The following is a 144,179-nucleotide window of genomic DNA, read 5'->3' as shown; positions in this document are numbered from 1 at the left end:
TTACCAGTACTATGCTGTTTTAGTTACTGTAGCTTTGCAGTATAGTTTGAAGTCAGGTAGCGTGATGTCTCCAGCTTTTTTCTTTTTGCTTAGGATTGTCTTGGCAATGTGGGCTCTTTTTTGGTTCCATATGAAATTTAAAGTAGTTTTCTTTAGTTCTGTGAAGAAAGTCAGTGGTAGCTTTCTGAGAATAGCATTGAATCTATATTACTTTGGGAAGTATGGCCATTTTCATGATATTGATTGTTCCTATCTATGAGCATGGAATGTTTTTCCATTTGTTTGTGTCCTCTCTTATTTCCTTGAGAAGTGGTTTGTAGTTCTCCTTGAAGAGATCCTTCATGTCCAACTGCTTGAAGTGGAGTTTGCTGATTTCTGCTTGATGACAGTATTTTACTAATGACCACAGTCCACCAGACTGAGGAACCAAAATAAGGTGGTAGCATTGGATAAAAAGCTAGTGGGAAAGGACAACTTACCTTTGGTCAAAAGCTGGTAGTTTTAGTCAGAAAGCTTCATTCTGACCTCATCAAATTAGCTTGTTTACAGGAGTACATTTATTCCCATGTCATATATCTTTGCCAAGTTCAGAATCAAACTATGTGGTATAGCTCACTAGTATTCTATAAGAGATGCCACACACTCAGAACTGATATCAGATTCTAAACCAGAGATTTCCACACCTTTCAACAACTGGTGTGTGTGTGTTTAGTTTTTCTTCTCTCAACAGCCAGGATATTTAAATCTTACTCTTTAATCAAAATATCCAGGCACGCTATTTCTAGAACCCATCTTATCTTTGTGTACTCTGGGACCTCAACTTTTACTCTGCTACCTTTAAACCACTTTTCTTATTTCTTTTAGACTTTCATCCAGCAAGTGAATATCAAGCACTGTCATCCCTCTCTGCCTACTAGTCAACTTTTTCAGCCTCCATCAAGCAGCCATCATTATATAAAAATGGAACTTGTTTGCAGATACATTTGAGTGTTTTATTACATATTCCTGCACCACTTAAAATAAATAATGTAAGATGAAAAATTAATATACTAATATTAGCAATAATGCAATTAAGATCAAGATGGAGAGAACATGAAATAGACCAAAGAATGTGGCTTGTCAGCCTGGTTTAGATGCATGTTGCAAGCAGACTGGTTGATTATCTATTTAATTCTGAAGGACAATAAAATATATTTTTTAAAACTTATGAAATATTAGTGAAATATTATTGAATATTATATATCCAAATGATGGAGTGTTATAGTAAAGAAAATGAAGAAACATTAAAAAGTTTTAGATTGAGATTTCATATCAATAAAATAGTCCATTGGTGTCCTAGAATCTTTCATTAGATTTTACATTATCTGATAGAGGTACAACTTTCTTCAAACTCTTAACCATGAGAATTAGAGGGCAAGCCTTTCTCCTGTTAACTTAAAAAAATAATTTATAACACTACCAAAGTTATCATCATAATCTCCTTTCCATTTCTTGCAAAATTACCATCTGTGGCTCCATTTTCCTTTATTAAAATATTTTCTCTGTGTATTATATATGACTTCAGTTAAACTAAGAACTAGAATTTGAGGTAAAAAATAAATTTATAAAGTTAATATTAATGGCATATTATTTATGTTTAATCTTTTTTCTTGAGATTCATAGATATTTTGTATGACATTCAGGGGTTAAAATGCTGACAAATCCTTTCTGCACATAAAGAATTTTAGAATTATTTTTTGTTCTTTGAGAGCAGTCCTCCTCCACTCTCCTTTAGATAGTCTACTTGCAGTCACACTTTGAGGGAAGCTGTATGTGTAAAAGGTGCAAACTTCATCTAAATGAAATACATGTTCCACAACTCCAAAAAGCTGACAAACTTATACTCTGTTTGAAATTGCCATCATTAGAGTCATAATTTTGGGTTAAACCTTTTATTACCACATACACAACAGAGATGAAGTCCATAAAACAAAAAATGTTAACATTTTTGAAGGGCATTTTTCTAAAATGGATTGCTGATATCCCTCTATTTTTAGAGTACCCAGAACATGATGACAAATGTTATCAATTATTTGATATCATTACCAGTATATATTCTTGTGCCATTTTGTACACTACTATTGGCTTTATGGATTTGCGTGCGTGTGTGTGTGTGTGTGTGTGTGTGTGTATTTCTTAATAGCAACCATTTAACTTTTAATAATTTAATGTCCCTTTAATATATTTTTATTTCTTCTCCTTTTCTTTCTAGTAATATTTTGCTTTTTACAACTTTTAACTAAGCTTTTAAAGTAAGATTTAGTAGCTTTAAACAAGGAACTGAGAATCTCTGTTAGGAATAACAAGAGTTTGGACACATAGTTTTGGAGCTTGGTTTGACAACTTAGATGTTTCTTGGTCTTCGTTGTCTTCTGTAAGATCAAAATCATCCAATGAATGACAGCTCTAGAGGTGCGATATTATCATAATGGGCTTTGGCTTATTAATGGCTTTATGAGTATTCCTAAAGGATTGGTAAGTTTTCCTTTTCTTTTATTCTGAAATATTTCAAAAAAACCAAAAATACTCCTCCCCAATGTTATTTTTTAATGTGTACATATCCAAAACAGATTATACACAATATTGATATTTCCCATACGTATTTACTTAAGGGTTTTTATTTAAAAATAAAATGTTATAGAAACAAGTTATTTTTTAAATTCCTCACAGATTTCCTTCTCTTTCTTCTTTTCCAGATATAGCCACTTGCTTGAAGTTGACAGGCATTCAAAGTTCATTTACATAACAAAGCTGTACGTTTTAAAATTTTATGTGAATGCCATATTATATGTAGTATTTTGTAATTTGTTTTCATTTAGAATTATTTTTTCAAGGTTGATCTATACAATACATGCTATGGTCTTAATGTTAGTGCTCCCCTAAAATTCATATGATGGGACCTAATCTCCAGTGTGATAGTATTAAAAGGTGAGGCCTTTAAGACGCCATTAGGTCATGAAGGTTCTGCCCTCTGTGTGAGATTAGAGCCATTGTGAAACAGGCTTGAGGGGTTTTGTTTTTCCCTTCCTCCACATGATGATGCAGTGGGAAGGAGCAATGCTTGGAACAAAGAGCAATCCTCCACTAGATACTGAATTTACTGACATGTGAAAATTAGACTTTTTGCCTCCCCAACTGTAAACAATAAATTTCTATTGTTTATAAGTTACCCAGTCTAAGGTATTTTGTTATAGGAGCTCATTCAGGCTGTATAACTTATAAACAATACATAAACATGCAGTTACAGTTCTTAATTTTAAATGCTATGTAATATTTCATTATATGACTCTAGTATAATTAATATGAGGTTTTTTTTTTGCTTTTATAAACAGTGCTGCTATAAATATTCCTAAATCATCTCATTATGTGTATTATGTCTTATTATACGTGTGGGAGATTTTCTCTAGGGTGTATAGTAGGTATTGGTATAGCTAGGCTATAGAATTCACTAGATATGGCAAAGTACTCTCAAGGTGACGCCAATTTTTATTCCCTTTAGCAATGCCCGAGCAATCCCATTTTCTTCATTTCTTGTCAACTATTGATTTTGCCAGACGTAAATATTTTTTGTTACCCTGATGATGTGTTACAGATTGAAATTGTTTTAATTTGTACCAGGGAAGTAGAGCATTATTTCTGATGTTTAGTGGTTATTCAGTTTTCTGGTTTTGTAACTGCATATTGATATTCTTCAATATTTTCCTATTAGGTTGTTTGAATTTCTTTTATTCATTTGCAGATTTGTTTATATATATTTGAATACTAATTACTATACAGTTATTTGTGTTGCAATTATCTTTTCTGTGCCAATTATTTGTTTCTAAAATTTATTTATGGCACTGTTTATTTCACACAAAATGTTCTTTTCAGTTCTTGAATTTAAAAGAATTCAATATATTAATCTTTTCCTGCTTGGCCAGCACTTTTTTTTTCTTAATAAGATATTTTTTCTACCCCAAGGTCATAAAGATTTGTTTTTTCATCTGGCATTTATTTGTGTGCACTGTGACATAGATACTTAACTTTTTTTTTTCCACGTAAACAATCAATTTTAGATTTCCTTGGGAATCATCAACATCACTTGGATATTGATATTTACTCATAATCAATTTTCATTGGTATTAAATACTTACTTTTTGGGGGTCATGGTATAGTAATATTTTATATTCCTGTTTAGAAGGTAAGTTCCTTCTAAAAAGAAACTTTGGATAAAGTGATCTTTTATTTTTCACAATATCATTATTGATATTATAATAATTATTGTTAATGATAGTATCATGCTCTATGCTCAGCTGGAATGCAATAAAGTCATCATTTGTTCAGCTGGAATGCAGTAAAGTCATCATTTGTTCAGAATAAAAATGAAGGGTTGATTTTGTGTAAGAGCAATGACTAATCTGTGAAGCAAATGAACGGAACTCCAGCTGATAGTGATGATTAGTTACTATGTGCCAGGCATTATACTTACTTAATATTTTACTTGAATTAGGTAATTTAAGCCTCGCAAATATTATTTGAGATAAGTTCTATTATTATCCTGTTTTCCAGAGGGATACAGAAGAGGCTTAATAATAGTCTCAGCAGTTAGTTTTGACCATGACCAAATCCACACCAATGAAAAATATATGGCCAAATGTTTTAACATCCTATTTGTTCCAATATCTTCATTGTTACTTAGATAAGTGCTTTTTGCAAAATTAATGGGACATGGTCTGCCTAAATTATTTGGTTTTTACAGTGATTGTGTCTGGAATCACCCAAGAATTGCTAAATTGTTCCAAATAGTGCAATGTTTTACCTGACCTTAACAATAATTTCTGGTGTGTTAAATACAAGACACATTGTTAGATGTTTTGTTTTTTAAAACAAAATAGCAAGCCCCAATTAATCCAGTCATTGGTAGTTAGAGCCAAGTGGTGGATAAGATTTTAAAGATGGCTCTATCATAAGAGGAGAAAAGATGCATGTTGAGTAAACTGCAACAGATATTTCATAACTGAGTAAAATATTCTAAAAATACTCAGAGCAGGGAGGAAAGATAACCCAGTTTTGGGATGAAACCAAAGAAATCTAAAGCCACAAGATATGTTAATTTAGAGTAGTTCCACCTTTTCTCTTTGAGAATTCCCTAGTGATGTTAGTTTAGCTGCTTTTGTCCAGCTATTAACTGACAGCAGTCTGTTGTTCATTAGTGAAGAAATATTGAGTCCCTTGCATGGTATAAAAGAGTTACAAGCCAAATAAGATTTTTAAAAATATGCTATGTACTACAATCACAGACTTAGTTCTTTCAGTGATGGGTAACAGTCCAAATCAACACAACAACGTTCTATAAAGCACATCCTTAAATTGCCTACTTAACTCTTAGAGAAGAAAGGGTCAGAAAAACCCTTTTCTGGGGTAACCATTAAAATGCCTTTGTAAATGGGTTTCATGTCATTTCAACAAATATTTCTTCAGGGCTTGCCTTAACCCTTACATTGTGCTAACCAAGATTACCAAGATAAAAGACTTATCGCAATTCTTGAGGAATTCAAGTTCTTGATTAGTGTGATAGTACTAGCTGTCACTTAGCTATTTCCCGAAAGTAGACTAGAGGACAGATGAAGTTTTGATAGATTTGTTGCAAAAATGACCCAGTTTTTCTATTCTCCTCTGTGATCATGTATTTGCAGTGTAACTTTGAAAGTGCCTCTCATTAAGAGATGGAGCCTGGCCTTGTTACTTGCTAATATTGTGACAGAAATGACAGCATGCCAGCTCCAAGTTTACGCCTTAAGAGACTTTGTTTCTGCTCTTGTGAAACCTGCCACACCCATAAAAAAAGCTCAGGGTAGTCTAGACTAGCCAGCCCTAGCTGATTAGCTAGCTGACTACAGAATTATGAGTGAGCCTAGTTGAGATCAGCTTATGCCATTCTAGTTCAACAATTCTGCCCAGCCAACCCATGGCTCATGAGCAGTAATAACTGATAATTATTTTAAGTCTTAAAATATAAGGCACTAGGTTTTAGAATGGTTTGTTATGTGGCAGTAGCTAATTATTTCTACCAATTGATGGAAATATGAAAAATATTTGTGAGCATGGGTATGGCTCTGGAAAGGCAAATCCTCTCAAAGCACCTCAGGAAGTTTTAGGCAGCCAGGAACCTATAAGAATGTTCATGGGCAGGTGGTTGGTGGGAAAGTACTGACATAGGGATAGTTGAGAGATTGTCAAGTCAAACTTGGCCAACTTCACAAGCCTTCCAAAGATCAGGTTTTCTAGCAGGGATTGTCAAGTATCTATATGTCCTCATTTAGTTGTGTGACTGTCATGTTTAATGTCAAAATCTAATGGAAAAAGACCATAGAATTTGAGAACTGATAGAAACATGAAAGAATTCATATTTTCATCTTGCATATAAATAAGAAATCAGGGCCCAGTAATGATCAATAAACTGTCTTACACCATGCAGAGAACTCTTATCTCAGACTGTTGGCCTTGAATCTTGTCAAAGGGTCCTCATACTTATCTATTCCTCTTTTTTGCTATCTCCTCTATAGTTCAGGGCTTCATCACCTGGTACTTGATTTACTGCAATGGCCTGTTTCTTAATATTTCTTCTTCTTGCAGTGTTTTGTCATGGGATCATTAATTGGCATTTTAGGTAGGACAGTTCTTGATTGTGGAAAACTGTCTTTCGATTGCTGGACATTTTTTTCCACCTTGACACCAAGGTCATAAATGATATTCTTATTGCTCCTACCTCTGCATATGCTCCCCTCTCCACCTTCACACTGATTATGAAAATAAAAAAATCCCTCATCTCAAAAAGGTATTTATACATTTACAAATATCTTTTCATAGCAGAATTATTCACCATAGCCAAAAGTTGGAAACAACTCAAGCATCTATTGATGGATGAATAGATACATAATATGTGATGTATACATAAAATGGAATATTATTCAGCTTTGAAAAGGAAGTAAAATCCAATGGATGCTACAACATAGGTGAACCTTGAGGACATTATTCTAAGGGAAATAAAGTCACAAAAAGACAAATACTGTATGATTCCACTTATATGAGGTATGTGGGGTAGTCAAATTCATAGAAACAGAAGTCAGAATGGTGGTTCCTAAGGAATGAGGGAGGAGAGGATGGGGAATTATTGTGTAATGGGCACAGAATTTCAGTTTTACAAGTTGAAAAGACTATTGGAGATGGATGGTGGTGATAGTTGCATAGCAATGTGAATGTACTTAAATGCCACTGACTTGTACACTTAAAAATGGTTAAGATGGTTGTCTTAGTTCAGGCAGTGATAACAAAACAAATTATCATATAATGGGCAGCTTAAACAATAAACATTTACTCTCACACTTCCAGAGTTTGGGAAGTCCAAGATCAAGAATCCGGCAGATTCAGTGTCTGGTGAGGGCCTTCCTCCTGATTTGCAGATGGCTGTCTTCTCTTTGTATACTCACATAAAGGAGAGCAGGGAGAGAAAAAGCAAGCTCTTTTGTGTCTCTTCTTATAAGGGAATTGACTAATCCTATCATGAGGGTTGCATCCTCATGACCTAATTAACAACCAAAGGCCCCATTTCCAAGTAAAATCACATTGTGGGTTAGGGTTTCAACATATGAATTTTGAAGAATAGAAACATTTAGTCCATAGTAATAATACATTTTATATTTTGCATATTTTACCACAATAAAAAATAAAAATATGAAATACCCCACATATTTTTAGTTGCACCTCTCTCTCGCTGACACTATGGAGGGGAGTGCTGAATTATTGCATTCCCTCTTGAGAAATCTTTCGAAATTACTATTCTTAAGATCTCCTCTGTTGAATCCAGCCCATTTTATTTTTTGTCTATAGCAGTAACTGACACATTATTATATGTATGCCTAGTTTTGAATGATTAATGACACATAATCTGACACAATATTATACACATTTTGGTTCCTTAAGTGGCTCTTGTGGATAAGCACCGTGTTCTGAGCTACAGCTTTTTGCCCTTGGGCTTTTGTCTATGTCACAGCACCTTGCTCAGTACTGGGTCTAGAGTTTATATTTCACAAATGTTTGCTGTCAATCAACTGACTGTCAGAGACTTTATCCGAGAACAATATATAGCTACTGAAGTCATGATTGCTTTGAATTTGTTGCATTCTGCACTTTGCTTAGTCCTTCTTTGTGTTTTCTATATTGCTACAGCACTGAGTTGCTATCCTCCTACATACTATAAAAATGCCATATCCTGTGGATTGTGAATCTTACTGCTTAGTTATTACTGAAGACCTGAAAGACCTCTGCAAGCCCAGACTCCCTTCGTCTGCAACACCCAGGCTGCTTTTGAATACAGTGTATTGTGTGGGCACTCCTGGAGGAAACTACCCTTGAATTACTGTATTCACTAATATCGACCTTTCCCTCCTATTTGCCTTTTCATTGACTATCTTTTGGAATAATTTTCAGTTACTCTGAAATCATAATCCACCATTACTTAACGTATATTTTTGCTTTCTTTCATGCTGCACATTTTTTCCCCCTCAAGCATCCAATTCTCTTCCCACATCCAACTTCCAAACTAGACGTTTATTGCAAGAGAGTCATGAAGTCATACAGCATTTTCCTGCCCCAATTTATTTCCAGAATCATGATTCATTCTTTCTAAATTTCTCTAGCCTTCTTAAGCTTTTACATAGGAACACGGAGCTCAGTTTGTTCATAGAAAAGAAGAGAGTGTGAAAAATCCTTTTGCAGGTCAGTACAAGGAGATAGAACTCTAAAAATCTATTTGAGGCATAATTGTCTTGCAATTATTCAAAGCCCTGATAGAGCAAATCAAGGGAATATATATTACTGCTCCAAAGTACACCTTTGACTTTAATGGAATTTCTGTACAAGAAAAACAGTCATTTTATGCCAGTATTACTTCTTATATTTTTGTTTAATTTTAACAACCTATACAAAATCAGTAACGTTTTACCCTAATTTCTTCCAATAATGCCATTAATGATTGTTTCAACTGATTTATTTAGCAGGACTTTGTGTGGGCTCCATGATTTTAACTTACATTAGAAATGAGTTATACCGGCTCCTGTTTTCTGTGTGAGGCTGTGATTCTCTATTTTAACCTGAAATCTGTTGATTTCCAAGATAACCTGCCTACCCAGAAGGCACATGGTTTGCTTTAGAAGAACTCATATTTACAATAGTAGGATCCACAAAGAAGTCTTCTTTATGTAAATAGGAGACAATTTGTAATTTGTGCTTAACTTTATTATTATTTTTTTAGAGACCAGGGTCTCACTTTGTCATCCAGGCTGACATGCAGTGGCACAATCATAGATCACTGCAGCCTTGAACACTTGGGCTCAAGAGATCCTCCTGCTCCAGCCTCCCAAAGTGTTGGAATTATAGGCATGAGCCACTGCACCCAGCCCTTAACATTTTTTCTGTTGATTCTGGGATAGAGCTGATGATTATATTTCTATATAAAACTTCCTTTAGCCACAGAGAAAAGATGAAACTAGAGGGAGAAGATTTCATTTACCTGTTCCTCACTGTGCATCTCCAAGGCAACATTTCAGAGTAGTAGAACTTCCTCTTCGACCACAAATATTTCTAGTAGATTTCTCAATGCAAAACAATGAGTGACATTAAAATTTATTTTCATTAGGACATTTAGGTGCCCTTTTAAGTAGTCCTTATGATGTGTCATAAGGTTATGGTATTCCATACTCAAATAGGAAAGGGGGGCTGCAAATGTGATGGAGAGGGAGGCAGGCACACTTGGCGAATTTGTGTTTTCTAATGTGCTTAGTTTGTGCGGTCTGAACCAAACCACACAGTGGCAAAAGTGGGTGTAAAAAACCCCGTGTCTCCTGGTCTTCTAACAAGTTGGCCTGTGTGCCAGAATGGACAAGGATGGAAAATGCTTCAAAGAAAAACCAATGTCGGCCGGGTGCGGAGGCTCACGCCTGTAAACCCAGCCTTTGGGAGGCCGAAGAGGGCGGATTGCCTGAGCTCAGGAGTTCGCGACCAGCCTGGGCAACACGGTGAAACCTCGTCTCTACCAAAATACAAAAACAAAAATAAAAATAAAAATAAAAATAAAAATAATTGCCGGGCGAGGCAGCGTGAGCCTGTAGTCTCAGCTACTCGAGGGGCTGAGGCAGAAGAATTGCTTGAACCCGGGAGGCAGAGGTTGCAGTGAGCCGAGATCGTGCCACTACACTCCAGCCTGGGCGGCAGATCAAGACTCCGTCTCAAAAAAAAAAAAAAAAAAAGTAAAAGCAATGTTGTGGCAAACACTTTTCTAAATCCAAATCTGTAATGGATTAAGGTTACAAGGAATCCTATTCACGTAGTTCTCGTGCTGCTAGTGCTGTAACAAAAATTCAGAATTAATGTTATTTCTCTTCTAGGTATCTGATGATCTGATGTCCTGAAAAATTGTCCCACACCACATGAAAGACACCTATGACGGCTTCATATGCGTCATGCTCTAACCCTTTACTTAGTGTTTTCGGGTGCCATGAGAGAATTACATTATAGCTTAAAAATGTGTGCGCTTCAAATTCATCTGTGTTATTACCAAACTGTAAACCATTTTATTACTGTTATACGAATTTGATATAGACAGAGACTGCAAATACAGGTTTGTATCCTCTCTCTTTCTGGTAACTAGATTCAAAACGACTCCCGCCTGGAAAATCAGAATGACCCCCCAACCCCAGGTGAGGAAGTGGTGATGACTATTTCAAAGTAGGGCAGGAGGTCCTTGAAATGTACTCTGTGGAATCCCCTGGTAAAGGGAGAGAGGTGGTGCATGGCTGGAAGTCAGGCCAGAACTTGTCTAACTATATTGTCTACATATTGGCCCCTTGTATAAGCTTTTATTCAAATTAAAAGTCCAATTGCAAAAAAATTCAAAAGCTGATTTTGAACACATTATAGTTTTTAAAATTAATTTTTCATGCCACATCTCTCTTCTATCCCTTTCTACATCTGTATTTAGTGTCTTGATCTTCATTTCAATCAATCATCAGTCAGTCAATTAATTAACAAAGCCTCTATGGCCTCCTTTTAGAAAGCTTAATTTGTGGTAGGAATAGATAGTTGGAAGGCACTCTTCACTATTCCGTAGTCTCTTTTTCTCTACCTTCTCCACTCTGATTTCTGCTTTGTTTTCTACTCTAACACTCGGCTTTTGTTCTACAATTCTCTCTCCTTCTCCTACTTCCCACCTTTCCATCCTGACCTTCTGTCACCCTCCTACTTTCCTCCCTCTTTTTCCCTCTCCTCTTTGTATCTCAAGTGCGACCACTAAAGATACTGAGGGAGAGAACAGGAGTTAGAGATAGAAAATAATATATGTCTGTGGAATAGCTGCCACTATTCTCTCCTCATTTTCTGTGTCCTCATTTGTCCAACTTTTGCTGGATCCTAGTTCCCTCTATTAAAAATATAGGCTGTAGGCATGAAATTCTTCAGAGAAAAGCAAATCACAGACCTAGTTGAGACAACCTGCCATGCTGACAGGTGTGGCTTCTGATGACCTCATGCTTCTCTGGGATTATTTCCCCCGCTCCTTTATAGCATTTGTTTCCTGCCCCAAGAATGCCCTACCTTGTTGTAGCGCACTGCTAGAAAAAGTGAATTCTCAATGAATATGAAACAGGGATTAGCAAGTTTTTTTCAGAAAGAGCTGGATAGTAAATATTTTAAGCTTTGAAGACCATACACAGTCTCCCTTGCAACTACTCAAGTCTGCAGTTGTAGGATAAAAGCAGCCATAAGCAAAACATAAATGAGTAGGCATTATCATGTTCCAAAAAAACTATATTCCTGTACACTGAAATTTGAATCTGAAATACTTTTCATGTGTCACAAAACATTATCTTCTTTTGTTTTTTTCCAACCACGTAGAAGTATAAAAACCATTCTTGGCCGGGCACGGTGGCTCAAGCCTGTAATCCCAGCACTTTGGGAGGCCGAGACGGGCGGATAGCGAGGTCAGGAGATGGAGACCATCCTGGCTAACACGGTGAAACCCCGTCTCTACTAAAAAAAATACAAAAAACTAACCGGGCGAGGTGGCGGGCGCCTGTGGTCCCAGATGCTCGGGAGGCTGAGGGAGGAGAATGGCGTAAACCCGGGAGGCGGAGCTTGCAGTGAGCTGAGATCCTGCCACTGCACTCCAGCCTGGGCGACAGAGCGGGACTCCGTCTCAAAAAAAAAAAAAAAAAAAAAAAAAAAAAAAAAAAAAAAAATTCATTCTTAACTGGTAAGCTGAAGAAAACAACAAAGAAACAGGCTACGAGTCAGATTTAGCTTGAGGGCTGTAGTTTGCAGACCCTCTACTATAAATAGTAAATTCTCACAGGCTAGGGATTTTATATGAGCGGCATGAAGTTTAATCTACTTCTATTTCAGCATGAGTTGTGCACGCAGGCGAGTCCCTTTAAACATGCTGTGTCCCAAGGCTCCCTTACAATATTCGATTATCCCAAATCATAAGTGAAGAGAGAGAGTTATTCTATCTTAAAAGAATTTAAAATTACTCAGGGAGTTAGCTTTGCAGAGCATTGTGATCCATACAAGTTGCCTTTTACATTTCCATTTGTGGGGCACTGACCACAGGTGGTCTCTTTCTGTGGCACATTTTCCATCTGTAATTATCTCCATCTGAAAGAAGCCTGGAATGGGCCGGTGCATAAATGATGTTGCTCTCCTCCAAGCATGATGCCTGAAGAAGGTGAGGCAGCAGGATTAGAAAAGATCTTGTGAGGAAAGGAAAGGATTCTTAATCCCTGAGGGAGGTTTTTTTATAACCAGAACCAGTAACAAGAGTGACCCAAATTTAAATAGGGCTGAGAAGTTAAAATTGTACTCCAATGGCCTCTGGGATTATTTGTACAATTCCCTCACTCTTCCTCCAGAAAAAACTGTCTTTCTAAAAGAATAGCATTTCCAGAGCACACCCTCCCTATCACCACTGACAACACTCGGCTTTTCACCTGCAAGTGCCTTTGATCACTTTGAAAATACAAAGCACTTTGACAAATGACTCAAAGAAGGAGTTGGCTTTCTGGGAATTTTTCACCAACTTTGTTTCTTTCAGAGCTGGAGTCCACCATCTATATCCAAGCAGTGAAACGACTGCAGCGTTTGAACAGCAGAAAATTGAGTAGAAAAATTGAATTCTGAAGCCGAAGGACAAAGTACAGAATCAAGGCCTTCGCTTGTAAATGAGTTCTGTTCAATCTTGCTTTCTCATTTATCTTCTCTTTGTTGTTGTCAGACTATTTTCCCAACTAGATATTCATACTGGGAAGTTTTGCTTTAAGGCAATTTGATATCTAGAGATAAAAACAACATACAACTTGCAGAAGTGGTGGGTTTTCTTGGAAGTTAAAAGAATTATTTGTTGCAATGACTTTTAAAAATCCTGTGGCAAGGATCTTATATTAGTACAAACAGTCCCCAACATATAAATGGATTGTGGGCCAAAAGTTTATTTGTGAGTCAGTTGTGTGTAACTTGGAAAGTGTTTACTCATAGAAACAGTGTTATAAGTAATGTCCGGACACCAGCAGTTTGTCACAATGGCTTGTGTAATCCAGTATCATACATTTGAAACACTAAAATAACACTGTTAGAGTTTCTCAAACTGAAGTATGCAGAAGCAGGCCAATGAGTACTTCAAGCCATGTGCTAAATATAATGCATCTTTCTGGTATGTCAACTTTGTTTAGAGTATTTGGGAAAATATTTTTTTGAATTAAAATAAGTATGTATAATGTATTGAATAAAATATAAAATCTCTATAAATTTTAAATAGAATGCCTGAGACTTCAAAAGTATCTGTGCTTGCAGTTTGATGCCCCAATACTTCCTTGATATATGAGCCAGTCTCCTATTAGGCAAACTGGGTGGATATGTATGAGAAACAAAGCAGTTCTGCAGTTCAGACCCATGCTTACTTGCAGCGTAGCAGCTTCTTTAAAGAGACTCTACTGACCCCAGCCAGGCTAAGACAATTAATGAAACTCAGCTTAATCTACAGTGAAAATTACTATCTTGGTGGGGTAAAGAAAGAATCCAAAGAATCTGGAGATTGGAAAAGACCCAAGGAGACATGATAACTACATTTTTTGTGGGATCCTGGAGCAAAAAAAAGGACATAAGCAGAAAAACTGGTGAAATTTGAATAAGGGCTATAGATTAGTTAGAGTATTGTAACAATTGTGGGATAAGGAAGACAAGTAGGGAGGTCAGAAGCCCACACTAAAAACTGAACTATTAAAAATTCAGTATGTACATACTCATCTTCCTTTCTGCTCAAATATTCTTTTTTTTTTTTTTTTTTTTTTTGAGACGGAGTCTTGCTCTGTCGCCCAGGCTGGAGTAGTGCAGTGGCCAGATCTCAGCTCACTGCAAGCTCTGCCTCCCGGGTTCACGCCATTCTCCTGCCTCAGCCTCCGGAGTAGCTGGGACTACAGGCGCCCGCCACCTCGCCCGGCTAGTTTTTTGTATTTTTTAGTAGAGACGGGGTTTCACCATGTTAGCCAGGATGGTCTCGATCTCCTGACCTCGTGATCCGCCCGTCTCGGCCTCCCAAAGTGCTGGGATTACAGGCTTGAGCCACTGCGCCCGGCCAAACATTCTTTTATTAATTAACAAGATAAGGACATCTCCTGATACTATTTCTACATTTGCCATCTCTGGAAACAGGGATAGCAGAGCAAGGCTAGAAGCATTCCCAATTAGCATTGAAACGGCTTTATTTGGCCGTTTCTGCATCTGAATTGAACAGTTCATAGGGGCAGAACAAATTGTCTTCTAGACTCCTCTATGTCTGTGAGAGGTTCAAGTTAGGACCAAGCTTTGCAAGGAGACTTCATTAACTTTCATTATGTTCAAAGTAATTAACTCATTAACTTCCAAAGTCAGAGATCTTTTTTCAAGGCAGTGGATTCAAAATCCTGATCCCCATCCCCAAATTATTGGCTGGTGAGGAGCATTTCCTGCTCACTGAGATCAGTGTAAGACTTAGTATTTTGGCAGGATGTACAGTTTCCCAAGTCCTTAATTGTTCATGGTGTCCATGAATGGAAAGGATGATTTTATTAATGTAACATACATGCTGTCAGTATAATTAATGTTATTGGATCTCCTTCTGCTGTAGTGGAGGGTGAGCTAGTCATGTTAAATGGAAAGACAGATGGGGAGATGTCATATAAGGAGAAAAGGGGCAGAAAGGGAGACTACAGCAGCAGGTACAGACACTTAATTGCAGTTGTGCTGAGGTCCAGAAATGCTCTCCTGTGAATGGACAGATAGAAGTTGGGTGATTGGTGCCATGAGAACTTCTAAAACTACACACACACACAGAGACACACATACACACAGAGGCACACGTGCATGCACACATGTACACATGTTCAATGGAATTTTCTGATGACTGCTGACTTTAATTTCACTTCAGAGAGTAGAGTCTTGAGAGTGTTCTTAATTAAAGGCAGAACATGGACAGAGGGAAGAGTAAAGGAGAGATGCTCAAGGCATAAGGAACTAGAAATAGAAATCTGCATGTAGCATAGAAAGCTCCCTCTAGTTCATAGTTATGTCTAAAACCATCTTTTGTTGTCTCCAATTATTTGTTGTCTCCAACTAGAGCAAATAAATATAATTCCATGAGTTATTCGAGGTGCTCTAAGTCATTCTTGGAGCATAAAAAAATTTCCAGCTTTTATTGTTTTATTGCTGTTCCTGAGGGATACACAGTATATAGTGGGAGAGACTTTGGGGCCTCCAAGAAAAAGGCCTCTGTGTAGCAAATCTGCTCTGTCACAATCTGGCCCAGTATAGCTATTTAAAAGGTAAGATCTTTGTAAGGAGGACCCAAGTCATAGTATACTTATGTATTATTGGAACAGACTTGTTTTTATGTTTAACTTTTTATTTTGAAAATTTTTTAAAAATTATACTTTAAGTTCTAAGGTATATATGCACAACGTGCAGGTTTGTTACGTAGGTATACATGTGCCATGTTGGTTTGCTGCACCCATCAACTGGTCATTTACATTAGGTATTTCTCCTAATGCTATCCCTCCCCCAGGTTCCAACCCCCAGACAGGACCTGGTGTGTGAGGTTCCCCGCCCTATGTCCATGTGTTCTCATTGTTCTACTCCCACTTATGAGTGAGAAGAAGCAGTGTTTGGTTTTCTGTCCTTGTGATAGTTTGCTGAGAATGATGGTTTCCCGCTTCATCCATGTCCCTGCAAAGGACATGAACTCATCCTTTTTATGGCTGCATAGAATTCCATGGTGTAGATATGCCACATTTTCTTTTTTTTTTTTTTTTTTTTTTTTTTTTTTTTTTTTTTTATTATACTTTAAGTTCTAGGGTACATGTGCATAACGTGCAGGTTTGTTACATATGTATACTTATGCCATGTTGGTGTGCTGCACCCATCAACTCGTCAGCACCCATCAATTCATCATTTATATCATGTATAACTCCCCAATTCAATCCCTCCCTCCTCCCCCCTCCCCCCTCCCCATGATAGACCCCAGTGTGTGATGTTCCCCTTCCCGAGTCCAAGTGATCTCATTGTTCAGTTCCCACCTATGAGTGAGAACATGCGGTGTTTGGTTTTCTCTTCTTGTGATAGTTTGCTAAGAATGATGGTTTCCAGCTGCATCCATGTCCCTACAAAGGACGCAAACTCATCCTTTTTTATGGCTGCATAGTATTCCATGGTGTATATGTGCCACATTTTCTTAATCCAGTCTGTCACAGATGGACATTTGGGTTGATTCCAAGTCTTTGCTATTGTGAATAGTGCCGCAATAAACATACGTGTACATGTGTCTTTGTAGTAGACTAATTTATAATCCTTTGGGTATATACCCAGTAGTGGGATGGCTGGGTCATATGGTACATCTAGTTCTAGATCCTTGAGGAATTGCCATACTCTTTTCCATAATGGTTGAACTAGTTTACAATCCCACCAACAGTGTAAAAGTGTTCCTATTTCTCCACATCCTCTCCAACACCTGTTGTTTCCTGACTTCTTAATGATTGCCATTCTAACTGGTGTGAGATGGTATCTCATTGTGGTTTTGATTTGCATTTCTCTGATGGCCAGTGATGATGAGCATTTTTTCATGTGTCTGTTGGCTGTATGAATATCTTCTTTTGAGAAATGTCTGTTCATATCCTTTCCCCACTTTTTGATGGGGTTGTTTGTTTTTTTCTCGTATATTTGTTTGAGTTCTTTGTAGATTCTGGATATTAGCCCTTTGTCAGATGAGTAGGTTGCAAAAATTTTCTCCCATTCTGTAGGTTGCCTGTTCACTCTGATGGTAGTTTCTTTTGCTGTGCAAAAGCTCTTTAGTTTAATTAGATCCCATTTGTCAATTTTGGCTTTTGCTGCCGTTGCTTTTGGTGTTTTAGACATGAAGTCCTTGCCCATGCCTATGTCCTGAATGGTACTACCTAGATTTTCTTCTAGGGTTTTTATGGTATTAGGTCTAACATTTAAGTCTCTAATCCATCTTGAATTAATCTTCGTATAAGGGGTAAGGAAAGGATCCAGTTTCAGCTTTCTACTTATGGCTAGCCAATTTTCCCAGCACCATTTATTAAATAGGGAATCCTTTCCCCATTTCTTGTTTCTCTCAGGTTTGTCAAAGATCAGATGGCTGTAGATGTGCGGTATTATTTCTGAGGACTCTGTTCTGTTCCATTGGTCTATATCTCTGTTTTGGTACCAGTACCATGCTGTTTTGGTTACTGTAGCCTTGTAGTATAGTTTGAAGTCAGGTAGCGTGACGCCTCCAGCTTTGTCCTTTTGACTTAGGATTGTCTTGGCAATGCGGGCTCTTTTTTGGTTCCATATGAACTTTAAAGCAGTTTTTTCCAATTCTGTGAAGAAAGTCATTGGTAGCTTGATGGGGATGGCATTGAATCTATAAATAACCTTGGGCAGTATGGCCATTTTCACGATATTGATTCTTCCTATCCATGAGCATGGTATGTTCTTCCATTTGTTTGTGTCCTCTTTGATTTCACTGAGCAGTGGTTTGTAGTTCTCCTTGAAGAGGTCCTTTACATCCCTTGTAAGCTGGATTCCTAGGTATTTTATTCCCTTTGAAGCAATTGTGAATGGAAGTTCATTCCTGATTTGGCTCTCTGCTTGTCTCTTACTGGTGTATAAGAATGCTTGTGATTTTTGCACATTGATTTTGTATCCTGAGACTTTGCTGAAGTTGCTTATCAGCTTAAGGAGATTTTGGGCTGAGACAATGGGGTTTTCTAAATATACAATCATGTCATCTGCAAACAGGGACAATTTGACTTCTTCTTTTCCTAACTGGATACCCTTGATTTCTTTCTCTTGCCTGACTGCTCTAGCCAGAACTTCCAACACTATGTTGAATAGGAGTGGTGAGAGAGGGCATCCCTGTCTTGTGCCAGTTTTCAAAGGGAATTTTTCCAGTTTTTGCCCATTCAGTATGATATTAGCTGTGGGTTTGTCATAAATAGCTCTTATTATTTTGAGGTATGTTCCATCAATACCGAATTTATTGAGCGTTTTTAGCATGAAGGGCTGTTGAATTTTGTCAAAAGCCTTTTCTGCATCTATTGAGACAATCATGTGGTTCTTGTCTTTGGTTCTGTTTATATGCTGGATTACATTTATTGATTTGCGAATGTTGAACCAGCCTTGCATCCCAGGGATGAAGCCCACTTGATCATGGTGGATAAGCTTTTTGATGTGCTGCTGAATCCGGTTTGCCAGTATTTTATTGAGGATTTTTGCATCAATGTTCATCAGGGATATTGGTCTAAAATTCTATTTTTTTGTTGTGTCTCTGCCAGGCTTTGGTATCAGGATGATGTTGGCCTCATAAAATGAGTTAGGGAGGATTCCCTCTTTTTCTATTGATTGGAATAGTTTCAGAAGGAATGGTACCAGCTCCTCCTTGTACCTCTGGTAGAATTCAGCTGTGAATCCATCTGGTCCTGGACTTTTTTTGGTGGGTAGGCTATTAATTGTTGCCTCAATTTCAGAGCCTGCTATTGGTCTATTCAGGGATTCAACTTCTTCCTGGTTTAGCCTTGGGAGAGTGTAAGTGTCCAGGAAATTATCCATTTCTTCTAGATTTTCTAGTTGATTTGCGTAGAGGCGTTTATAGTATTCTCTGATGGTAGTTTGTATTTCTGTGGGGTCAGTGGTGATATCCCCTTTATCATTTTTTATTGCATCTATTTGATTCTTCTCTCTTTTTTTCTTTATTAGCCTTGCTAGCGGTCTGTCAATTTTGTTGATCTTTTCAAAAAACCAACTCCTGGATTCATTGATTTTTTGGAGGGTTTTTTGTGTCTCTATCTCCTTCAGTTCTGCTCTGATCTTAGTTATTTCTTGCCTTCTGCTAGCTTTTGAATGTGATTGCTCTTGCCTCTCTAGTTCTTTTAATTGTGATGTTAGAGTGTCCATTTTAGATCTTTCCTGCTTTCTCTTGTGGGCATTTAGTGCTATAAATTTCCCTCTACACACTGCTTTAAATGTGTCCCAGAGATTCTGGTATGTTGTATCTTTGTTCTCATTGGTTTCAAAGAACATCTTTATTTCCGCTTTCATTTCGTTATGTACCCAGTAGTCATTCAGGAGCAGGTTGTTCAGTTTCCATGTAGTTGAGCGGTTTTGATTGAGTTTCTTAGTCCTGAGTTCTAGTTTGATTGCACTGTGGTCTGAGAGACAGTTTGTTATAATTTCTGTTCTTTTACATTTGCTGAGGAGTACTTTACTTCCAATTATGTGGTCAATTTTGGAATAAGTGCGATGTGGTGCTGAGAAGAATGTATATTCTGTTGATTTGGGGTGGAGAGTTCTATAGATGTCTATTAGGTCCGCTTGGTGCAGAGATGAGTTCAATTCCTGGATATCCTTGTTAACTTTCTGTCTCGTTGATCTGTCTAATGTTGACAGCGGAGTGTTGAAGTCTCCCATTATTATTGTATGGGAGTCTAAGTCTCTTTGTAAGTCTCTAAGGACTTGCTTTATGAATCTGGGTGCTCCTGTATTGGGTGCATATATATTTAGGAGAGTTAGCTCTTCCTGTTGAATTGATCCCTTTACCATTATGTAATGGCCTTCTTTGTCTCTTTTGATCTTTGATGGTTTAAAGTCTGTTTTATCAGAGACTAGGATTGCAACCCCTGCTTTTTTTTGTTCTCCATTTGCTTGGTAGATCTTCCTCCATCCCTTTATTTTGAGCCTATGTATGTCTCTGCATGTGAGATGGGTCTCCTGAATACAGCAGACTGATGGGTCTTGACTCTTTATCCAGTTTGCCAGTCTGTGTCTTTTAATTGGAGCATTTAGTCCATTAACATTTAAGGTTAATATTGTTATGTGTGAACTTGATCCTGCCATTATGATATTAACTGGTTATTTTGCTCGTTAGTTGATGCAGTTTCTTCCTAGCCTCGATGGTCTTTACATTTTGCCAAGTTTTTGCGATGGCTGGTACCGGTTGTTCCTTTCCATGTTTAGGGCTTCCTTCAGGGTCTCTTGTAAGGCAGGCCTGGTGGTGACAAAATCTCTAAGCATTTGCTTATCTGTAAAGGATTTTATTTCTCCTTCACTTATGAAACTTAGTTTGGCTGGATATGAAATTCTGGGTTTAAAATTCTTTTCTTTAAGAACGTTGAATATTGGCCCCCACTCTCTTCTGGCTTGTAGAGTTTCTGCCGAGAGATCTGCTGTTAGTCTGATGGGCTTCCCTTTGTGGGTGACCCGACCTTTCTCTCTGGCTGCCCTTAAGATTTTTTCCTTCATTTCAACTTTGGTGAATCTGGCAATTATGTGTCTTGGAGTTGCTCTTCTGGAGGAGTATCTTTGTGGCGTTCTCTGTATTTCCTGAATTTGAATGTTGGCCTGCCCTACTAGGTTGGGGAAGTTCTCCTGGATGATATCCTGAAGAGTGTTTTCCAACTTGGTTCCATTTTCCCCCTCACTTTCAGGCACCCCAATCAGACGTAGATTTGGTCTTTTTACGTAATCCCATACTTCTTGCAGGCTTTGCTCATTTCTTTTTCTTCTTTTTTCTTTTGGTTTCTCTTCTCGCTTCATTTCATTCATTTGATCTTCAATCGCTGATACTCTTTCTTCCAGTTGATCGAGTCGGTTACTGAAGCTTGTGCATTTGTCACGTATTTCTCGTGTCATGGTTTTCATCTCTGTCATTTCGTTTATGATCTTCTCTGCATTAATTAGTCTAGCTGTCAATTCTTCCACTCTTTTTTCAAGATTTTTAGTTTCTTTGCGCTGGGTACGTAATTCCTCCTTTATCTCTGATAAGTTTGATGGACTGAAGCCTTCTTCTCTCCTCTCGTCCAAGTCATTCTCTGACCAGCTTTGATCCGTTGCTGGTGATGGGCTGCGCTCCTTTGCAGGGGGAGATGCGCTCTTATTTTTTGAATTTCCAGCTTTTCTGCCCTGCTTCTTCCCCATCTTTGTGGTTTTATCTGTCTCTGGTCTTTGATGGTGGTGACGAACTGATGGGGTTTTGGTATAGGTGTCCTTCCTGTTTGATAGTTTTCCTTCTGACAGTCAGAAGGACTGTCTGTTGGTCTGTTGGAGATTGCTTGAGGTCCACTCCAGACCCTGTTTGCCTGGGTATCAGCAGCAGAGGTTGCCGAAGATAGAACATTGCTGAACAGCGAGTGTACCTGTCTGATTCTTCCTTTGGAAGTGTCCTCTCAGGGGTGTACTCCACCCTGTGAGGTGTGGGGTGTCAGACTGCCCCTAGTGGGGGATTTCTCCCAGCTAGGCTACTCAGGGGTCAGGGACACACCTGAGCAGGCAGTCTGTCCGTTCTCAGATCTCAACCTCCGCGTTGGGAGATCTGCGGCTCTCCCCAAAGCTGTCAGACAGAGTCGTTCGCGTCTGCACCGGCTCCCGCTACTTCCCCTGTTGGTCTTCAGCTGTGCGCTGTCCCCAGAGGTGGAGACTACAGAGACAGGCAGGCTTCCTTGAGCTGCTGTGAGCTCCACCCAGTTCGAGCTTCCCAGCGGCTTTGTTTACCTACTTAAGCCTCAGCAATGGCGGGCGCCCCTCCCCCAGCCTCGCTGCTGCCTTGCGGATAGATCGCGGCAGACTGCTGTGTTAGCAGTGAGGGAGGCTTCGTGGGCGTGGGACCCTCCCGGCCAGGTGTGGGATATATTCTCCTGGAATGCCTGTATGCTTACAGCGCAGTATTGGGGTGGGAGTTACCCGATTTTCCAGGTGTTGTGTGTCTCAGTTCCCCTGGCTAGGAAAACGGATCCCTTTCCCCCTTGCGCTTCCAGGTGAGGCGATGCCTCGCCCTGCTTCAGCTCTCGCTGGTCAGGCTGCAGCAGCTGACCAGCACCGATTGTCCGGCACTCCCTAGTGAGATGACCCCAGTACCTCAGTTGAAAATGCAGAAATCACCGGTCTTCTGTGTCGCTCGCGCTGGGAGTTGGAGACTGGAGTGGTTCCTATTCGGCCATCTTGCTCCGCCCCCCCCACATTTTCTTAATTCAGTCTATCACTGATGGACATTTGTGCTGGTTCCAAGTCTTTGCTATTGTGAATAGTGCCACAGTAAACATAAGTGTGCATGGGTCTTTATAGTAACATGATTTATAATCCATTGGGTATATACCTAGTAATGGGATTGCTGGGTCATATAGTATTTCTAGTTCTAGATCCTTCAGGAATTGCCACACTATCTTCCACAATGGTTGAACTAATTTACACTCCCACCAACAGTGTAAAAGCATTCCTATTTCTCCACATCTTCTCCAGCATCTATTGTTTCCTGACTTTTTAATGATCACCATTATAACTGGTGTGAGATGGTACCTCATTGTAGTTTTAATTTGCATTTCTTTGATGACCAATGATGATGAGGATTTTTTCACATGTCTGCTGGCTGCATAAATGTCTTCTTTTGAGAAGTGTCTGTTCATATCCTTTGCCCACTTTTTGATGGAGTTGTTTGTTTTTTTCTTGTAAATTTGTTTAAGTTCTTTGTAGATTCTGCATATTAGCCGTTTGTCAAATGGGTACATTGTGAAATTTTTCTCCCATTCTGTAGGTTGCCTGTTCACTCTAATGATAGTTTGTTTTGCTGTGCAGAAGCTCTTTAGTTTAGTTAGATCTCATTTGTCTATTTTGGCTTTTGTTGCCATTACTTTTGGTGTTTTAGTCATGAAGTCTTTTCCCATGCCTATGTCCTGAATGGTATTGCCTAGGTTTTCTTCTAGGGTTTTTATGGTTTTAGGTCTAACATTTAAGTCTTTAATCCATCTTGAGTTAATCTTTGTATAAGGTGTAAAGAAGGGATCCAGTTTCAGCTTTCTACATATGGCTAGCCAGTTTTCCCACCACCATTTATTAAATAGGGACTCTTTTCCCATTGCTTGTTTTTGTCAGCTTTGTCAAAGATCAGATGGTTATAGATGTGTGGTGTTATTTCTGAGGCCTCTGTTTGCTTCCATTGGTCTATATGTCTGTTTTGGTACCATTACCAGGCTGTTTTGGTTACTGTAGCCCAGTAGTATAGTTTGAAGTCAGGTAGTGTGATGCCTCCAACTTTGTTCCTTTTGCTTAAGATTGTCTTGGCAATGTGGGTTCTTTTTTGGGTCCATGTGAACTTTAAAGTAGTTTTTTTCCAATTCTGTGAAGAAAGTCAGTGGTAGCTTGATAGGGATTGCACTGAATCTTTAAATTACCTTGGGCAGTATGGCCATTTTCGTGATATTGATTCTTCCTATCCATGAGCATGGAATGATCTTCCATTTGTTTGTGTCCTCTTTTATTTTGTTGAGCAGTGGTTTCCAGTTCTCCTTGAAGAGGTCCTTCAAATCCCTTGTAAGTTTGATTCCTAGGTATTTTATTCTCTTTGTAGTAATTGCAGATGGGAGTTCACTCATGATTTGACTGTTTGTCTATTATTGGTGTATAGGAATGCTTGTGATTTTTGCATATCGATTATGTATCCTGAGACTTTGCTGAAGTTGCTTATCAGCTTAAGGAGATTTTGGGCTGAGACGACGGGGTTTTATAAATATGTAATAATGTCATCTGCAAGCAGAGACAATTTGACTTCCTCTTTCCTATTTGAATACCCTTTATTTCTTTCTCTTGCCTGATTGCCCTGGCCAAAACTTTCAACATTATGTTGAATAGGAGTGGTGAGAGAGGGCATGCTTGTCTTTTGCTGGTTTTCAAGGAATGCTTCCAGTTTTTGCCCATTCTTTATGATACTGGCTCTGGGTTTGTCATAAATAGCTCTTATTATTTTGAGATACATTCCATCAATATGTAGTTTATTGAGAGTCCTTAACATGAAGGGCTGTTGAATTTTGTTGAAGACCTTTTCTGCATCTATTGAGATTATCATGTAGTTTTTATCATTGGTGCTGTTTATGTGATTGATTACATTTATTGATTTGTGTATATTGAGCCAGTCTTGCATCCCATGGATGAAGCCAACTTGATCATGGTGGGTAAGCTTTTTGATGTGCTGCTGGATTCAGTTTGCCAGTATTTTATTAGCGATTTTTACATAGATGTTCATCAGGGATATTGGCCTAAAATTCTCTTTTTTTGTTGTTGTGTCTCTGCCAGGATTTGGTATCAGGATGATGCTGGCTTCATAAAATGAATTAGGGAGGATTCCCTCTTTTTCTATTGATTGGAATCATTTCAGAAGGAATGGTAGCAGCTCCTCTTTGTACCTCTGGTAGAATTTGGCTGTGAATCCATCGGCTCCTGGACTTTCTTTGGTTGTTGAGCTATTAACTATTGCCTCAATTTCAGAGCCTGTTATTGGTCTATTCAGAGATTCAACTTCTTTTGGTTTAGTCTTGTGAGGGTGTATGTGTCCAGGAATTTATCTATTTCTTCTAGATTTTCTAGTTTATTTGCATAGAGGTGTTTATCATATTCTCTGTCTGAAAGTAGTTTGTATTTCTGTGGGATCAGTACTTATATCCCCTTTATCATTTTTTATTGCATCTGATTGATTCTTCTCTTGTTTCTTCCTTATTAGACTTGCTAGCGGTCTGTTTCGTTGATCTTTTCAAACAACTAGCTCCTGGATTCATTGATTTTTCAAAGGCTTTTTTGTGTCTATATCTCCTTCAGTTCTGCTCTGATCTTAGTTTTTTCTTGTCTCCTGTAGTTTTGATTTTGTTTGCTCTTACTTCTCTAGTTCTTTTAATTGTTATGTTAGGGTATTGATTTTACATCTTTCTGGCTTCCTCTTGTGGGCAGTTAGTGTTTTAAATTTCCCTCTACACACTGCTTTAAATGTGTCCCAGAGATTCTGGTACACTGTATATTTGTTCTCATTGGTTTCAAAGAACATCTTTATTTCTCATTTCGTTATTTACCCAATAGTCATTCAGGAGCAGGTTGTTTGGTTTCCACAGAATTGTGCAGTTTTTAGTGAGTTTCTTAATCCTGAGTTCTAATTTGATTTGCAGTGTGGTCTGAGAGACATTTTGTTGTGATTTCTGTTCTTTTACATTTGCTGAGGAGTGTTTTACTTCCAATTATGTGGTCAATTTTAGAATAAGGGCTATGTGGTGCTGAGAAGAATGTATATTCTGTTGATTTGGGGTGGAGAGTTCTATAGATGTCTATTAGGTCTGCTTGATACGGAGCTGAGTTCAAGTCCTGGATATCCTTGTTAATCTTCTGTCTCATTGATCTGTCTAATACTGTCAGTGGGATGTTAAAGTCTCCCATTATTATTGTGTAGGAGTCTAGGTCTCTTTGTAGGTCTCTTAGGAGTTGCTTTATGAATCTGGGTGCTCCTGTATTGAGTGCATATATATTTAGGATAGTTAGCTCTTCTTGTGAAATTGATCCCTTTACCATTATGTAATGCCTTCTTTATCTCTTTTGATCTTTGATGGTTTAAAGTCTGTTTTATCAGAGACTAGATTGCAACCCCTGCTTTTTTTGCTTTCCATTTGCTTGGTAGATCTTCCTCCATGCCCTTATTTTGAGCCTATGTGGGTTTTTGCATGAGAGATGGGTCTCCTGAATACAGCACTCCAATGGGTCCTTACTCTTTATCCAATTTGCCAGTCTGTGTCTTTTAATTGGGGCATTTAGCCCATTTACATTTAAGGTTGATATTGTTATGTGTTAATCTGATCCTGTCATTATGATGTCAGCTGGTTATTTTGCCCATTACTTGTTGCAGTTTCTTTAAAATGCTGATGGTCCTTACAATTTGGCATGTTTTTGTGGTGGCTGGTACCGGTTGTTTCTTTCCATGTTTAGTGCTTCCTTCAGGAGCTCTTGTAAGACAGGTCTGGTGGTGGCAAATTCTCTCAGCAATTGCTCATCTGTAAAGGATTTTATGTCTCCTTCACTTATGAAGCTTAGTTTGGCTGGATATGAGATTCTGGGATGAAAATTCTTTTCTTTAAGAATGTTGAATATTGGCCCCCACTCTCTTCTGGCTTGTAGGGTTTCTGCTGAGAGATTTGCTGTTAGTGTGATGGGCTTCCCTTTGTGGGTTACCTAGCCTTTTTCTCTGGCTACTCTTAATATTTTTTCCTTCATTTCAACCTTGGTGAATCTGATGATTGTGTGTCTTGGGGTTGCTCTTCTCGAGGAGTGTCTTTGTGGTGTTCTCTGTCTTTCCTGAATTTGAATGTTGACCTGCCTTGCTAGGTTGGGGAAGTTTTCCTGGATAACATTCTGAAGAGTGTTTTCTAACTTGGATCCATTCTACCCATCACTTTCAGGAACACCAGTCAAACATAGATTTGGTCTTTTCACATAGTCCCATATTTCTTGGAGACTTTGTTCATTTCTTTTCACTCTTTCTTCTCTAATCTTGTCTTCTCACTTTATTTCATTAATTTGATCTTCAATCACTAATATGCTTTCTTCCACTTGATTGAATCAGCTATTGAAGCTTGTGCATGTGTCATGAAGTTCTCGTGCTGTGGTTTTCAGCTCCATCAGGTCATTTGAGGTCTTCTCTACACTGTTTATTCAGTTAGTCATTCATCTGACATTTTTTCAAGGTTTTTAGCTTCCTTGCATTGGGTTAGAACATGATCCTTTAGCTCAGAGAAGTTTGTTATTACTGATCATCTGAAGCCTACTTGTGTCAACTCGTCAAACTCATTCTCTGTCCAGTGTTGTTCCTTTGCTGGTGAGGAGCTGCGATCCTTTGGAGGATAATAGGCACTCTGGTTTTTGGAATTTTCACCTTTTCTGGTCTGATTTTTCACCATGTTTGTGGTTTTATCTACCTTTGGTCTTTCATGTTGGTGACCTACAGATGGGGTTTTGGTGTGGTTGTGTTTTTTGTTGATGTTGATGCTACTCCTTTCTGTTTGCTAGTTTTTCTTCTAATAGTTGGGGCCCTCAGCTTCAGGTCTGTTGGAGTTTGCAGGAGGTTCACTCCATACCCTGTTTGCCTAGGTATCACCAACAGAAGCTTCAGAACAGCAAATACAGCTGCCTGATCTTTCCTCGGGAAGCTTTATCCCAGAGGGGCACCCACCTGTGTGAGGTATCTGTTGGGCCCTACTGGAAGGTGTCTCCCAGTCAGGCTACACGGGGTCAAGGACTCAGTTGAGGAGGCAATCTGTCCATTCTTAGAGCTCAAAGGCCATGCTTGGAGAACCACTGCTCTCTTCAGAGCCACCAGACAGGGATGTTTCAGTCTGCCAAAGCTGTCTGCTGCCTTTTGTGATATATCCTGCCCACAGAGGTGGAATCTTGAGAGGCAGTAGACCTTGCTGAACTATGATGGGCTTCACCCAGTTTGAGCTTCCTGGCCTCTTTGTTTACACTGTGAGCACAAAACCGCCTACTCAAACCTCAGCAATGGTGGACGCCCCTCTCCCCACAAAGCTGCAGCATCGCAGGTCGATTTTAGACTGCTGCGCTAGCAGTAAGCGAGGCTCAGTGGGCTTGGGACCCGCCAAGACATGAGAGGGAATTTCCTGATCTGCCAATTGTGAAGACTGAGGGAAAAGAGCAGTATTTGGGAAGGAGTGTACCGTTCCTCCAGGTACAGACTGTCACGGCTTCGCTTTGCTAGGAAAGGGTAATCTCCCAACCCCTTGTGCTTCACGGGTGAAGTGACACTCTACCCTGCTTCAGTTCACCCTCTGTGGACTGCACCTACTATACAAGCAGTCCCAATGAGATGAACCAGGTACCTCAGTTGGAAATGCAGAAATCCACCATGTTCTGCATTGATTTCATTGTGAGCTGCAGACTGGAGCTGTTCCTATTCAGCCATCTTGGAAGCCTCCCTCCTGAAATAATTTTTGACTTAAAGAAAAGTTGCAGAATAATGCAGAAAGTGTCCATGTACCTTTTATTCAGCTTTCTGCAATGGTAATATTTTAAACAACCATAGTACAATTAGCCAAACCAGACAATTAACAGTGGCACAATACCATAATGAAACTATACAGATCTTTCTCAGATTTCCCTAGTTTCCCCTTATGTTCACTTTCTGTTTCAAGATCCAATTCAGGATCCCATGTTATCTTTAATTATCCTGTCTCTTTGGTCTTTTCCAATCTGTGACAGTTCCTTCATCTTTCCTTGTCTTTCATGACTTTGACAGTTTTGGGGAGTACTGGTAAGTATTTTTATAGACTATTCCTCTTTGAAGTTGTGCTTTTTGTGCAAAAATAGTATAGAAATGATGTTGTACCTTTTCCAATGCATCATGTCAATACATTTTACTTACTCACTTATTTACATCAGCATAGACTCATGGATTTGTTTTCCCCTGTTCTATAGGTTATAGTACAATATTATCATCATTTGATGGAATAGGTTATTTTTTTAACCTCATGCATTCTGAGCTCCTAAAAGGCAAAAGTTATATAAGAAAAAAGCAGATCCTCTCACCTATATCAAGATACTAAATTTGAGTGCAAGACCTAAATGGATCTTTCAGAAATGCTAGAGAGGCTGAAATACTTTGGCAAACTTTTGGTAATACATAATTCTGGAGAACCTTGGCTCAAGCAAGCAATTCAAAGATACCCTCAATGGCTAGAGATAAAATTTTGAAAACTAGGAAAAAGAAAGTACATTTAGTTAGCAAGATAATGATTCTAATATGGTATCCAGGGGCTTTGAAACCTTAGAATTTGTCTAAAAAGAGAAGGTACAACTCCTTTGCTTCTAACTGAATCCTTCTTCCTGTTATTTCCTCTTTACTAGGGAAAAGAGAAAGAACACAAAAATCTGCAAGTGTTCTGTGTAGAAAAGAAACTTCCTCCTGTGTACTATTTCAGAACCACTTTTCTGAGAAAAGCCAAAAACAAACAGTTGTTAAATTGCTTATATGATTCTTTCCCGTGGGTGAGTTTGTTCTTTAGCGCTGAAAATCTCCCCCTTCCCTGAACTCCCACAGCTCCTTTGTACTTTTTGTATGCCATTAGCACATTGAGTCCTGTGTTGTAACTCTCTATGTCTAAACTTCCTAATCTTTCCTATTTAAAGATAAGCTGCTTTGATGATATTAATGAATTGCTTTTTAAGGCTTAATAATAGTATCGTGAATTTATTTTTCAGGAGCCACAGATCTTGGAAATGTACACTAAAATATTTGTGGATTTCATAATATTATATTTTGGATTTATTTCAAAATTATCCTGAATGGGGGTGAAGTGAATGAGTAGCTTATGTGTAGGGTATAGGATAATATCCTTATAACCCTGAATCAAAAAGAACTTTTTAAAAACTATTTATTTAAATTGTACCACATGATGATTTGATATGCATAGTGAAATAATTACTACAGTCAAGCAGATTATGATATCCATCATCTCACATAGTTACTTTGTGTCTCTCTGTGTGTGTATGTGAAAAGTACCTAAAATCTACTCTCAGGAAATATCCAGAGTCCTCATCCTGCACATTAGGTCTCTAGATTTGTTCACTCTACACAACTGTAACTCTGTGCCCTTTGACCTACATCTCCTTATTCTACTCGCATCACCCCACCCCTGACAATCACTATTCTACTCTCTGTTTCTAAGGATTTAAGTTCCTTTTTTGTTTGTTTGTTTGTTGTTGTTGTTTTTAAGATTCCTCATATAAGTGAAATTATGTCATACATTTTTGTGTGTCTGGCTTATTTCACTTAACATAATGTTCTCCAGGTCCCTGTTGTCACAAATGGCATTATTCCCTTTCTATGGCTGAAAAATATTCAGTAATATGTGTGTGTGTTTGTGTGTGTGTGTATCTCACAATTTTTTTATCATTCATCCATCAACAGATACTTGAATTGTTTCCATATCTTGCCTATTGTTAATAATGCTGCAATGAAATGGGGGTGCAGATATCTTTACAAGATGGTAAAGTTCCTTTTGGTATATACCCAGAAGAGAGATTGATGGGTAATATACTAGTTCTACTTTTAATTTCTTCAGGAACCTCCATATTGTTTTCCACAGTAACTGTACGAAATCTACATACCCACCAACATTGTAGAACAGTATTCTTTTTTCCACACCCTTGCCAACTCTTTTAATCTCTTGTCTTTTTGGTAATAGCCATTCTAACATATATGAGGTGATGATATCTCATTGTGGCTTCTATATGCATTTCCCTAATGATTAGTGATGTTTTTATGTCTTCTTTGGAAAAAAATCTCTATTCAGGTCTTTGCCAATTTTTAAATAAGGTTATTTGATTTTAGACTATTGAATTGTATGAGTTGTTTATATAGTTGGATATTATCCCCTTATCTGATATATAGTTTGCAAATATTTTCTCTCAATACCAAAGAAATCAAGAAAACAATCCTATGTATCATGGCACCAAAAAGAATAAATACTTAGAAATAAATTTAACCAAAGAGGTAAAAAATGTGTACACTGAAAACTATAAAACATTCATAAAAGTAATTTAAGAAGACACAAATAAATGGAAAGATATCCTGTATTTGTTGATTGAAAGAATTAATATTGTTAAAATGTTTGTATTATGCAAAGTAATATATAGATTTGATGTAATCCTTATCAAAATTTCAATGACATTTTTCACAGAAATAGAAAAAATAATTCTAAAATTTGTATGAAATCACAAAAAATTCCAAGTAGCCAAAACAAACTTAAAGAAAAGCAACAAAGTTGAAAGCATTGTACTTTCTGATCTCAAATTATATTACAAACCAATGGCAATTAAAACAGCAGGGTACTGGCATAAAAACAGATGCACAATCCAATGCAACACTAGAGAGATGAGAAACAAACTCAAGTATATGCAGTCAACTAATTTTTGACTTTTATACAAGGCTGATAAGAAGACACTGTAGAGAAAGAATAGTCTCTTTAATAAATGCTGTTGAGAAAATTGGAAATCCACACACAGAAGAATGAAGCTGGTCTCCTACATCATAAACAAAAATCAGCTCAAAATGGATTAGAGACTTAAACATAAGACTTGAAACTGTAAAACCCTGAAAGGAAACATAGGAAAAAACCTCCTTGATATTGGCCTTTGGAAGATTTTTTGAGTATTTTTACCAAAAGCACAGCAAGCAAAAGCAAAAATAAGTGAGTGGAACTACATGAAACTGAAGAGCTTCTGCACAGCAAAGCAAACAATCAACAAAATGAAAAGGTGGTTAATGAATTGAGACAAAAAGAACTTCTTAATCAATACTTAAAGCAAAAGATTGATAACCTTGATTAAAGTCAAGGTTTTCTGTTAAAGAGGTTTGGAAAGTGGTCAAAGGCATAGATCGATATTGAAATGAGAAAACATGAATATATTTGCAATATCAAAATGAATATGGGATTAATATCTAGAAGATCAATATACAATCTTCAGATCAACAACAACAAAAATGAAAGCCACTACAAAGAAAAAATGAATAAAGGAATTTGTAAAAGAGAAACCTGACAAACTAACAGGCATATTAGGGAAGGTTCAATTTTGTTAGTAGTCTAATAAATCCAAGTTAAAACAATAGAGATATAACTTTGTTAGAGTAGTAAAATTTCAAAAGCCCTTTACTGTCAAGTGTTGGTAGGGCCATGGGACTTATTCTAGCCCTCACACTAGGCTGGTGAAATGTGGGCTGGAGTGTACACATCAAAGAGTAGGCAGGCAGAAGTTAGTCATATTAAGTGTGTGAATATCTCATGACTCAGAATCTCTGCTACTGCACATATATTCCAAAGAAAACCTGCTACCATCCCATAAGGATGTGATTACAACATTATTTTTGAAGGTGAGTATGTTAGTCCGTTTTCATGCTGCTGATAAAGACATACCTGAGACTGAGTAATTTATAAAGAAAAAGAGATTTAATGGACTCACTGTTCCACGTGGCTGGGGAGGCCTCACAATCATGGTGGAAGGGAAAAGGCACATCTTACATGGCAGCAGGTAAAGAGGGACTGAGAACCAAGTGAAAGGGGTTTCCTCTTATAAAACCATCAGATCTCATGAGACTTATTTACTACCATGAGAACAATATGGGGGAACCATACCCTGATTCAATTATCTCCCACCAGGTCTCTCCTACAACATGTGGGAATTATGAGAGCTACAATTTAAGATGAGATTTATGGCAACACAGCCAAACCATATCATTCTGCCCCTGGTCTCTCCCAAATATCATGTCTTCACATTCAATACTAATCATGCCTTTCTAACACTACCTCAAAGTCTTAATTCATTTCAGCATTAACTCAAAAGTCCACAGTCCAAAGTCTCATTTGAGATAAGGCAAGTTCCTTCTGCTTATGAGCTTGTAAAATCAAAATTAAGTTAGTTACTTCCTAGATACAATGGAGATACAGGAATTGGATAAATACCCCCATTCCAAATGGGAGAAATAGGCCAAAACAAAAGGGCTAAAGGCCCCATGCAATTTTGAAATCCAGCAAGTCAATCAAATTGTGAAGCCCCCAAATTATCTCATTTGACTCCATGTCTCACATCCAGGTCACACTGATGCAAGAGGTGGGCTCCCAGGGCCTTGGGCAGCTCTGCCCTTGTGCTTTTGCAGGGTACAGCCTGCCTCCTGGCTGGTTTCATGGGCTGGCATTGAGTGTCGGCAGCTTCTCCAGATGCACAGTGCAAGCTGTGGATCTACCATTCTGGGTTCTGGAGGATGGTGACCCTTTTCTCACAGTTCCACTAAGCATTGCCCCAGTGGGGACTCTGCATGGGGGCTTCAACCCCACATTTCCCTTCCACACTGCCCTATTAGAGGTTCTTCATGAGGGTCCCACCCCGAAGCACACATTTGCCTGGACATCCAGGTGTTTCCCTCCTCTGAAATCTAGACAGAGTTTCCCAGACCTCAATTCTTGACTTCTGTGTACCCACACACTTAACACCATGTGGAAAATGCCAAGGCCTGGGGCTTGCACCCTTTGAAGCCATGGCTTGAGCTGTACCTTGGTCACTTTTAGCCATGGCTAGAGTTGCTGGGACTCAGGGCACCAAGTCCCTGGGCTGCACACAGTAGGTGGTTTCTGGGCCTGGCCTATAAAACTAATTTTTCCTCCTAGGCCTCTGGGCTTGTGATGGGAGGAGCTTCCACAAAGGTCTCTGACATGCCCTGGAGACATTTTCCCCATTGTCTTGGTATTAACATTTGGCTCCTTATTATGTATGCAAATTTCTGCAGCTGGCTTGAATTTCTTCTCAGAAAATGGATTTTACTTTTCTAGTGCATCATCAGGCTACAAATTTTCTGATCTTTTATGCTCTGTTTCCCTTTTAAAGCTGAATGGTTTTTAACAACACCCAAGTCACATCTTGGATGCTTTGCTGTTTAGAAATTTCTTTCACCAGATACCCTAAATCATCTTTCTCAAGTTCAAAGTTTCACAAATCTCTAGGGCAGGGGCAAAATTCTGCCAGTCTCTTCGTTAAAATAAAGCAAGAGTCACCTTTACTCCTGTTCCCAACAAATTCCTCATCTCCATCCAAGACTACCTCAGCCTGGATTTTATTGTCCGTATCATTATCAGTATTTTGGCCAAAGTCATTCAACAAGTCCCTAGGAAGTTCCAACCTTTCACACATCTTCCTGTTCTCTTAGCCCTTCAAGTTTCTAGGAAGTTCCAAACTCTTTCACATTTTTCTGTCTTCTCCTGAGCCCTCCAAAGTGTTCCACACTCTGCCTGTTACCCAGTTCCAAAGTCGCTTCAAATTTTTGGGTATCTTTACAGCAGCACCCACTCTACTGGTACCAATTTACTGTATTAGTCCATTTTCAAACTGCTGGTAAAGCCATACCTCAGGCTGGATAATTTATAAAGAAAAAGAGGTTTAATGGACTCATGGTTCCACGTGGCTGGAGAGGCCTCACAATCATGGCAGAAGTCAAAAAGCATGGCAGCAGGCAAAGAGGTAATGAGAATCAAGTGAAAGAGACTTTCTCTTATAAAACCATCAGATCTTGTGAGACTTATTTACTACCCTGAGAAGATTATGGAGGAAATCACCACCGTGATTCAATTATCTCCCACCAGACCCCTCCCACAACACTTGGGAATTATGGGAGCTACAATTCAAGTTGAGATTTGGGTGGGGACACAGCCAATACATATCAGTGGGTATTTGTACTCCCAGATGATCTTATAGGCAAGGCCAGATATTCACAGAACAGGTATTCTATCTATACAAAGGGGCTCCAAGAATAGAAAAGAAGAAATGCTCTTTCACTCATTTTATAAAACTAGAATAGCAGTAGTAGATTGGTGGATTTTACATATCAAACTTTACCTCATCTTAATAGCACTTGGGGAGATTTTATGTATTTTCCCCACTTTATTTATTTATTTATTTATTTATTCATTTATTTTTACTTTTCAATTACTTTGTTTACTTTATAAAAATATATTTTTTAAAGAGGTGTTTTGGGTTCACAGCAAAATGGATAGAAAGATACAGATTTTCCTTGTATTCCCTGCCCCCGCACATGCATAGACTCCCCAGTTATCAATATTCTCCACCAGATTGACACTGTTTTTACAATCTAGATTGACACATCATAGTCACCCAAGTCCACAGTTTACCTTAGAGCTGAGTCTCTGAGTTGTACATCCTACAGATTTTACAAAAATGTAATGACATGTATCCATCTTTTGAATATTACACAGAGTATTTTCACTGCCTCAAAAATCCTATGGACTCTGTCTATTTATCCCATTGTCCACTCCAGTCAACCACTGATTTTTTATTGTCTTTATTGTTTTTTCTTTGGAAATTTTCATATAGTTGGAACCCTAAGTAACATATCCTTCTCAGACTGGATTGTTTCACTTAGTCATATATATATTTAAGCATCCTCCACATCTTTTCATGGGTTTGCAGCTCATTTGCTTTTAGGGATGAATAATATTCTATTGTCTGGATGTACCTTAGTTAATTTATCCATTCAACTACTGAAGGACATCATGGTTGTTTCTAAGTTTTGGAAATTATAAATAAAGCTGCTTTAAATATCCATGTGCAGGTTTTTACATAGACATAATTTTAAACCCCTTTCAAATGATGTGAAGGAGCATTCTTACTGGGTCATATCACATTTAGTTGAGTAAGAAATAGCCAAATTGTCTTCCAAATTGGCTGTACAAGTTTGCATTTCCACCAGCAACAAAGGAGAATTTCTATTGGTACACATTCTTGTCAGAATTTGGTGTTGTCAGTGTGCTGGATTTTGGCTATTCTGATATATATGCAGTGGTATCTCATTGTTTTAATTTGCATTTCTCTGATGACATATGATGTGGGACATCTTTTAATAGGCTTATTTCTATTTTTTTTTTTTGGTGATGTGTCTCTTATGGTTTTTGGCTCGTTTTGAATTGGGTTGCTTTTGTTTTCTTGAGATTTAAGAGTTCTTCATATATTTTGGATCTCTGTTCTCTAACAGATGTGTCTATTGCAAATAATTTCCCCAAGTCTATGGCTTGTCTTCTCATTCTCTCAACATTGTCTCTTACGGAGAACAATTTTTTAAATTTTAAAGAAATCCAGCTTATCAAATATTTATTTCATGGACTATGCCTTTGGGGTTGTGTCTAAAAACTCATCACAATATCCAAGGTCTTCTAGTTTTTCTCCTTTGTTATTTTCTAGAAGTTTTGTATTTTTGCATTTTACATTTAGGTGTATAATTTATCTTGAGTTAATTTTTGTGAAAGTTGTAAGAACTGTGTCTAGATTTATTTATTTTGTTTGCATGTGGACATCCAGTTATTTCAGTTATTTGTTGAAAAGACTATCTTTGCCTCATTGTATTGCCTTTGCTCCTTTGTTAAAAATAAGTTTATATTTATACAATGCCTATTTCTGGGATTTCTATTGCTTTCCATTGATGTATTTATGCTTTCACCTGTGTTATCTCATATCTTTATAAGTCATTAATTCAAATTATATCACTCTTTCAACTTTGTTCTTCTCCTTTAATATTATAATTATCATTATTTTATTTTTATTGATGTAAGTATTTGTACACATTTATGGGGTACGTGTGACATTTTGTTACATGCATAGATTGTGTAATGATTAAGTCAGAGTATTTGAGGTACCTACCAACTCAAGCACTCATCATTTCTATGTGTTGGGTACATTTCAAGTCCTCTGTTCTGGCTACTTTGAAATGTATAATACATTGTTACTATCAAACATTAGAACAGATTATTTTCATCTAACTGTATATTTGTATTCATTAACCAATCTCTCTTTACCACCACCTCCCCATACACCCTTCTTAGCTTTTGGTAACTATCATCCTATTCTCTACATCCATGAGATTAACTTTTTTAGCTCCTACATAAGAATGAGAACATGTGATATTTGTCTTTCTATGATTGGCTTATTTCATTTAACATAATGATCTCTAGTTCTATCCATATTGCTGCAAATGGCATGGTAACATTCTTTTCTATGGCTGAATAGTATTTCATTGTGCATATGTAACACATATTCTTTATTCATTTATCCATTTTCTGGCACTTAGGTCGATTCAGTATCTTTGTAAATGTGAACAGAGTTTCAGTAAACATTGGGGTGAGGGTGTCCTTTTGATAGTGAAGGTATCTTTTTGATATACTAATTTCTTTTCCCTTGGATAAATATCCAGCAGTGGGATTGCTGGATTATATGATATTTCTGTCTTTAGGTGTTTTTTTAAAGAAATATTTGTACGGTTTTCTATAGCATCTGTACTGATTAATACTTTCATTTTTATGCTTTTATATAAATATATTTATACTTTCATTTATTAATAAAAGAATAAAAGAGGGTGAACAAAGTCCACCAACAACAGTGTACAATGGTTTCATTTTCTTCACATTCTCCTTAGTACTTGTTATCTTTTGTCTTTTTGATCATAAGCATTATATATTGGGGTAAGATGATATTTCATGATGGTTTTGATTTGCATTTCCCTAATGATTAATGATGCTGAACATTTTTTTCATTTACTTGTGGGTCATTTGACTAGAAATGTCTGTTCATGTACTTTGCCCAATTTTTAACAGGATTTATCTATTTTTTTAATGTTGAGTTGTTTCAGTTCTTTTTATATGTTGAATACTAGTACCTTGTCAGATGAATAGTTTTCAAGTATTTTCTCCCATTCGACAGGTTATCTCTTCACTCTATTGTTCATTTCCTTTGCTAAGCAGAAGCATCTTGGTTTAATGTAGTCTCGTTTGTCTAGTTTTGTTTCGTTGCCTGTGCTTTTGAGGTCTGGCCATAAAATCTTTGCCTAGACCAATGTCCTGAAGTTTTTACCCTATTTTTTTTTCTAGTAGTTTATAGTTTGGGGTCTTATTTTTAAATCTTTCATATATCTTCAGTTGCTTTCTATATATGATGAGAGATATGAGCCTAGTTTGTTTCTTCTGCATATGGATATCCAGTTTTTCCAGCACCATTTACTGAAGAGATTATCCTTTCTCCAATGTATGTTCTAGGTATCTTTGTTGAAAACCAGTGGGCTATAAATATGTGGATTTACTTCTGAGTTCCCTATTCCATTCTATTGGTCTGCACATCTGTTTTTAAACAAATATCATGTTATTTTGATTATATATCTTGTAATATTTTGAAGTAATCTAATTTGATGCCTTCAGCTTTGTTCATTTTGTTTAGGATTGCTTTGGCTACTTGGGCTCTCTTGATTGCATAGGAATGATATGTATTTTTTTCTATTTCTGAGAAAAATGACATTGGCACTTTCATAGGGATTGCATTGGATCTGTGGATTGCTTTGGGCAGTATGGTCATTTTAATAATAGTAATACTTCTGATCCATGAACATGAGATGTCTGTCCATTTGTTTGGTTCTGTTTTGTAGTTTTCTTGTAGAGATCTTTCATCTCCTTCATTCACTTTATTCCTAAATATTTTATTATCTTTTTTGTAGCAATTGTAAATGTGATTGCCTTCTTAATTGATTTTTCAGCTAGTTCATAATTGGCGTATAGAAATGCTCCTGACTTTTGTATGTTGCTTTTACTGCAAATATACTGAATTGATTGATAAGATCTAATAATTTTTTGTGAAGTCTTTAGAATTTTCTAGATACAAGATCATATTATCTGCAAAAAGAGAGAACACAATTTCCTCTTTTCCAGTTTGAATGTCTTTTATTTATTTACTTTTTTGCCTGACTGCTCTGTAAAGGGCTTCCAGCAATATGTTGAATAGGAGTTTTGAAAGTGGGCATTCTTGTCTTGTTTCATTCTTAGAGGAAATGCTCTCAGCTTTTCCCCATTCAGTATGATGTTAACTGTGAGTTTGTAATAATACATGGCATTTGTTATGTTGATATATGTTTCTTCAGTGTCTAGTTTTTGAGTTTTTATAATGAAGGGATGTTGAGTTTTGTCAAATGATTTTTCTCATCTATTGAGATGATCATACAGGTTTTGTATTTCATTCTTTAGATGCAAAATAACACACTTATTTATCAGCATATGTTGAACCATCCTTGAATTTCTAGGATAAATCCAACTTGATCATGGTGTATTTTAGTTTATTAACGTGCTGTTGAATTTCATTTGCTATCATTATGTTAAGGATTCTTGTGTCTCTGTTCATCAGGGTATTGGCCTGTAGGTTTTGTTGGTGGTGTTGCATCTTTGTCTGATTTTGGTATCAGGATAATGCTGGCCTTGTAAAATGAGTTAGGGAGAATTCCCTTCTGTTCAAATTTTTTAAGAGTTTGAGGATAATTGAGATTATATGCCTTTTGAAAGTTTGGGAGAATTCCATAATGAAGCCATTGGGTCCTGGACATTTTTTGGGGGTGGGGTGGGTGAGATTTTTCTGTTACTAATTGAATATCATTACTCATAATTGGTCTTTTTAGATTTTCTATTGCCTCCTGATTTATCTAGGTAGGTTTTATGTGTGCAGAAATGTATTCTCTAGGCTTTCCAGTTTGTTATTTTATAGTTGTTTATAATAGTCTTTGATAATCTTTGGTATTTGTGTGCTATCAATTATAATATCTCCTCTTCCATTTCAAAGTTTTTTTTGTTTGTGTCTTCTCTCATTTTTCTTGGTTATTTTAGCTAGTGGTTCATCAATTTTCTTTATCTTTTCAAACATCCAACTTTTGATTTCATTGATTACTTGTATTGTTTTTCAATCTCTGTTTTGTTTAGTTTTACTCTGATCTTTATAATTTCTTGCTGGCTATCTTTGGGTTTGGTTTGTTTTGCTCTTCTAGTTCCTTGAGATGCATAGCTAGATTGTTTATTTAAAATATTTCTGCTTTTGTACTGTATTCATTTATCGCTACAAACTTCCCTTGTAGCACTGCATTTGCTACATACTATAAGCTTTTGCATGTTGTGTTTCAATTTTAATTCATTTTAACATATATTTTTATTTTCTCCTTAATTTCTTCCTAAGCCCAATAGTCATAAGGGCTACGTTGTTTAATTTTCATGTATTTGTATAGTTTTCTAAGTTTCTCTTTTTACTGATTTCTAGATTTACTCCATTGTAATCTAATACTTGGTATGATTTCAATTTTTAAAAACTTGTTGAGACTCGTTTTGTGTCATAACATGTGGGCTATCTTGGCAAACATTTTATGTGTGATGAGAAGAATGTGTATTTTCTCACTGTTGGGTAGAAAGTTATGTAGATGTCGGTTCGGTCCAGTTGGCCTAATGTGCAGTTTAAATCCAATGTTTCTTTGCTAATTTTATGTGTATATAATCTGTCTAATGCTGAAAGTGGAGTGTTGAAGTCCCCAACTATTAGTGTTATTACTGTGTTGAAGATTATCTTTCCCTTTAGATCTAATAATATTTGCTTTCTATATCTGGGTGCTCTCGTGTTGGGTGCATATACCTATAGAGTTGTTATATCCTCTTGCTGAATTGATTTCTTTGTTATTATATAATGGCATTCTTTGTCTCTTTTTACTGTTTTTGACTTAAAGTCAGTTTGTCAAATGATAGCTACTTCTGCTTACTTTTGGTTTCTGTTTGAAATATCATTTTCCATCCCTTTACTTTCAATCTATAAATGTCTTTACTACTAAGGTGAAATTCTTGTGAGCAGCATATAATTAGAGCATTTTTCTTTTCTTTTTGTTTTAAAAATCTATTCAGAGTTTCTATATATCTCTTTTAAGTGAACAGTCTAATCTGTTTACATTCAAGCTTATTGTTGATATATGAGACTTTATTTCTATCATATTGTTAGCTGTTTTTTTATTGTTTTCAATATTCTTTATTTCTCTTTTTTCTCTTACTATTTAACATTGTTATTGGGTTCTTTTCTGTATTGGTAAGAATTGAGTCTTTTTCTCTCCTATTTATGTGTACTCTTCCCATGGGTTTTATACTTACATGCATTTTCATGATTGTAGATATTGTCCCTTAGCTTCCAGGTGTAGGATTAACTTAAGCATTTCTTGTAGAACTGGTTTATTTGTGATTAATTCCCTTAGCTATTGCTTATCTTGGAAAAACTTTATTTATCTTTTATTTATGAAGAATCTTTTCTGGGTACAGTATCTGATATGATTTGGCTTCATGACCCCACCCAAATATCATCTCAGATTGCAATTCTCACATGTCAGGAGAGGGACCTGGTGGGAAGTGACTGGATCATGGGTGTGGTTTCCTGCATGCTGTTCTCATGATAGTGATTTTCCATGAGATCTGATGGTTTAAAAGTGTTTGGCAGTTCCTCCCTTGTGCTCTGTTTCTCCTGCTGCAGTTGAGTCAAAGAAGGCTCTTTCCTTTATAAATTACTCAGTCTCAAGTCATTCTTTATAGCAGTGTGAAAACAGACTAACACAAAAAATTGGTACTGGGAGTCTGGAGCACTGCTATAAAGATACCCAAAAATGTGAAAGCGACTTTGGAACTGAGTAACAGGCAGAGATTGGAAGAGTTTGGAGGGCTCAGAAGAAGACAGGAAGATGTGTGAAAGGTTGGAACTTCCTAGAGACTTGTTGAATGGTTTTCACCAAAATGCTGATAGTGATATGGACAATGAAGTCCAAGCTGAATTGGTCTCAGATAAAGATGCAGAACTTATAAGGAATTGGAGAAAAGGGGACTCTTCTTATGCTTTAGCAAAGAGACTGGTGGCATTATGCCCCGCCCTAGAGATCTGTGAAACTTTGAACTTGAGAGAGATGATTTAGGGTATCTAACAGAACAAATTTCTAAGCAGCAAAGCATGCAAGAGGTAACCTGCCTTTTTCTGAGCCTGTACGGTCATTTGAGTTCACAAAAAATGACTTGATGTTGGAACTTACATTTAAAAGGGAAGCAGGGCATAAAAGTTTGGAAAATTTGCAGCCTGATCATGTGATACAAAAGAAAAACCCATTTACTGGGGAGAAATTAAAGCCTGTTACAGTCTGCTACAGAAATTTGCTTAAGTAATGAGAAGTCAACTGTTAATAGCCAAGACTATGAAGAAAATGTCTCTAGGGAATGTCAGAGATCTTCCTAGCACCCCTCACATCACAGGCTTGGAGGCCTAGGAGGAAAAAATGGTTTCATGGGCAGGGCTGGCCCAGAGTCCCACTGCTCTGTGCAGTCTCGGGACTTAGTGTCCTGCATCCCAGCTACTCCAGCTCCAGCTGTGACTATAAGGGACCAAGGTGCAGCTCAGGCTATGACTTCAGAGGGTGCAAACCCAAGTCTTGGCAACTTCCACTTGGTGTTGGGCCTGCAGGTGCACAGAAGACAATAGTTGAGCTTTGAGAGCCTCCACCTAGATTTTAGAAGATGTATGAAAACATCCGGATGTCCAGGCAGACATCTGCTGCAGGGGCGGAGCCTTCATGGAGAATCTCTACTTGGGCAATGCAGAGGGGAAATGTGGGGTTGGAGCCCCTACACAGAGACCCACTGGGACCCTGCCTGGTGGAGCTGAGAGAAGAGCACCACCATCCTTCAGACCCCAGAATGGTTGATCCCCTGATAGCTTGTACCATGCACCTGGAGAAGCCACAGGCACTCAATGCCAGCTTGTGGAAGCAGCCAGAAACACTGTACCCTATAGAACCACAGAGGCAGAGCTGCCAAAGGCCATGAGAACCGACCTCTTGCATCAGCATGCTCTGGATGTGAGACGTGGAGTCAAAGAAGATTATTTTAGAGCTTTAAGATTAAATGAGTGCCCTCCCAGGTTTTAGGCTTGCATGGGGCTTGTGGCCCTTTGTTTTCTCCAATTTCTCCTATTTGGAAATACCCTATGCCTGTAATTCCATTCTATCTTGGAAATAACTAACTTGTTTAAGATTTTACAGGTTCAGAGGGAGAAGTGACTTCTTGTCTCAGATGACACTTTGGACTTAGACTTTTGAGTTAATGCTACAATGAGTTAAGACTTTTGGGGGCTGTTGGGAAGGCATGATTGGTTTTGAAATGTAAAAAAGACATGAGATTTGGGAGAGACCAGGGGTGAAATGATGTGGCTTGGCTCTGTGTCCCTACCCAAATCTCATCTCGAATTGTAATCCCCATGTATCAGAGGAGGGACCTAGTAGGAGGTAATTGGATCACAGGGGTGGTTTCCCCCAGGCTGTTCTAATGAAAGTGAATGAGTTCTCATAAAATCTGATGGTTTAAACGTGTTTGGCAGTTCCTCCCTTGCACTCTCTCTCTCCTGCCACTATGAGAAGACACACCTTGCTTCATCCCCTTCACCTTCCACCATGATTGTAAGTGTCTTGAGGCCTTCCCAGCTATGCAGAACTGTGAGTCAATTAAACCTCTTTGGTTTTAAATTACCCAGTCTCAGGTTGTTCCTTATAGCAGTGTGAAAATGAACTAATACAGTATCTTTAGCTGGCAAGTTTTTCTTCCAGTATTTTGAATATTTCATTTCAGTCTCCTTTGGCCTGTAAGGTTTCTGCTGAGAAATCCACTGTAAAAGTCTGATGGAGGTTTCTGTATAAGTGACTAGACACTTTTCTTTTGCAGTTTTTAGAGTTCTATATTTGTCTTTGACTTTCGATAGCTTGACTATAATGTACCATGGAGAAGACATAATTTCATTGTATCTGTTTGAGGATCTCTGATATTCTTGTATCTGAATGCCTAAATCTTTTACTAGATTTGAGCGTTTTAAAAATACTATTTTGTTAAATAGGCTTTCTAAGTCTTTTATTTTTCTCATTACTTTCTGGAACACTGAACGTTTAAACATTTGGTTGTTTTATGGTGTCTCATATGTCATTTAGGCTTTGCTCATTCCTGTTTAGTCTTTTATTTAATTTTGTCTGTCTGAGTTGTTTCAATATACCTGTCTTCACATCCTGAAATTATATCATTTGATTGATCTAGTTCATTGTTGAAACTTTCCTACGTATTCTGTATTCCACTTAATGAAATTTTCAGTTCCAGAATTTGTTTTTTTTATGATATATATTCTCCTTAAATTGTTTTTCTGATTTGTCAGTGTTGTTTTTCTGTTTTCTCTTGTGTTTTAATGAGCTTCTTTAATATCATTATTTTGAATTATTTATTTGGGATTTTATTTTTTTATTGGAATGTATTACTGGGGAATTTTTTGGTAAATGTCATATTTCTTTCCTTTTTCATATTTCTGATGTCCTTGTGTTGATATCTACATATGTGGTGTAACAGTTGTTTTGAATTTACTTTTGTGGGAGAAGTCTTTTCCCTGAAAAGGATCTATCATGTTGGTCGGGTAGGGTACTATGGCTGTGGTTTTGGGTGCATTCAGTAGTATAGGCATTACTTCATGTTCTTTATTTGGCTGTAAAGAGTACTGGTGGTGTCTGTGGTTTCCTCAGTGGCTTAGTGTGCTATTTTTAGGAGAAGCTGTATTGAAGTTGCACTGGAGATGGAGATGACAGGTGAGCCTGTCCGTGGACCCCAGTATTGTAGTGGTGAGCCATGTGTGACTGTGTTAGGGCCCCACGGCAGTGTATACATACACAGGTGTTAATGGGTCCAGGGGGACTTACATTTGAGCCTCTGGACAATTTGCTCAGTGGCTGGTAGTGGCAGAGACAGGCTGGGGAAATTGGTGGGTTTCTGGGTCCCTGGGCAGTGGATCTGGAATGGGTAATGACTATAGTAGTGATAGCATTAACTTTTGGGTCCCTGTGGTCTGTGCTGGTGTTGCCAGTGGCTGCAACGTACTGGGTGGGACAGTCATCAGGCTCACAGGTGTTACATTTTAGTGGGTGCCTCCTGTGGTGGTAGCAGCTGGTTTGTGGTTCCTACAGGTCCCCAGGAAGAGTGCTCAGGTGCCAGGAGTAAAGGGCTTGGCTGGATGGTTCCCAGGCCCCCAGATAGCATGTTGGGTAGGAGAAAGAGCTGGACCAGGTGAACCTGATCTCAAGCCTCCAGTTGGTGCTGGCAGGTGCTGACTGTGGAAGCAGGAGCAGGATACTCTCCAGGTCCAAGGTAGAATGCTTGGGTGAGAGCAGCAGTGGCTGCACAGCAGCTTTGCTACTGGGGAGGGTGAGGTAGCTTTCAATGGCAGCATCTGTATGCAGGTGACTGAAGAACATTCACTTTGCTTGTGCTTCAGCCCCAGATGTGGCTGCTTGCTATTGTGGCTGCTGTGGGTGGAGAACTCTGTGCTTAGAGTGCTTGAAATTATGTAGTGGCTTTGCTGCTGGGGCAGCAGGGTCTTTGCTAACGGTTTACAGTTTAGCCCTAGAGGTGGCAGGCAGCTGTAGCAGTGGCTGTGGGCTGGAAATGTTTATTGGGCTCCAGGGATGTGGAGCTGCAGAAGCTGTTGGGGCCCTAGGCAGGAAGTAATCTGGTGGAGGGTGGGCTCTCAATATGGCACCTTGCTGTAGCTGTTTAGTGCTCAGGAAGTATATGGGACCCAGTGTAAGCTCCTTCTTTGAATAAACGTTTTTGTACAATCTCCAGGCAGCTCTCTATATCAGTATTGGACCCCATGAGAGACTAGAGGATTTCCTGTGGCTTGGATGATTGCTGAGGGTCACTCACTTACCACTTCCCTGCATTAGGGAGCTCATCCAGGCTCTTAGCTTGTCCTGACTGAGCAGGCTGTCTAGCTTTCCACTCCTTACTTACTTTGGTGTTTCCTGTCACTTCTCTGTAGAATTCCAGTGTTCTCTCTTAGATGATATATTTGAAGTGTGATTATCTACTTACTATTTTGTTTCTTTGTATTGCGGAAAAGGGCAGGACCAGATGCCACTAGGCAGCTGTCTTCATGAAGCCCATCCTCTCTCCTTCAATATCATGTTGGCTATTCTGGGCCTTCTGCCTTTTCATATAAACTTTAGAATCAGTTTGTCAGTACTCACAAAATATCCTGCTGAGATGTTAATTGGGATTATATTAAATCTATAAACCAAGTTGGGAAGAACTTCTGTCTTGACAATATTGAATCTTCCTATCCATAATAAACATGGAATACCTGTTTATATTTTTGTTTGATTTCTTTCATCAGAATTCTGTAGTTTTCTTCATATAGATCTTGTACAAATTTTGTTTGATTTTTAGCTAAGTATTTTATATTTTGCATGCTAATGTACATGGTAGTGTGTTTTTTATTTTAAATTTCAATTGTTCAATGCTGTTATATAGAAAAGTGATTGATTTTTGCATATTAATCTAGTATTCTAAAACCTTGCAATAATGGCTTATTCATTTAAGTTTTTTTGTTGTTACCTTCAGATCTTTTACGCCGAAAATCATGTTATCTGTGCACAAAGTTGTATTTCTTCTTCCTCAGTCTGCATACCTTTTAGTTTATTTTCTTGTCTTACTGCTTTAGCTAGAATTTCAGGGAAAATGTTGAAAAGGAGTAATTAGGGGGGATATCATTGTCTGTACTTAATCTTAGTGGGAAAGCTTCAAATTTCTCACCATTAAGCATGGTGTTGGCTGTAGGTTTTTCTGTAGATACTTTTTATCAGGTTCACAAAGTTCCCCTCTATATCTAGTTCACTAAGAGTTTTTATCATAAACAGGTGCTGGATTTTGTCAAATCCTTCTGCATCCATTGAAATGAGCATACAATTTTTCTTCTTTAGCTGTTGATATGTTTTACATTAATTGATATATGAATGTTGAACTAGCCTTGTATTCCTGGGCTAAATTACACTGCGTTGTGGTGTATAATTTTTATGCATTCTTGGATTCAATTTGCTAATATTTTGTTGAGGATTTTTGCATGCATGTTCATGAGAGATATTGGTCTATAGTTTTCTCTTCTTGTAATGTCTATCTGGTTTTGGTAACTCATACAATGAATTAGGATGTATTCCATCTGCTCTGTCCTCTGAAGGAAATTATAAAGATTGGTATAATTTCTTCCTTAAATATTTGATAATATTCACTAGTGAATTCATCTGGGCCTATGGCTTTCTATTTTGGGAGGGTATTAATTATTGATTTAATTTCTTTTGTAGACATAGACCTATTCAGATTATCTATTTCTTGTGTAAATTTTAAAAGTTTGTATCTTTCAAAGTTAGTTCATTTCATCTAGGTTATCAAATTTGGGGGACCAAAATTGTTCTTAGTATTCCTTTATCATTTTAATGTCCATAGGATCTTCAATGAAATCAGCCCTTTTATTTCTGATATTAGTAATTCGTAACTTTTCTTTTTCTTTCTTGGTTAGCCCTGCCTAGAGACTTATAGATTTTTTTTTTACTATTATTATACTTTAAGTTCTAGGGTACATGTGCATAACGTGCAGGTTTGTTACATATGTATACTTGTGCCATGTTGGTGTGCTGCACCCATCAACTTGTCAGCACCCATGAACTCATCATTAACATCAGGTATAACGCCCAATGCAATCCCTCCCCCCTCCGCCCTCCCCATGATAGGCTCCGATGTATGATGTTTCCCTTCCCAAGTCCAACTGATCTCATTGTTCAGTTCCCACCTATGAGTGAGAACATGCGGTGTTTGGTTTTCTGTTCTTGTGATAGTTTGCTAAGAATGATGGTTTCCAGCTGCATCCACGTCCCTAAAAAGGACACAAACTCATCCTTTTTTATGGCTGCATAGTATTCCATGGTGTATATGTGCCACATTTTCTTAATCCAGTCTGTCACTGATGGACATTTGGGTTGATTCCAAGTCTTTGCTATTGTGAATAGTGCCGCAATAAACATACGTGTGCATGTGTCTTTATAGCAGCATGATTTATGATCCTTTGGGTATATACCCAGTAATGGGATGGCTGGGTCATATGGTACATCTAGTTCTAGATCCTTGAGGAATCGCCATACTCTTTTCCATAATGGTTGAACTAGTTTACAATCCCATCAACAGTGTAAAAGTGTTCCTATTTCTCCACATCCTCTCCAGCACCTGTAGTTTCCTGACTTTTTAATGATTGCCATTCTAACTGGTGTGAGATGGTATCTCATTGTGGTTTTGATTTGCATTTCTCTGATGGCCAGTGATGATGAGCATTTTTTCATGTGTCTGTGGGCTGTATGAATGTCTTCTTTTGAGAAATGTCTGTTCATATCCTTTGCCCACTTCTTGATGGGGTTGTTTGTTTTTTTCTTGTAAATTTGTTTCAGTTCTTTGTAGGTTTTGGATATTAGCCCTTTGTCAGATGAGTAGATTGCAACAATTTTCTCCCATTCTGTAGGTTGCTTGTTCACTCTGACGGTAGTTTCTTTTGCTGTGCAGAAGCTCTTTAGTTTAATGAGATCCCATTTGTCTATTTTGGCTTTTGCTGCCATTGCTTTTGTTGTTTTAGACATGAAGTCCTTGCCCATGCCTATGTCCTGAATGGTACTACCTAGGTTTTCTTCTAGGGTTTTTATGGTATTAGGTCTAACATTTAAGTCTCTAATCCACCTTGAATTAATCTTCGTATAAGGAGTAAGGAAAGGATCCAGTTTCAGCTTTATACTTATGGTTAGCCAATTTTCCCAGCACCATTTATTAAATAGGGAATCCTTTCCCCATTTCTTGTTTCTCTCAGGTTTGTCAAAGATCAGATGGCTGTAGATGTGTGGTATTATTTCTGAGGACTCTGTTCTGTTCCATTGGTCTATAGCTCTGTTTTGGTACCAGTACCATGCTGTTTTGGTTACTGTAGTCCTTGTAGTATAGTTTGAAATCAGGTAGCGTGACACCTCCAGCTTTGTTCTTTTGACTTAGGATTGTCTTGGCAATGCGGGTTCTTTTTTGGTTCCATATGAACTTTAAAGCAGTTTTTTCCAATTCTGTGAAGAAACTCATTGGTAGCTTGATGGGGATGGCATTGAATCTATAAATAACCTTGGGCAGTATGGCCATTTTCACGATGTTGATTCTTCCTATCCATGAGCATGGTATGTTCTTCCATTTGTTTGTGTCCTCTTTTATTTCACGGAGCAGTGGTTTGTAGTTCTCCTTGAAGAGGTCGTTTACATCCCTTGTAAGTTGGATTCCTAGGTATTTTATTCTCTTTGAAGCAATTGTGAATGGAAGTTCAGTCATGATTTGGCTCTCTGTTTGTCTGTTACTGGTGTATAAGAATGCTTGTGATTTTTGCACGTTAATTTTGTATCCTGAGACTTTGCTGAAGTTTCTTATCAGCTTAAGGAGATTTTGGGCTGAGACAATGGGGTTTTCTAAATATACAATCATGTCATCTGCAAACAGGGACAATTTGACTTCTTCTTTTCCTAACTGAATACCCTTGATTTCTTTCTCTTGCCTGATTGCCCTAGCCAGAACTTCCAAGACTATGTTGAATAGGAGTGGTGAGAGAGGGCATCCCTGTCTTGTGCCAGATTTCAAAGGGAATTTTTCCAGTTTTTGACCATTCAGTATGATATTGGCTGTGGGTTTGTCATAAACAGCTCTTATTATTTTGAGGTACATTCCATCAATACCGAATTTATTGAGCATTTTTAGCATGAAGGGCTATTGAATTTTGTCAAAGGCCTTTTCTGCATCTATTGAGATAATCATGTGCTTCTTGTCTTTGGTTCTGTTGATATGCTGGATTACGTTTATTGATTTGCGAATGTTGAACCAGCCTTGCATCCCAGGGATGAAGCCTACTTGATCATGGTGGATAAGCTTTTTGATGTGCTGCTGAATCCGGTTTGCCAGTATTGTATTGAGGATTTTTGTATTGATGTTCATCAGGGATATTGGTCTAAAATTCTCTTTTTTTGTTGTGTCTCTGTAAGTCTTTGGTATTAGGATGATGTTGGCCTCATAAAATGAGTTAGGGAAGATTCCCTCTTTTTCTATTGATTGGAATAGTTTCAGAAGGAATGGTACCAGCTCCTCCTTGTACCTCTGGTAGAATTCAGCTGTGAATCCATCTGGTCCTGGAGTTTTTTTGGTTGGTGGGCTATTAATTATTGCCTCAATTTCAGAGCCTGCTATTGGTTTATTCAGGGATTCAACTTCTTCCTGGTTTAGTCTTGGAAGAGTGTAAGTGTCCAGGAAATTATCCATTTCTTCTAGATTTTCTAGTTGATTTGCATAGAGGTGTTTATAATATTCTCTGATGGTAGTTTGTATTTCTGTCTGGTTGGTGATGATATCCCCTTTATCATTTTATTGCATCTATTTGATTCTTCTCTCTTTTCTTCTTTATTAGTCTTGCTAGCAGTCTGCCAATTTTGTTGATCTTTTCAAAAAACCAACTTCTGGATTCATTGATTTTTTGGAGGGTTTTTGTGTCTCTATCTCCTTCAGTTCTGCTCTGATCTTAGTTATTTCTTGCCTTCTGCTAGCTTTTGAAAGTATTTGCTCTTGCTTCTCTAGTTCTTTTAATTGTGATGTTAGGGTGTCAATTTTAGATCTTTCCAGCTTTCTCTCATGGGCATTTAGTGCTATAAATTTCCCTCTACACACTGCTTTAAATGTGTCCCAGAGATTCTGGTATGTTGTATCTTTGTTCTAATTGGTTTCAAAGAACATCTTTATTTCTGCCTTCATTTTGTTATGTACCCAGTAGTCATTCAGGAGCAGGTTGTTCAGTTTCCATGTAGTTGAGTGGTTTTGATTGAGTTTCTTAGTCCGGAGTTCTAGTTTGATTGCACTGTGGTCTGAGAGACAGTTTGTTATAATTTCTGTTCTTGTACATTTGCTGAGGATTGCTTTACTTCCAATTATGTGGTCAATTTTGGAATAAGTGTGATGTGGTGCTGAGAAGAATGTATATTCTGTTGATTTGGGGTGGAGAGTTTTGTAGATGTCTATTAGGTCCGCTTGGTGCAGAGATGATTTCAATTCCTGGATATCCTTGTTAACTTTCTGTCTCGTTGATCTGTCTAATGTTGACAGCAGAGTGTTGAAGTCTCCCATTATTATTGTATGGGAGTCTAAGTCTCTTTGTAAGTCTCTAAGGACTTGCTTTATGAATCTGGGTGCTCCTGTATTGGGTGCATATATATTTAGGAGAGTTAGCTCTTCCTGTTGAATTGATCCCTTTACCATTATGTAATGGCCTTCTTTGTCTCTTTTGATCTTTGATGGTTTAAAGTCTGTTTTATCAGAGACTAGGATTGCAACCCCTGCTTTTTTTTGTTCTCCATTTGCTTGGCAGATCTTCCTCCATCCCTTTATTTTGAGCCTATGTATGTCTCTGCATGTGAGATGGGTCTCCTGAATACAACAGACTGATGGTTCTTGACTCTTTATCCATTGTGCCAGTCTGTGTCTTTTAATTGGACCATTTAGTCCATTTACATTTAAGGTTAATATTGTTATGTGTGAACCTGATCCTGCCATTATGATATTAACTGGTTATTTTGCTCGTTAGTTGACGCAGTTTCTTCCTAGCCTGGATCGTCTTTACATTTTGGCATGTTTTTGCAATGGCTGGTACTGGTCGTTCCTTTCCAAGTTTAGGGCTTCCTTCAGGGTCTCTTGTAAGGCAGTCCTGGTGGTGACAAAATCTCTAAGCATTTGCTTATCTCTTAAGGATTTTATTTCTCCTTCACTGATGAAACTTAGTTTGGCTGGATATGAAATTCTGGGTTGAAAATTCTTCTCTTTAAGAATGTTGAATATTGGCCCCCACTGTCTTCTGGCTTGTAGTGTTTCTGCCGAGAGATCTGCTGTTTGTGTGATGGGCTTCTCTTTGTTGTAACCTGACCTTTCTCTCTGGCTGCCCTTAAGATTTTTTCCTTCATTTCAACTTTGGTGAATCTGGAAATTATGTGTCTTGGAGTTGCTCTTCTCGAGGAGTATCTTTGTGGTGTTCTCTGTATTTCCTGAATTTGAATGTTGGCCTGCCCTACTAGGTTGGGGAAGTTCTCCTGGATGATATTCTGAAGAGTGTTTTCCAACTTGGTTCCATTTTCCCCCTCACTTTCAGGCACCCCTATCAGACGTAGATTTGGTCTTTTTACATAATCCCATACTTCTTGCAGGCTTTGTTCATTTCTTTTTCTTCTTTTTTCTTTAGGTTTCTCTTCTCACTTCATTTCATTCATTTGATCCTCAATCACTGATACTCTTTCTTCCAGTTGATCGAGTCAGTTACTGAAGCTTGTGTATTTGTCACGTATTTCTTGTGTCATGGTTTTCATCTCTGTCATTTCGTTTATGACCTTCTCTGCATTAATTATTCTAGCTATCAATTCTTCCACTCTTTTTTCAAGATTTTTAGTTTCTTTGCACTGGGTATGTAATTCCTCCTTTAGCTCTGAGAAGTTTGATGGACTGAAGCCTTCTTCTCTCATCTCGTCAAAGTCATTCTCCATCCAGCTTTGATCCGTTGCTGGCGATGAGCTGCGCTCCTTTGCAGGGGGAGATTCGCTCTTATTTTTTGAATTTCCAGCTTTTTCTGTCCTGCTTTTTCCCCATCTTTGTGGTTTTATCTGCCTCTGGTCTTTGATGATGGTGACGTATTAATGGGGTTTTGGTGTGGGTGTCCTTCCTGTTTGATAGTTTTCCTTCTAATAGTCAGGACCGTCAGCTGTAGGTCTGTTGGAGATTGCTTGAGGTCCACTCCAGACCCTGTTTGCCTGGGTATCAGCAGCAGAGGCTGCAGAAGATAGAATATTGCTGAACAGCGAGTGTACCTGTCTGATTCTTACTTTGGAAGCTTCCTCTCAGGGGTGTACTCCACCCTGTGAGGTGTGGGATGTCAGACTGCCCCTAGTGGGGCATGTCTCCCAGTTAGGCTACTCAAGGGTCAGGGACCCACTTGCGCAGATAGTCTGTCCCTTCTCAGATCTCAACCTCCATGTTAGGAGATCCAGTGCTCTGTTCAAAGCTGTCAGCAGAGTCGTTTGCGTCTGCAGAGGTTTCTGCTGCTTTTTGTTGTTGTTGTTGTTGTTGTTGTTGTTTAGCTGTGCCCTGTCCCCAGAGGTGGAGTTTACAGAGACAGGCAGGTTTCCTTGAGCTGCTGTGAGCTACACCCAGTTTGAAGCTTCCCAGCGGCTTTGTTTACCTAGTTAAGCCTCGGTAATGGTGGGCGCCCCTCCCCCAGCCTCGCTGCTGCCTTGCGGTTAGATCACAGACTGCTGTGGTAGTAATGAGGGAGGCTCCATGGGTGTGGGACCCTCCCGGCCAGGTGTGGGATATAATCTCCTGGTGTGCCTGTTTGCTTAAAGCACAGTATTGGGGTGGGAGTTACCTGATTTTCCAGGTGTTGTGTCTCTCAGTTTCCCTGGCTAGGAAAAGGGATTCCCTTCCCCCTTGCACTTCCCATGTGAGGGGATGCCTTGCCCTGCTTCAACTCTTGCTGGTCGGGCTGCAGTGGCTGACAAGCACCAATTGTCCGGCACTCCCTAGTGAGATGACCACAGTACCTCAGTTGAAAATGCAGAAATCACCAGTCTTCTGTGTCACTCGCACTGGGAGTTGGAGACTGGAGCTGTTCCTATTCGGCCATCTTGCTCTCAGCAAGACTTATAGATTTTATTAATATTTTCAGCTTTTGGTTTTATTTTCTTCACTGATTTCCTGTTTTCAATTTCATTGATTTCTGCTCTAATTCCTATTATTTGCTTTCTTGTGGCTACTTTGGATTTCATTTGCTCTTCTTTCCTAATTTCTTAAGGTGGAAACTTTAGATAATTGATTTTAAATCTTTTTAAAAAATTTTCTAACATGGGCATTTAATGCTATAAATTTTTCTCTAAGCACTGCTTTCCATTCGTTTTGATATGTTGTGCTTTCATTTATGTTTAATTCAAATTTTTTAAAATTTCACTGAGTTTTTTTTTGGATCAAATGTTATGTAGAAGTGCTGTGTTTAATCTCCATACATTTTGGGATTTCTGGTTACCCTTCTGTTACTAATTTCTAGTTAAAGTCCATTGTTATCTGAGAGCAGACATTGTTTGATTTTTATTATGTTAAATTTGTTAAAGTGTGTTTTATGGCGCAGAATGTGGTCTATCTTGGTAAATGTGAGCTTGAGAAGAATGTGTATTTTGATTAGATGAAATAATGTATACATGTATTAGTGTTCTCACACTGCTTAAAGGACATACCTGAGACTGAGTAATTTATAAAGGAAAGAGATTCAATTGACTCACAGTTCAGCATGGCTGGGGAGGCCTCAGGAAACTTACAATCATGGCAGAAAGAGAAGAAAACATATCCTTCTTCACAGAGGAGCAGGAAGTAGAATGAGAGCTGAGCAAAGGGAAAAGCCCCTTATAAAACCATCAGATCTCATGAGTACTTACTCACTATCATGAGAAGAGCCTGGGGGAACCAACCCCATGATTCAATCACCTCCCACTGGGTTCCTCCCATGACACATGGGTAATATGGGAACTATAATTCAGGATAAGGTTTGGATGGGGACACAACCAAACTATATCATTCCACACCTGGCCCCTCCCAAATCTCATGTCCTCACATTTCAAAACACAATCATGCCTTTCCAACAGTTGCTGTATTCTCTTATTTTTGTCTTCTACTCCTTTTCTGATTGTAAATTAGCACTTCATATGATTATTTTTCCTGTCCTTTCTTAATGTATTAGTTATAACTTATTTTTTACTTCCTTACTTGTTGGCCTATGGTTTGCAATATACATTTATAACTAATCCAAGTCCCCTTTCAAATCACGTTATACCACTTTATGTATAGTATAACTTATAACAATAAAATAATTTTAATTTCTCCCTCTCATCCTTGGTATCATTACTTTCATTCATTTCAGTTACATTTATGCATACATAAGTGTGTGTGTATATAGATATATGTATGTGTACAGAAGTATATATATGGTATATGCATATGCATAAGCATATGTAATTTAATACGTTGGTGCCAGTATTTTGTATAAGCTATTATGTTAGATCAACTTAGGATAAGAAATAGAAGTTTTTTATTTGACCTCCGCATCTTCCTTCTTTAATTCTCTTTTAAAATGATCAACCTGTATTTCTGACATATTTTTTTTCTTCTCTCTAAAGAACTTCTGTTAAATTTCTTGCAAGGCAGTTATACTGGCAACAATGTCTTCAACTGTCATTTGTTTAATAATGTATTTTTTCTTAATATTTGAAGGATAACTTTTCATGGTATAGAATTCTAGGTTGGTGTTTTTTTTCTTTTAACACTTTAAATATTTTACTTCACTCTCCTTGCTTGCATGGTTTCTGAGGAGAAGTTGAATATGATTCTTATCTTTTCTCCTTGATAGATATGTTTTCTTTCTTCTGGCTTCTTTTAGAATTTTTTCTTTATCCTTGATTTAATGTAGTTTGAAAATGATACGAGATTGTTTCTTCAGTTGTGCCTAGTCTACTAATGAGCCTAGTGAAGGCATTTTTAATTTATTACATAGTACTATTATTTCTAATATTTTTTCTTAAAATTTTAATCTTTCTGCTTAAAATGTCCATCTCTTCTGTTTACTTTAACTATTAGAGCCTTTAACATATAAATCACAATTAATTTTAAATTCTCATTCTGGTATATGGTTTTTGTGGGTTTTTTTGTTAGTTTGTTTTTTTTAACCTGCTTGGTGTTCTGTGAGGTTCCTGGATTTGTGGGTTGGCATCTGACATTAATTTGGAAGAAATTGGCATTATTGTTTCATCTTCTGTTTCTCTCTCTTCCTTTTCCTTTTGACATTTTCATTGCAAGTGTGTCATGGTTTTTGTAGTTATCCCACAGTCTGTGGGTCTTCTGTTTTTTGTTTTGTTTTGTTTTTCTTTATATTTGTTCTCTGCTTTTCAGTTTTAGAGGTTTCTATTAAAATATCCTCAAAATTAGCGATTGTTTCCTCAGCTGTGCCCAGTCTACTGATTAGCCCGTCAAAGGCATTTTTAAATTTCTGTTATAGTACTTTACAGTATTCCTTTAGATTTTCTTAATACTTAATCTTTCTGTCTACACTGCCCATCTCTTCTTCTGTTTAACTGTTAGTGCCTTCAGTATATTAATAACAATTATTTTAAATTCTCATTCTGATAATGACAATATCCCTGCCATGTCTGGTTCTGCTGATTGCTCTTTTCAAATTGTGATTTTTGGTAAAAGAAATTGCTGTAAAGAGGTCTTTAGTAATGTGGTGGTGAGGTGTGGGGGAGGGGAGGCATTCACTAGTCCTGTGATCAGGTCTCAAATTTTAGAGAGCTTATTCCTCTAGACTGTAGACTTTATACGCGTTTCTCAGTTTTTTCTCCCTCCTGAGAGTAGGCTGTATTTGGGTATTGTTCTTCTCTTATGTGGATGACTAGAGCTGAATGACGTTGGGTATTTCCCTTCCTGGACTCTTACAATGCCTTGATAGGTTATTCTCTGGTTAAGGAGTTTTTACTAGGAGACGACCTTGTTAAACAGAGTGCTTTTCTATATTTTAAAATGATTCTTTTTCTTCTCTCCCTGCCTGAAGTAAGAGGGGATTTTTGCCTAATATTTACTGTGAGAATCTGATTGAACTCTTGGAGTTAAATACTGGTTTTACCATCTTTGCAACAGATTTATAGTCCTTTCTATCTTGTTAACATATTGGTAGTTCTTTGTTAGTTATGTTGCTGGAACTATTTTTCTTCCCTTGGTTTCTGAGTTATCTTTTCACTTTTTTTAATAATGTCATTTGATAGGCAGTAGTTTTGATTTTAACTAACAATGTTGTCCTACAGTTGGTACTTTGGCATTGTGTTTATGAAATTCACCTGTACCACAAAGTCATGAAGATATTCTCTTACATTCTTTTTTAAACATACAGTTTTGTCTTATACATTTAGACCGTTAATTCATTTGTCACTGATTTTGTGTTTGATATGAGAAAATCTTTGAATTACATTTTTTTTTTTACTTATGGTTAACTAAGCATCTTGAGAATGTTTATTTAAAGATGTGCCTTTTAGTAAAAAGACCAGAGGTTTCCAGTGGTTGCGTGTGGGAAAGAGGGAAAGATAATAGGTAGAGCACAGGGCAATGAAATTGTTCAGAATGATAAGGTAATGATGAACACATATCATTATATGTTTGTCAAAACTTACAGGATGTACAACACAAAAGACTGAACCCTGATATAAACTATAGACTTTAGCTAATAATAATCTATCAACATTAGCTCAGTACTTTAAGAATTGTTATAATTGCAAGATACAAATAATGGAGGAAACCAGGGATTGGATGAAATAGCATATAGGAACTCTGTATTTTCTGCTCAGTTTTTCTGTAAACCTAAAACCGCTAAGAAAAAAGCTCTATTAAATTAAAAATAATTCTGTCTTCCCCCATTCTCTGAAGTGCCACTTTTATTATAAATAATATGCACAAGGCACGGTTTCTGGATATCTCTTCTGTTCCATTAATCTTTTTGTCTGTATTTTGTTAATAAACATTGTCTTGATTATCACAGCCTTGTAATACATCTTACTGTATGGTAATTCAAATTTTTCCACCTTTGTCCTTATTTTGAAATGATAGTTTGGACTTTTGTATTCTCATACACATTTTTGGAAACAATTTTTGAAATCACACACATATGCACACACACACACACACACTCACACACACCCACCCAAAGTGTTTGGTATTTGGACTAAGATTGCATTGAATTTATAAATCAATTTGGAGGAAATGTATCTCTTTATAATATCGAGCCTTCCTTTCCATAAACAAATTCTATCTCTCCATTTATTTAATTCTATTTTAATATTTTTAAATAAGAAAGATTTTATAATTTACTTTGTAAAAGTCTCGTATATCTTTTGTCAGGTTTATTCTGGGCACTTTATATTTGTTGATATGTTTACAAATGGTATCATTTTAAATGTTTCATTTTCTGTTTGATTTTGTTGTATGAAATAGTTTATTTTGTATATTGATTTTTCATTCTGGGACTTTGATCAACTCTATTACTAATGTTTTTAGATTTTCTGTACACATCATCATATCATCTGTTAATAATGGCAGTTTCATTTTCTTTCTTTCCAATTTCTTTTCTTTTTAAATTTTTTTATTGCATGGTGCTCATTAGGCCTTCCAATGCAATGTTGGATAGAAGTGGTGACAACATAAATTCTTTTCTCATTCCTCATCTCAAAGAGAAAGATTCAAAATTTTCAATACTAATTATAATACTTCTTGTAGGATTTTAAATATTTTTTGCAGAGACCATTTATCAGATTAAGGAAGTTCATGTCTATTTTTAATTTACTGAGAATTCTTTTTCTCCTCACATTGTTGAATGTTACCAAATTGTTTTGCTGCATTTCCCTCCCTAGGTAGAAAGAAGAGAAGCTGAAAACTGTACTCATTTTTGAGTATAGTCATTTGCCAAGTTAAAAATCGGAATATAAAACTTCAGTAGAAAGAGACTAGACTGGGGGACTGCCAGGAGTCTCTGCTGCAATGTCCCCTATGTAGTGTCATTTTACTGTTTAGAGATTTAAAAAAATTATTGGTACTCCCTGGATGTAGAACAACCCTAATCTTCCAAAGAACAGATTATATTTCCTGCATACTAGGAGTACCATCCCTCAAATCCTAAGAACAAGGCTCCCTGAAGACTTTATTCTGTGATCCAGTCTTATGTCAGAGAAGAAGCTTGACAGAGCTGCAGAATTCCTTTAATCCTGGGTATATGGTGTCTTGTGGAAAATACACAGCTATTCCACTGTTGAGTCCGCTTTCCATTTTCTGGGATTTTCACCTGTCTTGCCCTCTGTTGTGTTTTTAATTGAATTTGTATTTCATTTCTGGAGCTCATTTTCATAGTTTCTGGATTACTCAGGGAAAAGGCATAATCTCAATAAATGGCTAATGGAATCAAATTTTAATAAAGGTGGTTACAGTTTAAATTTTAATAAAGATGATTGCAGTGACTCTCTTAAAAGCTAAGTGCTCATCCTCATTTGGCCCTTTTCCCTTCAAAGTTAATAAAGCAGAATCATTAGCCTTTGAAAAGAATATTGACCTTGGTATCAGGAAATGGTACAGACCGTGGCAAGGACAGAGAAAAGCAATCTGGCCTCAAAGGGCTCAGATCCAATCCTTTACAACACTAGGCTCCTTATCGCAGGCCTTGGGTCAACTGAGCTTACCTGGACTAACCCAGGTACATTAGTAGCATGATGATTTATATTTATAGAAAAAGACAGTAAAGCAGAAATTCTCAAATATTTCATGGGCTTTATAAGTATGAATTTATCCTAAGACCCAGGGTCAAAACAACTTTAAATAGAGCTTTGTTCTCTGTTTTACTTATAATATTATGCTTTAGCTTTAATAATTTCAATGATTTTAAATGTTTAGAAAAAAGAATATATTGTTATGTATTTGTGAACTCAAGAGACTTTGATATTTTATCTTTAAAAAGACTACTTCCTGGCCGGGTGCGATGGCTCATACCTGTAATCCCAGCACTTTGGGAGGCTGAGATGGGTGGAACTCCTGAGGTCAGGAGGAGTTCAAGACCAGCCTGACCAACATCGCAAAACTCTGTCTCTAAAAAAAATACAAAAATTAGCCGGGCATGGTGGCGTGTGTCTGTAGTCCCAGCTTACTCAGGAGGTTGAGGCAGGAGAGTTGCTTGAACCTGGGAGGTAGAGGTTGCAGTGAGCAGAGATAGCACCACTATACTCCAGCATGGGCGACAGAGTGAGACTCCATCTCAAAAACAAACCAACAAAAAAACTACTTCCCTACTCAAATTATCCTGTCTCTTCATATTGGCACCTGTGATAATTTTCCTACAGCTGTTTGTGCACTCACTGGCAGATTCATTAATGTGTCTTTTTCCCTCAATGATTTGGTTTTTATAAAAACTATGAGACAGGCATTACATCAGTGTGCTGGTTTTCTGTTCATCCCTGAGGACAAGAAAAATTATGTTAATCATTATTTTCTTTGACTTGGGGATTACACAGCCAGGAAACACCTTCTTTTTAAAAATTTCAATACCTTTCTGGGTAGGTTCAGAGAAGGAAGTTTGGGAAATATCCTTTTTAAATAGAGAGGGATAGTGTTAAAGGTTAGGGTTATAATGTAATTTTGACAAAGAGACACATATTCCTGTAGTCAGCAAGTCACTACACATGCATATGTGCATACAGCAGAGATGGAGAGATATTTTAGGGCAGACACACACACACACACACACACACACACACATATATATATATAAAACTGTAGAGATCTTTATTTCCCAGTGTATTTAGCAATGATCTCTGGATGTTGATGCATTAGAATAGACTTGCTCGCATAACGTATACTGACCAAACCATTCTTAGAAATCAGATATAGTTTCCTTCAATATCTCGCTATTAGCATTTTGTCTTGTGCATGTCTTTTTTCCTGAAAGTACAGTTTAAAAATCGTATTCATTATATATTCTAGTTATCTGGCTAAGCGAAGTTGTATAATATACAAGTTTTTATCATTTAGATCCTTAACCATTAAAATAAAAAGCAAAGAAATAAATAAAAGATTAAATAGATTTCTTTTCTGAACTATTATACAATTTAAAGTCTTTCCAATTTAAAATTTCTTTAGTGTTTTGGTCTAAATTAAAAATTGTAGTTGGCCAAATTATAGAAATTTGCAAGAATACTTCAACACGCATAAATCAGTAAATGTGATACACCATATTAATATAATGAAGAACAAAATCCACAGATGCAGAAAAGACACTTGACAAAGCAAAGAAAAAAATGAAAATGCCTAAGGCCGAGGCGCGGTAGTTCACGCCTGTGATCCCAGCACTTTGGGAGGCCGAGGCGGGCGGATCACCTGAGGTCAGGAGTTTGAGACCAGCCTGGCCAACATGATGAAACCCATCTCTACTAAAAATACAAAAATTAGCCGGGTGTGGTGGCGGGTACCTGTAATCCCAGCTACACAGGAGGCTGAGACAGGAGAATGGCTTGAACCAGGGAGGCAAAGGTTGCAGTGAGCCGAGATCAAGCCACTGCACTCTAGCCTGGCTGACAGAGCAAGACTCTATCTCGAAAAATGAAAATTAAGAAAAAGTGCATAAAAATAAGTGAAAAAGTCGGGCGCAGTAGTTCACGCCTGTAATCCCAGTACTTTGGGAGGCCCAGGTGGGCGGTTTACGAGGTCAGGAGATCGAGACCATCCTGGCTAACACGGTGAAACCCATCTCTACTAAAAATACAAAGAATCAGCCGGGCGTGGTGGTGGGCGCCTGTAGTCCCAGCTACTCGAGAGGCTGAGGCAGGAGAATGGCGTGAACCCGGGGGGCAGAGGTTGCAGTGAGCCAAGATTGCGCCACTGCACTCTAGCCTGGGGGACAGAGCGAGACTCTGTCAAAAAAAAAAAAAAAAAGTGAAAAAATGTACAAATAATATTGTCATAATATTCCTTTATGAAAATGAAGGAAATGCCTTCTAGAAGAAAACAAAGATAAAAGGAAAAGGATGGGGAGGGGGGAGAGGAAGAGAAGAGAGAGAAGGGGAGAAGTTTGGGGTGGGGGGGTGGGGAAAAGAGAATTCAGAAATAGCCAATGATTTTCTGAGACCAAAGGGGAGAAAATAGCCACTAAAAGAGAAAAAAAAAAAAAAAAAAAAAAAATTATAGAAAGAAGCCAGGCATTCCTCTTTCATTTTTCTACCCAGCTCTATCCTCATTCTTGGAGGCATTTTCTAGTGGAGCACAGGTCCTTTGGACCACTTACTTGGCTTTTCTCCAAAGCATCTTACTGGAGGCTTTTACCCTTCTTTTCAATGAACTCTAGAAATTTTGGCTTTGGAGGTCTTTGGTATTTCTGAACTAATTCTAAAAATGATCAAATTAGTTAAAATAAATATAGTCTTTTAAAATATAGCTTTATTAAAATATCTGCTTCTTATTTAAATAGCTTTTCTCTGAATTCCTTCTATAAAGGGAGATGTAATAAATCATTCACCAGAATCAAGTGGGATTAATCCCAAGGATGCAAGGAAAATTCAACATACATAAATCAATAAATGTGATACATCATATTAATAAAATGAAGGACAAATTCCACAGATGCAGAAAAGACATTTGACAAAATTCAATATTTGTTTACGATTATTTTACAAGAATCTCTCAACAAAGTAAGTATAGAAGGAATGTAGAGTTATCCCTTGGTATCTGTGGAGGATTAGTGTTCCAGGGACCCTGAGGTTACCAGAATCCATGGATGCTCAAGTCCCTTATATAAAATGGTGGTGCATTTGTGTATAACCTATGCACATTCTCTTGTATTCTTTAAATTATTTCTAGATTACTTATAATATCTAATACAATTTAAATGCTATGTAAATAGTTTTATTCCCTAAACTCTATACTGAAAAATAGTTTATTCCCTAAACTCTATACTGTAGAGTCTTGCCCCGTCGCCCAGTCTGGAGTGCAGTGGTGCAATCTTGGCTCTCACTGCAGCCTCTGCCTCCCAGGTTGCAGCAATTGTCCTGCCTCAGCCTCCCTAGTACCTGGGAGCATGGGCACATGTCACCACGCTATACTGTATACTGTAGAGTTTAGGGAATAATAACAAGAAAAAAAATGTACATGTTCATTATAAGTACAACCATCTTTTTAAAAACATATTTCAATCTGTGTTTGGTTAAATCCACAAATGTTGATCCCATTCATATGCAGGGATGACTTGTTCAACACAATAGAGACCATATATGACAAACCTACCAATAACATCATACTTGCTAGTGAAAAGTTAAAACCTTTTTCTCTGAAATCAGGAACAAACAGGAATCTTCACTCTCAACTTCTATTCAACATAGTTCTGGAAGTTCTAGCCAGGGCAATTAGGCAAGGAAAAGAAATAAAAGGCAACTACACACACACACACAAAGTAAATTTGTTTCTATTAGCTTATAATATGATTATATATATATATTTATACACACACACACACACACACACACAAAGACTTCACAAAAGACTGTTAGAACTGACAAAGTCAGTAATCAATTAATCAATCTGAATTTTGCAGGTTACAATATCAACATACAAAAATCAGTAGCACTTTGATATGGTTTGACTTGTTTGATATGATATGGTTTGACTTGTTTTCCCCACCAAAATCTCATCTTGAGTTGTACTCCAATAATTCCCACATGTTGTGGGAGGGACCCAGTAGGAGATAATGAAATCATGGGGGCAGTTTCCCCCATACTGTTCTCCTGGTAGTAAGTCTCACGAGATCTGATGGTTTGATAAGGGGAAATTGTTTCACTTGGCGCTCATTCTCTCTCTTGTCACCGACCTGTGAGATGTGCCTTTCACCTTCCACCATGATTGTGTGGCCTTCCCAGCCACATGGAACTCCAAGTCCAGTGAAACTCTATCTTTTGTAAATTGCTCAGTCTCGGGTACGTCTTTATTAGTAGCATGGAAATGAACTAATACTATAAGTTGGTACCAGAAGAGTGCGGCATTGCTGAAAAGATACCAGAAAATGTGGAAGCAATTTTGAAACTGGGTAACAGACCAAAGTTGGCACAGTCTGGCAGGCTCAGAAGAAGACAGGCAAGAAATGGTCAACTCTCAAGATTAAGTTTTCTTGAATAAAATGTTTAGAACCTCCTAAATGTTCCCAATAAAACATTTCTTCAAAATGTTGATGATATTTTGTACGAGAATGGTGGTCCGTAATTTGCACTTCATTCACCTCTCACTATTCATTTCAAACAACTTGGTGTTGGGGCTTCCCATGGTCCCATCAAACCCCAATATCCTTTCAGAATTATGCATGTGGTGCATCTCTCTGGTCTGCTTGTGTCAACATGACACTTTTATTTATGACTTCTCCTGTTTATCTTTCACATGAAAATCCATTGTGCTTTGTCTCTGTTGTATAATTTTGTAATCCTGGAAACAAAAAAGGACACAACTATCCATCAAAATTAGGCATTCCTAGTATAGTAGTTCTCACTTCTTTGGCTTCAGTATCCCCTTTATATGCTTAAAAATTATTGAAATCCCCAAAGAGCTTTTGTTTATGTGGGTTACAACTATGAAGATTTACCATATTAGCAATTTAATTCTGGACCCATCACATGTCAATATAAATAATATTTTTAATAAGAAATAACCGTGTTTTTCAAAAATTTGTTAGAGGAGTGGTACTATTTTACATATTTACAAAACATTTTAATGTCTTCTTAATGAAAGACAGCTGGATTCTTACATCTGCTTCTGAATACAGTCTGGTGTATTACCACATTCAAGTAGCCCCTGTAAAATCCCACTGTACACTCCTGAGAAAACGAGAGTGAAAAAGTCAAATTAACATCTTAGTATTTCTATTAGTTTTCTGTTGCTGCTGCAGCAAATTACCACATAGTGGCTTAAAAACAACACCAATGTATTATCTTACAGTTCTGCAGGTCAGAAATATGAAACTGGTCTCACTGAGTTAAAATAAAGGTTTTGGTAGGGCTGTTTTCTTCTGGAGACTTGGGGAGAATCAGTTTTCCTGTTTTTTGCAGCTTCAAAAGGGCTTCAATATTCCTTGGTTTGTGATCCCTTTGTGCATCTTCAAAGCCAGCAATGTTGGGCCCAATCCTTCTTATACCACCATGTCTCCTCTTCTCTCTTCCCTCTTTCACTTTTAAGGACCTTCAGGATTACATTGGCCCGCCTGTATAATCCATCTTAAAGTCAGATGATTAACAAACTGAATTCCCCTTGACATGTAATGTATTATAACATATTCACATGTTCTTGAAACTAGAATCATTAGAGTGAGGAGCATCATTCTGCCTACACAATATTATTACTATGTTTGATTTTACCTCCTGGATGCCCTGAAAATGTCTCAGGGACCTCTGGGTCTCAAAACTCCACTTTGAAAACCACTGCTCTGTGGTATCCAAAATAAGTCACATGTGCTTAATAAGGTAGTTCCCAAGGCAGCCTTTAAAAAAAACAGTAGATATGATTTTTTAAAAGTTACTTTTGAATCCTGTCTTCATATAACTTTCATCTAGTGATATTTTTCCATTCTTTGCAGCTACAAAGAAATTGAATCCTTCTATAATACTGACAACTCTTCAAATATTTAAAGAACAGTCATACCCCCACATGGCTTTCTTCTTCTCCATGTTAAACATGGACAAAAATTTTGAAAACAGTTATGATGATGATGACATCAACAATGTTGCCATTTATCGAAACTCTACCTATCTTTCATGGCCCGTCCTGAATGACAAATTTTTCACAAATCTCCTCAGATGCCTCTAATGGAAACTTATCTTTTCTTCCTCTGATCTCCATTGCACATGATCAGAAGTCATTTATGTTCAGGGCTTTTCAGTGTGATGAGATCATAGATTTCTTGAAGGCAAGAAATCACTCATTTGTTCTTTTTTTGTACACAGTTTAGTATTTATTAGAGAAGAACCCCACTAAAGGGGTTCAAATGAAAGGATAAAGGAATCGGAGCAGATTTCCATCTGGAGCCCATGTTTACACTTAGTCTCAGGAACACAGGGGCATGTGTGGGGGTTCCATGCAGGAAGCCTGAACTCAAAGGCTTCTACCTGCAGAAAACTCATCCCCAAGGAAGGGAGCCTACAGATACACTCTGATGTGAGGAGTTTGCCATGAATTTGAGAGAGAAACAACTGAGCTTAAGGTGGTGTCTGCCACTCAGATAGTCCTGAGTCCTAAGAAGAAAGGAGAGACAATTAAAAAAAAAAAAAAAAACTGCTTTATGGAAATTCCTGTGAGAATAGTTAACACGGTTCAGACCATCCTGGGGCCCATGTTATAGTGAGTACCACAGGATGGTGGGATTCTCCAATATCTGGAGAGGACAATGCACAGCTTCTTCAAGGAACAAACTGCTTTTTCACTGCATTGGGACCTGCTCAAGCCTCTGCTCAGGCAGTCAAGCTCTCAATGCTAGGCAACAGTGGCTTTAGCAGAGACAGATTCTTAACATTCCTTTCTTCAAGAATCAACATAAATGTTGTTTTTTTATAATGTGAACGAGGAGAGGAGAAACAGAGCTCAAGTGGAAGCATTATGCTTCTCCTTGGAACTAAGGTGGGGAGGTAGGAGCGGAAGCTGCCAATCCACTTTTATGAGGAGCATTAAGCAAAGCACTTCCATGCGAGGAAGAGGGTGGCTGATACTGACTAGTATCATATAACAATTGAGGAATTAGTGCTTATCTTAGAAGACATAAACTTACCAGAAGAAACAGGGCTTTGAATTGGAGACAATGGAGGCCCCAGAATTGTGGATAGCGTAGAGCCAGGAGAAGCGAAGTTTTCTTGGGGCTTATTTGTTCTCACCAGAACGGTGAGGCCCACGGAAACACATGCTTACAGCTGGGCGTGCTGGCTTGACTTCTTCCTAGCTCTGCTTCCCAGAGAGAGCCCTGACACTCTATTTCCCATTCATTTCTGTTGTCATAGCAGTTCCTGAAATGTTAGAATCCTTTCCCAGTTGATGAAAACTATCATGTTTAAGTAGAGCTAAGACTCAGCTTCTTCTGAAAACACTTGAGTCAACTCTTATTGACATAGATTTTTTTTTCTTGAAATCAAACCTGTTTACTATTAGCAACTTACAAACAATTCAGTTATATTAGCTTCAAGCTAATTAAAAACATATATAGTATAGAAAAGAATGTATCCCTGAACTTAAAATAAAATTTAAAAAGAGAAAACAAATAAATATTGCAATAAATTCCCTGTGTGTTGATTAATGAGATTAAGATGAACATAATTATCTTAGTACTCTGATGGTTTAAGTGCATATGTGACACTGATTAACAATAGCCTCCCAAACATTATGGGGTCAAATTCTCATCTAACAATTGTATAACACTCATTTTGATCAAAGGAAGAAAAACCATAAACACACAAATATAGTTCTGCACCAAATGAGAACATTTGTTTAGCCTTCCTACCTTCCACATTCAGGTATCTGTATCCGCATCCATCCTTAATTACTTGTCTCTAACACTTACAGAGTATCTACCATTGCAAGTACTGAGGTGTATCCTGTCTGCACTGACCTTTGCTGTGGTGTAGCTTCTCTTCTTAGTCGAACATTGGGTGATGAGCTCTGATATCAGCTAAGATGTGATTAATGCCACTGGATTTTCAGATATTGTGTACTGGCACTGTTGACTAGTATCAGTGGTTTCTGGTATTGTGTATGGTCACAGGGTCATTTGGTGTCATACTATATTGACACCAAAATCCTGAGGGTCCCTAACTCATTCCTAGCCAGCTTTGTGGATGCTCTACTATACCAAACTAGGCCTATCTAGCATAACCTCTTTCTTTGTCACTGGTACTCTACCACCCAGGTGCTGTATTGGACTTGAGGCTTTACTCCTAGGCTTGCAGTCTCCCAGGCTAGAGGCAAGGCCCAAGTCCTTTCTATTGTAAGATTTATACTAAGCCCATCTGAGTTTCTGTGTGGATCATGCAAATGTTCCTCTTAGATCTGACTGTGAGGTATATAGTGACTGATAACTCTAGCTGCCATGTTCAGAAATGCATTCCTGTGTTTGAGTGAGGCCACAATTCCCAGGAGCTGCTTCCAGTCAATGACTTCCTCACCACTGTTTTTTTGGCTTCCTCACCACTGTTGTTTTTTTTTTCCCCAATAAACCTCTTTCACATCTAATTCCATTTTGACATCTGTTTCCTACAAAATCTGTGCTAAAACTATTTGGAAAAACTAAAAGTTTAATCCTTCTCTCTTATTTCTTGGGGATACTCTCGCTAGGATCCAAATCATAGCCACACCTCTTCCAATTTCCCTCTTCCTACTTTCTAATTGAACTTTTCTTTTGGGTGAAGATTGGAAAACATTAAAATTCTATAAACACTTCCAGTTTATTGTTTATTTTTGAAATTCTATAATCTAGTTTTTAGCTATCTTCTTGCTTTGAAAAGTCAAGCTTCTGAATTTCAGAAAACAAAATCCCCAAACCAAACAAATCAAACAAAAATCTCTTTTCTTCTCACAAAACCTTTCTCTTACTTTCGTTTCCATACCATATGTTCAACAGTAGTCCATTCAGAAATTCAGTCTATCCCTTGGTTTTCAAATGTGCTCACCCTCCTTTTGTGGGTTTTGCAATGAAGAAAGCTATTAGTGATAATTAAATGGTGGGAGAAGTATCAAATAATTATGGGAGAAGAAAGTAAAAGAAATAGAAAACATTTCATTTAGAATCAAAATCACTAAAGTATCATTTAATATCATTTAGCATCAAACAATTTTATTTTCCTCTGGGCACCTGTCCTTTCTCACAATTTAAGACCTGTGGGGAGGGGGTTGAGAGTTCTGTGCTATGTCTAATAAGTATCATTTAATATCATTTAGCATCAAACAATTTTATTTTCCTCTGGGCACCCATCCTTTCTCACAATTTAAGACCTGTGGGGAGGGGGTTGAGAGTTCTGTGCTATGTCTAATTCAATTACAGGAAAAGATTGAATCTCTTTTTCCCCACTTCACATCTGCTTCTTCAAGCTTTTTGAAGCTTCTTGTGTGCCATGGACTATTACAAACCCTTCATGAGAATTGGAACAAGGCAGCTTGAGGCCCCGACTTCCATTCTAGGAGAGAAATGGTGTGTATATGCAGAGAGGAGCCACATTTTGATTTAGAGGATTGGACATACTAATATTTAACTTGAAAATCTACTGCAGAATGTTTTAACTTTCCAAAGAATACTCAGCAGAAGTAAGAAACTGTATGTATGGAAGGTGGGGGTGGGGGGGAAGTACAAATCTTCTACCTTGGACTGTGAAGTTTAGGAAGAATTGAAGTTTCCTTTAAGAGAAAAGGCTGATTTCAGTGATGTTAACTAAAAAGAGGGAAGGATTTTGAGGGGGAACCTTTCCATGAAAACCATTACGAGTTTCAAGCAGTAGTATGCCCTTCTTTTCAGTTTTCGTTTGTTAAAGAAAAAATGAAACTTTGACAGCAGTTTTATCATAAAGAGAATGGGCAACTGAACAGGAACTAGTGGGGGTCTGGAAGTCTCTGGAAGTCAGAGGGAAACTAGACAATACAGCCCTGGCCCTGGGTCAGATCAGGCACAGCTGGAGATCTGAGCAGTGACTTGCTCATCCCCGTCAGTGAAGGCCAGTGGAGTCACACTCACATAAGGGGAGGCTCTTGAGCTCCTGAGGCCAAGATCTCTGAGGGATGGGGAGCTGGTGGGTGTGAGAATCACTGAGGAACGAGCAGCGGTGACTCATAATGGGGGGAGGTGAACATTTTGTTCAGTACCTAGAACTCGCTGCTATGATCTAGGTGAGTTTAGCATTACATTCTAAAGAAACAGATTCTGGACAGAGACATAGTTCCACCTGCTTAGAAGAGAAGAAATTAGATGATAAGCATCCTTTGTGGTGGCTTATAGACAAAGTAAAAGAAAAATAGTAGTAGTAGTAGACAAAGTAGTAGAGTAAATTTTGTTATTAAAACACATATTTCCACATTCATTTTCCTTTTATATTTCTCCCACCATGTAATGGTGGTGAAAGTTTTCTATTGTTGTGACCATTAGAATGGAAATGACACACAGAAATAAAATTCAAATCCTTATTTTTGAATCCTTTATAAAGTCATCTGTAACCTATAGCAGAAGCTACAGTTTTGAAATCGCTGACTTACATTGCTAAAGCTAAGCAGTTAAGAGAAAACCATTTATTTGTATATAGTTATCTTTATATTTCTGAACTTATTTGCGATTTCAAAAGCTTCTATATTCTGATGTGGAGATGTCAAACCACAAATTCTGGAAGAATTCTTTGTTTTAAGAGAAAATTTCCCCACCATGGCAAAAGGAGGTACTGGATTGGAAGGTGGAACTTATGAGGAGAATAAGAGTTCTACGTGCCAGCGTTGGTCTCTGCTCCCATCCTCTCTGGCGATTAAAACGTGTGTGTGTGTGTGTATGTGTGTGTGTGTGTGTGTGTGTGTGTGTGTGTGTTGCAGGGGCCAGCAGGTGCATATGTGATAGATATCTCTGAATATGTTTGAATCTCTGAAAGCTGATGGACCATGTGTCCTAGTTTACATCTGAAACTATAGGAGATAGGGTTATAAGGTTAATAATGTCTCTCTCCATGTCCCTTTTAAAAGATGAAGAAACTCTAAAAAGAGTTACAGGTAACATCACTAATGTCTTCGAGCAGGATTTTTGTTTGTTATGGGGTTCTGTTCTTTGCATTGTAGGATTCTGGGATGCATAGTAACATCCTTGATCTTTCTCTTCACTAGATGCCAATAGCACCCCTCCTCCAAGTTGTGACAACCAAAAATGTCTACAGTCACAGTCGATGCCCCCTTAAGGGCAAGATCACCCCAGGTAAGAACCACTGCCCTAACAGTAGAGTTGGTTAGATCTGTGAACGTAGAAAATCTGAGACAGGTCTCATTTACTTTAGAAAGTTTATTTTGCCAAAGTTGAGGATGCACCCATGACACAGCCTCATGAAGTCCTGACGACATGTGCCCAAGGTGGTCAGAGCACAGCTTGGTTTTATACATATTAGGAAGACATGAGACATCAATCAGTATACGTAAGAAGTACATTGGTTCGGTCTGGAAAGGCAGGACATCTTGAAGCAAGGGCAGAAAGGGGAGGGAGCTTCCAGGTCACAGATGGGTGAGAGAGGAATCCTTGCATTCTTTTGAGTTTCTGATTAACCTTTCCAAAGGAGGCAGTCTGATATGCATCTATCTCAGTGAGCAAAGGGATAATTTTGAATAGAATGGGAGGCAGATTTGCTCTAAGCAGTTTCCAGCTTGAGTTTTCCTTAGTGATTTTGGTGGCCCAAGATATTTTCCTTTCATAGATCATTTGCTTCCATGCTGTGGGGACCAGGATATCAGAAAAAGAGAAAGACATTGAGAATGGAGAAAGGCATGGAAGGGGATGGGGGAGAAGAGAAGCTTCCTCTGCCACCATTTTGTCCTAGGGTGAGTCTTTGTTTAGTCTTCAGATTTTTACCAGGATTTTTTTTCTAGAAGATGCCAAATCCAAGAAATGAATTCACCACCCTAGAAGCCTATCTAAATATATGGGAAGGAAGATTTTCTCAAACAACAGAAAATTTGAAAAGGCAACATGTGTGTCTAGCAGCGTGGGGGTTTGTCAGGTTTTAAATAGGGCAGTAGGCAAGTTAGTTTCACTGAATGTGCTCATTAGTGGGCTGCTGGAAAACAGTGTAATAGTCCCAAAGCACAGTCTGAAGTAAGAACAGCAAGCAGCTGCAGCCCCAGACATACAGAAGTGTCCTAGGCATAAAACAATACATTGAAATGCATCTGGCAAAATATTAGCTAATACATTTGAAAAAAAATACCCACCACAGATATTCTAATGGGGAAAGTACACCTGGTGAGTAATGTTGCCAAACAAGCTTATGAGTGTGCAAACAAAATGAATTCTGCAATCTGACACCCAAATAAGAAAAGCCAAATCGATTTTGAGTTGTGAGAATCCTGGAAAAAGCAATAGCTTCATTTGCTAATATAAAAATAATCAACATACATTTGATAGTAACTATTAATAGAACATAATACTTCTAATAAATCTACATAAAAATAACATTGACTCTTCCTTGAAAGAATATGTGGTCCATTGTTTATTGTAGCTTATACCAGTTAGTCCTGAAAATAAATTACTAAAGGATATTTTAATTCTCAAGGTGTTTTGTATATTGGTTAATTGGGAACAAACCATATTGAAATGAGAAGTAGAGGGATCTACCTACCAGTGAGCTGAAGTCAGATATTTTTTCTGCTATAAGCTGCTTGTGGTTATTTGTACCTGAAGGTGGGTAGTGTGCTTTAGGTATCAAGGATATTTCTTTATTTTTTTGCCTTAAACAACAGAAATTTACTTTCTTACAGTTTTGGAGGCTAGAAGTCCCAGATGAAGGTGCCAGCCATTTTGGTTCCTGGTAAGAGCCCTCTTCCTGGCTTGCAGACAGTGCCTTCTTGCTCTGTCCTCACAGGGCAGGAAGGGAGAAAGAGATCTTACTACTCTCATCTTCTTATTAGGCCATAGTCTTATCACATTAAGGGACCCCTCTTATGACCTCCTTGAACCTTAATTACCTCCTAGGTATTTCTGATGAGAGCACAGGGAAGGTGATCCAAAGGATTGTTAGGGAGCTCAAAAGATCATCCCAGACTGCAGCTGGTAGAAGGTTCTAAAAGGGAGTTGCTTTGGCAGAATGGCAATATTGCTTTGCCATCAGTTAATTTGCTGCTGTTGGTATTTACAGAACTTTGTTTCAAAGCAAAAGTTAAATGGTATCCAGTTAAACTAAAGAGCCTCTGGACAGCAAAAGAAACTAGCAACAGAGTAAACAGACAACCTACAGAATGGGAGAAAATTTTTGCAAACTATGCATCTGTTGAAGGTCTAATATCCAGCATCTATAAGGAACTTAAATTTACAAGAAAAAAAACATTAAAAAGTGGGCAAAGGACATAAACAGATGCTTCTCAAAAGAAGACATACATGTGGCCAACAAGCATATATAAAAAGCTCGATATCACTGATCATTAGAAAAATGCAAATCAAATCCACAATGAGATAGCATCTTACACCAGTCAGAAGGGCTATTATTAAAAAGTCAAAAAAACAACAGATGCTGGTGAGATTGTGGAGAAAAAGTAATGCTTATACATTGTTAGTGAGAGTGTAAATTAGTTCAGCCATTGTGGAAGACAGTGTAGTGATTCCTCAAAGATCTAAAGACAGAAATACCATTCCACCCCGCAATCTCATTAATGGGTATATACCCAAAGGAATATAAATCATTCTATTATAAAGATACATGCATATGTATATTCATTGCATCACTGTTCACAGTAGCAAAGACATGGAATCAACCTAAATGTCCATCAGTGATGGAGTGGATAAAGAAAATGTGGTACATATACACCATGGAATACTATGCAGCAATAAAAAAGAAAGAAATCATGTCCTTTGCAGGAACATGGATGGAGGCCATTATCCTTAGCAAACTAACACAGAAACAGAAAAATCAAATACTGCACATTCTCACTTAAAAGTGGGAGCTAAATGATGAGAACACATGGACACATAAAGCAGAAAAACACATACTGGGGCCTTTTGGAGGGTGGAGGGTAGGAGGGTGGAGAGGATTAGGAAAAATAACTAATGGATACTAGGTTTAATACCTGTTTGATGAAATAATCTGTACAACAAACCTCCATGACACAACTTTACCTATATAACAAACATGCACTTTTAACCCTGAACTTAAAATAAAAATTATAACTAAATTTGTTTCACAGCTGGTTTTTTCAAGTTACTTGTCTTATTTTAACTTGTTCTCAGAAGATTATAATGTCTGGCATACCAAGCTTCCATTCTGGTGTATCCTCAGGGGTATTATGAGCCAGAGGTCCTGAAAATACTAAATACTAATATTCTATCATCTAATGATTTCTCCATATTCAGAGATGACCATGGTATTGTGACTATAAAATGAAGTCAAGACTACATTGTTACATGAAGATAAAAATGTGAGTACTCCCGACCCTTCTTAGCAAAAGGAGTTTATCCATGTGGTTTTCTGTACCAGGCCTACTGCCTCATCTATGTATTTCTAATGTTAATGATTCCTGTGAGCTGCCAGATTCTAGCCTCAAACATTTGAGTTCTGACAGAACTGAAACGTGCAGACAAGGATTATGTGATTTAAACAACAGGTTAACTTTTTCACTAGACACAGCATTTTCCTTCACTCCGGAGGGTCAAGAATGGCAGGGCATTAGCATTTGTTAAATTTTTTTTGTTGCTTCTGGTTTTCATCTCTTAACACCTTAAAATACATGGAAGCCACAGTAAGAATATCCAGTGATAAGACTTCTGAATTCTACATCAGTATCTCAGTCCCTCAGCTAGATTTGCAACTAGCTGTCTCCTCTTCAATAATATTAAAATTGAAGTAGGTAGTACAGTGTGACGTGAATGTAGAATAGTTTAATAGAAATAATTAAAATAGTCATCCTAATATTTCAATCCAACAGAAGTGTTTTGTAACTCTCTAACTTAGTGCTACATCTTAGGCGGGGTTCCTGAATCTATGACTACTACAATTATGCTATATTAATAAAACCATAGCAATTTGAAAAGAAGTTTCTTAGAGTAGAACAGTACAATTTCATGACTACAAGGAACCCTAGAAGTTATTTATTCTAACTTCTTCATTTTGCACTGAAGAAAAAAGACTAAGAGGAACGGAAAAATTTGTCTATCATACAATGGACTGGGGCTAAAACCTATGCTTCTTTATTTTGGATCCAAAATTGTTCTCCCTATATCATGGTTCTTCCATATAAGACTGTTCTCATCATGTATCACTGCCGGGCTTTATCACTATTGATCGTTAAGGACCTTCTGCAGAAGCAGTACAGCTTAGTGGGTAAGAGTTTGCATCCTGGACTGAGATGGTTTAGAAACGTGGCTCTACTGGCTGTAATTTTTATACAAGTTACTTAACCTGTCCTAGCCTCAGTTTCCTCATCTGTAAAATAGAAGTTATAATCTCATTAAATTTACAGGTCACTATAAGGGTCAAATGAGGCTCTGGCACATATATAAACTCACTGTGTTTCAGAATAAGTCCTCTAACCCTGATTTTGATTATCTCTTTATTTTTTGCCAATAGAATTCAGTAAATAGATGGTAGGAAGACCAAAATTAATTCTGACTAGCAGACTGGTCCTAAAGTTTTGATTTGTCAAATCCGGATAGGGTGTATACATTGGAAATCTGAATCTTTTCCCAGAGTTTCAGGTCGCATTGATCACAACCATTTCAAGCAGCAAAGCGTCTATCTCAACTTGTGACAATTCAGGGATAGAGATTCAAGACCCCTTTAGTGAAAACCATTTTTAGATTACAAAATCCATCTTCTCCTCAGTTTACCTCAAAAATAAAACATCAAGAAGAGAAGAAAGTCCAGTTCAAATTTACTGAATGCTTATAGGAATATGTAAATATTCCAAAGTGTGTGTCTTAGGTTGGGTTCCCCTAGAAGCAGATGCTGAGACAAACAGTTGAGAGCAAATAGTTTATTTGCGGGGTGATCTCAAAGGGAATCAGTAGGTGAGCAGAAAGTGAGACAGGGAGGAAAAGGAAGTACATTATTAAGCTTGTTATTACTGAGAGCAACTGGAACTCAATCTCTCTGAGGAACTAGGTCTAGGTCACACCTAGATTTATCACATCTGACAGATGAAGAAGATATTACCCTTCAGCTTCAGCCATGCCTAGTGGACAGCTGTGGCCTCAATTCCATGAATCACATTCTTGGGCCAGGTGCTTTCCAGTGGTTAATATTTTTATCCTAAGGCATGCTAGAGTGGGCATCACTGATATTCACTTCAAACTCATTGATCAAGTTCATACCGGCAGCATTCTACTGCAATATCCTGCCTCATGACTTTCTCTCAGCCCATGTATGATACAGACTGGAATTTTCAAGGAGCAGGGAATTTAACTGGATCCCATTTAACTTTTGCTTTGAAACAAAGTTCTGTAACTACCAACAGCAGCAAATTAACTGATGGCAAAGCAATAGTGCCATTCTGCTGAAGGAGCTCCTTTTTACAATCTTCTACCAGTTATGGTCTGGGATGATCTCTTGATTTCCCTAACAATCCTTTGGATCACCTTTCCCTGTGCTGTCATTAGAAATACCTAGGAGGTAATTAAGGTTCAAGGAGGTCATAAGAGTGGTGCCTTAATGTGATAAGATATATTTATCTAATGAAATGTTCTTAAAGAAATAGATTATTTTACATCAGAAAATGCCGGGGAGTCAGGCACTGTGGCTCGTGCCTGTAGTCCCAGCATTTTGGGAGGCTAAGGTGAGAGGATTCCTTGAGTCCAGGAGTTCCAGACCAGCCTCGGCAACATGGCAAGACCCAGTCTCTACAAACAATTATAAAATTAGCCGGGTGTAGTGGCACATACCTCTAGTCCCAGCTACTTGGGAGACTGAGGTGGGAGGATCCCTTGTGCCTTGAAGGCAGAGGTTTCAGTAAGCCAAGATCACACCACTGTACTTCAGCCTGAGTGGCAGAGTGAGACACTATCAAAAAAAAAAAAAAAAAAAAAAAAAAAGAAAAAAAGAAAGTAAAGAAAATAAAATGGAGGGAAAGATGGACCATAGACCCCTTTTAGCACATAAAGATGCATGTAGCCATGATCACATCATTCTAAACTCATCTCCATTTCTCATTTTACATACTTTTTGGAAATATGGCCTAATATAACCATTTAAAACACAACAGACCATTATCTTTGTGGTGTCTGTTTTTCAGTCAGCACACAGTGATAAGATGTTTATCAAGTTGGTAGAAACACCAATAGTCCAAGACTTGGCTCTCTTTTAAGCATTGTATTCTGTAAAATTTCAGTTGAGGACTAATTATACGTGGGCACAGAGGGTAATATAAATAATATTGAGAGAATAACAATATAAGAAAAGTTAGAATGAATCTAACTCAAAGTTCAGAATAAGTTCAAGCTGTTAGTCTGGCATACTCTTCCACTTGGGACCAGAGTGAAGGGTGGGAAATTTCAAAATTACCCAACATGTTTTCTTATTGTACTTGGAAATATGTCCAGTGCTTTTTTTTTTCTTTTCTTTTCTTTCCTTTTCCATTTATGAAATGAGCCCAATTGCTATGTTTCTGGGATGCCTTCATACAGTTAAGAATTAAAGCACTATCTTGGGCCTTTCTCCTTCTCTACCCACATTTACTAACCTGGTAATTAGAAAAAGACACTAATTAGTAGGTATTGAATTTACATGCATGTCATGACTTGCAATAGTATCTTTGACTTTCTCATTGAAGGTTTTAAAATAAAGGAGGCTTGTAAAAGATGTCTTTTCAATAAGTTTGATAAGACAGTACTAATAACCTACTGTGATGCTGTGAAATATATATTTGGGCTTTGTTCCCTGACATGTAACTCCTGAAAGCATTAGATAAGTGTGTCTTTTGTGTGCTAATGAGAAGATTGGTGGCAGGCATACCCTCTTGGTAGTTTTAGATTGGGGGCTGGTTTCTGGAAAGATCAAGGCATAATTAGAGAATTTGAATTTTTAGCCGCATCCCACAACGTCCAGAAAGGGCAGAGGGGCTAAAAGTTAAGTTGATCACTAATGGCCAATGAATTATTTAATCATGCCTACAGAATGAAGCTTCCACAAAACCCCAAAAGGGCTGGGTTTGAGGGGATTCTGAATAGCTGAACATGAGATCCCTGGAGGGTGGTATGCCTGGAGAAGTCATGGAAGCTCTGCACCCCTTCCCCTGTAGCTCACCCTATTCATCTTTTCTGTCTGCCTGTTCATCTGTATCCTTTGTAATAGCCTTCATATGAACTGGTAGACACAGGTAAGTGTTTCTCTGAGTTCTGTGAGCTGCTGTAGCCAATCAATGGAATGTGAGGAGAGGGTTGTGAGAACTGATTTGTAGTCTGTTGGCCAGAAGTTCCAGAGGCTCACACTAGTAACTGGCATCTAAATTGGGGAAGTCTTGGAGACTGTGCCCTCAACCTGTAGGATCTTATGTTATCTCAAGATAGAGAGTGTCAGAATTGAGTTGAATTTCAGGACACTCATCTGGTGTCAGCTACAGAATTGGTTATTGGGGGGATAAATTTCCTTGCACATTTTAGTGACCGAATGTCACAGAAGTAATCTGTGTGGTGAGAATATAATAGAAGAAATTGAGTTTTTGTTTTTTCCTATACAGTATTCTGCAGAGGAAGTTTTGGATAAGAATTATACAGTAAAGCAGTGGCTAATGTATAATCAAAATGATCATTGTAAGGAACCATAGCTGTAGAGGTAAATTAATTTCTCTTTGGGTATATATTTGTTACAGTAGGAATGGTAAACCCAAACTATTTAAAAGTGTGTCTATGAAAGCAGAACACTCTCTTCCATTGGACATTAAAGAGGAGAATTAGGCATAAAGCTGGATCTGGTCAATAATATACTTTGACTGTTTACAGATCAACCATCAGCAAAGCCAAAGAGGGATGTTAGATGTGTTTGGTTGCTTTTGAAGATTGCAGCAGTGAATGGATTACTAGAGGATGTGTTATTAAATATCTGCTAAGTAATCAACTACAAAGTGGTTAAATCCCTTATTTTTATTTTTTTAAATAGAGGCTTTATAAAGCAACGTTTGAAAAAACTATGGCCCATGGGCCACATTCAGTCACCATCTGTTTTCAAAAGTAAAATCTCCTGGGGACTTTTGCCATATTCCTTTACACATTATTTATGGCTGTTTTGTATTACAGTGGCAGAGCTGAGTAGTAATAACAGAGACTAATCACTCCCTAAGCCTAAAATATTTACTCTCTGGTCTTTTACAGACAAATTTTGCTCACCTCTGCTATAGAAATGTGATTCAATGTTTTGTTTACATGTTTGTTTGCTTTGGGCATAAAATATGCTTGATGCTGGTCTAGAGACCAAGAATACAGGTTTCATTGTCATGTGCACACGTTAATATAACCCTATAATGCTGACTCTTGTCTGCCCTCTTACAATAATGGTGTTAGCCACAAAAGAGATTGATATACTCAAACCTAGAATATAAATTATTAGGAAATTATGGAGATTATATTGTTTGAGGTTCTAATTTTATAGATGAGGAAAATGAGACCTAGAAAGATTAAAGAGATTTGCCCAAGAGTACTTAGCTCATGGCAGAGGCAAGGCACCATTTTTCTTTTTTAAAGAAAAACCCAGAGAAGGCCCTTCCTCTGAGAACCAGTCCCTTCTGATGAAAGGCAGAGAACATTAATTTTGCTCTGTCAAGAATAGTCTTCCATTCCATGTTGAATAAATTCAGTTACTAAAATACAATGGTTCTCAAACTTTAGTGTGCATGAGAATTACCTAACCTTAGAGGGCTTGTTAAAATGAAAAGTTCTGGGCTTAATCTCTCCTTAAGTGTCTGCTATAGTCAGTCTAGATGAGTTTCAAGAATTTGCATTTCTAGTAAGTTTTGCAGGTGAAACTGGTACTGCTAGTTTAGAGATTACACTAAGACACATTGCTTGAATACAACTGGGACTGATTAATTTCTGTCTTTCTCATGTATAGGCACTTCACTCTGAAGCTGAAACAATCAGTACCTGATCATGGTTTATTAAAACAGTGATCAAGAAATAATTGGAAAAAATCTTCTTCAAGGTGATTCTTTTACAGTATTTCACTGTATCCATTAAAGCAAATAGGAAGAGTAAGAACAAATGAGACTGATTAAGTCTTAGTTATTAAACTATTGGAAGGAAGCAAGGACAGATATAAAGAACAGATAATATAGAAAGTTTTCATTCTGGAGATTTATAGCAACCAACAGTAGAAGGTAGGAGTGTTAGTGAGTGTAAGAGAGCAGGGAGGAGATATTACAAGGTGTCAAGATGTCAATATGTTCTCAGTAATTTTAGGTTCCAGATTCATTAGGTAAGCATAAGAATTTATGTTGTGGGAGATCATCTAGTACTATATTCTCCCTCTTACACACATTCAAGTTAATTTAAAGCATATGTATGTGGATTCACATTAAATAATTATTCCACAAAAATGTACATTAAATAGCTCAATTGGTTTTATGCTCATAAATCCACAAAATCCTCTTATGGTTACAGACTTCTTCTACAACCAGAAAAATGAGGAGCAGAAATTATAGTAAGCACTCAATATCTCACAACAAAACAGTAATAAGAGAAAGAAAAATGCTAAGTTCCCTTTATTCTTACTGAATAAGGCAGACATTAATGGAAGTTAATAAGGAATAGCATTTTATTTTTCTTGGCTAGTTTGTAATTTACCTTGTTTTGCATTTCTTGAGGGAAAAAAGTGTGGGAGAATAATATGTGATCTCCAAAGACTAAATTGAACCAGGCAGTGGTGAGCAAATACAATTCACACCCCACCCTCTCATCAATCATCAGTAAGCATGATTGAAATGGCTTCTTGAAAGAAAAAGTTCTCAAAATTCAAGCCTGGGAAAATTTAAACCTGATGTTTCTCACTTCCTTCCAGCTTCTCCTTTGTCTGTTGCAACACTTGACTTTTCCTCTGCATCTCTGCCCGTGGGTTATTGGACTGCTGGCACTGTGGTCTCCCTGGCTATTACTCCTGGGATTATGAGGTCCAAACTGGGCATGTTTGAAACTGAGCTCAACCCCTTCTCCCCCTTCCTGCCCCCAATTGCTCCCTCTCTGGACTTTTTTATTTCTGTCAAAGTTATCATTGTTCTGTAGTCCCACAAGCTCAAAACCTCAGAGTAAACCCTGCCAATCTTTTCTTCCCTCTTAAGCCTAGCTTGCTCCCAATTCTCTCAATTCCTCTTTTTCAATGTCTTTTACAGTTGTCCCCTTCTCTGTCACTGTTTTCTTTCTTTCTTCCACTCACCCTGCCCACATTCAGCCCTCCTCAGTACATAGTGGATAAGACCATGGTCACGCACCTAGACTTCTGCTGCCATTTCCAGTGCTGCCTAGCTGGGTAGCTTTCATCTCCAAGTCTTGAGCCTCAATTTCATCATTTTTTTTAATGGGAATCATAATACTTGCCCATAAGTTGTTATGAGGATAAAATAACATACACAAAATGCTTAGCACAGTGTTGGACACATGGTGAGTGTCCTCAAATACAGTGAGTATATAAATTATCATTTAAGAGAAGGATATACAATCTAGCTTCAATTTTCATTTGTTCCCATATGTATTTACTTTTGCATATCATTTTGTGTTCAAAATTGCATTTTATTTTCTCAAAGTTTCCTCAATTATATAATCTTTAGGTTTCACAAATTCTGAGTCCACCCTGCTTTTGAGAATGTAAGGGGACCACATTAATAATTATGCTCGGGCAATAATGATAATCTAGGACTGTGCCACGCAGATCAGGACGTATTGCCACTGTTAGGGGAGGCAATCTGTTGTGAGTCCTGAGAGTTGCTCCACATTTTTGCTGAGTATGCCAGGAGTAGAAGCCTCTGACCACTGTTTATCTGACTGTTCTTCAGAGTTTTGTTAGATATCAGACTTCTGGTCACCAGAACTGTGAGACAATAAACTTACTTTGTTTAAACCACTCCGTTTTCTATACTTTGTTACACAGCCCTAGCAAACTAATACATCTACAAAGATTTGCTGAGACAAATGGAGTAGGATGTGATTGTAAAACTGGCTAGGGTCTGAAAGTTACTTCCAACAGAGCTGAGCCAGGTAAGGCAGCTGAGGGCCAGGCAAGGTGAGAGCAGTGAGATGCTGCCAGGGTGAAGTAAGGGGACCCAGATTGGATCCTCATGCAGCACCTCCACTTACCTCCCTGCTGACACTGGCAAGGAGAGGAATAGGAGGTTCAATCAGGAGATGAAGCCTGAGTTAGCTTCTGGGAAACTTGAAAGTGCAGGTAGCCATTTCCCCATTGCCAAAGGTCTATATTACTCTAAGTGGGTAGAGTCCTCCAGGGTCACTAAAAGGCAAAAAGCTTAATGCCCCCACCCCAACCAGCCTGGGATGGTCTTCAGTTTGCAGACTTTTCCACCCTGACAATGTCTCAGTGTATTGGATTCTCACAGTCAACCAACACCCTTTCTGCTATATCTAAGCCACAGACCAGAACAAATCATGACCCCGTTTTTAAAGAAAGGGAGAGTAAGTTTACTCACACGCCAACAGCTACAGAACATTTGCCAGCTATTTTCTACTTCTGAGGCTTTTCTCTTTGAATTGTGCATTTACAACTGTTTAATGGTTGGCTAAAAGTCTTGTATCAAGTTTAGGTGGGATTTTTATTTTAATAAAAAAAATTTATTTCAAATTTACCATTTGAAAAGCATCAAGGTCTTCTCTGTTGAGAGCTTATTTTGGTATCTTCATGGTGATGAGGAGGGCAGTCCAGCTTGGTTCAGAAAATAGATCATCTCCTAGGTAACATGAATCAAGATGGTGAATTCTATCTCAGTATGCTTTATCAGACTGAGCTACACTCAACTGGAAGAAAGCACCTAGCAACATGTCTCCTGTAATGACACAGAATTTTTGTTTTTGTTTTTCTGTGTTTCTTTTTGAATATTTTTGTAAAAAATAAAACAATGCTATTATTTCCTTTTAAAATGTCCACTTAGACCTAGACAAACGAGCACAGCCTTAAAAATCCACTGAATGAAAACTTGATTGGAATCTCTGTCACAGGGTAGCCAGATAAAAACTAGATACCCAGGTCAATTTGAATTTTAATTAAGTAACAAATAATTTTTTTACTACAAGTATCTCCCAAGTATTGCACAGGGCATATGCATAGTAAAAACATTTGCTGTTATTTACCTGAAATTCAAATTTAACTGGATGTCCTGTATTTTTGTTTGTTCAATCTGGCAACCCTTTTCTGCCAAAGATGGGATTTATTTTTCTGTTCCTGTTTTTCTGTTCCTCTAATCAAATGAGAAAGTGTTGCTTGGTTTATTTTTTTTTCTTTTTCTTAGCAAGGAAGTACTTTGAGTATGTCCTAGAACAATATTTTTCAAGATATTCTCTCTGATAACTAAATTAAATCACCTGAATACTGATTAAAATGCTAATTTATGTGTCTCACCTAAGTAATGCTTAATAATAAGATTCTCAAGCAACCCCAAAAAGTCTTACACACTGTAAATATGAGAAAAAAATGACACCTAGGGCAATGGTCCCCAAACCTTTTGGCACCAGGGACCAGTTTTATAAACAATTTTCCGCAGACTGGTTGGGTGGGGGTATGGTTTGGGGATGATTCAAGCACATCACATGTATTGTGCAATTTATTTCTATTATTATTACATTGTAATACAATAATACAATAATTATACAACTCACCATAATATAGACTCAGTGGGAGCCCTGAGCTTGTTTTCCTGCCACTAGACAGTTCCATCTGGAGGTGCTGGGAGACAGTGACAGATTATCAGGCATTAGATTCCCATAAGGAGTGCACAACCTAGATCCCTCCCATATACAGTTCAAATAGGGTTCGCGCTCCTGTGAGAATCTAATACCACCACTGATCTGACAGACGACAGAGCTCTGGTGGTAATGTGAGCAACAGGGAGCAGCTGTAAATACAGAGGAAGCTTTGCTCACTCACCCACTGTTTGCCTCCTGCTGTCCAGCTCTGTACCAACAGGTAACAGACTGGTACCAGTCCATGGCCTGGGGGTTGGGAACCCCCGACCTAGGGTGTTTGTGCCTCAGTTAAAGCCTGATGTGAGTGTCCTTTCTCACTGCAGCATATTACCTTGAGTAATGGTGGCCTCAACCAGTGGAGACACTGAAGAAATGTTAAGATCCGATAGAACTGAGAGACGATTACATTTTTGTCATGTTATTTATTATTTAAAATGACAGTATTATCGCTTCTCGGCCTTTTGGCTAAGATCAAGTGTAAAATGACAGTATTCATTTCTAAAGCCTTCCTAAAAATTGTCAAAATATATACCTGTATTTAATTAAATCTGTAAAAAAATCCAAGGTATAGTTTTTATCTATCCAAATAATTTGCCCACGTTTGTTTGTTCATGTGTTCATCCCCAGGTCGAAGCCTACAGAAGAACTGTCATTTGCAATAGTTTTATATTTCTAGGTTTTCAATATACATCATAGGTGCAAATGCTCCTTGGAATTACAAGCAATCCAGAAAGATTTAGCTAATCCAGCTGTTCTATGGTTTAACAAAAATTTATTTTATCAATATGAAATGACGTATAGTTTTTAAAACTCACTCCAGGTACAAATTATTTTTTAAACAAAGTGTTGATCTCTCTAAGTGTGCTGCCTCATTTGGAAGATAATGATAATAGTAGCACTACTTCACAAGTATTGGGGGAATTAACTAAATTATATATGTAAAGACATACATACATGGCAAAAAGCTCAAAAAAATCAGCTGCTATTGTTATTATAAAAAACACCATCTCACTTCTAAAATGGTAAAACTTCTAAAATATAGATAAACAGAGAAGGCTTTTCCAGGAGAGTCCTTTCCTAATTCTGAGTTCTGGGGTTATTGTGGGAGGGCCCTATTTTAAAACCAAAGTACAGTGCTATGGGTGTGATCAAAAGTCATGCCATACATTCTTCCTTCCTTTCCCTGACATCTGTTAGGAATTTAAACTCCTTACCAAATGTATTTTCATGGTGACTCCACTGTGTTGACATGTTACAGGTGGGGCCCCTTTGACATAGTAAACACAAGACAGGCAACAGGTGAGCAATTTTATAAAAAACCTATGTTCAACATCCTCTTTGAGTTGAAGGCCAGTGTGGCTGAAGTGTAATGAATAAGAGAGAAGAGCAGAACTTGAAGCTGGCTAAGAAGTGGCGTATTGGTTTGAAGTGCTTAGGTTTTTTTTTCTTAATATGATGGAGAATCATATGAGGGATTTAGGCAGAAGGCAGACATTATTGGATGTGCTTTTTTGAAAACATTATTCTGGCTGCCGTACTTGCCTCAGGCAAGAAACAACCCCCTCTTCTACTTCTATTTTGTCTTTACTGTTTACAGTTGTCTGTTTTGTTGTTGTTTTTTGGTGTGTGTGTGTATACCTTTTTTGATTAAATGTGAGCTTAATGAAGATGGGGAATTACCTTGTGTATCTTTATAACCCCTATAAGAAGGTATAAAGATGCTTTGTTGCAAGGAGACTTGTAAATAATAGGTAGCCAGCAATCATTTTGTGAATGAATGCCTGCATAGACAGATGACTGAAATGACAGGACAAAGCCAAATGTGCCTTTGATACAATCTGTGCAAGTGCATGGGGCTGCCGTAATGAATTAGCACATAGATGGGACCAAAGAAAGCAACCAGTCCAAATTTTTAAAATAGGATGAATGGTGGAAACCCAGGTATGAACACTTTTTCTCCGAGAATGGCAGTTTACACAGAATGTAAGTAGATCCCTCCGCACTGCATTAGGCCAGAGCAGTTTTGTCACAGGGCATTTTGATTTATCCAAAAGAAAAGCATTTGTCAACTTAGTCACTGCTATGTTTGGGAGTCATCACAAGGACATGAGCCAAATTATGACAGTGATATTTCTTAAATGCATGTCATATGAAAAGGAAATTCTTTTACCTGCACAGTATGCATGTTGGACTATTAACTACGGCCAAGCGTTGTTATTAGCTAATTCCGTATTGCTTTTCTGCATTTAGGCCAGAATTATGAGAGCAACACGGAAGAATAATGACATTTTGTATTCTCATATAACCACAATTTTTAAGTGTCCCAAAATATTTCACAGATGTTATTCAAATTTGTGTGGAATGTGTAGCACTGAGAAGTTAAGGCCCAAGGAATCCTGATACTAAGCTAAATTTTTGTTAATCAGGGCAAGTGTGCAAAGGACGTTTCCTACCCTTCTGCTTATACATGTAATGCATTGGACAAAAATTTATCGCCCAAAGTTCCAGTGGGGTATTGAAGGCTGGTCAAGCCAGTAGAAAAATGGGGAGAAACAAATGGGGATGGGGCAAAGACTCTACATTTTCCAGTAAGCTGTCAGGAGGGTTAGCTGTCTGTGGTTGGGCTTTTGGAAGGCCAGGGAACAAAAGATATTTAGCCAGCAAGTGGGGAAAGAATTGGGGTGGGAAGATGTCAGGATGGTAGGAAGCCAAGAGAGGCCTGAGTGCAGAAAAGATGGGTTGAATGGGATGTTTATTGGATGCCTGCTTAAGGCATTTAACACAAAACTGCTTTCCCATTTTTCCCCAAATATTCAGTAAAATATACATTGCTGAGTGATGCCTTCAAAGAGAATTGATTCCTAGAGATAACTGTGAAGCTGAATGCAGCTTCAAGCAGAGGTGTGTGAAGAACAGATGCTCTCCTGAAGCTGACATATGTTTATGTTTACACACCCAAGTCCAAAAACATGTGCTATGTTTTTTCTAATCTGGGAAAATTCTTGCCAAAACTTCTTGCAATCATTCAGAAGAATAAAGAGCAGCTCCTCATGTCACCCCTGAGAGCTTTATCTAAAGAAAAAACATATATGTTATAAGATGTGTAGAATCCAAAATGGTGATCAATTCTTTGTTGGTATTTTCTTAAAATAATCATTTTTAATGAGAACTTATTTAGAGGTCCCTGTTTATTAAATCAGTCTGTACAGTATCCACTTTTGTAAATTGTTTTTGGAAACATTACTATGCTAAAAAAAAAATACCAATTTGACTTACACTCTTTGGTGGGTGACTGCCTTTTCCCATCTCATCCTTTCATAACAAACACCATTGACAACTTTTTCCATAGGTTATCCTAAAGGGACGTATGCTTGGAAGAGTAAGAGAGAAATAAAGAGATGGAAGAGTAAAGGAGTATAGGAAACTGTTTTGTATCAATTCCCATGGGAATTGGGGTGCTTTATTTTATCCACTCCCCCTGAAGTTTTCTGGTATCTGTCATCCACCCTCACCCAATGAGTCTGCTTTTTCTTGTTTATTTTTAAAATAAAATTTAAATTAAATATTCAATGAACACCACATACCATAAATCTAAATTTCCTTAAAATTTTCACAAAAATGTGCTCATGTATCCACCACTAAGACCAAGAAATAAAGTATTAGCAGCACCCCAGAAGTCCACTATGACTTTCATAGTCCTTGTAAATTTCCTTCCTTGAAGGGAGTTGACTTCACTTCCAATTTCATATATTACTTTAAAAAATACTTGATATATGAATAGAGTCATACAATATATTAGTCTGCTTGGGTTGCCATAACAGAATACCACAGACTGGGGGGCTTACACAACAGAAATTTATTTTCACACAGTTCTGGAGGCTGGAGATCCAAGCGCTGGCAGGGCTGGTTTCTGGTGAGTGCTCTCTTCCTACCTTGCAGATGACTATTGTTATGGTCTGAATGTTTGTGTCCTGAAAACTCATATGTCAAAATAGAATTTCCAGTGTGATGATATTTTGAGATGTACCTTTGGAGGATGATTAGGTTATGAAGGTGGAGTTCTCACAAATGAAATTAGTGCTCTTATGAGAGGAAAAGGCCAGAGTGCTGGCTCACTCTCTGCTATGTGAGGATACAAGGAAAAGTTGGCAGTATGCAGTCCAGAGGAGTACCCTCACTAGAACCTGACCATGCTGGCATCCTGATCTCAGGATTTTGGCATCCAGAATTGTAAGAAATAAATGTTTGTTGTTTAAATATTCAAATGTGTGGTATTTTATTATAGCAGCCTGAATGAAGACAGTCAACTTCTCAATGTGTCCTCACATGACGTTTACTCTGTGCATGTGCACTCCTGTTATCTTTTCCTTTTCTTACAGGGACACTAGTCTCATTAGATTATGACCATGTAATAACCAAAGTTTTCTTAAACAGAATATAGAAAGCATTAACTATAAAAGGAAAAGATTGGTAAATTGAATTGCATAAAAGTAAGAACTCATACTCAGACACCATTAAAAGAGTGAAAAGACTATGGGAGAAGATATTTTCTATATACATTGTATTAAGTAGGGTTCAATATCTAATCGTCCCAGTGATATTTCTTTTGATTTTAAGTGATTTTACTACGATAGGCCTAGGTAGGTTTTGTTTATATTTATCTTGTTTATTTGCAGCATTTCTTGAATCTGTGGCTTGATGTCTTTCATTAATTTCAGAAAATGTTTGGCCATCATCATCTAATATTGCTTCTACTCATCCTCTCTCTTCTTTTACTAGAACTAAAATCGTGTATTTTAGACCTCTCTGTGTCCTACATGTCTCTTAATAGCTTTCTATATTTGTATCATTTTTTCTTTCTATACTTAAGTTGGGATATAACAAACTGGGATTATATCTTAGTTTGAAAATACTCTCTTCTGCCATGCCTGATCTTCTGTTATAAATTGTCTATTGGGTTATTCTATTTTTTTAGTACTGGTATTTCTATTTAAGTCTTTTTTAAAAAAATAGGTTCTAGTTCTCTACTGAAATTATTCATTGTAGTAATTTTTTCATTGCATATTTTTTTCGTTTTTCTCTTGGTTTTAGATAATTTGTCCTTGTCTTGTTGTGTGCCTGGCAATTGAGTGTATGCTTAACATTGAGTAAGAAAATTGAAGAGATAATTAGAGGTTCTGGATTATATTATTTTTCTTCTCAGATATTTTCTCTCTCTCTCTCTCTCTTTCTCTTTCTTTCTTTCTTTGAGGACAGGGTTTCACTATATTAGCCAGAATGGTCTTGATCTCCTGAACTCGTGATCTGCCCACCTCGGCCTCCCAAAGTGCTGGGATTAGAGGTGTGAGCCTCCGCGTCCAGCCAGAAAAATTAAAAAAAACACTTTTTTTGCTCCTTGAAGAAAGTCAGATGAGGGCAGATCACTTCATCTGTTTTTAATTGAGCCAACAGGGAGGTGGTCAATTTCCTTTATTACTTGGATTTTGTTCTTTAGGAGTCCCAACTGAAAACCTGAAATAATTTATTAGGGTTTTTCCTCCTTAGAAGACTTCAATTTTTTTTTCCTTTTCTATCCCTCAAGACTGCCAAACACTCACCAGCTTCCCAGATTGTTAGTTTCATGTATGAATTGTCAAATGCAGTAGTCCCCCCTTTTCTGTGGTTTTGCCCTTTGCAGTTTCAGTTACCCATGGTCAACCATGGTCTGAAAATATTACATACAATAGGATATTTTGGGAGAGAGAGAGGGAGAGAGAGAGAGAAAGAGAGACATTCATGTAACTTTTATTACAGTATATGGTTATAATTGTTCTATTTTATTATTAGTTACTGTGATGCCAAAACAGGCTCATTCTGCCAGTACATAGCAAGCCAATGCCTGTAATGACAGATTTTGCAAAAGAGAGAGAGTTTATTGGTGAGGCTGCCAAGCAAGGAGATTGGAGAAGAGCTCTCAAATCCACCTCCCTGAAAATAGGACTTGAAGACACTTAGGGGACAAAAAATGGGGCAGGGGGAAAGGTAAGAAAATCAGAGTTGTGCAAGTGTAATCAAGCTACGTGGTTCTTCACATGTAGCTTGATTACACTTGCAGAACCCTGATGCTTGTTCAAAAAATGGTGGCATTATCATAATATTAGAGTGGGCTTCTGGACCTTCTGATGTCCAAAGGTTACTCCTCAGGCACCTCAACAAACCATTTGGCAGGTCAGTGGTTTCAACTAATTTGAACTGAATAGGAGCAGCCCTCAAAATCCTGAAAGCTTTAAGCAACCGCTACCATACATATATGTCAGAGATGTTATCTCAAAGAAGCTAGTGGGAATTTAGTTATATATTGTTTGGCTATGTGACCTTTAGCTGTAACTTTTAAGATCAACTAGAAGTAAGCAATTAAAAACAGGCAAGTTGGGTTAAGTTGGACAGGCTTAATCAGGCTAGCACTTTGGTTTCAATTGTTAATCTCTCACTGTGCCTAATTTATAATAAAATTTTATCATAGGTAAATATGTATAGGAAAAAATCATAGTATGTTTAGAGTTCAGTACTACCTGTGGTTTCAGGCATCCACTGAGAGCATATCTCCATTGAATAAGGGGAAAATACTCCACCTGGAAAACAAGAGCAGAGCTCTTCTTCTCTTCTGTGTTGCACTTGTTTCTCTGAACATCTTTCTGGAATCATGGTCTTTCAAGTCTTTAATGCCTTCAAGCAAATTTCCTTAAAAACATTTTATTTAGATTTATAGTTGTTCTCATTGGGAGACTTGATATAAAATGAGATAACTCACTAATAGCCAGAAGTGGAAGCCTTTTTCCTGTCCTTTTAGTTAGTACCCTTCAGCTCTGTGTAAGACTTTCCTTTTCCTCCCTCCTCCCAGTTATCTCATTTATCATATCCTCAGGATATATACAACTAGTTCAGAGGAACCACCTTTGCCTTCTACTTTGCTTTGAACTACTTAGGAATCTGCATATGTATTTCAACTCAGACAGTGCTGTCCCTCAAGCCTCACCCCTGCCTGGGCCTGAGAAAAGGATCCTTACAACTAGTGATCACTTTTTATAGGTGAAAGCATTTTGGCAGAGTCCTATGACTGATGTAGTAAAACAGTTATTAAAGGCAACTGATCCTGTCCAGGCACTAATAACTCCTAGAAACATAGAAACAAAAAATAATTTAAAATACTGGTTTTATGGTTTTCTTCAAGAGTTTAGAAATTCATCTCCACTTATGTGACCTATATTAAGGCTATTTAATGAATTTCATTTTTTCTTCCTCAGCTCCATTATGAATTGTAATAGGCTTTCTCCAATGGTCTTCTATGAAGAGTCACTGGGGAATTATAAGATATGGGAATACATGAAAGATGGAATCTTTTTTGTTTAGTTCAGAGTTAGAAAAATAAACTTATTATGAAAATACAGGAATTGATGTTCATAGGGTAAATCAACTTTTCCTCTTGCCATTTACTATAAGGCCAAAGAATGATAAATCACTTTCTGCTGAAGAAGGTGAGTGTCTGATGATACATTTGAGTATGGTTAAGTGTTGAAAAAAATTAAGAAACTGTCCAGGACAAAGTCATTGGAATAACTGGTGATAAAAATACACTCAAACTTCACTAGGCATTTATTTAAATGATTCAAGAGTATCTCATGGAAAACACATGGTAGCTAGATACGTACAAATGAAAAAGACACAGCCACTGGTAGGTATGTCACCTGAAGCAGAGGGCAGTAGAGAAATGGTGTGGTTTCTCCCTTCGTCCAACCTTCCAATCTCCTGCCACAGCCTCTAAGTGGCCAAACTTAACTGGAAGGTAAGAGAGTCTGGGGAAGAGAGTATATAATAGTCATAGTATATAATAATATTGGAACAAGGAGAGTGCAGAGAACAGATGTGAGGATAAAGATGCAATGACATATATTTCCATTAAAAGAAAAAAACCATGAATTTATTGTAAGACAAATAAGTGGCGATAGTTTGGAAAATGCTATTTGAAAATACTATTTAAGTGACAAAGTCTGAAGAAAGGTCTTGTGACCTTTAAAAATTTCTTCAGACTGTAAAAATAGATAAACTAGGAGTAGATACCTACAGTAATGGTCTTTCTCCATAATCACATGTGTGTTGACATATGTTTATATTATTAAGGCTTACAATATGGACTTCTATAAACTTTTATATAATTGCCCTACTTAATCAGGTATTTCATAACCTTTCAAAGAACATTTTCCATTGCTTAGCACATCATGTTCAACTCATTTTTTGTGAATGAATTTTACTGTCTTTTTTCTCTTAAGACAGCAAATCTTCCTGGTTTGTATTTACTGTGGGGAGAAAGTGTCCTGTGGCAGAAACATATTAAATAAGAATAAAATTTAGCTGGTTTTCAGTTACTGCTTAATGGCTCTCAGCTACTTTTTTTAACTGTAAAGTGCTCTGACACATCAAAAAAATTCTAATCAGACAAAGTTTCCTCTTTTGTAGGATGCAGTGGAAAATAATTCCAGAAATTGTTATTCCAGTTTTTATTCTACTCAGAGTATAATTGGATAATCAAAAGTCCATCATGTCTCCCTTTAGTCTTAGGATGCCAAGATATTGTAATATTGTATCCTTATATTTTATCAAGATATATTATCACAAATAAACATGATCCCATATTCTGCTTTAAAACCAGTGTCAGCATATCAATAATCAAACAACCCAACTCTTATAGCAGTATAGAAAGGAAAGGAAAAATCTTTGAAATTAAAGCTAGGAGAGGTTCCTCATGAGATTGCTCAAGTTCTGCCCCACTTGAACATTCTCTATGATTTTATAATGTGTTTTTCATGTGGCCGATGACAACAAAGTGCAGGACTTACAGTGAGACTAAGCCACTTCTTCCTTCTTTTATCTGAGGCTGTCATTTGATTCCTGAAAAAAACTGCATTAAATAACTTTTCAAGCCAGGCACGGTGGCTCATGCCTGTAATCCCAACACTTTGGGAGGCTGAGGAGGGCGGATCATGAGGTCAGGAGTTCGAGACCAGCCTGGCCAACATAGTGAAACCCCATCTCTACTAAAAGTACAAAACATTAGCTGGGCGTGGTGGTGGTGGACACGTGTAATTCCAGATACTCGGGAGGCTGAGGCAGGAGAATCGCTTGAACCTGGGAGGCGGATGTTGTAGTGAGTCAAGATCGCACCATTGCACTCCAACTTGGGCAACAGAGTGAGACTCCGTCTCAAAACAAAAAAAAGAAAAAACAAAAAACAAACAAAGAACTTTTTGAGCCAAGATAGTGTTTACTGTGTAGGATAGCCTTCTGGGACACTACTATTGACAAGGAGGTTTAAAATTAAGGGGGAGGCATTTAGTTTAGCTTTATTAAATCTACAGTAGTGGTGAGATATCTGGGATGAATCAAAGAGACCTCTATAACAGCACAATTCAATGCTGTTGGATATGTGCTCTCCAATATGGCAGATATCAGTCATAGGTTTCTATTGAGGGCTTGAAATATAGCTAGAGTGGGGAATTTAATTTTATAAACTTATAGTTTATTTAAATTTAAATAGCCCCACGAGAACAATGGCAGCCTGTATTAGTTTCCCATTGTTGCTATAACAAATCACTATGGATGCAGTGGCTCAAAACAACACATATTTTTATCTTACAGTTCTGAGGTCAGAAGTCCAAAATAAGTCCTATAATGCTATAATCAAGGTGTTGGCAGAGCTGTGTTCTTTTTAGAGACTTCAGGGATAATCTGTTCAGCTTCTGGAGACTGCCCGCATTCCTTGGCTCATGGCCACATCACTGCAATGTCTGATTTCATTGTCCCAATTATTTTTCTCTGATTCTAATTCTCCTGCCTCTTTTTTTTTTTTCCTTTGTAAGGACACTTTTGATTACAATAGGCCCTTCTGAATAATCCAGAATAATTTCTCCCTCATCTCAAGGTCCTTAATCACATCTGCAAAGTCCCTTTTGCCATGTAACCTAATGTAGTCACAGATTCTGAGGATTAAGATGTAGACATCTTTGTAGGGGAGGATGTCTACTATACTCCTGTAGTAGACAATATGACTCTAGAGAGAAGTCAGGAACTGGGGAGGTAGAAAAATATCTGGAAGACACGAAGGTACAGAGAGATATGTCAGAGACTCCTGGTTACAGGGATAGAAATTATTATGTTAGCACTGTGAGAGGGTTATGAGAACCAACAGTAATCGTGATGGAGGAGGAATTTGTGATCTGAGAATCAGGCCCAGAGATGCACTTTAAAACAAAGTCAATAATATTTGCCTACTATCAAATTATCTGAAAATTGTGTGATGTTAGGTCAGACCAGATTCCTTACCAAAATTTCTGTACTCGATGATTTCCATCTAGTCAACTTTGCCAATTGGAGCAGGCTATCATGGATTATTCGTTAGCAGAAAGATGAGTGACTCTAAAGAAGTGGATTGGAATTTTACAAAGATGCTTCTTAGGCTTCCAACGAATTCCTGAACCCTTCAAAATAAGTGCTTATTGCAATGTTGTTTCTGTTGCTTCAAACATTTAAATGTTTCTGTATTGGACTTGCCTTTCAATCAGGCTTGCAAGAAATAACATCATTTTTATTATTTCATTCTAAAGTGTCATTTCTAACTAACTTATTATCATGTACTGTGATAAATCACCTTATTAATCATACTTGGCTTGTAATCATTTTGGTTATTTTCCTAAAAATAAATTCATCCTCAAAGAATGAATATTTTCTGATACTCAAGATATAAAAATGTGCCACATCCTTGTTAAGTGACTCAAAAGAGGAGTTTCATAATTATTTTGATCAATGAGAATATAACTTAAGATGCCTCTTGAATATCCTTGAGTATCTTGAATATTCTAAAGCCATTATTGAGAGAGAAATAATATGAGTTGAACCAAAATTTTTGGTGCATGGACTACAAATAATCAGTACTATTAGGATCAGATCTTGTATTCATTTCAATGGGACAATTTGATATAATAACCATGTACTGAGTACTCTATGTGCTGAAGATATAAAAATGCACAAGATACAATTGCTGTCTGCCCTCTTGTTATCTCATAGTCCAGTAATGGACATAAACAACAAAGTTTTAACTCTGAAAGCTTATAGGACCTGAAGTGTTTCTTCCAGTTATAAATCTCTACTAAATGCCATACCACTATTAGTTTTCATGTCTTTAGCATTTTACAATTTACAGTAGCTTCATGTGCCTCCTAAGGTGTTATCACACTGTATATGAAGAATCCAAGACCTAGGAAAAGGAGGGGACTGCTGACCATCCCTTGGGCAGTAAAGGAGGAGAATTACTACCTGTATTCAATCTACTCATAACAAATATTGGGCCTCTATTCTGCAGTATTGCTACCCAAGTTAGAAAGGGATAAATGGCAGAGGTTAGGATTATGGGAGAGGTTAGGATTATTATTGGAGTCCAGAGGAAGAAGGGCAGACTTGCCTGGGAGAAACAGAGAGGGTATCATAGCTGAGCATAGAATAGTGATTAGGAACTGGGGCTGATAATAGGTAGAAATTTAGCTTGAACAAAGCCTCTAGGATGGTCCTCCCCGACTCTAGTCTCATTATCTCTACTTTTTTTTTTTTTTTTTTAGATAATTGTAACATTGTTATGCCCAGACCGTTTATTCCCCGAAGAAGACCACCAGAGTCCAGAGTCAAAGCCAAGCGGCAAGGATCTTTACTGCAAGTTCGAACTTGGTCCCTCTGCTCCACAGCATACAAGAGGGCCCCGAACGACGCATGTGCTCGCTTTTTATAGCCCGATGTAAACAGGATATGTAAGGTTACAGAGAAACAAGGGAATTCTTTTGGTTACAGCATTATAATTGGTTAACATTTTAAGTTATACATTCAGCAGTTTTTTTATTGGTTCCCACGCTTTCAGTAAAACCACTCCACAAACGGTTGTGACCTTATCGGGGACTCTCCAGGTGGTGTTTTTTCTAAAGTTGAGACAAATGGAGGAATGTTTGCACTGGGCCCAGGAAGTTGAGACAAATGGAGGAATGTTTGTACTGGGCCCAGGAAGTTGAGACAAATGGAGGAATGTTTGTACTGGGCCCAGAACTGAGATATATGGAGGAATGTGTTTGTACTGGGCCCAGGACTGAGATATATGTTTGATTTCTTACAACATCACCAGGAATAGAGATGGAAGCCGGACAGATTTGCAAATGTATTACTGGGCGAGACCGTGTTAACAGTCTTCTGAATGTCCAGAAATATGTTAGACTTAGTTAAATCAGAGAGACAAGTAGGAGAAACACTGGCAGTAGTAACAATGAAAGGGCCAGGGAGCTGATGAGATGAGAAAGGGGTGGTAAGTTTAATTTAATTTAGAGAAATTAATCCTAGTTGATTTTGAGTGGGTATCAGCAACCTTGTTCTGTAAGGTTCATATAATTAGTATTTTAGGCTTTGTGGGCCATATATCCTCTGTCGCATCTATTCATCTCTGCCACTGTTGTTTTAAAACAGCCATAGATAATATGTAAATGAATTTTAGATAATATGTAAATGAAATGGGGTTATATTGCAATAAAACTTTACTTACACAATTGGCAGTGGGATGAATATGGCCTGTGGGCTGTGGGTGAACTCCGAAACAAGAAAATCTGAGACAGGTCTCAGTTAACTTAGAAATTTTATCTTGCCAAGGTTGAGGACGCACCCATGACACAGCCTCAGGATGTCCTGACAACATGTGCCCTAACGGTGGTTGGGGCATAGCTTGGTTTTATACATTTTAGGGAGATATGAGCCATCAATCAATATGTAAGAAGTTTATTAGTTCCATCCAAAAAGGCAGAAACAGCTCAAAGCAAGGCCACCCACACGGAGGGCTTCCAGGTCACAGGTAGGTAAGAGACAGATGGTTGCATTCTTTCGGTTTTTTCATAAGTCTTTGCAAAGAAGGCAATCAGAATATGCATCTAGCTCTGTGAGCAAAGGATGATTTCAATAGAATAGGAGGCAGATTTGCCCTGAGCAGTTCCCAGCTTGAAAGGACCCAAGGTATTTTTCTTTCACAACTCTAATGGATTGTATTAGTCTGTTTTCACACTGCTGTAAATAAATACCCAAGACTGCATAATTTATAAAGGAAAGAGATTTAATTGACTCACCATTGGACATGGCTAGGGAGGCCTCAGGAAACTTAGAATCATGGTAGAAGACTAAGAGGAAGCAGGCACCTTCTTCACAAGCTGGTAGAAAGGAGTAAGTGCAAGCAGGGGAAATGCCAGACGCTTATGAAACCATCAGATCTCGTGAGAACAGCATTGGGGAAACTGCCCCCATGATCCAATCACCTCCCTTCCTTGGCATGTGGGGATTGCACTTTAAGATGAGATTTGGGTAGGGACACAGAGCCCAACAATATCATGGATGCAGGGATGCGTGGCCCACATCCCTTCTTTAGTGCCAAGGCACCCATACCCCCACCTGTCAGGAGTGTTGCCTGCTTATTGCTTGCAGCTGAGGCCTTCCTGGGGCAGAAAGACCTAGCCTTTTCCTTCAAGTTGGGACATATGTGAAGAACCAAACCAGCCTCAGGACTCCATGTGGGAATGGCTGAGGCCTCTGTTGCAAAGACATCATAGTTCAACTTCTCCTCTAGCCTAGTCCTGCTTCCTTCTCTGTCTTCCCGAAGACACTCTACAACAAGCCACTAGTCTATTCCAGTGTCTATTTTCGTGGGATCTCAAACTATTGAGATATTGTAATATTCAATATTACAACATTTTTCAAGTTGATAACTAGGGACATAACATTTCAAATCCTAAAGCCAAATAAACACATTTTTAGTAATTTAATTTTTTATCAAAATTGCACCCTTAACTCTTTTGAACTTCAGAACATATATTGCTTGCTATCTCTTGCTGTCTCTCTGCCCACAGGCCCAGCTAGTTCAGCCACTGACTCTTGGCTTCTCTGGCACCTCATTTAAGATCCTTGGTTTCATTTTAAACAAGCCAGGAAATGGGGCCCCAAAGCCAGACTGGAGACCTTTGAAAATCATGTTAACGCCATGGTAACTCAATTTCTGCTACTTCAGATGTATTTTATGTTCTGTTTCAAGCTGTCACTTTTTAATCTTCCTGATTTTCATTGTTTATTAAAAGATGAATGACGGTCCTATATCATTGATTCAATCAGCTGGACCAAATATGTGAGATGAAAGCAATGTATGTTGAAAAGGCTGCCAACCAAATACAACTTCCCAGGGTACAAAACAAGTGGATTAAGAAAGTCCACATTTTGTCTTATGGTCATTTTACTGCAATAGTCAGTGATAAATGTGTTCTGAAATAGTGGCCATGCTGTGCATTTCATCAACACATCCTAATATATAGGAAGCTTACTTGTAAGGTAAGATTGACTTTGGGCATTTGTATGCATGACAACATAACAACACAAACACTGGCATAAACTAGCTTGAAAACCTCATTCAAGCCTCTGGTACGTACATCTACATTTTTTAAGGATACTGATTTGTGTCAGATGCTTCCAGCCTATTAATTTCGCCTCATTCCCAAACCTTGAAAGTTTCTGTGTATCTTTGATAAGATTCTTTTGTTAAAATAAAAGATTAAGAATTTTGCAGCAGTCTTGTGTTATAATTCTGACTGCCTTGCTTGCTTTGCCTTCTGGATTGTAAACTGTCTGTGGTAAGAAACAGAGGCTTACTCTTCATATATTCTGCAGTGCAGGAATTTGTAGGCAGTATGTTACCAACAAGTAATGCTGAATTTAATTAGGGCTGGGAGAGCATTCAGAACTCTATTACCTGAAACTTCTCATCTTTCAGATGAAGAGGCTGAAGCCCTGAGTGGTAGGAAATGAATTATTTATTGATGGAGTAACCACAAAATGTGCACAAATTAAAATGAAAAAAAAAAAGACTTAAATATAACTTATTTCCAATCTGTTTTGTGCAATTACCTAAATCCAATTACACAGTAAATTGCCAATAATTAATTAAGAAACCTTGCTTGTTAACAATCAACTTCTCTTACAGGATGGCTTCTTGTGTTACAAATTTGTCTGACAAACTTCTATTTCCAAAATAATTTTTCTTTTTTTAGTACAAAGTAAGATATGTTAGGTTCATTTGCATTTAGGAGAATACTTAATAATTCCTTCTTGTTTCAGAGTAAGCATCTGCATACTGACTACCCATCAAACCTTACGTTTCTACATGTCCATGAAATGCATTACTAAGCTTATTTTTGGAATTTTGGGGCTACTTAACAGTTGTAAATATTGGATGAAAACACTTATTTTTATCAGTTTCAATAGCAGTTTCTTAGGTGATACTATTTACTTGCCTTTTTGTTTACAACTAGATTTTCCCCTCCATTAGGTGTTTGCTTTGTTAAATATCAAATATAATGCTAGAACAGATTAAATGAATTGTGAGTTTAGAGATAGAGCTGGCTTCATGGTTGTGCAACCTCTGCATTTGCATTAGGGCTCTGTGCTTAGAAAGACTATTTGCTTTCTTAATGCTCTGCTGTCACTGTCTTAAGTTTTAAATAAGTTTTTTTAGACAAAAGCCCCGTATTTTTATTTTGTACTGGTCCACAAGTTAAGTAGCCAGTACTTAAAAAATGGTACATTCTTATCTTTTCTTCACAATTCTAATTCTAATTAAATTTATTGTTTTTATCTTTTTTGACTCTTCAGTGAAATGAAAATTGAAATGTTAGGCTTGAGACTTGGTCTCTAAAGTGTTTTAAAAAATTTCTCTGCGTTAAATTCATTCAATGGTTTTTCTTTCTGGCTCAGTAGAAATAAAAATTAATTGGTCCATTGACGGAGTATTTTGGATGTAATTTTTACAATCCTAGGTTTGAAGTTGTACAAAATAGACAAGTTCTGCAATGGCCAGTAAACTTTGTGTGTCTAGAATCCACATTTACCATATTTACAACTATTTCCCTAGGGCTTGGCATATAGCAAGAAGAATTTTCTTTTCTTTTCTTTTCTTTCTTTTTTTTTTTGAGGCGGAGTTTCACTCTTGTTGCACTGGTGTAACCTCTGCTCACTGCAACCTCTGCCTCCCGGGTTCAAGTGATTCTCCTGCTTCAGCCCCCCGAGTAGCTGGGATTACAGGCACCTGCCACCACACCTGGCTAATTTTTGTAGTTTCAGTAGAGACAGGGCTTCACCATATTGGCCAGGCTGGTCTTGAACTCCTGACCTCTGGTAATCTGACTGCCTCGGCCTCCCAAAATGCTGGGATTACAGGTGTGAGCCACTGCACCCAGCCAGGTAAAATTACTTTTCAAACCAAATCTCTGGCTTCTACAGCTTTAATTTTGAGCATTCTCTTCTTTCTATTATTAAATGTAGAAACTCAAAGTGAATTGATGGTTACTTGGGGCCTGGGTAAATGAGATTTTACTGAATACTGTGCCCATTGTTGGGATATTTACCAAAAATATCAGATTTACTAATTTTTGTATAGAATGTTTTAGGTAGAGGATATGGAAATAGAAAAATTAGGTTTCTAAAACATGGGCCATAGGGAAATAGAAAGAAATGTATAATACCTAGAGAAAACTAAGCCCTGATGCTACCTTATAATTTGAAATTCAAATGGAATTAGCTCAATCACACATGCTTTATGGGACTGAACTCCTTTCCTATTCTCTCCAGTGATTCCTTGGGACAAGGGCTACATTTCTTGGAGTCATATACAGTGGACTCCAAATGCGGTGGACTCCAAGTGCAGTGGACTCCAAAAGGAGTGTGCAGTTCCTGCTTCTGTTAAATAAACCAAGTCTGAGAATTTTCTTGCTTTGTAATCAAATGCTCTCTCTCTTTAATATCCTGGCTTACCCTATGGGGACTTACACAAACGCTGACAGATTTTAATGAAGATTTGAGACATAGGAGGAGGTGTGCTTTTCACAAATACAAACATCTTTGAATTCATGTGGGGTGTGCTTTTCACAAATACAAACATCTTTGAATTAATGTTATTATGTTTCCATTTTTAAATGCCCTTCTGCCATCCTGTAAGTGGGAATCCTGCACTGAGTCACATTTGTCCTTGGGTTCTGGGCACTTCCACGTTACTTTGTTCCCTCCCTCTATGATCCATGCTGAGTTCCCCCCACCCTTTTCCCTTCATATTTATCCCAGTCTCTGCATTTGTCTGTGTCCAGATCATGACTCAGTTTTTGTGGTGTCTCAGGTAAGTTTTGTAAACAGCATTCTCTCCAGCATGATGTGAAAAAGGAGGGAAAAAGCTATGAAATACATACTCACAATTAGTGTATTTACTTTAAATAAAAATGGTATGATACACATGGTTTTTTGGCTTGCCTCCTTCAAACATTTCTTCAACATTCTTCCCTTATTCTTCACCGTTTGGGTTACATTTATTTTAATGGTGTAGAAAACAAAATTGCTGTGACCAAGAAAATTTTTATAAAAACTTTTACTCTCACCTTACAGAATAACAAAAGATGTTCTCAAACTACACAGATAGGTGTTAATAACAAACTCCTGACAGCCAATTAGTAAAAGTTTTGAGAGTTAAACAATTCAAGGTCTTTCAGTAATTTTCCCAAGAATGAGTTTGTCATTATTTTTTGATGCAGAGAGGTCTTCTGAAAAAAATTCATTTATTCATTTATTTACTAAAACTATATTGACTGCCTACTATTTTCCAGCCACTATTCTAGTTAAATAAAGTATGTCAGTGAACAAAACAAAGACTTCTGCACTTATGAAGCTCATGATATGAGACAGACAATAAAAACATAAGCAAGTAAATTATATAATGTATTTAAGTATGCTATGAGAAAGAAAGAAAAGTAAATAGGGTAAGGGCTGCTATGTATTGAAGTTATTAATCCAGATAGTTTGTGATGAAAAAGTAACAGTTTGTTCCTCAAAGAACTAATGATGTAACTGGAAAAATAAAGTGTAAATGCCTAAAAATAAAAATAAGCAAGTATCACATATCACATATAGGCTAGGTATCAATAAATGGAGTGCATAGTAAATGCTAGGAGAGCCCTAACAGAAAGATACTGCACTTTGTGTTGACCTATATTTCAATACAAATACTTTTCCCCCTACAAATACATTGTTCTCAGATTTTCAAATACAAATGCTTGATCTCTGTTCCAGGTGTTTATGATGCATAGAAAACTACCTCAAAACAGTGCATAAATATTTATTTTGTTCATGAACCTGCAATTTGAGCTGGGCTTTGCAGAGAGAGTTATACTTGGTGTAAACTGAGGCAGCCTGAAAACTAGAAACTGGAACCATCTGAAGGTTTTCTCACACATGTGTCTGGCAGTTGATTATTGACTGAGACTTTAATTGGGGCTGTTGACTACAACACTTGTAGGTGGACTTTTCATGTGGTGTAGGCTTCCCTGGGACATGGTGGCTGGATTTCAAGGACGAGTGTTGAGATGGAGACAGCTAGAGAAAAGCCATATTGCTTTTTGTGATCCCACCTTGGGAGTTATGCAGTGCCACCTCTGTCTCATCCTGTTTGTCCAGGCAGCCACAAAGGCCAGCCCAGTTTCTGGATGGGGGAGAGACTAATTACTACCTCTTGCCCCAGGAAGTGGGGCAAGGGTCTAGAGAGCATGTGGGAAATAAATAGCATTGTGTTCATTGTAAGAAAATACATCTGTCACAATCTTTGAGTTTCAATGTTCTCATTCTTGTAACTGTAGTAAATTCTAATAATAATTATCACTACCTCAATGGGTGAGAATTATATGACATACAATATGAAAAATGTGAAAGTTAGTAGTCATCAAATGAAAACTAAAAGGTACTAAATAAACAAGTGTTGATAATCTTTAGATACCCAAAATGTTTTCAGGACTTATGAGTCTGGATACAAATGATGTTATAGAAGCACCTGTATCCAAATATTTCTGGCATTGATCCCTAATACATGTCTGCAACTTCCTGAAGAATTCCTAATTCTCCCCATTCCAAGGTACTTCTGGAATCCCCCAGAGATGCTGTGTTTATTTCTATAGTATTTATAATAAGCCATGTGATGCTGTGGCTACTCCATCCTTCTCAACTAGGTAGGGACAGGCGTTTTCTGCTAGGAGTTGCTTATACTCAGCAGGGTGAATCCCACATTTCATGAGAGGGATCCTTAATAGCCTTCTAGATACTTGTTCTGGAGCCTACAGAAAATTATTTTCAGAGTTTCATTCTTCTTCTAAGTAATAAAGATGGTGTTTCCCTTCACTATCATCAGTTGTCCCCTACCCCTTATAAGACACCTTATAAATGTTTAATTTTTTTCCTTATTTTGTTCAAATATAAGATTTCTTTAGATTTGATATTTGCCAATAAACAATATACAATACTGTCAAACATTATATCGTACTTTGTCTTATGTGCATGAACATGTGCATGCACATACACACACATCTCATAACCACCCTAGGAGGCAGGTACAACAATTATCTGCATGAAATTGAACTTGTAAGGTCATATGGTTAGTAAATGACAAAGTCAGGATTTGGATGCAGGCATTCTAGACCAACAGTCCCTGCTCTTTTCCTTTTCACTGGTCACCATGTAGATTTCCGTTGATTATGCTTGCTGTCCACCTGGGAACTTGTCTGATACCATCCTCTTATCTCCATTTGGAGGGATAATTGACGTACTTTGATATTAAACCAACTGATCACCTGGATTGTGTACCACTGTATTCTCAGAATGTTATGCTGCGCTTACCTAACTGGGTTTCCTTTTACCAATGTAGCTAGATCTCATTTTCCAACATTTCTTATGGGTCAAAGTATGTGTTCTATGCTGGAAGGACTATCTAAATTATAGAAGCTATGCTGAATTAAGAATGGTGAAATTACCTAATATTTCACCAGGAAACCCATTAAATCAGCTACATTTATTATAACATGCTGCAGTAAGGGTGAAAAGTACCTTGACAGAGTCTTAGCAGCATTTCAGAAGGGGAAAGTCAGATGGCATCTGGGTTCAAATGGATTACAGTAGATCTTTTAAGTCAAGGAACCAATTAGGATTAGGAAAAATTAACAATAAAATAGCTTAGAATAGATAAACATAGGGTCTTGAGGCATATCTTTGTAACTAAGGCGAACAGATTAGTGTCTCCTGTTATTGATCTGTGGGAATGTCCTAAAGTAAACAATAAAGGGATTTATTGGCTTACAGTCTTATCTTTCCCAGAAAAAAATATTTTCTGAAACAACTAAGTCATATTCACAAAAGTGGTCTACAGTCTTCTGTTGAGGCAGAAGGTCTCAATTCTCAGAATGTCATTTCAAATTCCCTAGCGTCTGGTCATACCTGCCACTGGATTCTTCAGTATTGTTCAGATTTGGCTGAATCCTGAGGTGAGCTAAACTAAATTCTCAGTCATCACCCCTGTTAAACACGAATCACTAATTTAAGACGTTTTACCCAAATCACTATTTCTTGATCATTCCCTTGGACCACTAATTGTTGAGAAAGATGTTTCTAATTTCAAGGAAGAAAATTAAGAAAGATCTGCATAACTAGGTCTTAAGATTTGTCTGATGAAAAATTAAACCCAATTCCTGGTTCTGTCCTGGGAAACTAAGTAGTCCTGTCTGCCCTAGGCTGAATACGTGAACCCCCAAGGTGATTCCGTCTTTTGTAATTCAAAGAAACCAGGTATTGGAGCTTCTTAGGGAAGGATACATAGAAAAAAAAATTGAGAGCTAGCTATATAGGAAGAAATTAGTGGCATATAAATTATGTGTTCTTTGAAAGTTGTCACCATTTGTAATTTTGTAAACTTGAAAGGCAACCTGTACTGTTACTTCCTTTAAATAGCTTTAAGAAAGGAAAAATTGGCAATATTTGAACAAATACAATCTTCTCTGAGGAAGTACTTCATCCCCACCTCTGCCCAGTGACATTTTCTGCTCTGTTGATGTTTGTGCAAAAGAGCGAGCCACAATAAATTAACACACTTCCAAGAGACTCTTGGGAAATACTAAAGTATTCATGTTGATAAGAGCATTTAAATAGAAACTGTTCTGAGAATCCAAATGGATACTTCATAAATTATACCTCATGAAATGAGAAAGTTGAATTCAGTTCTAATGGTTCTCATGTGGCCAAGTGTGACATTTTCAAATTCAGGAACAACCCATAAATGCAGTAATATTCATGCTTGAATGATGATTAGCGACTGCAAGAAGGGAAAGACAGGATCATATAAGTCTTAGGGTGAGAAACTTTTCAGATGAGCAGGTTCTCTGCCTGCTGCCAGAAATAGTGACTGTTATGTCCAGAGAAGAGCAAGACTTTGTGCAACAAGCATAGCACAGAAGAATTGTCCAGACTCTGAGACATACAGGAGAAATTATACCTTGTAACATGATTCCATCCTTGTATTCAGAACTATTTAATTAGAACATCCATGGTGTGACCCAGAAAGAGATCATTTAAAACACTCTCCTGAGTATTATAATAATCCACTGGTTTCCTACTGGATTTGGGATTCAATGTCCCAGAGCAGTGTTTCTTAAAGTTTGATTCAATAATCACTTGTGTCAACACTACCTGAAGACAAGGTAAAAAAGGATTTCTGGGGTCCATGTGAGGCTTATACGTTCAAAATCTCTGGCATGAGACCCATAAAAATCAATTTCTAACTAGCTCTGTCCCTGATGTTTGAGAATAACCTAGAAAATTAAGTTCTGTTGCCAGTAAAGCAACAAAGAACCAAAGCTAAAGCAAAAACATTTACAGGACTGGCTATCCTATCAGGCATGTTAACGATTCAGGCCCGCCAGAGCATGAAGACAGTAGAATGCCAGGTTCATATTAGTTAAGGATAAGAGAGACAGATTTGCTCCACAATCTGTCATGCAAGAATAAGGGGCACACAGTGAGCATGAGTGAGAGGTATTCACAAGAAGACATGTATCTCTCTGGGAGTTCTAAGCAGAAGGAGGAATTTAAGAACTGCAAGGTTCACTCTTAGAGTCAGAGTATAGTCACAGGATAATGAGATGCATTTTGAGAGATAACTTCCTTGTCATTGTCTTAATCAGTCATCTTTGGATTGGAAAGAAGGAATCATTCAGGCTAGTTCATAAAAAGGAAAGTTTACTATAAGGACACTCAGAGTAAAAAGTAGATGAACTACAAAAATGCCAGGGTATGATATTGGAGATAAAAAGGCTTTTTTTATTTTTTTATTTTTTTTAGTAACACAAAGTAGTGTTCTACCTGTCTCGTATAGTCTAGTTTTCCTGCTTTCCAATAGCTATTTCTTTCTTTGGTTTCCACTCAGTTTTCCAAACTGGGAATGTAACTAGCTAAGTCAGTCATTTGTTTGAGTATTTGAGTGTTTGTGTTTTTCCAAGTTGGCCATCCTGTGGGTCAGATTGCCATCTCTGGTCTAATAAATTGTGTTGGGAGTGGGTGGGAACACGAATGAGAAGGAGGACAGCATGATTCAAAATATGGCTGCTTAGGAAGGAAGGTACTGGGATAGACAGATTTCTTTACACTATGGAGGATGGACAAGGGACAGGCACAGTAAACATGTTTGCACCTTTCTATTTTTCATATAACTACTTACATCAGCATTAGTTTTCACCTGAGGACTTGATATTGCTTGACCTCTCGTGTTGTAGCACATAGGAGAAACAGGAGGGCTGACCTGGCTAGGAATTAAGGAGCTAGAGCCCTGATATCTGAACAGGACACTGTCCAGTGACTGAGACTCAGTGAGGCAGTCAGATTCCATTTTTTTTAGCCTAGATGTCAATAAACTGGTATAGCTCAGGATTAGGTCTGCACAAGTAACCCTTGATAGCTTTTATTTAGTTCTATAGAATTCAGGGTAAATGTGTGTGATTTCAAACTGTTTCAGTACCTTTCTGCCAATTCCAACACTCTGATGGCTTTAGGACCTCAAATCTTGCTTACTTTAAAATGACTTCTTTATAGATACATTTTAATAAAGTCATACAGTTTTTCCTTCATAAGTTTTGTAGCTGGTTGGAAAAAGCCTATGAGATACCAACAATTCTCATGTCTCAATATGACAAATACTTATTTCTCCTCATATTCCACAGCACATCCCTTTGAGAAGGACCAGCTTAATTTAGACTTGCAAAAATGTGAAAATGTCCCAGATATAATATTCTCTATTTATGACAAAGAATTGTCCATTTCTTCCATCATGAGAAATTCTAATTCTACATCATCTGCATGTCTTTGAAAAAATCAGCTGCTATCTTTCTGGGGCCAAATTAGAAGAACAATAATTATTAACTTATCTCAAATATGTTTAAAGGGGCCTGAGATGGACCCCAGGAATGTTCTCCTTTTTCTCAAAAAGGAGAAAACATGTCCAAAGTGATGGAGGTGAAACACCTAGAAGTAAAAGCATTGTGTTATTAAGCCCAGGGATCAGAGTCTAGTCTCAGCTTTTACATTAACTCTGTCTTCTTGGACAAAGTCACCTAAGACTCGGGAAAAATTAAGGAGTAGAACTGTTCCCATAAACTATAGAGTATTAGAAATTATTATGTAATGATATATGCCTATATATACCTAAATACATAGATGTGCATGTAAAAAATACATGTGTTTATATACTTGTACAGGTATGTACAATCATACATATCTATGTTTATATCTGGAATTATATGTGTACATATATATATATATATATATAATTCCATCAGAAAGCTCTGAGGTTTTCTATACTGATTTCTTACAAGCTTAGGCTCCCTTTTGGAAGAAGCAGGATTAACTGGCAAGGATGTTGAATCTCAGTCAACAATGTTCATTAATCCATCCATCCATCCATTTATCCATTCAGTGTCGTCCAGACTCCAAAGTAGTAGATACTGACATGGTAAGATTTGATATCTTGGGGGAGGGGAAATAAGCAATCATACCAATTCTATTTTTGTTGTTCTTTGTTCCTTATTTTAAGACCTGGTTTTCATGTTATGGAAGAGATATTAGGCAGTGCACCTCTTAGGCAGCAGCATGTATCCTTATGTATCCCTGGAAATAGAGGGGCGCTCAGTAAGTATTTGAAAGCATGAATACATGCACTTCAGAGACCAAAATGCTAGTAGCTTCTCTAGGAATACATGATCCATGCCCTGTGAAGAGTTTCTGTCCAAGATTTATTGTAGAAGATGAAACCAAAGACTTCGGAATGTTTCCTTATTTCCTTTTTGTTCAAACTTCACCATGTTTGAGCAATGGAGAACAACAGAGAGAAGAGAAAGGAGAGAAAAAGGAAGAGAAGGAAGAACTGGGAAAAATATTCTGGCATGCTGAGTGCATGCAGGTTAAAAGAAGAAAAAAGTTGAAGATTGCAGATGGTGCATCAGAGTGGCATTTCCAAGGACAATATTCTCCTAAGCCTTCTACTCCCTCACTTTAGAGCTAAGTCTCTTATTTTATTTTATTTATTTAAAGATAGGGTTTTGCTCTGTCATCCAGGCTGGAGTGTAGTGGCACAACGTAGTTTACTGTAATGTTGACCTCCTGGGCTCAAGCAATCCTCCCGCCTCAGCCTCCTCAGTAGCTGTGACTACAGGCACATATCACCATGCCTACTAAGTATAGCATTTTTATTTTTGTAGACATGAAGTCTGACTATGCTGCTCAGGCTGTTTTCTGACTTCTGGTCTCAAGACATTCTTCTTTTTTAAGTATAATGAAAATGCCCTGATGGCATGGATACTCATTCAGTTGAAATATAAATTTTGTAAAGACAATTTAGAAATAAAAGTAATTCTATCTAAATTTCTTCTTCCCATGACTACTAGTCAAATTTTTTCCTAGGTTTAAATTATAGTAACGGATAGACCAATATTTTTAGTTGATTTTGTATTTGTGGGAACCCTGTAATCTCATCCTCAAGGGATGCTGGGACTTCAAAGGGGAACTGGCAAAGAAAGAAGAATATGTTAGGATGAGCTGGCATAAGGGAACTGGAGAGAAATTTAAGCCAGGCTACTTGTGATTGTCTTTGTAAAGGCATTTAACATTTAGGTCATTTTTATTGCAGCTAGTATCCAGTTACAGTCACGTGCCATGGGGAGCTTAAAGACTGAGCACTGCCATTCTATTTTATGATTGTTGCCTATATGTTGCAGAATGGATGTGCTTAATGCCTGGGTCTCTCAATACACAATTCTTTTGGCATCATCATATGCTCAGATCCTTTTTAAAATGCCATCTAGTCATCTTGATTTAAGCACAGAGTGGAAGCCTCAAATTATGAGACCAACTTAAGTGAAACATATGTTGGGTTTTAAAAGCTGCACCTAATTACCCATGAATATTTCCCTAGATGTCTCTTTTTAGTTGGACAAAATTATCTTTTTCAGACTTATGGACAATGGTAGACATTACAGAGTAAAATGAGCACTTATGCAAAATTTAGTCATTTCTGAATCCTAAGGAGTCTAAGATGTTTCTAGTTATCAAAGCAGATTGTGAAACATTATCTATGCTGTGACGCCATTGAGGTAAAATTAGATATTGAAACGTAATTACATTCATTATTACTGTAGATCTAGCAAACTGAAGTCTTCTCAGAGGTGAAAAATACCAGAAAAAGAAATATTTTCCAAATCTAAAAGTAACAAAATTTGCTATTTAGAGAACATTTAGAAAACAAATGTGCCTTTATATTCAGTTACTCTTGAGAAAAAATGACTTGAAATCCCTCTTTAATTGCTCAGCATACAAAAATATTACATTTGTAAGCAGTCTGAGAGTGACAACAACTAGAAATTAATCTTAGCATTTAAATAAGACCTAATCAAATTAAGTTACTGGAACCTACTACTACCTAATCAAAACCTATTGCTAGAATCCAGGACTCCCCTTTTCAAGTACTTCTTTCCAAAGATTAATTTCAACTGAAAGTTGGAATTTTAGTGTTCCTTAACAGAAATATTTCTATCAAAGAAGGGAATTTGAACCTTTGACCTAATTTCCCTTGAACTTTTTGAATTCACTCACATCTCTAAAGGCAACTTAGTCTTTCTGACCCAAGGGCCACATGTTTTCTTCATTCATTTGCTCATCTTGCCACATTTCCCCATAAATTTTACAAAGTAGGACCTGAACTTGCACTCCTACTGCATCGTAAATGTGACTACCTTGAAACATTCATCTGAAGTTGTCTCTTTCTAGATAAAGTTCCATGGTAACTGGAAGCAGCTCTTTCTATCCTGGAACATGCTGAACCTGACATCAAATCCTTGCATAAATCTAATACACTACAGTGATTCCCAAACTTTTCTGAACCTCCTCTTTGAGAGTCTGATGGTGGCAAAAATAAGAATGCACAGTTGGACAATACTTGGCCCAAAGTTTAGCAAATTAAAAAGACTCTGAAGTCTCTCAGACTCCGAGTGAAGAATTACCAAAGTAGAGCCTATTACCAAAATAGACCACTAAAATTTCTAGACATCAAGGTGTGCATATAAGCAACAGCGTTAAGTTCCAAAAATGAAGTTGCAAAAGAGTTTTGCTATAACTGAGAAATCTCAGATATTGTTGAAGTCTGTCTAGTTTATTGTGTTCAGAGGAATACCAAAACACTGTACTGTTAATTTGCTGTAACCTTTTTGGAATTTGTGACCTATTTTGGTTTGTTGTTTTTAGTCTGATATCCCAGCACACCCTGAATGAAAGAATGCTACAGTGGACATATCAAAACTGACAGATATGGAGCAAGATGATAAATGAGGAAAACCTTCCTGCTACCCAGTAAAGGTGTAGCCGTACGATTATAGCAGCAAAAATTATGTCATATGAACCTCTGAGTTCACTGAGCCCAACTTACAACCAAACACTGTAATGCCTTCAACAGCATCCCTTGAATTATTATTCAAAGCTCTCTTTAGGTTACTTTTGTGAAGGAGGGCACATTTACTTCTCAAATTATTCATTGTATGTTTGCACAGCATAGAATATTAATATTAATAAAATAAATTAATAAATATTAAAAAGGTATATTTTATTTGTTCATCATATTGAACTAAAATATTTTTGTGCTAACTTCTACCTTTTAATCTCTACAGGAAAATAAAAAGTGTGTTAAAAAAAAAAGCATTTTCTTTTGTGCTTGTTCCTTCTTTTTAGACTTCTTAGAGAATTGTTTAATACGCATATAACAGTGATGTAATTGCAGAATTCATTAAAAGCAATAACAGATATTGATATGAAGACCACTGCGGCAACACATGTCAAGGGTATAGGGTGATACATTTTGGCAATATGTCTGGTGCTTAGGAGCACAGACTCTAGTGCCAGGCCACCCTGCTTTTTGTTTGTTTGCTTAAACACAATGAACAGTTTATTGTAAGTGAGATGATGTGTTTTTACAAGCAAAGTAATTATAAGTTTTAAAAAAGCTGTAAGAAATAAACATTAAAAAGTATTTTTACCTAAAATAATGAAACAATTGTCATTTTCTCCTTCTACTTATCAAACCATGAGTAAGTCTTAGTGTGTTTGATACTTGTTTTCTTCATCTTTATTCATGATAACAACAAGCTACCCCATAGGGTTGCTGTGAGAACCACATGAGATCATTAATGCATAAAAATATAGTAAAGTATTAATCAAATACTTATTAAACCAAATATTAATTAAATGCTCACTTTTCTTATAATCGATTATTATTTACTCAATCTATAAATTTTAATAACCATAGATATTAAGATGTACCTCATCTGGAAGAATTTGCTTGAGTTTGTTTTTCATTTTAATTTGCTAGGGGCTGAAACTAAGAGAGAAATATAATTGGCTTTTTGGAGAATCTACACTACACTTCAATGTGGGATGTATTTTGAATCAGCTGAGAATCTTTTGCAACTGCAAATGCTGGAAGTCATCTCCTGAAATAGCTTCTCCAGGATGATTCTGATGCACGCACTTCCTGGAGAAACCCTAGGAGTGCAATACTTTATTGTGGCATTTATTTATATTTTTTTGGTCTACCAACAGTAGGCCACCCTGTTTTGAATCCCCAGTTCTGGCCCTTACTAGCTGCATATCCTCAGATAAGCTACTTAACTTCACTGTGCCTCAGTAAAATGGAGATAATGTTGCGACATACCTCATAGTGTTGTGAGGATCAAATGAGCTATCTCTAAAATATATAGAATAATGCCTGGCTTATAAAAATAATACTTTTGCTCAATGTCAATAAAATCACTAACAATCAAAAAGGGAGAGTAGGCCAGGTGCAGTGGTTCATGGCTGTAATCCCAGCATTTTGGGAGGCCAGAGATGGTTTGACGACTTGAGGTGAGCAGTTTGAGATCAACATGGACAACACAGTGGGACCCTGTCTCTACAAAAAAAATTTAAAAAATTAACCAGGTGTAGTGGTGCCCCTGTAGTCTCTGCTACTCAGGAGGCTACAGTATTTAAGGTTGCAGTGAGCTATGATCGTGTCACTGTGCTGTAGCATGGGTGATAGAGGCTTTGTCTAAAAAGGAGAAAAAAAAAAGGTTGAGTAAATTTCCTAGCACAAATAGATGTTTGAATAGAAATGAGATATCTGCTTTTAAGGACAGAGTGTGAAGTCCCACATCATGTATCTATTTGAATTAAAATTAGATTAAGGCCTCTTCCTATTTAAGATCTGAACTTTAACCAATCCAAGGCAGATTTATAGAATATCAGGCTCATAACACTTTCTATGTAATGTTTTAAAATATGCAAGGCTTGGCAAGCATGTCACCTTATGTAGCTACTGTTCCACTTTATGCTGTAGGCTTCTTTTACTTGGAATTTGTGATCATTCAGGCAGTGAAAAGTCCCTGTTTATGGAGAAAATGGCTTGTGGAACCAGTGGTGTCTTGATGTGGGAATGGTAAATGGCCCTCATTTATTCACACCAGCAAGCCTGGCAGCTATGAAATTAAGTGGTCTGAAAGAAACAACGCTTCATTTCTTTAAGAATAATCTATAATTCACCCAATTTGTCTCTGAGTTTGGTTTTTATTTTTTTTTTACTCAGAACACAAAATAGCAATAATGTTCATTATAATAAACATTATTCTGAACTGTGCTTTTTAAAATATACAGCTTTGGCAGGATCTGTGGACATCCCCTTTCAACAAACTATCTACAGCTCTCCACATCTCCAATTAATCTAACACTCCCACGCAGAGCCCTTGTTGTGTCATCAGGCTTATTTCTTTTCCTTGCAGCTGTATTTCCAAATTCTTCCATCCTATTCACTGGGTTCTACAGGTGTTTTTCAGGACTGGAAATAGGCCTCCCAGGGCTCCATGGCTCGCTACAAGATCTGCTTTTAACACTGGACTCATAACTCTCCAACAATATTATTTATTACTTTGCATAGCAAACAATCTACAGCAGCAATTTGGTTTTATTATCAGCAGAAGAGTTTGTTTCTGTGTGAGAAGGAGCTGTGGTCTGAAGTTGGGTGTGAAACATATTTTCCATTAGCTACTGAGAAGTAAGTGAACTCTAGGATGGCACTGAAAAGTTAGGTTCTGGAGCTTTTCTGTTGAGTCACCAGTTAGCAATCTTTTCTAGCTAAGGCTATTATAAATTGGAAACTTGTTCTCAATTTTCTATGGTTTAATTTCTTCTTTCCTGCCTGTCAAGACAGCACTTCAGAACTTGCATATAAAGTGGATATTCGAGAAGCTACAAATGATGAAAGTTTCAGATTAAGACTTGCTCTTAGAAGGAAGGCAGTCTGCAGCAAGTCAACCTTAGTTTCTAGACAAAATGAGGTCTATCTGAAATCTGATTCCAAATGACTTCAATCAACAGTTCAAAAACACATGTCTGTGGTATCCACAGCTACATCCCTTTAGAATAATTGCTACAATTTGTATTTTGCCAAAAGGCATTTTCTGGATACTATATAGGGTTTTATTTTTTAAATTGATACATAATAATTGTACATATTTATGGGGTGCATATGATAGTTTGATACATATATATTATGTGAAATGATCAAATCAGGGTAATTGGGATATATATTACCTCAAACACTACCAATAATTTATTGTATATTTCAAAATACCTAGAAGAATGTTCTCAAGACTAAGAAACAATACGTTTGAGGGTCCTGTTTTTCAATAATGTTTTGTATAGTATTATAATGCCAAGATTAAAGGTCATGAAAATAAAAAAGCACTGGATGCTGAAAAGTCACACACAACCCAAGATCCATGATCTGAGGTAGCCTGATGGCCCAGTGAGTCTACTTACCAACCTGGTTTTATGTTTTGGTATGTCTTCAAAGTTAGCATAGAGTTCTGTGCAGTTAGAATGCTCTTTCACCAAACAATGCAGTCAGTCTTCATTCTCATTATTTTCTCCCTTGCCACTTGTTCATCCCTTCTGTTATTATATTGCTGATCTATCCCTGGGCTAATAAAAAACAAAGATTATGAAAAAACAGGGAATTCAAATGCCCCCAAATAAATTTGAGAAATTATTCAGAAGACAAATGAGTTATATTTTGAAAGTTAGTTGGTTAGACCTTGGAACATAATTCATTTAAAGTAATAATGCTTTAGAGAGTTGGTCAGTGAGTAGTGGTAGTTCAGTCAGTAGCTAGCCTAATCCAAAAAAGCCTGTTTTTATATTTCCAAACTTCTTGAGTAATTCATTTCCCCAACAACTCTCTGTTGAGTATTTGTGATGGGTCAGGCACTGTGATGTGATGAGCACTGAGAACACCACCACAAATAGTAATAATAATAATAATAATAATAATAATAATAATAAGACAACTATGCCTGCTATCAAAAAGCTTATGGTTTAGTGGGGAGACAAGAAATATCAGATAATTGGGAGACATTAAGATAAACATTTTTTTCAGGGGGAGATTCAAAATCTGAATCTTCTTACTTTTATGACATGGCTAATAAAAATGAGTTTTCAATTTGATCAATTTAGGCTGAGGGGAAAATAAGCAGTCCTCATTTCCTGGCCCAGCCTCATTGGTGTTTAAAGAAAATAAAGACCCCAGGGAGTAACAGGGCCAACATGCCAAAAAGAGAGACCCCTGCACTCAAAGCGATACCAGTGCCATGGTGGCAGATGGACATCACCATGGGAAGAGACCAACTGTAGATAGTGATGTGGGGAGATACAGGACGGTTTGAACCTATATTCTTATTCCAGAACCGCTCCATCTCTTCTTTGGCCGTGGTTCCCAAAGGAACAGCATTTCTGACATAGAGCTGAGGGCTAAAGTGGGCTCAGAGGCAATGACGACCAACATGTCTCAGCAAGAGTGCAGCCATCTTATTTGGAACTTGTGAAGTCCCTGTGTCTGGGGCCAGCACTGATCCACACAGCTAAGTTTGCATTCGTCTTCCCTCTCATGTATCATACCTGGAATGGGATCCGACACTTGATGTGGGACCTAGGAAAAGGGCTGAAGATTCCCCAGCTATACCAGTCTGGAGTGGTTGTCCTGGTTCTTACTGTGTTGTCCTCTATGGGGCTGGCAGCCATGTGAAGAATGGAGGTTTCCAGCATCACCTTCCTACACCTTATTACATTCACCCATCTTTCTGTTTGTCATTTTTATCTCCAGCCTGGAAAAAGTTCATACTTGTTTAGATCCTTTTGTACTTTCAGAACCCCTCGGAGCAGTAGACTACCTTGCAGACCATAATAGTGGAAAGTGTCTAGTTTTCCCCTTGTTTCTAAAGATGGAGTGGCTGTAAAAAATCTCGTTTTTTGCCCACAGCTTGCCTACTCTCGGCCTAAAAGCAGTTATTCTGTCTCCGTATTGGGCTTTGATTTGTGCTGAGGGTCAGCTTTTGGCTCCTTCTTCCTGAGACAGTGGAAACAATGCCAGCTCTGTGGCTTCTGCCCTGGGGATTGGGGGTGAGGATTTGGATGCCACTACCTGTGGGTTGCTGGCTTAAAGGACAATTCTGTTCATTGGTGAGAGCCCAGGCCATTAACACCTACGTAGTGTTATTGAAAGAAGAGAGGTGGGGGTGGAGGGGAATTAGTCTGTCCCAGCTAGAGGGAGATAAACAGAGCTAGTTAGTTCTTGGAGCAGCTGCTTTTGAGGATAAAATATATAGCTTTTGACACAAGAATAAGATCCAGAAAATTATCATTGAACATATTAATGGTTATTTCTTTTTCTTGGATTTCCAGAAAAGCCTCTTAATTTTATGCTTTCTCATCGAAGTCATGTACCCTTTTTTTCTGAAACTGAATTAAAATACTCATTTAAAAAGAATAAATAAAGAACAAACATAGATGAGACTTTATAAAAAAAACTTTCGTTTTAGGTTTTAGAATGCATGGGCAGGGTTTTTATATAGGTTAACCTGTGTCACGGGGATTTGTTGTACAAATTATTTCATCATCCATGTACTAAGCCCAGTACCCAATAGTTATTTTTTCTGCTCCTCTCCTTCCTCCCACCCTTCACCCTCAGGTAGGCCCTGGTGTCTGTTCCTCCCCTCTTTCTGTCCTTGTGTTCTCATCATTTAGCTCCAACTTATAAGTGAGAACTTGTGGTATGTGGTTTACTGTTCATGCATTAGTTTCCGAAGGATAATGACCTCCAGCTCCATCCATGTTTCTGCAAAAGACATGATCTCATTCTTTTTTATGACTGCATAGTATTCAATGGTGTATATATATATATATACCACATTTTCCTTATCCAGTCTACCATTGATGGGCATTTAGGTTGATCCCATGACTTTGCTATTATGAATAGTGCTGCAGTGAACATATGTGTGCATGTGTCTTTGTGACAGAACAATTTATATCCCTTTGGTTATATAACCAGCAATAGAATTGCTGGGTCAAATGGTAGTTCTGCTTTTAGCTCTTTGAGGAATCACCATACTGCTTTCTACAATGGTTGAACTAATTTACACTCCCCCCAACAGTATATAAGTGTTCCCTTTTCTCCAAAACATCACCAGCATCTGTTGGTTTTTTTGTTTTGTTTTAGCTTTTTAATAGTAGCCATTCTGACTGGTGCGAGATGGTATCTCATTGTGGTTTTAATTTGCACTTCTCTAATGATCAGTCATACTGAGCTTTTTCTCTTATTCTGTAGGTTGTTTACTCTGTTGATAGTTTCTTTTGCTGGGCAGAAGCTCTTTAGTTATTTAGATACTGTTTGTCAATTTTTTCTTTTGTTGCAATTGCTAATGGCATCATCACCATGAAATCTTTGCTAGTTCTTATGTCCAGAATGATATTGCCTAGGCTGTCTTCCAGAGTTTTTAAATTTGAGTTTTACATTTTTCATGTAGAATGGGAGAATTATTAGGAGACTGAAGACAAGGAAATGTCTTCAGATTATCTAAAAAACTAGGTGTCATCTCATAAAATATCAATTAGTACAAGTGATGTCAATGTTAAATAGGTTTTTAGGAAACATTATTGAAGAAGTGGTTTTTGAGTACCTAGGAGTGGAAGCAGAGATTACTAGGGGCTCACCAAAAATAAATTAATCCTGTCTGATAAGATTACTTAATTAATAGAACAGAGAAAGCAATTAATGGAAATTTAAATTCACCAAGACATTTGACAAAATCGATTGTTACAACATTGTACAAAATAACAGATAGAAAATATGGTATTTATTAAAGTACAATTTATGTAATTGAATCAATTTTTTTAAAAAGATCAAAGTATCTAAACTTGCAATAAGATTCTGTTTTAGCCAATGTTTATCATAACTTAGATGAAGATTATACAAGGTATGTTCATCGAACGTAAAGTTGAAAAAACCAGTCTGGAGGGATAGAGTATTAAAAGACAAAATTAGAAGCTCCAAAGATTGTCACAGGCTACAAGAAAACAGACAAATCAAAGCTATAAGAAAAAAGATGCTATAACTGACAGATAAAAATATCTAACATAAGAATAACGTTATCCTCAAAGTGATGGTCTAATAAATGTAAAAGGAAATATATGTGGAGCTGAAGTATATGATTTGTTTTTCCTAAGATGAAGAGATAATTTTTTTTACAGTTTTTGCCAGGAAAAACTGAGGAAGAAAGTTGGACGCTTGTTTTTTGAGTGAGATTAATCAGGCTGGCTCATTTTTCTCTCTAGAAACACTCAGTTCCCAAAGACAAGACTTGTTCTCAAATTTGAGGAAGAGAGTGACCCAGTAATCTTACTTCCAGCCAAGTTGTTGAGTGAGTATAAAGGAAGAGAAACTTCATTCTCAGAAAAGAAAGATATGAAGAAAACTCACACCTGTGAATTCTTCTGAAAATAAAATCTAACAAACTAAAAGAACTTATAATAAATAACTTGACCTGGGAAAGTGTGAAAAAGGCCTGAGAGAAAGCATTGAATTCATTTAAACTGAAATCTCAGAACTAATACATTGATGGTCCACAAATAGACTATAAATGTAATAAATTATTTAAAAATAAGAAAATAAATAAAAATTTGGAATTAAGGAGAGAGAATACATAATTATAAGTTGTGAAAATAATCACATAACTTTTTTTCTGAAGTTTATTGAGGTACATATGTAATTGAAAAATAAAAAATATACCTCTGGTAGAATTTAGCTGTGAATCCATCTGGTCCTGGATTTTTTTTGGTTGGTAAGCTATTAATTGCTGCTTCAATTTCAGAACTTATTATTGGTTTATTCATAGATTCGACTTCTTCCTGGTTTAGTCTTGGGAGGGTGTATGTGTCCAGGAATTTATCCATTTCTTCTAGATTTTCTAGTTTATTTGCATAGAGGTGTTTATAGTATTCTCTGATGGTAGTTTACATTTCCGTGGGATTGGTGGTGATATCCCCTTTATCATTTTTTATTGCATCTATTTGATTCTTTTCTCTTTTATTCTTTATTAATCTGGCTACTGGTCTATTTTGTTGATCTTCTCAAAAAACCAACTCATGGATTCATTGATTTCCTGAAGGATTTTTCATGTCTCTATCTCCTTCAGTGCCAGAGGTACAAAGAGGAGCCAGTACCGTTCTTCTGAAACTATTCCAAACAACAAAAAAAGAGGGAATCCTCCCTAACTCATTTTATATGACCAACATCATCCTGATACCAATACCTGGCAGAGACACAACAAAAAAAGAAAATTTTAGGCCAATACCCCTGATGAACATCTATGCGAAAATCCTCAATAAAATACTAGCAAACAGAATCTAGCAGCACATCAAAAACTTATCCACCACGATCAAGTTGGCTTCATCCTTGGGATGCAAGGCTGGTTCAACATATGGAAATCAATAAACATAATCCATCACATAAACAGAACCAATGACAAAAAACACATGATTATCTCAATAGATGCAGAAAAGGTCTTAGACAAAATTCAACAGGCCTTCATGCTAAAAACTTAAGAGCTATTTATGACAAACCCACAGTCAACATCATAATGAATGGGCAAAAACTGGAAGCACTCCCTTTGAAAACCAGCACAAGACAAGGATGCCCTCTCTCATCACTCCTACTCAACATAGTATTGGAAGTTCTGGCCAGGGCATCAGGAAAGAGAAAAAAATAAAGGTATTCAATTAGGAAAAAAGGAAGTCAAATTGTCTCTGTTTGCAGATGACATGACTGTATATGTAGAAAACCCTATTGTCTCAGTCCAAAATCTCCTTAAGGTGAGAAACAACTTCAGCAAAGTCTCAGGATACAAAATCAATGTACAAAAGTCACAAGCATTCCTATACACCAATAACAGAGAAACAGAGAGCCAAATCATAAGTGACCTCCCATTCACAATAGCTACAGAGAATCAAATACCTAGGAATCCAGCTTACAAGAGAAGTGAAGGACCTCTTCGAGCAGAACTACAAACCACCGCTCAGTGAAATAAAAGAGGACACAAACAAATGGAAAAGCGTTTCATGCTCATGGTTTGGAAGAATCAACATCATGAAAATGGATGTACTGCGCAAAGTAATTTATAGATGCAGTGCTATCCCCATAAAGCTACCATTGACTTTCTTCACAGAATTGGAAAAAACTACTTTAAATTTCATGTGGAACCAAAAAAGAGCCCGCATAGCCAAGACAATCCTAAGCCAAAAGAACAAAGCTGGAGGTATCACGCTACCTGACTTCAAGCTATACTACAAGGCTACAGTAACCAAAACGGCATGGTTTAGATAACAGACAGATAAATAGACCAATGGAAAAGAATAGAGGCCACAGAAATAATGCTACACATCTACAACCATCTGATCTTTGACAAACCTGACAAAAACAAACAATGGGTAAAGGATTCCCTATTAAATAAATGGTGTTGGGAAAACTGGCTAGCCATATGCAGAAAACTGAAACTGGATTGCTTCCTCACACCTTATACCAAAATTAACTAATAAAGATGGATTAAAGACTTAAACATAAGACCTAAAACCATAAAAATCCTAGAAGAAAACCTAGGCAATACCATTCAGGACATAGGCATGGGCAAAGACTTCATGACTAAAACACCAAAGGCATTGACAACAAAAGCCAAAATAGGCAAATGGGATCCAATTAACTAAAGAGCACAGCAAAACAAACTATCATCAGAATGAACAGGCAACCTACAGAATGGGAGAAAATTTTTACAATCTATCCATCTGACAAAGGGCTAATATCCAGAATCCACAAAGAGCTTAAATTTGCAAGAAAAAACAACCCCATCAAAAAGTAGGCGAAGTATATGAACAAAAACTACTCAAAAGAAAACATTTATGCAGCCAACAAACATGAAAAACTGCTCATCATCACTGGATTAGGGAAATGCAAATCAAAACCACAATGAGATACCATCTCACGCCAGTTAGAATGGCAATCATTAAAATTCAGGAAACAACAGAGCTGGAGAGGATGCAGAGAAATAGGAATACTTTTACACTGTTGGTGGGAATGTCAATTAGTTTAACCATTGTGGAAGACAGGGTAGCAATTCCTCAAGGACCTAGAACTAGAAATACCATTTGACCCAGCAATCCCATTAGTGGGTATATACCCAAAGGATTATAAATCATTCTACTATAAAGACACATACACGCGTATGTTTATTGCAGAAGTGTTCACAATAGCAAAGACTTGGAACCAACCCAAATGCCCATCAATGGTAGACTGGATAAAGAAAAGGTGGCACATATACACTATGGAATACCATGCAGCCATAAAAAACGATGAGTTCATGTCCTTTGCAGGAACAGATGAAGCTGGAAACCATCATTCTCAGCAAACTAACACAGGAACAAAAAACCAAACACTGCATGTTCTCACTCATAAATGGGAGTTGAACAATGAGAACAAATGGACACAGGGATGGGAACATCACACACTGGGGCCTGTCGGGGTGGGGGCCTAGGGGAGGGATAGCATTAGGAGAAATACCTAATGTAGATGATGGGTTGATGGGTGCAGCAAACCACCGTGACATGTGTACACCTATGTAACAAACATGCACATTCTGCATATGTACCCTGGAACTAAAAGTATAATTTAAAAAAAGATTGCATAATCTGTGCAATGTGATTACTTGATTGATATACATATATATATGTCTATATGTATATACATACACATACATATATGTATGTCTATATGTATATACATACACACACATGTCTATATGTAAATACATATAGACATACATATATCTCTCTCACACACACATATATAGTGAAATGATTGCTACAATCAAATTTATTAACATATTCATCACTTCACATAGTTTACCATTTTTATGTGTGTGGTAAGAACACTTAAGATCTGTGCTAGCCCATTTTAAGTATATGATACAGTATTATTAACTATAGTCACCATGCTGTATCTTAGGTTTACAGAAATTATTGATTCTGTGTGACAAAAACTCTGTACTTTTTGATCAACATCTCCCCATTCCCTCATCCTGTAGCCCCTGGCACCCACCATTCTACTTTTACTTTCATGAGTTTAACTGCTTTAAATTCCACATATAACAGAGATCTTGCAGTATTTATCTTTTTGTGCCTGGCTTATTTCACTTAAAAATATCCTCCAGGGAGGGATTGCACTGGGGAGTTATACATGATATAAATGATGAATTGATGGGTGCTGACGAGTTGATGGGTGCAGCACACCAACATGGCATAAGTATACATATGTAACAAACCTGCACGTTATGCACATGTACCCTAGAACTTAAAGTATAATAAAAAAAAAAAAAAAGAAAAAAGAAAAAAAAAATATCCTCCAGGTTCATTCATTTTGTCACAAATGATGGGATTTCCTTTTAAAAGGCTGAATAATATTTAATTTTTATCTCTCTCTCTCTCTCTTTCTGTATCTATCTATCTGTCTATATTATATGCAAATGAATATATACAACTGGGCCTTTGTACCTGTGGGTTCCGCATGCATGGATTCAACCAATCACAGATCAAAAATACCAAAAACCAAACAAATGAACAAAAAAAGCTGCATCTGTATTGAAGATGTACAGACTTTTTTCTTGCCATTATTGCCTAAAAAATACAGTATAATAACTACATACATTATGATAGATATTTTCAGCAATCTAGAGGATTTAAAGATATGGGAGGATGTGCATAGACTACATCCAAATGCTACACTATCTCATATCAGGTACTTGAGCATCCAGGGATTTTGGTATCCATGGGAAGGACTAGAACTAGTTCTCCCAAAAAACTGTGGAATGACTGATCACATATAATTTTCATAAATATAATGGAATATTATTTCTACGTAGATAGGTAGAAAGATAAATAGGTAGATAGATAGTTTGGATATTTGTCCTCTCCAAATTTCATGTTGAAATTCATGTTGAAATTCAACCTCCAGTGTTGGAGGTGAGGTCCAGTGGTAGGTGTTTGTGTTATGAGGGTGGATCCTTCATGAACGACTTGGTGCCATTTCAGGGTAATGAGTGACTTCTTGCTCCATTAGTTCACATGAGAGCTGGTGTTTAAAAAAGCATGACACCTCACCTCATCTCTTGCTCCCTCTATTGCCATGTGACATGCCTGCATCCCCTTTGCCTTCTGCCATGATTAGAGGTTCCCTGAAGCCCTGACCAGAAGCAGATGCTGGCATCATGCTTCCTGTGCAGTCTGTAGAACCATGAGCCAAAGAAACATCTTTATAAATTATCCAGTCTCAGCTATTCCTTTATAGCAACACAAAAAGGACTAAAAGTGTATATATAAAATTTTTCTCTCTCTCTACATATATAATTATGGTACTCATTTTTTTTGCTACTGAGTCATTTGAGTTTCTCATATATTTTGGATATTAACCCCTTATCAGATGTATTGCTTCCAAATATGTTCTCTCATTTTAGAGGTTGTCTCTTCACTGTGTTGATTATTTCTTTTGCTGTGCAGAAGCCTTTTAGTTTGATGCAATCCCATTTATTCATTTTTGCTTTTGTTGCCTATGTTTTTGGGGTCATATCCAAAAAAATCATTGCCCACGCCAATGTCAAGAAATTTTTTCCCTTTTTTTTTACTAGAAACTATACAGTTTTAGGTCTTATGTTTAAGTCTTTAATCAATTTTTAGTTCATTTTTGTATAAGGTGTGAGGTAAGTGTCCAATCTCATTCTTTTGCATGTGGATATCCAGTTTTCCCAACACGACTTATTGAAGAAATTGTCCTTTCCCCATGTGTTTTGTTGGCACCTTTGTCAAAGATCAATTGACCATACATGGAGTTATTTCTAGGTTCTCTACAGTGTTTTACTGGTCTGTATGTCTGTCTTTAGGCCTGACCCATACTGTTTTTATTACCATAACTTGTAGTATATTTTGAAGACAGATAGTGTGATGCTTCTAGCTTTGTTTTTTCTTGCTCAAGATTGCTTTGGTTATGCAGGGTCTTCTGTGGTTTCATACAAATTTCAGATTTTTTTTAAAATTTCTATGAAAACTGCCCTTGGATTTTGATAGAAATTGCATTAAATCTGTAGATTACTGTGGATAGTATGGATATTTTAACATTAATTCTTCCAATCTATGAACATGAAATATATTTCCATTTATTTGCGTCTTCTTTAATTTCCTTAATCAACATTTTATAGTTTTTAATGTACAGATGTTTCACTTTCTTGATTAAATTTATTTCTAAATATTTTAACCTGATTATGCTATTGATAATGAGACTATTTTCTTAATTTCTTTCTTAAATAGTTTATTTTTATTGTATAGAAATGCTACTGATTTTTGTATTATGATTTTGTATCCCGCAACTTAATTGAATCTATCAGTTGTAAAAGCTTTTTGGTGGAGTCTTTAGAGTTTTCTGTGTATAAGATCATATTATCTGCAAAGACAATTTCACTTTTTCCTTTCCAATTTAGATGTCTTTTATTTCTATTTATTACTTAATTGCTCTGGCTAGTATTTCAACTACCATGTTAAATAGAAGTGGTGCAAGTGGTCATCCTTGTCTTGTTTCTCATCCTAGGGGAAAAGCTTTCAGCTTTTCACCATTGAGTTTGATTTTAATTGTGGGTTTGTTATATATGACCACTATAATGTTGAGATGAATTCCTTCTATACCTAATTTGTTGGGAGATTTTATCATGAAAGGATGTTAAATTTTGTCAAATGCTTTTTCTGTATGTATTGATGTGATTATATGGTTTTTAATTCTTTATTCTGTTAATGTGTTATGTCCATTTATTAATATGTGTATGTTGAAACAACCTTGCATCTCTGGGATGAATTATTCTTGATCATGGTGCATGATACTCTTAATGACACGTAATTATTTCTATTTTTAAAATGCCTTAGGCCTTTTTCATTTATTTGTTAGTTTTTATTTAATTAATGTATTTTTCAAATAAAAATGAACTTTAGGTTTTAGGTTTACAGAAAAATTGAGCAGGAAGAATAGTATTTTCACATACCTCTTCCCTCAAACACAGTTTCCCCTATAATTAACATCTCATAATAGTGTGGTCCATTTGTTACAACTGATAAACCCATATTTATAGATTATTATTAACTAAAGCCCATAGTCTACATTAGGGTTCATTCTCAGTGTTGTATATATTATATGGGTTTTGACAAATGCATAATGGCATGTACCCACAGTTATAGTGTCATTCATGAGAGTTTTACTGTATTAAATATCTCCTGTGCTCCACTTATTTATCTGTCCTGCCCTCCCTTCCTCAATTTTCTGGAGACCACTAATCTTTTTACTATTCCATAGTCTTTTAAAGCAAATAATTTAATTGATACTATATAAAACACATATAAAATGTTTATATGGCTTTCATTCCTCATAGTTTTTATTTTTCTTAACTGAAAAATATCTTGTATAAATAATATTTATTTAAAGTTTCCAATTCAGTTTTAATTCTTTTTCTTTCCCTTTTAAAGTTCAAGAAAATATATTTTTATTGTTAATTTTAAAGTCATATATATAGTATGATTATATTCCCATTAATTTTTCCTACTATATCTACTTATTCATTTACTCAACTGAACATATATAGAAAGATATATCTGGGATAATGTTCAGCACATATCATAAACTTATTTCTGAGTATTAAGATTTTAGGTTCCTTGTAGCTGTTTTTAGGTGATTTGTAGTGATTTGCTTTATATATGTCTTATATATGTATCTTTTCTTATAAACATTTTTTAAAGGCAAATCAAATATATTAGAATAAATATAAGATTAAATGTGTAGTTTTTCATTTGGATAAGAAAAAATGTATCTCATAACTACAAGATAGAGGAATGAAGACTAAGAAATCTGAAAAAAAAAATACTGTTATTAAAATTAAAAGTGAGCTCAATAAGTGTGCTTTGAAAAGCTTAATAAAATATTAGGTTGTATTAATAATGTCAAAATTAAGAAGTCCCTGTTCAGCAACCTCTAAAGACTACAAATGGAATTTTGAATTTAGTTTAGGATGCAGATTCAAAAGCATTCGGGGAAGAGTCACTAGGGTATTGAAAGAATAAAAACCAGTTCATGAAAAACTGACCTATGAAAGAACTAATATTCTCATTCTTTGTGATTTCAAATAATTCGATATGTATTAGCAGGTAAAAACTATGGAGAGAAATAATTTGATTTGGTTATACAAAATCTTCCTGAAGGGCCTCTCTTCCACAGGTATCTAGGTTTAAATTGGTCAACCTTTTGGCAAGGGTGTTTTATGGTAGGAATTCAAGCCTCAGGCAGGTTATAAGAATGAATGACCTATATGTCTCTGAAATTTTATCACTTTTAAAACTCAAGTCTGGAAACAAACACAGATAATATAGTGAGTGTGGTGTTTTCTCTTTCAAATAAATCAATGCATAAGCCACACTGATGCTATACTGGGTAATCATAACTAAGTGTGAACCACCAGCATTTCAACAAGCAATTGTTTAAAATTGTTGAATACCTTAATTACTGCAAATGTTTGGAACAGTTTTTCTCCTTAAAGAGCAGTATTAAGATTATTTTTCCTTAAGGATCATGACATTGGTCTGTGTAAGGATTTTTCGGATAAAACCCCAAAAGCACAGGCAACAAAAGCAAAAATAGACAAATGAGATTAGATAAAACTAAAAAGATTCTGCACAGCAAAAAACAATCAACAGAATGAGGAGACAACTTATAGAATTTAAAAACATTTCAAATTAGGCTTTTGACAAACAGTCAATATCCAGAATATATAAGAAACTCAAACTCCTCAATAGCAAGAAAATAAAATCATTAAAAAGTATGCAAAAAATCTGAGTAGACATTCTAAAAGAAGATATGCAAATGGTCAACAAGTATTTGAAAAAACGTTCAACATCACTAATCATCAATGAAACTCAAACTAAAACCACAGTGAGACAATTACTTTTCCCCAGTTAGAATGGCTACTATCAAAAAGACAAAAAATGAAAAATGCTGGTGAGAATGTGGAGAAAGGGGGACTCTTATATACTATTGGTGGGAATATAAATTAGTACAGCCATTGTGAACTAGGAACAGTATGGAGGCCCCCCAAAAAGTTAAAAATAGAACTACTGTATTATCCAAGAATTCCACTACTAGGTACATATCCAAAGGAAATGAATTAACATGTCAAAGAGACATTGCATTACTGTGTTTACTGTAGTACTTTTCACAATAGCCAAGATATGGAATCAATGTAAGAGTCTATCAAGGGATGAATGCACTTTGAAAAGTGAAATATATACATGATGGAATACTATTCAGCCATAAAAAGAATGAAATCCTTTTATTTGCAATGACATGGATAAAAGATATTATGTTCAATGAAATAAGCCAAACACAGGACAAATATCAAATGATCTCTCTCATATGTGGAATCTAAAAAAGTTGATCTCAAAAAAGTAGAGAGTATAAAAGTGATTTTCAGAGGCTGGGGAGTGTAGAGTGGAGGAAGGGATGAGGAGAGATTGATCAATGAATACAAAATTATAGTTAGATGGAATAAATTCCGGTGTTCTATTGCACAGTAGGGTGACTATAGTTAATAGTGTATATTTCAAAATAGCTAGAAGAGGATTTTTAATGTTCTCACCACAAAGAAATGACAGGTGTTTGAAGTAATGAATGTGTTGATTACTTCGATTGGTTATTATGCAATGTACACATGTATTGAAATACCACACTGTACCTCTTAAGTATGTGTAATGATTACATGTCAAAAGGAAAATAAAACTAAATAAAAGTTTTTTTACAGGTGAAATTTTATGACTGATGTATAAACAACTTTGCTTGTCCTCCAATTTTTCTCCTTAGCCTGATTCTCAAAATTCAAATTGAGAAAAAAATTATAATATGTATGCACACAATATTTTCATGTATATGATTAAAGGGCAATGTTTGTGGAAATAATTTAGAAACATCTAGTTCTACATCTCTGTCTGCCCTGATACCTCCTTCTGTACCTCCTTCTTTTGCCCTGTACCTCCTTCTTTTTAGATTGTGGGGATTTATAGCTCAAAGGGGTCTTTGCAATCATTTAATTCAGCCACTGCATTGAACTAATGAGGAAAGTGAGGCTCAGAGGTAGAGTCAGTTCCTAAGAGAGGTGATTCAGTACTCTTGTCTCCCAGTTCAGAGTTCTTTACCTTACAACTGATACTGATATCTCTGTTTTCTTTATCTTCTCTCTTCTTACTGGCTTCCTGAGATAGTGCAATGCTTTTTACACTAGCGCTTGTTCAGCACGTAACTGTTGCAGACGTTTTGACTAAGCTACAATCCTTGGCATTCTCTTGCTGCTATGTCTGTCTACTAGAGTGCTGTGTCTGACTAGTTTCCTTACTTGAATTTTGTGTTCTTTGCAGACACTTCATCTTCTCTCTTTCAAGGGAACACATTTTGTAAAGCAACTCCTGTTATTACTTCAGGACTATTCAGCATAAAAGAGAGCACTGCATAGGTCAAGGTTCTAGTTTGCAAGCAATAAATTCTACTCTGCTTGATTTAAGCAGGTTTAAGCAATGAGAAATTTACTGCAGAACATTAATTAGTTCATGTAATCTCCAGGAAGACTAGAAAAATAGGTCTATATGCTACTTAACTCAAAATAGTGAAGCCAGAAAAAAAAAAAAAAATGCCTTCTAGACAAGAAATTATTCCAGGAAGAAAAAAAAAAAAAAGGACAGGACACTTCCAGTAAGTGGTGCACAGTGGTACACCACTTAAGTCCTCCATCTGTGAATCCTCTGCTACATGGGGGACATAGGTTTCATCCCCTTAAAACCACTAGAACCAACGTTGTGGTAAAAGAGTTCCCTTCAGTCATCCATGGAACTTCCAGAGCAGTTAACTCTCATTTTAATAGCATACCCATGACAACCTCAATGACCTCTGCACAGGGAATGACTCTTTAAAGCACAAACTGATGGTGCCTAAAAGATTAGCACCATGATGTGGATCAGGGCCATAAAGTTTCATTATGAGTTTCTCCTGATTGATTGAAACCCCTTTTCTTGGTCCAGGTTATAGAAGCTGGCTCCCACAGGCATCCCTGAAGTGTGTTCCCTTCTCAGGCCCATTGTATTCACAGAGGATGCCCTTTAAAAGCACTAGAAGGTCTTTCGTCTAGACAGTTTTATTTTTCATTAATAGAAATGGTCATTCCTGCGGTGTTGCATTTTTCTAAGATGCAATTAATTTCTTCTAATGTCATTGTTTAAACAGGTATCTTTTTATTTTGGGAATGTATATACAATATCTTTGTATATTTTACACATTGAAATAATAAGAATATTTATAATTATTCCTGTTGTTTTCCCCATTTTGATGATATTATGTGAAGTTCCTATCATTCATGGTAAGAGGAAAGAATTGGAAACGTAATAGTTAAAACTGATTTTTCTAAGGTGGAGGCAAACTTCCCAGTTGCAAAATGTTTTCTGAGGGAAAACTAGGAGATTCACTACAGATGATAACATAATCACAGGACTGCACATTTGGTGAGATTTTGGAACAATATAAAGGAATATACTTATCCTGGTCTGGGTTTTATTCAAATACCACATAGATGATATTCCTATTGTCTAAAATGATTTGAAGCAAAGAGTAAAGTATATCTGAGTACATTCCAAATGAGAACAAGATTTATTTACTGGACTCAAAGGCCAAGAAGTATTTAAATAAGCATATTCAAAAAATAAAAGAAAAGAAACAAGTAAATGAAGAAGGAAAAACAATGTGTGTATAGAGTACAATTCCAGAGCTGCATTCACAAGGAATTTTTGTTGTGAATCAAATACACATTTAAAAAAGCCTGCCAACAACCCAGTCACTTTAATACCTGTAGTCACCATCCGATTACATCTGGACTTATTGGTCCTTCAAAATTTGGCCCAAATTCTAAAAGAAAGTTTCGATTTGGAAAAATAATCTCGCTGGAAGATTAATTAGTTTTTTTTTTTTTTTTTTTTTTTAACTTGGCAGTTTCCTGTGCCTCTGGCAAAACAAGGTAAAATTAAATTTTCTTTAAAAATCAAACTATTTTGCTCTCTAATCCAAATTATGAGATCTCATTCTTTTGAAATGAGAATGGGAAGCCTCATTATACTTAGTATTATATCAGAGAAAAAGATGAAATTTCTGACATACAATAGGGATCTAATACAATCCACTGAGTCCAGACTAGAGTGAAGGTAAATGCCTAGACATGGATAATCAGAAGTGCCTAAACCATCTGAAATTCCACCAGGAATATCTTCTGATAGAAGAAAAAAGTAGATGGAAATAGATGGTGAGGTAAATTCACTTCTGAATAAATAAATCATTAAGTACCCATATGCAAGGCTTGGCACCAATTCATTAAAAGAAATCTCATAGCCCAACGGTTTACAAATGGAAATAGATTAATGTTGATGAAGAAAGAAACATAGAAAAGCAATTATAGAGGTATTAAATATGGCAGTTATTAAATAACATGTTTATATTATGTGAAGTCATCAGTGGGAATTTGGTGGTGGATTGGCGATTATTGGTTTCAATAGTAGTAGAAGCTTTATGCAAGGTGAAGTTATCTCCTTTTCTGTTTTTTGTGAGAGGCTTGGTTTTAAAGAAAACGTGGAATGAATACATAGGGGTGGAAAGATGTTCCAAGTCTACTATAGAAACAGACCTGGCTCAGAAACACTTATAGCAGAAAATGTGCGTATTAGTCCAGTTTGTGGCAGTAACAAACAATCTCAAAAATTCACTGGTTCACAACCACAAACGTTGATGTCTTGCTTTCATTACATAAGGGAGGCAAGTCAAATAGATTAGAATGGGTTTGGCATGAACTGGCTTCATGTGTTTTCTCATTCCGGAATCCAGGCTAGTGGAATAGCCACCATCTAGAACATGTGATTCTCATGGTGGACGGCTATAGAAGAGAATGAGCTGAATTTTCATGTCTCTAAAGCATTACTTGCACACTGACATTCCCACCTACTCTTTTTTCTTTACAATTTTTTTCAAGTAGGTGAAATGCACATAAAATTTAACATTGTAACAATTTTTAAGTGTATAGTTCAGTGACATTACATACATGATTTTGTTCTATCATGACCACCGTTCATCCCTAGAACTCTTTTCATATTCTCCTGCTGAAATTCTATATCTAAAATCTTCCCACTTTCTTCTCCCCCAAGTCCCTGGCAACCACCATATTATTTGCTATCTCTATAGTGTTGTTGTTGTTGTTGTTTGATGGAGTTTCACTCTTGTTGCCCTGACTGGAGTGCAATGGTATGATCTCAGCTCACCACAACCTCCACCTCCCAGGTTCAAACAAGTCTCCTACCTCAGCCTCCCAACTAGCTGGGATTACAGGCATGTGCCACCATGCATGGCTAGTTTTTTGTACTTTTAGTAGAGATGAGGTTTCTCCATGTTGGTCAGGCTGGTCTCGAACTCCTGACCTCAGGTGATCTGCCTGCCTCCGCCTCCCAAAGTGCTGGGATTATAGGCGTGAGCCACCGTGCCCAGCCTATCTCTATGGTTTTGACTAAGTATCTCAGATAAGTGGAATCATATAGTATTCATGTTTTTGTCACTGGCTTATTTCACTTAGCCTAATGTCCTCAGTTTATTACTATTGTAGTATATGTCAGAATTTTCTTTATTTTAGAGGTGGAATAATATTCAATTGTATGTATACAGCACATTTTGCTTATCCATCTCTCTGATAATGGACTCTTGGGTTGCTTCCACATTTTAACTCTTCTAAATAATACTCTACAATTATGTACATGAGTGTACAAATATCTCTTTGAGACCTGTGATATGGTTTGGCTCTGTGTTCCCACCCAAATCTCATGTGAAATTATAATTCCCAATGTTGGCAGAGGGACTTGGCAGGAGGAGATTGGATCATGGGAGCTGAGTTCTCCCTTGCTCTTCTTATGATAGTGAGTGAATTCTCATGAGATCTGGTTATTAAAAAGTATATAGCACCTCCCCTTCTCTCTCTTCCTTCTGCTCCAGCCACATAAGATATACCTGCTTTCTCTTCACTTTCTGCCGTGATTGTAAGTTTCCTGAGACCTGCCTAGCTATGCCTCCTATACAGCCTGCAGAACTATGAGTCAATTAAACCTCTTTTCTTTATAAACTATGCAGTTTCAGGTAGTTCTTTATAGTAATGTGAGAAGGAACTAATACAGAAAATTGGTACCAGAAAAGCAGGGCATTGCTATATAGATACCTGTAAATGTGGAAGTGACTTTGGAACTGGGTAATGGGCAAGGATGGAAAAATTTGGAGGGCTCAGAAGAAGACAAGAAGATTTAGGAAAGTTTGGAACTTCCTAGAGACTTGTTGAATTGTTGTGATCAAAACGTTGAGAGTAATGTGGACAGTGAAGTCCAGACTGAGGAGGTCTCAGATGGAGATGAGGAACTTATTTAGAGCTAGAGTAAAGGTCACACTTGCTATGCTTTAGCAAACAAACTTATGGCATTGTGCCCTGCTCTAGAGATCTATGGAACTTTGAACTTGAGAGAGATGATTCAGGATATCTGGCAAAAAAAGCATTCAAGATGTAGCAGCAAAGCATTCAAGATGTAGCATGGCTGCTTCTAAAAGCCTAAACTCATTTGCATAAACAAAGAACAGACCTGGAACTAGAACATATATATAAATGGGAAGCAGAATATAAAACTATGGAAAATTTGCAGCCTGATCTTGCAGTAGAAAATAAAAACCAATTTTCTGGGGAAGAATTCAAGGCTGCAGAAATTTGCATAAGTAAAAAAGAGCCGATACCTAACAGCCAAGACAACTGGGAAAATGCCTCCAGGACATTTCAGAGACCTATGCAGCAACCCCCCAATCTCAGCCCTGGAGGCCTAGGAGGCCTAGGAGGGTTTCATGGGCAAAGCTAGTTAGACATTTTCCCAATTGGTATTGCACTCTCTCTGACCCTGTATTTTGTCTTAGATAAAACCATCTGAGCTTTAGCAGTCTGTCTTAAATAAAGAAGAAGAAAACTAGCCCTGCCCCTGCCACACAGTTATAGGCCCAATTAAGTCATTTTGGCTGGACCAGCACCATGTAATTAATTTTAAGGAAAAGTGATTCTTGGACATAAATTTATGAAAAATTATTAACTATATAATTAGGGACATCTCTGAAGTTTCCAGTTTCATTTAGTAGCATCCCTTATCCACACAGATTACTTCAATCTCCTGGAATTGACCCTTATTCAAAAATGATATTCAAAAGCACTGAGTATTCATTGGCTAAGTCAAATGGGAGACATATATGTTGAGTTTAATAAATAAAAGGAGATATTCAATAACCTTGTGAGCACCTACTATGTGTAAGAACTGTGCTGGGCTCTAGGGATGCAAAGTCAAAGCATTATCTTTTCTCAAGAAGCTTACTATCTAGTGGGGGACACAACTGCATGAAGTTATTACTACAACAGGCTAGGTGTGCACATAATAAACCTAGGCACATATACCACAGCCACCGTGTGATGGAAATACAGAGTTTATTAGTGATAAATTTAGTAAACAATCAATCGGGGAAATAATAGAATCTACATGATCCCCTGAGTTATTGTTCTTTCATGGAGTGGTACACCTAGGCTGGTCGTAGTGGGATAGGACAGTCCATGGGACTCTGCCCCTAAAACACGGTTCATATTCATAGAGAAAGACAGGGCTCTCTAGGTGACATGGGAGCATGACACTGAGGCATTCTGGTGAAGAGAGAAGCCTACAGAGGTCAGGCTCTGGATCAGCCTGTTCTGCAGCTGAGCTACTCAGACTTGCTGGGCCAGCAACTTGATTAGTTACCAAGGTGGCTGTAGCTTCCCTTTATAGCTCCTCATAGACCTTCTTCTTGCTCCTGAATCCCAGAGAAAGGCATGGGTATCCAGAAAAGGCTTTCTGGGGGAAGATATTGAAGCTGAGCTTTCAAGTTTGCAAGATGAGAAAGGGGAAGAACATTCTGGTAAAAAGAAGAGCAAATAAGAAGGAATATAAGCATGTAAGGCACAGCATACTCAGCTGCAAATGGTCCACTGTGATTGCATAATAGAAGTGAGACTACAAGGCAGGGGGCCGAGAGGGGTGCCAGATCAATACATTATGCAGTTTCTAATAGTAAGGTCAAAGCAATGAGGGATTCAGCTGCATATACACTTTCTTTGTAGCCTTCATTTGTTGATGTTGTGAAAAAGTGATCACTGAATAACTAGGAAAACATAGACGACAAATCCTAGCTCTTAAAAGTCACTGCTCTGGGTGTAAAACAGAAATATTCTGATGTATATGTATATACAGAATACAGTGTCTTGTATTCTGAATATCTTGTTTTCTGAATACCTCGCCTGAATGAAAATAATTTTCTAAGGAAAGTAGAGAGGAGAAAGACCATGTTGACAGAGAGACCTTCAAATTCCAGGAAGGCACCAGGAGTCTTCTGAGGCAGGGAGCAAAACAGATGCAAAACAGAACCCAGACCACCGATCTAGTGGCATCCATTGATCAACAGTATTCTATCGCCCACTAAATGTCCAATAGGAATAAGGCCTGTCTGTGACCAAAGACTGGGTTTGGTTATTCAAACAGCTTATGTCTTTAAGACAACTCCACTTTTTAGAGCCTAAGATGTAAGTTCTTGGAGACTGTGGACCCCTGCAGAGGAGTGAAGATGGTGTGGAAAATAGAGACTCCTTAATGGCCAAAATGGAACTAAATATGTGTTACAGTATCAAATATAGATAGCACATAAGAGGTTGTGGTGAGTTGATAAAAATAACACATTTATTTCCCAGAGTGAAATATCCAAAGTAGGATGGATGTAGACAACTATGAGGATGACAAACCATACTATGAAAACATTACCAAGACCAATAAAACTCTTGAGATCCTAGAATACCTATAAAAATCAGCAATGCAATTTCCTCTTTTCATATATTTAAAAAAATATGAAAAAATCTTTACTTTAGTAGTCTATATAAATGTATTTAAGAAAAAGAAGCATTAATGTTAATTTCTTTTGTTGTAACTTTTACTATTATGTAGTATAAATATCATTAAATGAGATTCCAAATCCTGAATTATAATATTTCAACCGATTTTCACTGAATTGACTTCACTCTTTTGGATCAGGTTATTTTTCTCTTCCTGATTACCAGAATACTAAGCATACTTTTTAAAAGAAGGGACAGGGTTGGGGAGTATGAAAAAGTAGAAGAAAGTCACATGTTATTCTTCTACCCCAAATAAACCATGGTTTACTTTGTTAACTACAGGGTTTTATTCCTTCCAGTTTTGTTTGTTTGTTTGTTTGTTTTACCATGTAGTTGACACCATACCATTGATAAATTTTTTCTTACTTTTATTTTTAATTTTTATAGGTACATAGTAGGTGTATATATTTATGGTATACATGAGATGTTTTGATACAGACATGCAATGTGAAATAAGCACATCATGGAAATTTTTCTTATTATTTAACTTACTATTATATCAAAAGCATTTGTACATATTCTTGAAATGAAGAAAAAGTTCATTTTCTAAACTTGTCTTACTGGTGGTTTTAATCATGCTTGTCTTCATTTAACTCCAGACAGGCAGTAGGAACAAGGTGAAGTTTCTGGGAAGGAGAACAGTCCCTGGGGGTGTAACAGTGACAGGAACAAGGGAAAATATGAAGTTCTGACCTTGGTACAATGAAAGGTTCTTCAGTGGGGAACAGGCTTGGGGGAATTCTGTCCTGGATGACAAATAGAGCAGACATGTCCATCTAGACTGGGGCTTCTTCTAACAGAATTAAAAGGAGCACAAGGACACAATTACCTGTATATAGGGAAAGTTATCTACTTACAACCATGCTTTCCTACGAGATATCAAAACCAATGTTGCGTTTCAAAGCAACTGGTTCTGACCAGCTGAAGCTGATTAATGGCTGTGAATGTTGAGCTACTCCAGCACACCAGATTTTCACTGGAACCAACAGAAGACCCTTTCCTGACCAATAAACAATGGGATTTATTTTAACCAATTATGAACAGAGGTAGGGACTCATTATTCTATCCAGAGTACTGGTCTCAATTAATGTCGTGATGTGTAAGCACCATGAATGTCTGTCCATATGCTAGCACTTAAAAAACACTAACGTTTTCCTCTTAGAGAACTATTGAGTGAATTTCTTCACAATGCCTGTTCCCAAGCAAATAAATAAAATCTACTATTGTTTTGGTTTGCTGTTTTTTTATCCTCTGTTGCTGTTGTTTCATTCTTGTACCTACAAATCTGTGGGTTGAATAAAGTACATGTAACACACATTTATATAAACATTCGTAACTGTTTATATTTGCCTTTTGGATTTAAACCCACTATGTATGTTTCAAAATGTCTCATAAATAGACATGTAACCCAGTCAGTTATTCCATTACCCATCTCTGGGAAAGATTAGGTGTTTGGTCTTAAGGGTTCTATTTATTTCCTAGCAGTGCATTATAAACCAGGCATGCCATAAGCTCTGCCTCCTTGGGTTCATAGAGGAATTATATTCTATGTACAAGTTACATAATTATTAACATCAAGGCATTAAAACCTGATAATCCAAAGTGGGAATAGCCCTTGGCCAAACCTTGAAGTAAATGAAGTTCGCCTTCATTTCTCCTTTGCCCTGGATTCTCTGCAGGATGTCCTCCCCTGGGCCTCACACTTCCCAACAGGCAGCTTTCCAAGCTCCAAAACTTTCCTGCTCTCTCCTTTCATCAGCTTTCAGCTTCAGGCTTACCACCCCCCTGGGTTTGGCTCCTTTTATTCTAAAACACTCTAATGTCTAACTTCTTAGTATACTAACAAAACTTTCAAGTGGAAGTGACTACAGCAAAGAATGAACCTTGTTAGTGACCCTTTCAACAAGAGTTTTCTAGTGCCATGATCTTCAAACCCAAAGCAATCACACACACAGCAATATGCTGTTGGACTGGGAGTTAAGATGCTATTTTCAGTAGGGCCCCTTCTTGGAACGCGCACCACCAGATGACTGTTTACACCGATTGTGCAAAGCTCTTTCTTAAGGTATGATGAGAACATTTGTGTTTGTGAAATATTCTGCCAATTGGATCCTAAGATTGTTTTGGAATTAAACTGTAGAGCTGTAACTTACAGGTCTTTTATTGAATGGGTACAGGTTATTTTAATTTTTTAAATTATCATTAACCTCATCATCATCTTAGCAGTAAGTCTTTAGTATGGATCAGGTGTTCAGGGGAAACTAACCTTCTCTTTCTATGAGAGGAGGGGCTTCAGTGATATAACATTTCCTCTATTGGAGGGGGATGGGTTTATCTGATGGTTGGAACGGAAAGATTCTGATATCTTTTGGCCACTGTTTCTTCATTAGAGGTGGAATAATGAAGCATTATGCCTGCACTTTCTCTCTCCCCATTCACAAAACTCCAAGGACTTTTTAAGTTTGGCGCTGGAAACTCCCTTTCCCAAAGAGCTGGGAATATGCAGCTTTAGTGTGGTTTAACCATGTTCATTAGATTTATGAGTCATTATGCTCGTATTTTGATTCTTTTCCAACATCAGTTGATTCAGAACTCTGAAGGATAGCAGTCAAATGGCCCCTCAGAGACTGAAACTCCCAACTAAACCCCCAGGCTCTATACCCAGAGTTTTACACGCAGTATCTCATTTTACTGTTACAACAGTCTTGAGAGGTAAATAACATTACTCATTTTACAAACGACGATGAGAATTTTAGTGACACGCCCAGTGGATAAGTAGGAAAAGATTGTATATCAGGTATCTCATGTTACTTGCTATTCTTTATACCTTTACCCCTTAAGTAATTTATCCTTAAACTGTATTGTCTAGTATCACTCGATTTTGAACTTCAGATAAATGGACTCATGCTTTATATATATTCTATTTGGTTTATTTCTCTCGGGTTGCTTATGAGATTTTTCTCATGTTGCTCCATGTAGATGTAGTTTGTTCATCTAGTAAATAAAATGAAGTTGCCACATTCGTTTATTATACTTCTTACAGATGTTAGAGTTGTTTACAGATTTTTACTGTTATGAATAACATCACTATGAATTTTCTTGTATTTGTCTCTTAGCACATAGATGCATTTTTTTTTTTTTTTAAATCTTGTTCCACAACCTGGCTTACCCTTGATATTTAGTCTTCCGAGTTGAGTCATCCCGGTGAGGGGGCAACAGCATTTTCTTGTGGTTTTATTTTGAATTTCTCTGATGTCTAAAGAAAATGAACACCTTTTCATATGATGTTTTTAGTGATTTTGCTTTTCTTTTTAATAAATCCCTTTTAAGTCCCTTTGGCATTTTTCCGCTAGATTTCTACTTGGTTTCTGTGTTCTTATTGATTTGTAGGAACATTATGTGTGACAGCTTTCTGTCAAGTATATGCATCACAAATATTCTCTACCACTATCTGGTTTACCATTTCACATTCTTACTGTTATCTTTTGATGAAAGGAAGTTTTAAAATTTAATATAATCAAATGTATGCTTTTCCTTTATTATTAGTATAGCTTGTTTATCTTCTAATACAATCTTCACCTAACTTTATAAAATAAAACTCTTTCCCTCTATTATCCTCCAAAAATTCTGTTTTGCTGCTTCTCACATTCAAATATCACTTAGGATTTATTTTTATGTGGTATAAGATAGGGTTAGATTCATTTTTCCCCATAGAGAAACCCAAATGTCTCAGTACAATCTATAGATAATAACATGTTTTGCTCTTTCTGCTCTGTAGTGCCTCCATTATCATATATCAAGTGGCTGTACATTTGTAGGTCTTTGTGGGGTGGTGATGGCGTTCTTCTATCTCATTGGCTAATTTGTCTAATCTGGTACTAGTTCCACATTATTTTAATTTCTGTATCTTTATGAGTGATATTTAGTATCTAGTAAAATAAGTCTTTCTCCATTGTTTTCTATTTTCCTTATTTGAGATTATCTGAACTGGTCTTCACTCTGCATTTTCGCATAAATTTAATAATCATCGTGTCTATTTCCACAAGAATAACTGCTGAGATTTCAATTGATATCGCATTGAATCTACAGATTAATCTCGAGGGAATTCATAGTTTTATAATAGTGAGTCTTCAAATTCAAGAGCCCGGAATACCCTTCTGCTTAGTTGTCTTTGATTTCCTTCAATTATGTATTTAGGTTTCTGAGTAGGGTCTTATTCATCCTTGGTTAGATTTATTCTTTTTTTTTTTTTTTTTTTCTTTCTCTTAACAGTGTCTTTCATAAAGCAGAAGATTTTTAATTTTTTTTTTTTTTTTATTATACTTTAAGTTCTAGGGTACATGTGCATAACGTGCAGGTTTGTTACATATGTATACTTATGCCATGTTGGTGTGCTGCACCCATCAACTCGTCAGCACCCATCAATTCATCATTTATATCTTGTATAACTCCCCAATGCAAGCCCTCCCTCCTCCCCCCTCCCCCCTCCCCATGATAGGCCCCAGTGCGTGATGTTCCCCTTCCCGAGTCCAAGTGATCTCATTGTTCAGTTCCCACCTATGAGTGAGAACATGCGGTGTTTGGTTTTCTGTTCTTGTGATAGTTTGCTAAGAATGATGGTTTCCAGCTGCATCCATGTCCCTACAAAGGACGCAAACTCATCCTTTTTTATGGCTGCATAGTATTCCATGGTGTATATGTGCCACATTTTCTTAATCCAGTCTGTCACAGATGGACATTTGGGTTGATTCCAAGTCTTTGCTATTGTGAATAGTGCCGCAATAAACATACGTGTACATGTGTCTTTGTAGTAGAATAATTTATAATCCTTTGGGTATATACCCAGTAGTGGGATGGCTGGGTCATAAGGTACATCTAGTTCTAGATCCTTGAGGAATTGCCATACTGTTTTCCATAATGGTTGAACTAGTTTACAATCCCACCAACAGTGTAAAAGTGTTCCTATTTCTCCACATCCTCTCCAACACCTGTTGTTTCCTGACTTCTTAATGATTGCCATTCTAACTGGTGTGAGATGGTATCTCATTGTGGTTTTGATTTGCATTTCTCTGATGGCGAGTGATGATGAGCATTTTTTCATGTGTCTGTTGGCTGTATGAATATCTTCTTTTGAGAAATGTCTGTTCATATCCTTTCCCCACTTTTTGATGGGGTTGTTTGTTTTTTTCTCGTATATTTGTTTGAGTTCTTTGTAGATTCTGGATATTAGCCCTTTGTCAGATGAGTAGGTTGCAAAAATTTTCTCCCATTCTGTAGGTTGCCTGTTCACTCTGATGGTAGTTTCTTTTGCTGTGCAAAAGCTCTTTAGTTTAATGAGATCCCATTTGTCAATGTTTGCTTTTGCTGCCGTTGCTTTTGGTGTTTTAGACATGAAGTCCTTGCCCATGCCTATGTCCTGAATGGTACTACCTAGATTTTCTTCTAGGGTTTTTATGGTATTAGGTCTAACATTTAAGTCTCTAATCCTAATTTTTTAAAATTATCTACTAAAATTGGTGGCTGTTTCAAAATTTCTCTTTTATTTATTGCTTGTATATGGAAATGCAATTTATATTTTGATATCAACTTTGGATCTAGCAATTTTGCTTATTAGTATTGTTAATTCGAATTCATGCGTAATTTCCCTTGAAAACTAAATAGTCATAGCATTTGTTAAACACAATATTTGTTACCTTCTGTTTCATCCTTATGCTTTTATTCTTTTTTCTGCCTTACTAAGTTGGCTAGGAACTCTAGACAATGCTGAACTGAAAGTGGGAATAACAGGCATCCTTGGTTGTTCCTTATCTTGAGGGATATGTATGCACAGTGTTTCAGAATTAAGTATGATGCATGTTACAGGTTTTTATAGCTATCAACCAGAATTCTGCTGCTCCTAAATCTTTTCACTTTTAAAATGTTGTTAGTTATTTATTATTTCTACGAGTATATGCTTTAAATGTTTCATTTAGATTTTTAGCTAGCATCATCAGAAGGCTTAGTTAGTATTATTTTAGTCACCATTTCTGGAAGATAGCAAAACCACGTATAATTTTTATGGATAATTTAAAATATTTCAAAGAGCAAACCATTTTCATAGTTGTCTATATTTTTATTTTAATATGTTCTGACTTTATAATTAAATCACTATTTGATGGTATTATAGCTTCTTTGCAGCTAAAATTTTTTAGGACAAAAAAAAGAGAGAAAATGTATTAATTAACTGTTGAGTCTAGTAAAATATAATTCCACAACTCCACAAGACTAGGAGGAAAAAAAAGAAGAAAACAGAGTCGTGTCACTTAGGAGTACAGAATCAAATGCCTTTAAGAATTTAGCAACTCAGATGTGTCAGTATATTGAAAGTACAATGTACCTTGACCAAATTGGATGTACTTCATAAATATAAATGTAAATCACTGTTGGAATATTATTGATAAAATTCACCATGTTAAATAAAAATAATAAAACATTTTATTCAGGTTTATAAATTGTACTAAAATATCTTGTAAAAATGTTAATGTTTTATGAAAACAAAATAATAAGCTAGGAAAAAAAGAAAATTCCTTACTGTAATAATGAGTCTTTTTATCAAAACATAAATCATGCTTAATATGAAAACACTGGAGTATGCCCACTGTAGTCTGAAACAAGATAATGATGATGCCCACCATCACTATAGTATTCAATGCTTTTCTGGAGGTTCTAGTCATGGGTTGCAAACTACAGCCTGTAGGCCAAATCTGGCCCCCTACCTGTTTTTGTAAGTAGTTCTGTTTAAACGGGCACGGTGGCTCAAGCCTGTAATCCTAGCACTTTGGGAGGCCGAGACGGGTGGATCACAAGGTCAGGAGATTGAGACCATCCTGGCTAACATGGTGAAACCCCGTCTCTACTAAAAAAATACAAAAAACTAGCCGGACGAGGTGGCGGGTGCCTGTAGTCCCAGCTACTCGGGAGGCTGAGGCAGGAGAATGGCGTAAACCCGGGAGGCGGAGCTTGCAGTGAGCTGAGATCCGGCCACCGCACTCCAGCCTGGGCGACAGAGCGAGACTCCATCTCAAAAAAATAAATAAATAAATAAATAAACATAGCCATGGCCATCTATTAACATATTATCTATGGCTACTTTTTGCACTATAATGGCAAAGTTGAATAGTTGACATACAGGCAATATGTCTCAGAAACCTAAAATAGTACTATCTGGCCCTTTACTGAACGCAGTTGCTGATCCGCATACAGTACATTTTTTAAATGAAATAAGATGTTAAAATTGATTGAAAAATATTTTATTGTCTACTTAGAAGGTCTAATTGAATCAATAGAAAGCACTAGATTGATAGCAGGGTTTAGTAAGATAAAACATTATAGGACAATACAAAAACAAATGCTTTTAAATAACCAATCAATAATTAATTAGAAAATATTATAGAAAAAGTGTCATTCACAAGAATAATACAAGTTTTAGCATTGTCAGTAATAATCTTCAGCCTGTGAAGGCTTTAATTAAAACAACAATAATTTATACAGAAGAAAGGATGGTGGCTTGGACAGGGATAATGGGAGTAAAGACTCAGAGAGGTGACCAGATTTGAGAACTATTTTAGAAAAGGAAAGTAGGAACTATTTAGAAAAGGAAAGTTTTCTTAGAAGAAAACAACACACACTTCCTTGAGACAACAGAGTAATACAAAAGAGTCTGGGCATTGGACTCCTTCTGTGAAATACTCTCTGTGTGATGCTGGTCAAATTATGTTATTCTTTCTTTGGTTCAATTTCTTCCTCTGCAAAATGGAACTAAAAGTACTCCTCATGGGTTGCTGTAATAATTTAGAAAGTAGATGTAAAATATTTAGCACAGTGTTTGAAATATAATATTCTTGATAAATGCTAAGTAGTATTGTAGTTAAAAAAAAATATATATATATAAATGTTAATAGCATTATAATTATTATTTTTAGTGGATTATTTTTAGGTCACATGATTTTATAGGAAAAGTTATAAGTCTATCAGTGTCCTGAGTAAAGTAAGCCTCCATCCTAGGTCTGTAGGTATATGCTTCACTGGAAAAAAGACTCCTATATCAATATAGGCAATTTATTTTAAAAATGCTTTATTTTAGACAATATGATATATATGGCCTTAGTTTAAGTTGTATATCTGCAGGCAGTCGGTTAGCATGTGATCAAGAATGCACTGTCTGGGAGTGGTCAGCCAGCATTGTATCAAGTACCATAACCCATGTTGGCAATTATATGTTGATTAAACCATACATTGATACGGTAATCCATATGTTGATTAATCCATATGAAGATAACCTATACTTATCTATTTAACATACTGAAAGTAAAAAAATGGATATTATTGCTAAAAATAATGTCTTGTTTTCAACAATAGAAGCTACATGTAACTCTCATTACTGAAATTAGAATTTTTCTCAATTTTCCATGATGTAAATGTAAGGATATACGAAGTCTTGTATTCTGAACCCATTACGAATGACACCCAAGACTTGCTCCTTAATAGATCTTGTGTCCAGCCATTCATTGGTTTGGGAATATCTATTTGTCTCATGCCCACTAGAAGGCCCACACTTGGGAATTGCCTCATGAACCTCTGGTACCTCTGGTATACTTGGAGCATCTTAAAGGACAAAGAAATGGAACTTCATCAGGCTTACAGAATGGATTTCTTAACCATTATCTTTGCTAATAAATATTTGTCTAAAAATATTTATATGTGTGAAAACATTTTATTTGAGACTGACTTTCTTCAAAAACCAAGTGGCAAGAATGTGAGCAAGTAACTAACTGCTGCCACCTTGCACATAGGCGAATAACTAACGGATACCACCTCAAATTTTATTGATAGATTTTTTAAAAAAAGAAAAAAGCACCTTTTTAAACCAAGAAGATATAAGATAACTGAATGGCTTGGGACAGCTTGTAAGAACCCCACAATTCTGTGAATCAGTTTTCCCACACCAATGTGGAGACATCTTTCCCAAAGCAAGTCGCCTGGTATAGCTTTCACGGTCACTTTAGCTTCCTTAGGATCTGTGGCCCAGGAATGGACATAGAAAAAATATTAGAAGCTCTGTTATATAATATCATTGTCACTAGTGATAGCTACAGAATCCCTGCCACCACCATAAAGAAAGCCTTTGTTAACCTAAACCACTGAAATAAACTTTTTTTTTTTTTTTTTTTTTTTTTTTTTTTTTTTTTTTTGAGACAGAGTCTTGCTCTGTCGCCCAGGCTGGAGTGCAGTGGCCGGATCTCAGCTCACTGCAAGCTCCGCCTCCCGGGTTTACGCCATTCTCCCGCCTCAGCCTCCCGAGTAGCTGGGACTACAGGCGCCCGCCACCTCGCCCGGCTAGTTTTTTTGTATTTGAAATAAACTTTTATTTACCATTGTAATCTAGAGGGAATTATAAACTGGGGTTACACAAATGACCATTCCCTTGCTTCCCCGCCACTCAATTTAACCCTGGCACACAGAGAAAGATCTGTCCTGGAGCCTTATAATTTCAATACCTAACTCTATGCAGGGCATCCCAGTGGTAAGCTACTTTTCTCCCCACTTTTGTCCTTTCTTCCTACTCCCTTGCAAAGCAATCCAAATGATATAGGCACTCATCCTTCTACTGGGAAACACAATCCAGACTATTCCCCCAGGTGGATGGATAAAGCTACCAATCATCATGTTTATATTCGATACCTCTAGTTTACTCAAGTACAGTCCTTAAGCAGGAACAACAATCAAATCTTTTGAGAAGTTTTCTGAAAATACAAATTACTTACCTTCCATTATCAGAGATCCAGGTTACTTTTCTAGGTAAGCCCAGGCATGTATATTTGGGAAAAAACATGCTAGCACATATATAACTACATTTCAAAGCCACTGCTTAAGCCTCTAAACCAGTTGGGTGAAACCCAGGTGTACTACATGGGTCACTGTGCTTGTCTTGATACCCTTTTTCAAAATATTTGGTTTCCTATACTGGGGACATGCAGTCTTAGATGTTCCCAGGTGTTTCTCTCGCGTTCTTGGCTGTCATATTCAAATGGTTCTTAAGAATGAGGACGCCTCTCTGGCCCTCCTCTCTTTTTTTTAGGTAGCCTTGTATAGACCAACCAGGACACTTTTAATCATATTTTTCTAGATCTTGGATTATACTGGTGCTATGAT

The sequence above is a fragment of the Rhinopithecus roxellana genome, chromosome 3 (assembly GCF_007565055.1).
Source record: "Rhinopithecus roxellana isolate Shanxi Qingling chromosome 3, ASM756505v1, whole genome shotgun sequence".
NCBI classification, from domain to species: Eukaryota; Metazoa; Chordata; class Mammalia; order Primates; family Cercopithecidae; genus Rhinopithecus; species Rhinopithecus roxellana.
Note: the sequence above shows the minus strand (reverse complement) of the source record.